We start from the raw sequence: 144179 nt of genomic DNA, 5'->3' as shown, positions 1-144179 counted from the left end.
TGTTTGGGTGCATGGCAGAGCTCGGAAGGGAAGGAGCGCCATTTGACTTTTTCAATGCAAAATTGACTAGAATTGAGATGGGACGCCATGTTGCGTTTGGAGAGCCCCTAATGTGCCTAAACATTGAAACCCCAACAAGTGACACCATTTTGGAAAGTAGACCCCCTAGGGAAATTATCTAGATGTGTGGTGAGCACTTTGACCCACCAAGTGCCTCACAGAAGTTTATAATGCAGAGCCGTAAAAATAAAAAATCATATTTTTTCACAAAAATGATCTTTTCGCCCCCAATTTTTTATTTTCCCAAGGGTAAGAGAAGAAATTGAACCCCAAAAGTTGTTGTGCAATTTGTCCTGAGTACGCTGATACCCAATATATGGGGGTAAACCACTGTTTGGGTGCATGGCAGAGCTTGGAAGGGAAGGAGCGCCGTTTGACTTTTCAATGAAAAATTGACTGGAATTGAGATGGGACGCCATGTTGCATTTGGAGAGCCCCTGATGTGCCTAAACAGTGGAAACCCTTAATTCTAACTGAAACCCTAAGATAAACACACCCCTAACCCTAATCCCAACCACACCCCTAACCCCAACCACACCCTTAACCCCAACACGCCCCTAACACTAATCCCAACCCTAACCACACCCCTAACTCTAATCCCAACCATAACACTAACCACACCCCTAACCCTGACACACCCCTAACCCTAATCCCAACCGTAAATGTAATCCAAACCCTAACCCCAACCCTAACCCTAACTATAGCCCTAACCCTAACCCTAGCCCTAAACCTAACTCTAGCCCTAACCCTAAAGGGAAAATGGAAATAAATACATTTTTTAAATTTTTTAATATTTCCCCAACTAAGGGGGTGATGAAGGGGGGTTTGATTAACTATTTATAGTGGGTTTTCTAAAGGATTTTTATGATTGGCAGCCGTCACACACTAAAAGACGCTTTTTATTGCAAAAAATATTTTTTGCGTTACCACATTTTGAGAGCTATAATTTTTCCATATTTTGGTCCAGAGAGTCATGTGAGGTCTTGTTTTTTGTGGGACAAGTTGACGTTTTTATTGGTAATGTTTTCGGTACCATGATTATTTATATCCATCTTTTTGATCGCATGCTATTCCACTGTTTGTTCGGTGGTATGATAATAAGGCGTTGTTTTTTGCCTCTTGCTTTTTTTTACGGTGTTCACTGAAGGGGTTAACTAGTGGGACAGTTTTATAGGTCGGGTCATTACGGACGCAGTGATACTAAATATGTGTACTTTTATATTTTTTTATTATTTAGATAAAGAAATGTATTTATGGGAACAATATATATATATTTTTTTTAGGATTTTTTTTTTTTTTTACACTATAACATTGCCCCAGGGGTGGTCATCATGTTATAGTGTAAGATCGCTGATCTGACACTTTGCAGAGCACTGTGTCAGATCAGCGATCTGACGTGCACTGCAGAGAGGCTTCCTGGCGCCTGCTCTGAGCAGGCGCTGGTAAGCCACCTCCCTGCAGGACCCGGATGCAGCCCCGTGGCCATTTTGGATCCGGGGCCTGCAGGGAGGAGACACTCGGTACAACGCGAGCACATCACGTTGTACCGAGGGTCTCAGGGAACCCCGCAGGGAGCCCCCTCCCTGCGCCATGCTTCCCTATGCCCCCGGAAAACTGCGATCAGGTTTGATCGCAGTGTTTCGGGGGTTAATGTGCTGGGGGTGGTCCGTGACTGCTCCTAGCACATAGTGCCGGATGTCAGCTGCGATAGTCAGCTGACACCCGGCCGCACTCCCCCCGTGAGCGCGACCGATCGCTATGACGTACTATCCCGTCGGTGGGCATACGGGCCCACCAAACCTCGACACGATAGTACCTCACATGTCAGAAAGGGGTTAAACACCAGATCACATTCATAACCAGCCACTTCTGTCACTTTTTCCCTTTCTTCTACACTACACATCTGAATACAGACGTGCACCCACCATTAATGTATAGTTGGATATTATGCAACCCACCATTCCAAATATAAATTATAATCCACCACTGTGCCCCTACTATCTATTCATAGCCACTTTCCCCATCTAATGTATAAATTAATTAGCACCTGTACTCTTTCCTCAATTCATTACCAGTCACTGCATCCTCAACGCACCCCTCTATGTACATATCGCTCTAACCCTAATCCCAATTCATTATATTTACTTTGCCCTTCCGCCCCAATTCATTGTCGTGTCTACCTCTCCCATCCTCTATTCATTATCAACTGCTCTCCCCCTCATACAATACATCATTTACTCCCCCACCTTCAAAAATCATCATTATTTGCTCTTCCCCAGATCATTTGCTCTCCCCACACCCCACCTTCAATTCATCATTTGCTCTCCCCAACTTCAATTCAATTATGAAAAAGACCTGGGTGTATGGGTGGATGACAAACTTAAATTCAGTGGCCAGTGTCAGGCAGCTGCTACAAAGGCAAATAAAATAATGGGATGCATTAAAAGAGGCATAGATGCTCATGAGGAGAACATAATTTTACCTCTATACAAGTCACTAGTTCGACCACACTTAGAATACTGTGCACAGTTCTGGTCTCCGGTGTATAAGAAAGACATAGCTGAACTAGAGCGGGTGCAGAGAAGAGCGACCAAGGTTATTAGAGGACTGGGGGGTCTGCAATACCAAGATAGGTTATTACACTTGGGGCTATTTTGTTTGGAAAAATGAAGACTAAGGGGTGATCTTATTTTAATGTATAAATATATGAGGGGACAGTACAAAGACCTTTCTGATGATCTTTTTAATCATAGACCTGAAACAGGGACAAGGGGGCATCCTCTACATTTGGAGGAAAAAAGGTTTAAGCATAATCACAGACGCGGATTCTTTACTGTAAGAGCAGTGAGACTATGGAACTCTCTGCCGTATGATGTTGTAATGAGTGATTCATTACTTAAATTTAAGAGGGGACTGGATACCTTTCTGGAAAAGTATAATGTTACAGGGTATATACACTAGATTCCTTGATAGGGCGTTGATCCAGGGAACTAGTCTGATTGCCGTATGTGGAGTCGGGAAGGAATTTTTTTCCCCAATGTGGAGCTTACTCTTTGCCACATGGGTTTTTTTTGCCTTCCTCTGGATCAACATGTTAGGGCATGTTAGGTTAGGCTATGGGTTGAACTAGATGGACATATAGTCTTCCTTTAACCTTAATAACTATGTAACTATTGTCTCCCATTCCTCACACTCATTTCATCATTTCCAGTCCTAATCAGCCCCCACTTCATTATCTGCAACCCCCTCCCCCACTTCATCATGTGCAGTTCCCTCCCCATTTCATCATGTGCAATCCTCCTTACCCCCACTTCATTATTTGCAGTCCCCCTTACCCCCCACTTCATCATGTGCAGTCCCCATCCCTACACTTCATGACGTGCAGTCCCCTTACCCCACTTTATCATGTGCAGTCCCCTTCCCCCACTTCATCATGTGCAGTCCCCTCCCCATTTCATCATGTGCAGTCCTCCTTACCCCCACATCATTATTTGCAGTCCCCCTTACCACCCACTTCATCATGTGCAGTTCCCTTCCCCCCACTTCATCATGTGCAGTCTCCCCACTTCACCATATGCAGTTCCCCTCCCCGCACTTCACCATGTGCAGTCCCCTTCCCCCTACTTCATGATGTGCAGCCCACTTCCCCCTACTTCATGTGCAGTCCCCTTCCCTATACTTCATGACGTGCAGTCCCCTTACCCCCACTTCATCATGTGCAGTCCCCTCCCCATTTCATCATGTGCAGTCCTCCTTACCCCCACATCATTATTTGCAGTCCCCCTTACCACCCACTTCATCATGTGCAGTTCCCTTCCCCCCACTTCATCATGTGCAGTCTCCCCACTTCACCATATGCAGTTCCCCTCCCCGCACTTCACCATGTGCAGTCCCCTTCCCCCTACTTCATGATGTGCAGCCCACTTCCCCCTACTTCATGTGCAGTCCCCTTCCCTATACTTCATGACGTGCAGTCCCCTTACCCCCACTTCATCATGTGCAGTTCCCTTCCCCCCACTTCATCATGTGCAGTCTCCCCACTTCACCATGTGCAGTCCCCTTCCTTCCCCCTACTTCACCATGTGCAGTCCCCATCCCCCTACTTCATCATGTGCAGTCCCTTTCCCCCTACTTCATCATGTGCAGTCCTTCTTACTCACCCATTTCATCATTTGCAGCCTCCCTCCTCCTCTCCCCATTCATTTAATTCAATTCTAAAAGAAAACAAAAACATTTTTCATACTTACCTCACAGGTGATCCCCAGCAGGCGTAGCTCTGCTTCCAGGATCCAGTACATACTGGTGCGTACGCGATGACCGGAAGTACAGAGAAGACGGAGGAAGCTGGAGCTGTTCAGCCATCATGGTTAGATGGCCGTGCACAGCTCCGAGAAAGCTCCCGGGCCCCATACAGCAGTAAGGGCAGCAATGCCGTTTTTGCCCTTGCCTCTCTGCTGCCATCATAGCTCTAATGGTAATCAGTTATTCTACAGAAGCTTCCACAGTAAAGGCGAGATTCCTGTATCGGTGACGAAGAGTGAAAACCAGAGAACCCTTGCTAAGTAGAGTGCTTTGCGTTGACTTATTGACATTCCATTCCTATTATTCCCTAGAAAACTGAACATAACTACATGAATCTCTAATTACTGATCTCTAGCATCTTGCTGCCTGGTCCCAAGAGAATTATTCCAAAGGACATTTGTCCCGTCTAATGCTTACTAAACGGCCATGTTATCTGTTGGAATGTGACTTTACTTGTAGGCTTCAATTTAACATTGGACCTATGATAATTTATTACTGTGTTCTGTTTTTTAGTTTTCTGCTAATTAATCCAGACCACATTGGGAGGATGTGCTGAGGTCAGGTCTTGGGTAACCAAGAAGACATTAATATTGTGTATGTACATGCCTGTTTCCAGGCCCAGGAGGCTCCTTTCTGCAGTACAAAGGTCTGACGGGGGTCATGTGACGGGGGTCATGATATACCCGAACCAGATTATTCCAGAAAAATGGCCGGGCCCTACTCTACTGTAACCTATTAAATATTTGGTAGAATCTGCAATACAATTTAGGTATATTTTGACCAATAATATCACATACAAGGAACAAATACCACCGCAACATGACCAGACCACAAATTACAACCACAGTGATCAAATAATATCACATACAAGGAACAAATACCACCGCACCATGTCAAGACCACATATTACCACCACTTGGTGACCAAATATCACATACAAGGGACAAATACCACAACACCATTTCCAGACCACATATTACCACCACATAGTGACTGAATACTACAATACTGATCAGTAAAAAACAACAACACAATACTATCACCATAAGTGCCAGTATTCACAGGAGATCTGTACTTAGTATGCAGTGTCTGTGTAGAGGTAATACAGAGATCACTGGTGACATTATACACAGGACCTCTATATAGTATACAGTGTATAGTGTCAGTGTATAGGTAACACTGACTCACCAGTGACGTCTCTAGGTGAAGTCCGGGCAGCACGGTGGCGCAGTGGATAGCACTGCAGCCTTGCAGCGCTGGGGTCCTGGGTTCTAATGCCACCCAGGACAACATCTGCAAAGAGTTTGTATGTTCTCTCCGTGTTTGCGTGGGTTTCCTCCGGGCACTCCGGTTTCCTCCCACATTGCAAAGACATACTGATAGGGATTCTAGATTGTGAGCCCCATCGGGGACAGTGATGATAATGTGTGCAAACTGTAAAGCGCTGCGGAATATGTTAGCGCTATATAAAAATAAAGATTATTATTATTAATAATTTTCATCCAGCACAGACCGCCATCATTTCTTCCAGCCAGGACTCGTTTCTGCAGGAAATAACACAGTTATCCCGAGCACCGCTTGTAGAACACATTACTTAATTTTTCACAACTTCTACATTACACCACATGAAGAAAAAAAGGCGATATAGTGTCACTCTGCACAGTAACAGGACCGCCCCCCCATTTAAAACAGTATACTCAAAAAATAAAATAAATACATCACTGCAGTAATAATATCCCTTAATTAGCCCCTATGGTAATAATATTCCACATCCTGGCCCCGTGTGTCTCATTCCTGGCTCCAGCCATATGTTCTCGCATCCTGCCCTCATGAGTATCCATTCTACCCCATATGATCTCCACATCCTGCCCCATATGTCTCCATCGTATCCATCCTGCCCCATGATCCAATCCTGCCCCATGTCTTTCATTCTGCCCCGTGTCTCCAATCATGCCCCGTGTCTACATTCTGCCCATGCCTCCAGTCCTGCCCCCAGTGTGTCCAGCAATCTTCCCCAGTATGTCCAGCATATTGCCCCAGTGTCCAGCAATCTGCCCCAGTGTCTCCAGCATATTGCCCCCAGTGTGTCCAGCATTGCCCCCAGACAGTGTGTCCAGCAATCTGCCCCAGTGTGTCCAGCATATTACCCCCAGTGTGTCCAGCAATCTGCCCCAGTATGTCCAGGATAGTGCCCCAGTGTGTCCAGCATATTGCCTCCAGACAGTGTGTCCAGCATTGCCCCCAGACAGTGTGTCCAGAATATTACCAACCGTGTGTCCAGCAATCTGCCCCAGTATGTCCAGCATTTCCCCCAGTGTCTCCAGCATTGCCCCAGTGTCTCCAGCAATCTGCCCCAGTGTCTCCAGCAATCTGCCCCAGTGTCCTCCAGCATTGCCCCAGTGTCCTCCAGCATTGCTCCAGTGTCCTCCAGCAATCTGCCCCAGTGTCCTCCAGCAATCTGCCCCAGAGTCCTCCAGCAATCTGCCCCAGTGTCCTCCAGCAATGTGCCCCAGTGTCCTCCAGCAATCTGCACCAGTGTCCTCCAGCAATCTGCCCCAGTGTCCTCCAGCAATCTGCCCCAGTGTCCTCCAGCATTGCCCCAGTGTCCTCCAGCATTGCTCCAGTGTCCTCCAGCAATCTGCCCCAGTGTCCTCCAGCATTGCCCCAGTGTCCTCCAGCAATCTGCCCCAGTGTCCTCCAGCAATCTGCCCCAGTGTCCTCCAGCAATCTGCCCCAGTGTCCTCCAGCATTGCCCCAGTGTCCTCCAGCCATCTGCCCCAGTGTCCTCCAGCAATCTGCCCCAGTGTCCTCCAGCCATCTGCCCCAGTGTCCTCCAGCCATCTGCCCCAGTGTCCTCCAGCCATCTGCCCCAGTGTCCTCCAGCCATCTGCCCCAGTGTCCTCCAGCCATCTGCCCCAGTGTCCTCCAACCATCTGCCCCAGTGTCCTCCAGCATTGCCCCAGTGTCCTCCAGCCATCTGCCCCAGTGTCCTCCAGCATTGCCCCAGTGTCCTCCAGCCATCTGCCCCAGTGTCCTCCAGCAATCTGCCCAGTGTCCTCCAGCAATCTGCCCCAGTGTCCTCCAGCATTGCCCCAGTGTCCTCCAGCATTGCCCCAGTGTGTCCACCGTTATAAAAAAAAAACAAAACAAAAAAACAAAAACAAACAGTCTCCTCACTTGTCCGCGCTCCAGGCGGCGAGCTCCCTGCAGCAGAGCACACTCGCCGGCGACTGACAATGACGTCAGACGTCGGCGACGTGTGCGCCTGCGGCCGACATCAGTCGCCAGCGTCCAATTGGCTGGCGGCTGTTGTTAACTATTGACGTGCGGGAGCGCGCCCGCACGTCAATAGGAAACCGCCGCAGCGCCGGAAGGGGCCCGGTGAGCAGATGAGAAGGGGCCCGATGCGGGCCCCCTCTCTCTGCCCACCGGGTACGGCGGGGGAGCACATGAATGCCGGCGGCGGCCGCCGGCATTCACAGATGATTATCAGAGGGTCAATCTGTGCGGTAGCCCAGGGCCCCCCCAGACCACTGGGCCCTGGGCTACCGCCCATATTGACCCTCTGATAATCCGCCCCTGGCAATAGGCCTCGATTCATCAAAGTTTTTATGGCAGAAAAACTACAAAAAAAACTTGAAAAAGTTGCCAAAATTTTTTGCAACACAAAAAAAATAATGACTTTTGGAGTTTACATGATATTTTTGCCCAGCTCTGACAAAGTGGGGGCTGGTCGGGGCGTGATGGGGCATGAATTTTACAAGGAGTGGCTGTTCCTTAGGACACAAATCTTTCTCCAGTCCCTAACAGGATTAAGTTTGTGGCCAAACACACACAGAGGTGAACACCACTTCTTGCCTTACTTGATTCATGCCTGACACTGAACCCTAACCCCACATTAACCTCTTCATGACCTTACAATTTTCTGTTTTTGCGTTTTTCGTTTCTCCCTCCCCTTCTTCCAAGAGTCGTAACTTTTCAATTTTTCCAGCCCTATAGCCGTATGATGGCTTGTTGTTTGCGGGACAAGTTGTACTTTTAAATTACATGATTGATTTTACCATATAGTGTATTGAAAAATGGCAAAAAAAATTCCAAGTGCGGTGAAATTGCAAAAAAAGTGCAGTTCCACAATTTTTTAAAACATTTTTTATTTACCATGTTCACTATATGGTAAAACTGATCTGGCAATAAAATTCCCCAGGTCAGTAAGAGTACACAGATACAGCACATGTATAAGTTTTTTTTTTTTTAAGTGATGAAAAAATACTGAAATTTGGAAAAACTTTTTTTTTTCTTATGTTATCATTTTCTGAGATATGTAGCATTTTAACTTTTCAGGATCTGAGGCTGGGTGAGACCTTATTTTTTGCACCCTGATCTGACATTTTTGTTGAAACCATATTAGTAATTGCAACATTTTGATGTTTGTTCTTGTTATGACATTTACCGATCAGATTAATTCTATTGAGATTTTGATAGATTGGACATTTCTGAACACAGCAATACCAAATATGTGTATTTTTTTCCTTATTGTTTTATTTTTAATGGGGCAAAAGGGAGGCGATTTTAATTTTTGTGATTTTTCTTATGATATGCTTTTCACAATTTTTATTGACTTCAATAGTCTCCTAAGGGTAAGGTTCCACGTTCCGGATTGCCGGTGCTTTGGACGGAGAAGAAAACTCGCTCCGCTCAAAGCGCCGCCCCCTGCTATACGCTCGGTGATTCCGGATGTGTTCATTGCACACATCCGGAATCTCCGCACCTCATACATAGGACCCTGTAATTTACCTTGCGGTGACGCAGCATCGCCGCAAGATAAACGGACATGCTGCGTTCTAAAAAGATGCGCCGCATGTCCGGAAATGCAGGGCCGTCGGGTGCGTGTTCGCACGCATAGTGAAGACGGGATTTCATGAAATCCCCTCCACTGTGCTGTAACATCTGGACTCTGCAGATTGAACGCAGCGGTTGTACGCAGTGATCAATTCACAGCTAATCCGGATGTAATCCCTCACCGTTGGGAGACTTGAAGCTGTAATCGTCTGATGACCTGTGCTAAACTTAGCAGGGCTTCTGAAGACCCCCAGCTGTCATGACAACCCATCGGCGCCCCACAATCAGGTGACAGGGACGCCGATGGGTGGGATTTGTGACACGCTTCTGGCTGGCGCATGCTAAATGCCGCTGTCCGTGATTGGCAGCAGGATTTAATAGATTTACAGCCGCGGCCGGAGCACCTTTCCACCCGCGGTTGTTAAAGGCACTTGACAATTGGGTATTCGTGATACCTGTGAGTTTCACCCATTATCTAACCTTTTGTAACCATGTTCAATCTACCAATCCAAAATACCCAACCCCCAAAATAACGATTCCCCATACTTTCATTTGGATAAATTGGCCACAGCAGCCTTTATTAACATTTAACATAACAGTTTATTTGTTTTACCATTATTCACGGGGAGGGTGGTCCCCGAAGCCCCAAACTGTAACCAACTCAGGTCAATGTCCAGAAACTTGGCCCCCAGGTCGAGTCTTGCCTCTAGCCGCTACGCACCAGCTCAGAGACACTAAGAGATTCGCCCGGTCAATATCCACCAAAATACCCACGGATCCCAGTTATCTCATCCATGTGACCATTACGTTCCATTCCATTTAAACCACACCAGGGGGAGTCCAGGACCTTTAAGATCCCCCCCTCCAAGCCGCCATTTACTAGCACCACCAACCTCGAGGACCTTCCCCCCACGCCACCAGCATAAATGTTCTGACCCCTCAAACATTTATGTCACGCCACACCAACAAACCTTTCTCAATGCCCTCCTGTATTGCCAAGCAACACAGATCCAAACCGACTGAATTCAAATGAATACCATCCTTCCTCCAAAATTCCCCTTTTCCTGATTCCATATCATTATGCCAAACCACAATTGCCCCATTTCTTTTTTTTTTTTTCAAACATTTTTTTTTGGTATTTTAACTGTTTAACCGGGTAGGATAGACAAGGAAGGGGAGGAGGGGAAGGGAAGGGATATGAGAATAGGAAGAAGAGAGACCCCTATAAGAATAGGGGAGACAAGCAATCATGTAATGTTTTTAGTCCATACAAAGTAGTTGTAGTTAAAATACGGAGCCTAAAAGAGGGTAAGAAATGCATTAACAAAGATAATGAATACGTTGAATATATGCATAGTAGCTGTAACATAAGCACAAAATCTATGAAAAAATGATCATATAAACTTAGAGTTACAAAGAAAAAAAATACACTGATATTAGACACAAGTGTAAAGTGTGATGGCTTGTCAGACCTAGTACACCCTTAGGTGACCTCGTGGGGCAGTGTTCGGTTTTGAATAAATGCTCTAAAGTTGAAATAAAGCAGTCTAGTATATAATCCTCAATCGAGATTCAGATCTGCTGTTGAATCTGTGAAATTCTGGTAACAATTGCTTCCATGTCATCCTCCGTTTACCGATCCACCTCAAGACTGTGTCCTCGGCACACCCAGTTGTCTCCCGTCCAGTCGTACGTCTGCCCTCAATGCTGCCCAAAAGACAAAGGAATGACCCATAATCCACGTGAGCAATTGTCCCACCTCTGATATAGAAAGAAAAAACAAAACACCACAACCATATAACTGTAAACCACGGCCTAAACATCCAAAATTTCCCTAGATCAGAGACGAACGAATTTCCGAACGGAATCTCACTGACTCCCAACGGCCAATCCTCTGTACTAATTCATCTCCCAAACCTCTTCTGGCTGAGTCTGTAGCCGCCCCGATACAGAATGAATGCCCACTAAAGTTCTTTGTCGAAATGACCCTTCTCGCTATACAGCACTTAAATACTTTTACAAACAGAAAATGAGATAAGAACGAACCGTCCTCGTGTATCAACAACGGATCATTCCCTGAACCCGAACCCTTCAAGAACTGTCTAAAACTATGTAAAGGGCATAAGGGGGAACCGCTTATGTTCTGTCTTCATACACCTTGATACGGTGTGTGATCTGACATACGGCATAAACCACTTGTCTCCCAAATAAGCAGACTGTTCTCTGTAGTCTAACTTGTTTATTGGTAAACATGAGCGCGGTAAAACTATAAGAATACAAATTATTTGAGTAAGTATTGGGCAAATAATAACATGACTGCAACTAACAGGGAAAGCATACAGGATGATGCAACTTCTATAATAACTACATACAGCAGGTAACTGAAATCACATTTCCTGTGTACTGGCTGCTATATAGTTAATCACACTCTGTACAACATTACATAGCAAGAACAGGGATAATGGTCTTACCGGATAAACTTAACCGGAATGGGAAGTAAGTGAGGTAGTTCAACACAGCAGATTAACACGTGTGTCCAGGGAAATACACAGAGAGAAAATGGAGTTTCCCCTTCCCATGATAGCTTGGTGAATCCCAGAATGCAACACTCTAATAATTACTGAAAAACACAGGTAATAAATTTAACCACCACTGGGTGGTGCTATAACACAGCAAAACCAAAACTATGGTATTAAACCTTTTTAAAGCTAGACACGAAACCTGACCTTCGCTAGAATGGGCAGAACACTCCCCGCTTGGCATCAACCGATGCCACCCACAGGTTCTTTTGGCGAAAACAGTAAGACAAGTTCCGCAACTGGTCTGAGGAATAGTTTACTCTCCCCAGACTTGCCTACTTTGACCTCGACCTTACGCACCTTCCCATCTTTGCTTGGGAGTATCTTAGTGATGAGGCCTAGTGGCCACTCATTACGGTGAGACTGGCTGTCTTTCATGAGAATGACATCACCAGTTTTGATGTTTGGTTTGTCGGTCTGCCACTTCTTCCTGGGTTGTAAGGTGGAGAGCTACTGCTTCCTTCATCTGTCCCAGAAGGTATTGGAGAGACTTTGGACTTGTCTCCATTGTCGTCTGTAGAGGTCTTTGTTGCTAAATTCTCCAGGTGGAGCGCTGAGAACGCTGGCTTTCAGAGTAAGTAACATGGCAGGAGTGAGAATGGTCGGATCCTCAGAGTCACTAGAAAGTGAAGTCAATGGTCTAGCATTAATGATGGCCGAAACTTCTGCCAGGAATGTGGTCAAACTTTCATGTGTGAGTCTTGCGCTACCTGCTTGCAAGAAGATGGAGTCAAGGATTCTGCGTGCCATTCCTATCATCCTCTCCCAAGCACCTCCCATGTGAGAAGAGTGTGGAAGATTGAAAGTCCAGGTGCATCCCTGCTCGTTCAAGTATATTTCCACACTGGTGGTGTCTAGGTTGGAAGGAATTTGAAGTTCTTTCACTGCTCCTACAAAGTTGGTACCTCTTTCGGAGCGTATGTGCTTCACGGGCCCTCTGATGGCGATGAAACGTCGGAGTGCATTTATAAACCCTGAAGTGTCCATGGACTCAATTACTTCGATGTGGACTGCTCTGATGGACATACAGGTGAACATAACCGCCCAGCGTTTGGCGTTGGCTTGGACTCTTCTAGTGTGCCGTGCAACCACAGACCATGGCCCGAATACGTCCAGTCCGACGTTGGTAAAAGGAGGTTCTGTACTAAGTCTTTCTGGTGGGAGATTGGCCATCTTTGGCTTTTGAGTCCCACCACGGAGTTTGCGACAAATCACGCAGTTGTAAATGAGTTTACTCACGCATCGCTTTGCTCCAACTATCCATAATCCAGCCGTTCGTAGATTTCCTTCGGTAAACAGTCGGCCCTGATGTTTCACCAAGACGTGGTGGTGTTGCACAAGCAGGGTCGTGACATGATGATGTCCAGGAATAATTATAGGGTGTTTCTCCCCAAATTCCACTTCAGCTTCTTGAAGACGACCTCCAATTCTTTACAGCCCATCTTGGTCGATGATTGGATCAAGCTTCTTCAAGACACTGTCTCTAGAGACAGGTTGGTTTTTATTGAGGTTATCTATTTCTTTGGCGTAACATTCACGCTGTATGGTACGAATTATAACGTTCTTGGCATTTTCAATGTTTGGAACGGTAAAGGCAAGCTTGCAGTGATGCCAACCTTTGCAAGGTTTCTGGATGGCGGGTGACGTTGACTTGTAGGATCGAACCACATGAATTAAACAAACGAGGGCACGAACAAGCGAGTTCCAAGTTGAGAACCTATTGAAACGGTGAGATTTGAGGTGATTGTCTTTAGTCACCGTACGTAGGACGGATACCTGAGGGCGGATTTCCTCATCTGCCACCGGATCTACCAGTTCAAAGATGTTTGACTCGTCCATGTATGGCGTCGAATGGTATAAGAATGTAGGGCCAGTAAACCAGGTTGTGTCCTTAAGGTGACTTGCTTCAATGGATCTGGTTGCGTGGTCTGCAGGATTGTGGTTTGTGGACACATAATGCCACTGTTTAGGGTTGGTGGATCTCCTGATCCTTAGCACCCGATTGCTGACATAGAAATGACGAGTTTCATTGCAAATGTACCCCAACACTACCTTGCTGTCGGTGTAGAACTCGATTTCTTTGACCTCCAGGTCCATTTCTGTCGAGATAAGCTCAGCTAACTCTACTGCTAACACAGCTGCACAGAGTTCCAGTCTGGGTACTGTGTGTTCACGGAGTGGGGCCAATTTTGTCCGGCTCATAACAAGCTTCGCGTGGCATTGTTCATTGATGTCAGTAGTTTTCAAATACGCCACTGCTGCAATTGCTTTGGTTGAGGCATCGCAGAAGATACAAAGTCTTTGCAACTTGATTTCTGTTGATGGCACAGAAGCATATGGTTGTGCAACGTATAGACTTGACAGGGCTTCTAAAGAGTTCTTCCATCTTACCCACAAGTCTCTTTTCTCACTGGGAAGCGGATCATCCCAATCGGACGTCTCTTGGGTGAAGTCTCTCAACATCATTTTACCTTGGATAGTTACAGGAGTTACAAATCCCAGAGGATCGTACAAGCTGTTCACAACGGACAGGACGCCTCTACGCGTGAAAGGTTTCTCTTCTTCGCTGATCTGGAAGGTGAATGCATCCTTTTTCAAATCCCAAAGTAAACCCAGGCTCCGCTGCATAGGAAGGGAGTCCGTGCTTAAATCCAAGTCTTTTAAATCGGTTGAGTAATCTTGAGAGGGAAAAGTGTTGTGAGTTCTGTTTTTGGGCTCCCTCTGGTGGTTACTGATGGTACTGGGTGACTTGTGTTCTCTGCGGTCTCTGGTGTCCACCTGTTCCATCAGGTTATGGGAGTTTCCTATTTAACCTGGCTTTTTTGTCATTTCCTCGCCGGCTACCAATGTAATCAGCGTGTCTTTTTACCTCTGCTCCCTGCGTCTGTTATCTTCAGGACAAGCTAAGTTTTGTTTTTCCTGTTCCACGTTTTGTTTAATTTTTGTCTTAGTCCAGCTTGCAGAGATGTGATTCCTTGCTGCTGGTTGCTCTAGTGGGCTGAAATTACTCCTCATGTTCCATGAGTTGGCACATGAGTTCAAGTAATTTCAGGATGGTTTTTTGAAGGATTTTTCGCTGACCGCGCAGTTCACTTTTGTATCCTCTGCTATCTAGCTTTAGCGGGCCTCATTTTTGCTGATTCTATTTTCATAACTACGTATGTGCTTTCCTCTCATTTCACCGTTATTACATGTGGGGGGCTGCTATTTCTATGGGGTGTTTCTCTGGAGGCAAGTGAGGTCTGTGTTTCTTCTTATAGGGGAAGTTAATCCTTCGGCTGGCGCGAGACGTCTAGGAATCATCGTAGGCACGTTCCCCGGCTACTGCTAGTTGTGTGTTTAGGTTCAGGATCGCGGTCAGCTCAGGTTCCATCACCCTAGAGCTTGTTTTGTTTTTGTGCTTGTCCTTTTGTGATCCGCTGCCATTGGGATCATGACAGAAAAGGCTGCCATTAGTTTTTGGCTGTTGGAAGCAATTTTGTGCAACCTCAAATTGGATGAAGCGAGCATTTCTTGTGCCCTTTTCAGGAGACTGACTGCCGACTCATCTGTGGGTGTGGATTTCAGACAGTCATCTACGTAGAAATCCTTTTCCACAAAAGATCTTACATCCGATCCATACTTTGCTTCACCCTCTCTGGCTGAATGTCTAAGCCCATAGATAGCGACAGCAGGGGAAGGGCTGTTCCCGAAGATGTGTACCTTCATACGATATTCCACGATGTCCTTGTAGGGGTCATTATCGCGGTACCAGAAAAACCTCAAGTAGTTTCTGTGTTCTTCTTTAACAAGGAAGCAGTGAAACATCTGTTGTATGTCGGCCGTAAATGCTACTGCATCTTTGCGGAAACGAAGGAGTACTCCCAGAAGTCTGTTGTTGAGGTCTGGACAAGATAGAAAGACGTCGTTTAAAGAAACACCTTCGTATCTGGCACTTGAGTCAAATACCACTCTTATCTGACCAGGTTTCTTCGGATGATACAAGCCGAAAATAGGTAAGTACCAACATTCCTCGGAATCTTGAAGTACAGGTGCAATTTCCGCATGGCCACTCTGGAATATTCTCTCCATGAAGGTAAAGAAGTGTTCTTTTGTCTCTGGTGACTTCTGCAGTTTGCGTGTAAGGGAGACAAATCGACTGTACACAAGTTCTCTGTTGTTGGGTAAGCGTTGCCTCTGTGGTTTGAATGGTAAAGGTGCGACCCAACTCTTTGATTCATCTCCTACTATCTCTCGCTCCATGATGTCCAAGAACAGTCTGTCCTCTATGGACGTTGCTACCTGGTTGTCTTCTCTTGTCCTGTGGAAAACTGTGCACCCTATATGATCTTGCTCACCATCGCATGCATGGTCTTCACAGGAGGGATCAGCTAACGGACAAGATGGAGGGGTGTTGTGTGGCAATTCTTTAATCAGGAAACTGCTCTCGCATGGCTGGAAGAGAGACGGGCGTCCATTCTCGAGGGTATTGGTGAGCATGCTGTTGACTGATGTCGGCCTGTGTGCTCCACCCAAACAGATGTCTCCCACAATGACCCATCCTAGGTCAAGTCTCTGAGCATATGTGGCATTTTGTGGGCCGTTGATCTGTCCTCTAGCCTTGTGGACCCGTAGAATGTCTCTTCCGAGGAGTAAGATGATAGGGGCTCCTTGGTCAAGCTCCGGTATCAGGTGAGCTATACGTCTCAAATGGGTGTGATGAGCTGCTACCTCCGGTGTAGGTATCTCAGACCTGTTGTCCGGAATTTGATTGCACTCTAGTATTGATGGTAAGGATAAGCAGGTTTGACCGTCCATAGACTCTACTTTGAATCCGGTCGCTTTTCTCCCCGCCGTCTCGACAGTACCTGCACATGTCTTCAAGGAGTATGGAGAGCCGGGACCAGCAATGTTGAAGGTGTTGAAGAAAAAGGACTTAGCTAGAGACCTGTTACTCTGATCATCCAAGATTGCATATACCTTGATTGCCTTATCCCGTTGGCTCGCTGGGAATACTCTGACAAGGCAGATCTTCGAGCAGGATCTCCCTGCTACAAATTCCTTGCAGATCTCTGTACACTGAGAAGTGACCACTGGGGTGTCAATGTCAGTGTCCGTCTGTTTTTCGGCAGACTCTTCTACTCGCGACGATACCCCTGAGGGTGGTCCAGGGTGTAAAGCCGTGTTGTGCTCCACACTACTGCATTCTGCGCATTTCAAACTGGTTTCACAGTTCTTGGCAAAGTGTGAGGTAGTCGCGCAGCATCTGAAGCATATCTTGTTTTCCTTTAGGAAGCTCTTACGGTCTTCTAGAGGCTTCTCCCTGAAGGCTCTACATTTTAGTAGAGGGTGAGGTTTCTTGTGTAGGGGCAGTGTTTGCTGAGATCCTGAGGTTTGTCCTCCTCTAGAGAGGACTTACTTGCCCTGTAAGGAAAACCTGTGGAGGTAACATTAGTTTTGTGTACTGCCACTGGTGTTTTACTGGGTTTTACACCGGAGGCAGTGGTACATGACATAGTGAAATCAAAACTGGGGTCATTTCTAACTTTAGCCTGCTGAGCAACAAAGTCTACAAACACCCTGAAAGGAGGAAATGGCACCTTATGAGCCTGTTTGTAACGGGACCCGTGACTGACCCACTTTTCTTGTAAGTTGTAAGGGAGCTTTTGGACGATTGGGTTGACACCTCTGGCAGTGTCCAGGAATGCCAACCCTGGTAGGTCACCTTCTGCCTGAGCAGCATGCTCCTCCATTAACAAGTCGCTCAGTTCTCTGAGCTTTTGATAACCCTTATTTGCTATCTTGGGGAAATCATCAATTCTTTTATACAAAGCGTTTTCTATAGCTTCTATTGACCCATAACATTCTTCGAGCCTCTCCCACACCATGCGAAGTCCTGTGTGTGGGTACTTTATGTTAATGTTCCTGATTCTTTTGGCGTGTTCAGCTGACTCGTTCCCAAGCCACTTAACCAGTAGATCTAACTCTTCACTACTGGAAAGATGCAAGTCTCTGATGGTGTTCTGGAAGGAGGCTCGCCAAGCTCTGTAGCTTTCAGCTCGATCGGTGAACTTTACAAGTCCCTGGTCACCAGCTCCCGGCGGGTAAAGAACCTTGCAAAGTTCATAGTGGCTGAGTCAGTGTCAACATGAGCTGGTGTGCTGTTGTCATTCAGTGTGTGTGGTGCATCCTCATACCTGGTAGGAGCTTCTGGCTTAGGAAAGTCTGTATAAAACCGTTCTGAAGCGAAGGGTGTCCCTGTCAGTCTGGGAGGAGGCCGTACCTTCTGTTCTGTAAGACGGTAGTGGTGGTCGACGTCGTTTCGCAGTATACCTTCCTGCTTCCAGTACGGTGTTTGGAGGAAGGATCTCTGGTAATCTGTATAGGCTGGTTGGTGTAACGGATCAGAGTTGTCTTCTATTCCGGGATGTTGGTGGACATATTCTGAGACGCGTTGAGCAGGGTCCTGACGATCAAGGTCTGGTCCACGTACGTCGCTGTCACGCTCAGATTCGGGAAACTCCACGGCTTCTAAGAACTCAGCTTTGGCTATTGCGGCTGCTGCTTCTTTTTCAGCGGAAAGCCTTTCTAAGGTCGCTCGCAGGCGTGCTGTATCTGCGTCTCTATCGGCTTGCAGGCGGGCTCTTTCTGCTTCTTGCTCTGCTTGTCTTAACTTTAACTGCATCTCTTGTGCAGCGAAGGAGGATCTTACCTTCGCCGCCTCAGCTTCTGCTCGGGCGAGGGTGACAGACCTTTTCGAGGAAGACTTGCTAGAGCGGCTTGTATGGGACCTCGTCCTGAGTGAGGATGCTCGACTTGCAGACATTGTGTGTCCGTTTGCAGGCTGTAGGACGTCTCAGAGTGGGTAGGAATGACTTCAGCGTAGACTGAGACGTGTAGCGCTTGGCGGGCAATATGGCGGCCGCTGCGGTATCTGCAGGCTGTGCGGTATGGTACAAGCGGCTGTCTAAGTGGTCTTGTTATTGCTGGCATCTAGCCTGGTTTTGCTAGCCTCCGCTGGTATTTAGCTTCTGTTTTACTGCTTGCTGGTATCTAGCATGCGTTTTACTGGCCTCCGCTGGTATCTAGAATCCGTTTTACTGTTCTGTCTTCATACACGTTGATACGGTGTGTGATCCGACATACGGCATAAACTACTTGTTTCTCAAATAAGCAGACTGTTCTCTGTAGTCTAACTTGTTTATTGGTAAACATGAGCGCGGTAAAACTATAAGAATACAAATGATTTGAGTAAAGGTACCGTCACACATAGCGACGCTGCAGCGATACCGACAACGATCCGGATCGCTGCAGCGTCGCTGTTTGGTCGCTGGAGAGCTGTCACACAGACAGCTCTCCAGCGACCAACGATCCCGAGGTCCCCGGTAACCAGGGTAAACATCGGGTAACTAAGCGCAGGGCCGCGCTTAGTAACCCGATGTTTACCCTGGTTACCATCCTAAAAAGTAAAAAAACAAACGCTACATAATTACCTACAGCCGTCTGTCCTCGGCGCTCTGCTTCTCTGGTCTGGCTGTGAGCGCCGGGCAGCCAGAAAGCAGAGCGGTGACGTCACCGCTCTGCTTTCCGGCTGACCGACGCTCACAGCCAGAGCAGGAGGAGTGCAGAGCACAGCGCTGGAGGACAGAGAGTGGTAGGTAAGTATGTAGTGTTTGTTTTTTTACTTTTAGGATGGTAACCAGGGTAAACATCGGGTTACTAAGCGCGGCCCTGCGCTTAGTTACCCGATGTTTACCCTGGTTACCAGCAAAGACATCGCTGAATCGGTGTCACACACGCCGATTCAGCGATGTCTACGGGGAGTCCAGCGACGAAATAAAGTTCTGGACTTTCTTCCCCGACCAGCGATCTCCCAGCAGGGGCCTGATCGCTGCTGCCTGTCACACTGGACGATATCGCTAGCGAGGACGCTGCAACGTCACGGATCGCTAGCGATATCGTCTAGTGTGACAGTACCTTAAGTATTGGGCAAATAATAACATGACTGCAACTAACAGGGAAAGCATACAGGATGATGCAACTTCTATAATAACTACATACAGCAGGTAACTGAAATCACATTTCCTGTGTACTGGCTGCTATATAGTTAATCACACTCTGTACAACATTACATAGCAAGAACAGGGATAATGGTCTTACCGGATAAACTTAACCGGAATGGGAAGTAAGTGAGGTAGTTCAACACAGCAGATTAACACATGTGTCCAGGGAAATACACAGAGAGAAAATGGAGTTTCCCCTTCCCATGATACCTTGGTGAATCCCAGAATGCAACACTCTAATAATTACTGAAAAACACAGGTAATAAATTTAACCACCACTGGGTGGTGCTATAACACAGCAAAACCAAAACTATGGTATTAAACCTTTTTAAAGCTAGATACGAAACCTGACCTTCGCTAGAATGGGCAGAACAGCTTACCTCAAAAAGAATCACTCTACAACCCCTTCCTTCAGTATCCATTTTTGAAGACCGTAGAAATATCACTAACCTGTTCCCATACATATCTACATCTTGTCTCAGTAAACCCCCTTTTCTTTATCTGGAAGGGCTAACCAACTCGCCCAAACGAAACGGCCCAAAAAATGCCAACGAAAAGGCCAGTTTGAACAGAGTTACTTCCACTGGAGAGGAACAAACATCCACTAATTGCTCACCTAAATTCAATAGTACTTCATAAGACACGGGACGTCTCCCATCCGCCACCTTCCAACCTTTACGCCACTCCCTAACCACTTGAAGAACCAAAAACGACTGTCAAATCTTGCAACTCCCTGAACTTAAAGCCAAAGGCTAGACCCGATAAAAAATTGTTAACTTTTGGAACCGACCAACCTGATTCCTAATTATGCCCGATTAATAAAAGCAACTTGCTCTCGTCCTCCAAACCCGCCCCCAATTTAGCCTTCCAGTCCTCCCATATGTCCCATGCCCTAACATAATGTGACCATGTTCCCGTCGCCAAGGATCTGGATAACAGATCTCTTACTGCCCCAACGGAAGATGCCATAAGTCCTCTGGCCCTGTGGGTTCCGCTTGAGGTGCCAATTCCCAGACACGATCTCACTGCGAACAAGAAAGAGGTTCAAGAATAGGGTAATTTTCCTGAAGCCTGAATTCTGCCATGACCCATAAGTTAAAATTCAAGCCTACCCACACCTTGTGCTGTAGAACTCTCAGCAAAGCTGGATCAGATGATGACAACTAATTTATGGCCCTCACCGCCCTCACTGACCCACAACCAAAACAAATCTTTTTAATTTAAACGCTCCCTCCCCACAATGATAGTGACACAACAATGGGGAACACCTCGCACAACATCTGATTGGCAGAGAAGACCTTCTCTTCCACAACTCGTGGCCAGTGGCCCACCAACCACCTGTCCTGGAAAAACAAACTAAAACCCTGCTCACCAGCCAAACCCACCAGAATGCCAAGGGACTCAGCTAGTTCCACCGATGCAATCCACAGCGACTTCCCATTGTAGGAATCCAAGAAAAGTGCCCAAACCTTCAAATCATCCTTCAACTCCATCCTAAGCCTTATAAAATGCGGCAGCACCTGAATCCCCACTGTAGCCAAAGACAGCCTGCGACAAAATGCTCTGCCCATTGGCATAATCCGACATGTGAATTTCAATTTTCCCAGCAATAATAATAATAATAATAATCTTTATTTTTTTTTTATAAAGCAATGATTGAACCTCGCGCAACATTACTTTCTTAAGACCAATAACTCGCTTCACTTCCGTTCTCATGTCCACCAATTTGTCCTCTGGCAGTCTGCTCTCCATCGCGACCGTATTTATTTCAATACCCAGAAAACTCAATGGCGTTACAGGACCCATGGTTTTTTCTGCTGCCAATGGGACCCCAAATTTCTTTGCCGCACCCTTCATCGTGTGAAGTAAAACAGAACAATCCGGAGACTGCGCCGAACCAACAAACAAGAAGTCATCTAAATAATGAATACATGAGCTAAGCCCAGACACGTCTTTAACCGTCCATTCCAAAAACGTGCTAAACATTTCAAAATGGGCACATGACAACAAACACCCCATCGGCAAGCAACGATCCACGTAAAATCCCCCATCCCAAAAACATCCTAACAAATACATGCTATCCGGGTGAACTGGTAGCAAGCGAAAAGCTGCCTTGATGTCTGTTTTTGCCAACCAGGCCCCCTGTCCACATTTTCTAACCCAACTCATTGCCATATTAAAGGACGTATACAAAACTGAACACAATTGTGGGTCAATCCCGTCATTTACTGATAAACCCTTTGGAAATGAAAGGTGATGAATCAACCTGAATTTATTAGGCTCCATTTTGGCACTACCCCCAATGGTGAAACCCTCAAATTCTCAATAGGGATTGAGCTAAACGGACCAGCCATTCTACCTAATGCCACTTCTTTATTTAATTTCTCCGTGACCACTTCTGGGAATTCTTTGGCTGACTTTAAATTTTTTGCCGATAACTTCACCTTAACATCCACAAAAGGAATCGTAAACCTGTCCCTAAAACCATCCTGTAGTACGGCTGCCACTTCCTTAACTGGGTACCTACTTAGAAACTGCTCCATCTCTGCCAGACGCACTGGTGTCACTCCTTTTTTCAAACCCCTCTGAACCTTTCTGTCTCCCTCCCCTAAAACATTTTGATGCCCCATGATTGCCTCCGCAGGAGGAACAGTCATGTTTAAATTTACATTTGGCACCGAACCTGCAAGCCCCCTCGTTAAATGAAAAGCACAGTCTTTTTTGTAGTGCCACCGAGTGCCCTGACTGTCCCGAACCCACAGTGCCCCCGGGAAAAGACTGAGATCCCTGTCCTGTTCTACCCGGAGCTGTTACTCTCATCCATAAAGCAATGTCTTTATGATCCCAACGGATGCTCGGTCGGACCGCCTTCCGCTGACGGAATTGTTCATCGTATCTAAGCCAACCCTGTCCCCCATAAACTCTATATGCCTCCCCAATTTCATCCATATAACAAAACAGGGGGAACAATTTTCCAGTGACTTTTCACCAATGACACTGGCCAATATAGCAAATGCTTGTAACCAATTAGAGAAAGTACGGGGAATTAGCCTAAACCTTCTCTTATCCTCGTCCTCCTTCTTAGACTCGACCCTTCTTGCCCTATCTAAATTAAAACGCTCCAGTGGGTGTAAAAAAAATATTTCTACATACTCCCCTTTCCATATTCTCTCTTTCACCTCCTGCTTCAAATGTGCCCCCAAAGGCCCTTCAAAGCAGACGTAAACTTCCCCTTTAGCTGCATCATCCAACCGCACCGACTCGTCCTTATCCTTTTCCCCACCATCTATTGTCCCGTTACCTCGCAGCCAGCTGCTGCCACCTCCCCAACAGCCATTGAAGTCCCTGTTACTGTACTTTGTTCTGTCCAAAATGAACCTACCACCCCATCAGCATCCACCAGTCCCCTTTCCCTCGTATTACCCATCCAGGCTGACAATGGCGACGATTCACCCTGACTATTCCCCAATTCCCATAGTCTAACCAAATCTTTTAGCCCCTGTAATATAACACCCATGCTGACACTAGCCTCCCCACGGACAAATCCCCTGCACCCACATTAACATTAGAAGCTAGTGATGGTAATAAAGGAGCCATGTTTCTCTCACCTAGCTGCCTGGGTGTTGTGTTCCCAGCAGCCGCCAATCCAGGATCCTGAAGTGACCAATCTGTGTACGCTCCTCCATGGTCATGTTGACTCGTGGCTCTGGGGGCCCCATACAGCTGGCCTTGAGAAACAGCTGCGTTTCCAGTGTCCATAATGCTGTCCTGAGCTGCGTTTTGTCCCGCTAACAACCCAGGGCGCGTGGACATCCTAGTGTGTGCGGGCGACTGTCCAGGGTTAAAATCCCTTTCTCCCCAAACTGCTGCATTGGCCACCGCATCTGGAGCTATGGCGCTGCCTCTCACCAGCCGCCCTGCATTCTGGGGCCTGTGCCGCTGCTTCCCGACGGTTACCTGTGCCATGCCGAGAGGAGTCCCAATCAATCGGAGCTCCCGTCGATCCAATACCTGGAACCTTCTCCCCGATGTCTCCGGTGAGTGGGCAGATCCTCCCTGCTGTGTCGGAAATGAAGGCGCCTGTCTTGCAGGCCCTCGCCTGCTCCTGCACGCCTCCCTTCACCGCTGAGCCGGTCCCATTCCTGGCTGGGCACCGGCCACACCTGACCCCGACTCCCCTTCCGACCTCGCCGCTCCAGAGGAGGGGGAGGCCGACACCTCCCCTTGCTGCAGGCCCCGCAAGAATTCCTTCCGGCTCTTGGTCTGCACACCCTAGGCTTGCGGCATGCTACCTCAGCCGGAGGGTCCCCAGAGGGGCACCTCACACAGCGTTGGGCCTGGGGGGTAACCTCAGGGCTAAGACTCTCCGGAGGCCTGGATCTCCGAGGCTGACGCCCTTCATGTTGGGCCTGAGGGTTCCCGGCCCCCCTTTCAAACAGCAGGCCTTGCAGCGATGCCTGCAGCCAGCCTGCGCCTCTGGTTCCGACAGCGTCTCTCAGCTGTTGCAATATCTCCTCAATCTCCAAAATACAGGTACCCTGCAGCTAGCTTGCTTCTCTGATATGGGGGCACCTAAAATGGTTCTCCCCCTAAGATGGCGAATCCCTCTTATACTGTTCCCCTTAGCTCCACCTCTTTTCCCTCCTACCCCCCACAGCCCTATCCTGGCCCTACAATTCAAATCCTTTAACCCTTATTACACCGCCCACTTCTACTTGTTCACTCCCTATAGGCCCTCTCAACCCTGTCATGTCATCCTCCCTTCAAAGGCCTGTGGCCCAGTACGGTCTTACTTGATGGCTGATTAAATCAGCCGTCAAGTGTGGGGAATGATGCACTGAGGCAAAGGCAGGGACATGACCTTTGACATAAAAAAGCATGAAAGGTTGTGAAGGAGTTAAAATCGGCTTGAGAAAAACTGGTATTAGTGAATTGGGCCAAGATCTCCAAATTTGTTCTGCTTCTTTCCTTCATCCAGATGACTAATGATGTCATAAATATACTGTTTTGCTTACGGGTAAATGTAGCCATTCTAAGTTTTTTTCTGGGACTATAATATTGATTTCCTATAGCTAAGGCCAGGTTCACATCACGTTTTGCCATACATCAGTGGCTACATTGGGGTTTCCTTCTGAAGCCCTGAAAACAGAGATTCAGGTGTATCAGCCTTCGGGGCGACTGACTTTAATGAAACAGGTGGAGTCACTTTGTGATCTGTCTGACCTCAGTTTTGTCAGTATCCGCCTTTTTGAGGCTAGCGTAAGAGAGAAGTTGACCAATTTTCTGTACTTACCTCATAAAGCGGACACTGTTGAAAATGAGATCAGACAGAGCGCAAAGGGACTCCATCTGGATCATTAAAAGTCAATGGCTCCATTGGAGATTAAATTCATATTCTGTTTTTCAAGGCTTCAGATGAAACCCCCAATGGAGCAAGTGATGAGTGGCAAAAAAGTGATGTGAACCCAGCCTAAGATCAGATTCCCTGCCCTCTGCTGCTCAGCCGGTGGGAGGACGCTGTCTGTTAAAATGCCATTTTGCTGCAGTACCAGCCAAAGCATTGAAGAGGGGCCATTAGTTAGGCCCCCCCCCCACTAATCTGATATTGATGGATATGCATTTTTGTCACTGGAACAGAGCCTTTGTTAGGCCATCAGGCCATAATAATATATGACAACTTGGTTGCTGTTTAGTTTCTTTCGGTAGAGTCCATTTACCATGGTAAGCTCCTACCTCCTATTCTCAGTAGTTTTGCTTCATGTTACTAAGTTCTATGGCATACCACACCTTGTGCTCAGACTGGCGGTTGCATTATAGCAGTATATGTGTATGAACAAATCTCTGCACCGCTCTTCAGACAGGTACATTAGTGATAAAGTGTCATGGAGTTCTATGAGCGTTGGCTCTAAACGTTGTGTCAGATCCATGACCTCGGCGACGGTTTATTGCAGTCCTTTCAGATTTATTTCTTCCTCAGTCATACTTTCCTCACTCTTAGGATTTTGTTACGGAGATCGAAATTGTTTGTGCAGAACAAGTTTGGTTCATTAGCTTAGAACTATTACCTCATCTTCATGCTTGGATAGTCTTTAATATAACAAGTGACCTTCCAAATGTGCATGGTACAACATTCTCATTATGATGAAAGCGGTCTACTGATGTCTCCACCTCATGTAGCAGAACAAGTCAAGAGGAACAGAGCTAATACATGAATTTGGGAAGACATCGTATCTTTGAAATGAAGAGTATGTGTAAAAATATAAATGTGCAAGCACACTGTATATAGTGCGTGACAAAAAAGTTGACTTCTATTTGGAACGAGGGCAAAGGCCATCAGTAAAATAAAATGATGCCAAGTCACAAGCAGATTTCTGTTGGATCAACAAACACAATATAAGCTCCAAGTCTTCATGTCTATGACCGTTTCAAATAATTTTTTTTATTCTTACATCAGCCTAAGTAATGAGTTCTGTGGTATCACCTTGTTCACTAATCATCCGTTCACAGGATCTGTGGGGTTCCCAAAGGTAAAAACCATACTCATTACGCATATTCTAGGAATATATCATCAACTTATAAGACAGGAAAACCCCAATAGTGTTAATAAACCCAATAGCAGTATTAATATCCCAATAGCAGCTAAGCATAGGGAAATTGTTAGGTTATTGTTACGGAGTAGATCTATAATATTATTTTGTTACACTGGGTTTTGGTGTTTTTTTTAAAAATAATTTGGCATTAAAGTTTATATTTTTAAGGAATTATATGTTACACAACATGATGCGAGGAACCTCATTATGGTTTAAGTTTTTTGAATAGGCCACACAGGGATAGTTAGGTTAATGCGTTGAGGCGGTAGGCCAGTCTGAACAAATGCGTTTTTAGGGCACGCTTAAAGCTGTGGTGATTGGGGATTAATCGTATTAACCTGGGTAGTGCATTCCAAAGAATTGGCGCAGCATGTGAAAAGTCTTGGAGATGGGAGTGGGAGGTTCTGATTAATGAGGATGTTATCTCAGGTCATTAGCCGAACGGAGAGCACGGGTAGGGTAGTAGACTGAGACCAGGGAAGAGATGTAGGGTGGTGCTGAGCCATGGAGTGCTTTGTGAATGAGGGTAATAGTTTTGTACTGGATTCTGGAGTGGACGGGTAACCAGTGTAAAGACTGGCACAAGGTAGAGGCACTGTTGTAACGATTGGTGAGGAATATGATCCTGGCTGCAGCATTCAGGACAGATTGGAGAGGGGACAGTTTGGTAAGATGGAGGCCGATTAGTAGAGAGTTACAATAGTCCAGACGAGAATGAATAAGTGAAATAGTAAGAGTTTTTGCAGAGTCAAAAGTAAGAAAAGGGCAGATTCTAGAAATGTTTTTGAGATGCAGATAACAAGAGAGAGCCAGAGATCGGATGTGTGGAGTGAATGAAAACTCGGAATCAAGTATGACCCCAAGGCAGCGGGCATGTTGCTTGGGAGTAATGGTGGAACCACACATGGAGATGGCAATATCAGGCAAAGGTAGGTTAGTAGAGGGAGAGAACACGAGGAGTTCAGTTTTTGACAGGTTCAGTTTCAGAGGGAGGACATGATGTTAGAGACAGCAGTAAGACAATTTCTGGTGTTTTCTAGAAAGGCAGGCGTGGTATCAGGAGCAGAAGTGTATAATTGGGTGTCATCAGCATAGAGATGGTACTGGAAACCGAATCTACTGATTGTTTGTCCAATAGGGGCAGTATACAAAGAGAAGAGGAGGGGGCCTAGGACTGATCCTTGAGGAACCCCAACAGTAAGAGGAAGGTGAGAGGAGGAACCAGCATAAGATACAGTGAAAGAGCGGTCAGAGTGATAGGAGAAGAACCAGGAGAGAACGGTGTCCTTGAGGCCGATGGAGTGTAGCTTAGTGAGGAGGAGCTAATGATCCACAGTATCAAATGCTGCGGAGAGATCCCAGAGAATTAGCTTGGAGTAGTGACCATTAGATTTAGCTGTTAGTAAATCCTTAGAGACTTTAGTGAGGGCGGTTTCAGTAGAGTGTAAAGAGCGGAAACCAGATTGAAGAGGGTCAAGAAGAGAGTTATCTGAGTCAGGGCCGGCGTCAGCACCCGGCGCACCCGGGCAAGTGCCGGGGTCTTGGCGAGACTGATGGGCTCAAAATGGTAAGACACATATTATGCCGGCATTGCCGACACTGATGCGCAGCGCATCATGCGCTCCTGGGGGCCCCCGAAGCCGGACTACATCATTCCCGAGTCCGACCCTCCCTCCCTGTGCTAGTTTGCTGTGTGTGACTCCAGCAAGGACTTGGAGGTGGAGCGGATATATGATTCCCAACACTGGCAGCAGGAGGCGGGACTCACTGCAGCAGGAATACTCACCAATCACCGTCCATGGGGATAGAAGAGTCACTTCCAGGCCGACGGTCGTCACTTCCGGGTGAGAGTGAGGAGCTCGTCAATCCTAAGAAGAGCAGCGCTGACACACAGATCGCGTCGCGACACAGTCCGGGACCCGGGTCCACCATCCAGTTCCAGCGCAGCGAGCAGCAGAAGACGAGCAGCATTCGTCAGTGCATGTGCGCAGATCCTGTGTCCTGTGTCGGGGGCGATAGCGTGGTGGTGGGTGAGCTGGGCTGCCTGTGTTATATAGTACGTGGGCTGCCTGTGTTATATACTACGTGGGCTGCCTGTGTTATATACTACGTGGACTGCCTGTGTTATATACTACATACGTGCCTGGGCTGCCTGTGTTATATACTATGTGGGATGCCTGTGTTATATACTATGTGGGCTGCCTGTGTTATATACTACATGGGCTGCTTGTGTTATATACTATGTGGGCTGCCTGTGTTATATACTACATACGTGCCTGGGCTGCTTGTGTTATATACTACGTACGTGCCTGGGCTGCCAGTGTTATATACTACATGGGCTGCCTGTGTTATATACTATGTGGCTGTACTATATGCTACGTGGCTGCCTGTGTTATATACTACGTACGTGGGCTGCCTGTGTTATATACTACTTACATGGGCTGCCTGTGTTATATACTACGTACGTGCCTGGGCTGCCTGTATTATATACTACGTGGGCTGGCTGTGTTATATACTAAGTACATGGGCTGCCTGTGCTATATACTACGTGGCTGGGCAATATATTACATGGCTGGGCAATATATTATGTGGCTGTGCAATATACTACGTGGCTGTGCAATATATTACGTGGCTGGGCAAAATACTACGTGTCTGTGCTATATACTATGTGGCTGTGCTATATACTACGTGTCTGTGCTATATACTACGTGTCTGTGCTATATACTACGTGGCTGTGCTATATACTACGTGGCTGGACAATATACTACGTGGCTGGACAATATACTACATGGCTGGGCAATATACTACGTGGCTGGGCAATATACTACATGGCTGGGCAAAATACTACGTGTCTGTGCTATTTACTACATGGCTGTGTTATATACTACGTGGGCTGTGCTATATGCTACGTGGGCTGTGCTATATTTCTCTGCTGTATCTGTGCATCATGAATCGTGGTATGTGTTAAAGAGGGGAGCTTTGTAGCTATCTGTGCCGAGATGTTCTATGTATAGGAGGTGCAATTTCATCCAGGGCACTTTTCAGGGTTTCATTCAGTGCAGAATCAGGAAATGAGATGGAGGAGATAGGGGCCAATGAGGACTGCAAGTTCTTCATAAGTTTCTGGGTGCTAATGGCCTGTATGTTTCTATAAGTGTGGAAAGTGGTGGTGATCTGAGCGAGATGGCAGTTCTTGACAGAGAATGAAAGAAGGTTATGGTCAGAGAGCGGGAGAGGGGAGTTTGTGAAATCGTCCACTGAGCAAAGTCGGGAGAAGACCAAGTCGAGGGAGCTTCTGTCTTCATGTGTTGGAGAGTTAGTATGCTGCGAGAGGCCAAAAGGGGAGGTTAGAGATAAAAGGTGATAAGCGGATGGGGAGAGGGGAAAAGCAATGGGGAAGTTGAAGTCACCCATGATGAGGATGGGAATGTCACAGTAGAGAAAGTGTGGAAGCCAGGTGGCAAAGTGATCCAGGAACTGATGAGAGGGGCCGGGAGGACGATACACCACCGCCACTTGCATGGAGAAGGGGATGTAGAGTCTGACAGCATGAACCTCAAAAGAAGGGAAGACAAGTGAGGGTACTTGGGGGATACCTTGGAAGGTACATTTGGTTGATAGGAGCAGGCTAACGCCTCCACCTGCTCTGTTGTCCGATCTTGGGGTATGAGAAAAGTGTAGTCCACCATATGAAAGAGCAGCAGCAGCGGTGGTGTCTGACTGCTGGATCCAGGATGTACACTCCATTTTGAAGACACTGCAACTAAACCTTGTCACAGCTCTGTTGTCAGATATCCTGTGCCCAGAGGCTCCTTCCCTGTCCATAGCGATAGGGGCACCTTAGCTACCCCTGCTCCCCGGATTACTTCTATGGTGAAGACATCGGGGCCACATACCTTGCTGAGCTCCTGAATCTGCCATTAATTTGTCCCCTCCCCCACCCAAGAAAGTGGGGTTTAGTAGTGTATTAAAATACATAAACCAGACTAACAAGGGAAGACTTACAGGGATAAAGGAAGTTACCAATCACACAAATATACACGCACAAACAACAGAGTGGAATACTGGAGAGTGAAGGTAGGAAAAAAACAAGTCGGAGAGGATGAGGACGTGCACACAACCGAATAACCAAGCAACAGTCTTTAGATTAACACTACAAACACTTCCTAGGGCCAGTCGTCGCTGAGTGGGGGCGCCATTCCGCTGACCAGTAGGGTGCCAACCTCCACAGCTAGGCAGGCTGCACAGCAGTAGGGTACAGAGGTAGTGAGGCCTATTTTTAATTTTTAATACACGAGCACTTTTTTGTTATGCACATTGTTGGTCGTATCTGTGTTTAGGGTGCCAACCTCCACTGATAGGTAGGCAGTACTAAGAGGTTTTGTTTGGCAGGGTTATCCCAGAGTGCACGGTTGTGTGTTTTATGTGTTTATCTGGTTGTATTTGTGGCATGGTTTTAATTGGTATATTAATTAAAAGCTATATTTTATCTGTGTTATCTTTAGTACATAAAGGGTTCCTATTGGTATAATATAGATTGTCGTTGACCTTTAAGTAGCTGCTAAGACAGCTCCAAGTGGTGTTGAAACACTTCCTCAAACAATCAACTACTCCAGCTCCAGAACCAAGCAGCAAGAAACTAACACTGGCATTTCTGATAGCTAGAGGTGAGTATATACAGGAGAGGTGAGTGGCCAACACTGAACAGTCGAGACTATCAACGCTGGAAAGCTCTAGCAGCTTTCAACTGAACATTTTAACCCCTTCACTGATAGAATAAACCGGCACCATTTAATATGTAGGTGAGGTGCTTCTAATCAGTGCAGGAGGAAGGGAAATCAGACACTGCGGTCTTCTAGCTCCTCTCTGTCGTGGTAAACCCATGACAAATCTACTTTATGACAAAAATTCCTCTTGAAGCAATACAAGTTATCTTTTTTCGGTACATTATTTCATCTGGAAATCACTAGAGGCCTGACTAATGCACTCGTTCAGTGCTGAAACATGGAGCTCGATTTTTTTTTTTTAAATGCACCAATAAATGCTTTAAAAAAATCTTTCTATTCTTTAGTAGTGCTGTGTTTCTCCCTTTTTTAAAATTTATATTATGATCCATTTTAATTATATTATATTGCTCTTCCATAGGGTATTGCATCTTGTTGGGTAAATGTCGTCGCTGTATAAGCTTCAAAAAATTGTTAAAAAATGTATCGCTATTATATTGTTCATCCATAGACTGTTCCATGGTCTGGAGTTCATTTCCTTTGTATATAATCCTCAAAAGTGCACATCCTTTATGAGTCTAGGACACCAATAGATAACAATGTGAATACAATGTGTATGAGGCCCTCCAATATGTTAATACAGGGTGTATAGGAGTCCCTAATTTTGGGCAGCTCTTGCTTCCTTCATAAATTACACTGAAATTTCCTATTTTTTTAATTAAAAAAATCATATTTGATGTACTAAAATTCTATAAATTTTTATATCCTTTTAAAATTTGCCTTATATACAAGTCATTATACAGGAAAGAATGTTCCTTAACTTTTTTTTCTGTAAAATGCAGTTTCTCGTGGGTTTGGAATGTTTTATTGTGGAGTAAAAGTGTGACCACATTATTCTCAGCAGTGATCTGGGAGTCAGAGATTCTTCCAGGGGTCTTCCCCATGTTGTTCTCCTTCCAACCAGCACTTTCCCATCCATTTTCACTGCTCTCCAGACATCTTTGAAGGGTCTGCCAGGAAAAAGTTTGGCTTTCCCATTGACTCTCATTACATTCGTTACTCGAAACGAGCATGCGAGTATAAAGAATTGTTCGGTTCAAGTAAAAAATGACCCAAGCATTTTAGTGCTCGCTCATCCTTAGAGCCTTTATGTTTTCTAGGTAATACTATTTTATTCAACATAATCACTTTTCAGCTTTAGACATTTAACCCCTTCATGACCTTGGAATTTTTCATTTTTCCGTGTTCGTTTTTTATTTTTCCGTCAATTTGGCCATGTGAGGGCTTATTTTTTGCGGGACGAGTTGTACTTTTGAACGACATCATTGGTTTTAGCATGTTGTGTACTAGAAAACGGGAAAAAAAATTCCAAGTGCGGTGAAATTGCAAAAAAAGTGCAATCCCACACTTGTTTTTTGTTTGGCTTTTTTGCTAGGTTCACTAAATGCTAAAACTGACCTGCCATTATGATTCTACAGGTCAGTACGAGTTCATAGACACCAAACATGACTAGGTTATTTTTTATCTAAGTGGTGAAAAAAAATTCCAAACTTTGCTAAAAAAAAAATAAATAAAAATTGCGTCATTTTCCGATACTCGTAGCGTCTCCATTTTTCGTGATCTAGGGTCAGTTGAGGGCTTATTTTTTGTGTGCCGAGATGACGTTTTTAATGATAGCATTTTGGTGCAGATACGTTCTTTTGATCGCCCGTTATTGCATTTTAATGCAATGTTGCGGCGAACTAAAAAACTTAATTCTGGCGTTTCGAATTTTTTTCTCGCTACGCCGTTTAGCGATCAGGTTAATGCTTTTTTTTTAATTGATAGATCGGGCGATTCTGAACGCGGTGATGCCAAATATGTGTAGGTTTGATTTTTTTTTTATTGATTTATTTTGATTGGGGCGAAAGGGGGGTGATTTAAACTTTTATATTTTTTTTATTTTTTTCACATTTTTTTTTCCTTTGTTTTGTTTTTACTTTTGCCATGCTTCAATAGCCTCCATGGGAGGCTAGAAGCAGGCACAACGCGATCGGCTCTGCTACATAGCAGCGATCTGCTGATCGCTGCTATGTAGCAGAAATGTAGGTGTGCTGTGAGCGCTGACCACAGGGTGGCGCTCACAGCCACCGGTGATCAGTAACCATAGAGGTCTCTAGGACCTCTATGGTTACCATCCTGACGCATCGCCGATCCCCGATCATGTGACGGGGGTCGGCGATGACGTCATTTCCGGTCGCCCGGCCGGAAGCGGTAGTTAAATGCCGCTGTCTGCGTTTGACAGCGGCATTAACCTAGTTAATAGGTGCGGGCAGATCGCGATTCTGCCTGCGCCTATTACGGGCACATGTCAGCTGTTCAAAACAACTGACATGTCCCGGCTTTGATGCGGGCTCACCGCGGATCCCTGCATCAAAGCAGGGTTCTGACCTCGGACGTACTATCCCGTCCGAGGTCAGAAAGGGGTTAATGTATCCACCAAAAAGTAATTATAATCCTTTAGAAAAAAAATTATTACCCTATTCGGCAAACCACGATTCCACATTATCACGTTTGGTTGTAAAATTGTCGTCTTCTCAATAATTGTTTGACTTTGAGAAAGAGATAATAATCAGATGGGGCCAAATCAGGAGAGTATGGTAGATGATCAACAATTTGAAAGCTGATTTTATTGAGTTTTTGCAGGGCAATACCAGACCTGTCGACATTTTGCTTCAATAACAAGAAGCCTTTGTAAAGTTTTTGCTGAATGTCCACTTTTCACGTAAGATGGCTAATTTTTCTGAATAACAATTTTAAAATGACATAACCTTTTCTTCTAAAACTTCACACATGCACTTGCCAAATTTAATACTTGAATACTTGTTTCAATAGCAAAGGGATTTATTTTTGTCTGATAGAAATATTCAAGGCCAACTATTTGATCAATATCTCTCCATACAACAAGTTTATGCAAAGACTCAATATTTCCAGTGTTGTCCTTGATTCTGCAAGATTTCCGCTCATCGCTCTGGTAGCTGGTTATCAGATTCAGGGTTAATCCTGACTGATGACGGACCATTCTTGCCTAATCAGGGCTTGGAGTTTATCACAATTTCTGAATGAGATCTAAGAAGTTTCCTGGTCAAGGACCCAAAATGTCACTGTTTTGTTTATCGAGTCACCTAGTTATCACTTTTGGCTTGTGACATGATCTCCATCATGCTAAAAAAACATTGTCCATCACCAAATTCTTCCAGTGTCATTGGGAGATTTGCTCTTGGAGGATTATTAGATCCCATTCTTTATTGACTAGTGTACTTAGGCAAAATTGTGAGTGAGCCCACTACATGGATGAAAAGCCCCCACACAAGAATGGTCTCAAGATGCTTTAGTGTTTGGCATGAGACAGAACTCATGGTAGCGATCACCTATTCGTCTCCAGAAAATCATTCTTCCTGGTATCCCAAAGTCTGATGGTGGTTTCATCAGAGAAAATAACTTTACCCCAGTCCTCTGCAGTTCATTTCATGTATTTCTTGTAGAGTGTCAATCTGTCGTTAATTTTTTTTCTTGGAGAGAAGTTGCCTCTTTGTTGTCCTTATCGACAAAAGCCTTCATATCATTGTGCATGCAGATCCACTGACACTTGCCTGCTGCCATTCCTGAGAAAGTTCTGAACTGGTGTTGAACCGATCCTTTAGCTGAATCTTCTTTAGGAGACAATCCTGGTACTTGTTTGACTTTTTTTTAAGACACCCTGAAACCTTCTTAATAATTAAAGCTCTATTTTTGAAGTTCTTGATGATCCAATAAATAGTTGACTTAGGGGCAATCTGACAAACAGCAATGTCCTTGCCTGTAAAGCCCTTTTCATGCAACACAATAATGACTGCACATGTTTACTTGAAGGAAACAAAAAAAGAAGACTATGACTTCAAGTACCCTGTTAACGCAACCAGACCGCAACAGTACTATCAGCTGCCTGGTCATAGTTAACACTTTCTCCTTAGCTAACGAAAAGATCACTGAAATAATGAAGCAGATCATTTTGTTGCAAGGCTGAAATTAAGTTTAAAAGTTTTTTGTGATTAAGTTAATTTTAATGGCAGGAAATGACAACTTTTTTTGTAAATCATCATAATTTAGAGTTAATGGAAATTTCCACTTAAAAAAAAACTGTAGCAGCAAACTTTATCAAAATGAAAAATGACTCTGGCCCAGCGGCCATGCCTGTTGTGAATTCTGTGGCGGAGCTCCCTCCTGTGGTCACAAGTGGTACTTCGGCTGATTCTCTCTGGGAGCTTCCATTTGTGGAGGAAACTGGTACTGCTGCTTCTGAGTTTCCTTCCTCAGGTGATCTGGTGAGGTCGTTAGGTGCTTCTCTACTTAACCCCACCTAATGCTTTGATTCATGCTTCCTGTCAATGTTCCAGTGTTGGACTTGTGTTTCTCTGGATCATTCCTGTGGCCTGCTGCTCTGCATAGCTAAGTGCTTCTTTGCTATTTGTTGCTATTTTTTCTGTCCAGCTTGTCTATTTGTTTTGCTGGAAGCTCTGGGACGCAAAGGGTGTACCTCCGTGCCGTTAGTTCGGTACGGAGGGTCTTTTTGCCCCTTTGCGTGGTTTTCTTCAGGGTTTTGTGTAGACCGCAAAGTTATCTTTCCTATCCTCGTTCTGTCTAGAATATCGGGCCTCACTTTGCTGAATCTATTTCATCCCTACGTTTGTCTTTTCATCTTACTCACAGTCATTATATGTGGGGGGCTGCCTTTTCCTTTGGGGTATTTCTCTGAGGCAAGGTAGGCTTATTTTTTCTATCTTCAGGCTAGTTAGTTCCTCAGGCTGTGCAGAGTTGCATAGGTAGCGTTAGGCGCAATCCACGGCTGCCTCTAGTTGTGTTTGGAGAGGATCAGGGATTGCGGTCTGCAGAGTTCCCACGTCTCAGAGCTCGTTCTATTATTTTGGGTTATTGTCAGATCACTGTATGTGCTCTGACCTCCATGTCCATTGTGATACTGAATTGCCTCGCATAACAGTACAGGAAGCCAAAAGTACTAATGATTCTCAATAGAGGGAAAAAAGAAGTTCTGAGACCATTTTTTTTTCTTGGCTTTGTGTTTTGTCTTTTTTTTCCCCTAGACATTTGGGTGGTTCAGTACACAGGTGTAGCGATGGACATTAGAAGTCTGTCTTCATTTGTGGATCAGCTCTCGGCAAGAGTACAAAAGATTCAAGACACTATTGATCAGAAATCTATGTTAGAACCAAGAATTCCTATTCCTGATTTGTTTTTTGGAGATAGAACTAAGTTTCTGAGTTTCAAAAATAATTGTAAGTTATTTCTGGCCTTGAAACATCGTTCCTCTGGTGATCCAGTTCAACAGGTTTTGATTATTATTTTTTTTTTGCGCGGCGACCCTCAGGACTGGGCATTTTCTCTTGCGCCAGGAGATCCTGCATTGAGTAATATCAATGCGTTTTTCCTGGGGCTCGGATTGCTGTACGATGAGCCTAATTCAGTGGATCAGGCAGAAAAGAATTTGCTGGCTCTTTGTCAGGGTCAGGATGAGATAGAGGTATATTGCCAGAAATTTAGAAAATGGTCAGTGCTCACTCAATGGAATGAATCTGCGCTGGCAGCTATGTTCAGAAAGGGTCTCTCTGAAGCCCTTAAGGATGTCATGGTGGGATTTCCTATGCCTGCTGGTTTGAATGAGTCTATGTCTTTGGCTATTCAGATCGGTCGACGCTTACGTGAGCGTAAATCTGTGCACCATTTGGCGGTATTACCTGAGCTTAAACCTGAGCCTATGCAGTGCGATAGGACTTTGACCAGAGTTGAACGGCAAGAACACAGACGTCTGAATGGGCTGTGTTTCTACTGTGGTGATTCCACTCATGCCATCCTGATTGTCCTAAGCGCACTAAGCGGTTCGCTAGGTCTGCCACCATTGGTACGGTACAGTCAAAATTTCTTCTGTCCGTTACCTTGATCTGCTCTTTGTCATCATATTCTGTCATGGCGTTTGTGGATTCAGGCGCTGCTCTGAATTTGATGGACTTGGAATATGCTAAGCGTTGTGGGTTTTTCTTGGAGCCCTTGCAGTGTCCTATTCCATTGAGAGGTATTGATGCTACGCCTTTGGCCAAGAATAAGCCTCAATACTGGACCCAGCTGACCATGTGCATGGCTCCTGCACATCAGGAGGATATTCGCTTTCTGGTGTTGCATAATCTGCATGATGTGGTCGTGTTGGGGTTGCCATGGCTACAAGCCCATAATCCAGTATTGGATTGGAAATCCATGTCGGTGTCCAGCTGGGGTTGTCAGGGGGTACATGGTTATGTTCCATTTTTGTCAATTTCGTCATCCACCCCTTCTGAGGTTCCAGAGTTCTTGTCTGATTACCGGGATGTATTTGATGAGCCCAAGTCCGATGCCCTACCTCCGCATAGGGATTGTGATTGTGCTATCAATTTGATTCCTGGTGGCAAATTCCCAAAAGGTCGACTGTTTAATTTATCCGTGCCTGAGCACACCGCTATGCGCAGTTATGTGAAGGAATCCCTGGAGAAGGGGCATATTCGCCCGTCATCGTCGCCATTAGGAGCAGGGTTCTTTTTTGTAGCCAAAAAGGATGGTTTGCTGAGACCTTGCATAGATTATCGCCTTCTTAATAAGATCACTGTTAAATTTCAGTACCCCTTGCCTTTGTTATCTGATTTGTTTGCTCGGATTAAGGGGGCTAGTTGGTTCACCAAGATTGATCTTCGTGGTGCGTATAATCTGGTGCGAATCAGGCAAGGCGATGAATGGAAAACTGCATTTAATACGCCCGAGGGTCATTTTGAGTATCTAGTGATGCCGTTCGGACTTGCCAATGCTCCATCAGTGTTTCAGTCCTTTATGCATGACATCTTCCGAGAGTACCTGGATAAATTCCTGATTGTGTACTTGGATGATATTTTGATCTTCTCGGATGATTGGGAGTCTCATGTGAAACAGGTCAGAACGGTTTTTCAGGTCCTGCGTGCTAACTCTTTGTTTGTGAATGGATCAAAGTGTCTCTTTGGTGTGCAGAAGGTTTCATTTTTGGGGTTCATCTTTTCCCCTTCTACTATCGAGATGGATCCTGTTAAGGTCCAAGCCATCCATGATTGGACTCAGCTGACATCTCTGAAAAGTCTGCAAAAGTTCCTGGGCTTTGCCAATTTTTATCGTCGCTTCATCTGCAATTTTTCTAGTATTGCCAAACCATTGACCGATTTGACCAAAAAGGGTGCTGATTTGGTCAATTGGTCTTCTGCTGCTGTGGAAGCTTTTCAAGAGTTGAAGCGTCGTTTTTCTTCTGCCCCTGTGTTGTGTCAACCTGATGTTTCTCTTCCGTTCCAGGTCGAGGTTGATGCTTCTGAGATTGGAGCAGGGGCTGTTTTGTCGCAGAGAGGTTCTGATTGTTCAGTGATGAAACCATGCGCTTTTTTTTCCAGGAAGTTTTCGCCTGCTGAGCGGAATTATGATGTGGGCAACCGAGAGTTGCTGGCCATGAAGTGGGCATTCGAGGAGTGGCGTCATTGGCTTGAAGGAGCTAAGCATCGCGTGGTGGTATTGACTGATCATAAGAACTTGACTTATCTTGAGTCTGCTAAGCGTTTGAATCCTAGACAGGCTCGTTGGTCGCTGTTTTTCGCCCGTTTTGACTTTGTGATTTCGTACCTTCCGGGCTCTAAAAATGTGAAGGCGGATGCTCTGTCTAGGAGTTTTGTGCCCGACTCTCCGGGTTTATCTGAGCCGGCGGGTATCCTCAAGGAAGGAGTAATTGTGTCTGCCATCTCCCCTGATTTGCGGCGGGTGCTGCAAAAATTTCAGGCTAATAAACCTGATCGTTGTCCAGCGGAGAAACTGTTTGTCCCGGATAGGTGGACAAATAAAGTGATCTCTGAGGTTCATTGTTCGGTGTTGGCTGGTCATCCTGGAATCTTTGGTACCAGAGAGTTAGTGGCTAGATCCTTTTGGTGGCCGTCTCTGTCGCGGGATGTGCGTTCTTTTGTGCAATCCTGTGGGATTTGTGCTCGGGCTAAGCCCTGCTGTTCTCGTGCCAGTGGGTTGCTTTTGCCCTTGCCGGTCCCGAAGAGACCTTGGACACATATCTCTATGGATTTTATTTCAGATCTTCCCGTCTCTCAAAAGATGTCAGTCATTTGGGTGGTCTGTGATCGCTTTTCTAAGATGGTTCATCTGGTACCCTTGTCCAAGTTGCCTTCCTCCTCTGATTTGGTGCCATTGTTCTTCCAGCATGTGGTTCGTTTGCATGGCATTCCAGAGAATATCGTTTCTGACAGAGGTTCCCAGTTTGTTTCGAGGTTTTGGCGAGCCTTTTGTGGTAGGATGGGCATTGACTTGTCTTTTTCCTCGGCTTTTCATCCTCAGACTAATGGCCAGACCGAACGAACCAATCAGACCTTGGAAACCTATCTGAGATGCTTTGTTTCTGCCGATCAGGATGACTGGGTGTCCTTTTTGCCTTTGGCTGAGTTCGCCCTTAATAATCGGGCCAGCTCGGCTACCTTGGTTTCGCCATTTTTCTGCAATTCTGGTTTCCATCCTCGTTTCTCTTCAGGACAGGTTGAGTCTTCGGACTGTCCTGGTGTGGATACTGTGGTGGACAGGTTGCAGCAGATTTGGACTCATGTAGTGGACAATTTGACCTTGTCCCAGGAGAAGGCTCAACGTTTCGCTAATCGCAGACGCCGTGTGGGTCCCCGACTTCGTGTTGGGGATCTGGTTTGGTTATCTTCTCGTCATATTCCTATGAAGGTTTCCTCTCCGAAGTTTAAAACTCGTTTCATTGGTCCTTATAGGATTTCTGAGGTTATTAATCCTGTGTCTTTTCGTTTGACCCTCCCAGATTCTTTTTTCATACATAACGTCTTCCATAGGTCATTATTGCGGAGATACGTGGCACCTATGGTTCCATCTGTTGACCCTCCTGCCCCGGTTTTGGTGGAGGGGGAATTGGAGTATATTGTGGAGAAGATTTTGGATTCTCGTGTTTCAAGACGAAAACTCCAGTATCTGGTTAAATGGAAGGGTTATGCTCAGGAGGATAATTCCTGGGTTTTTGCCTCTGATGTCCATGCTCCCGATCTTGTTCGTGCCTTTCATGTGGCTCATCCTGGTCGGCCTGGGGGCTCTGGTGAGGGTTCGGTGACCCCTCCTCAAGGGGGGGGTACTGTTGTGAATTCTGTGGCGGAGCTCCCTCCTGTGGTCACAAGTGGTACTTCGGCTGATTCTCTCTGGGAGCTTCCGTTTGTGGAGGAAACTGGTACTGCTGCTTCTGAGTTTCCTTCCTCAGGTGATCTGGTGAGGTCGTTAGGTGCTTCTCTACTTAACCCCACCTAATGCTTTGATTCATGCTTCCTGTCAATGTTCCAGTGTTGGACTTGTGTTTCTCTGGATCATTCCTGTGGCCTGCTGCTCTGCATAGCTAAGTGCTTCTTTGCTATTTGTTGCTATTTTTTCTGTCCAGCTTGTCTATTTGTTTTGCTGGAAGCTCTGGGACGCAAAGGGTGTACCTCCGTGCCGTTAGTTCGGTACGGAGGGTCTTTTTGCCCCTTTGCGTGGTTTTCTTTAGGGTTTTGTGTAGACCGCAAAGTTATCTTTCCTATCCTCGTTCTGTCTAGAATATCGGGCCTCACTTTGCTGAATCTATTTCATCCCTACGTTTGTCTTTTCATCTTACTCACAGTCATTATATGTGGGGGGCTGCCTTTTCCTTTGGGGTATTTCTCTGAGGCAAGGTAGGCTTATTTTTTCTATCTTCAGGCTAGTTAGTTCCTCAGGCTGTGCCGAGTTGCATAGGTAGCGTTAGGCGCAATCCACGGCTGCCTCTAGTTGTGTTTGGAGAAGATCAGGGATTGCGGTCTGCAGAGTTCCCACGTCTCAGAGCTCGTTCTATTATTTTGGGTTATTGTCAGATCACTGTATGTGCTCTGACCTCCATGTCCATTGTGATACTGAATTGCCTCGCATAACACATGCCAGTATTACATGGCTAACACCTCTTACCTGAAGAAATCCCCAATGCCTCTTCTGATTTGTAAGCCTGGTGTAACATGGTTCTGATGTATATGACAGACTTGGTTCACAAGGTTCCTTGTCGGATGAGGACTATAGTTTAGTGACAGGGCATCTGGACCAAGGTCCTGAGAATCGATACGCTCATCTGCAATCATAGTAAAATATCATGCACCATTTGTTATCGTCAGCGAATGCATTTACACCACCCGCTCTCCTACCCCATACCTTGATACAATAGATACTGCGATACTGTTGATTGATTAATAGAGGAAACATTGCCACCTGGTGGTTTCCTACAAATTCTATTCAATTTTGCATCCTTTCTGCAAATTGTATTGATAAACTGCAAAGCTAAAAAATTCAAAATGTTAAAGCCAGTCTCTAGGATTGTGGTAAAGCCAAATTAGGATTATATTAATCTAAAACTGAATTTGGATACACTTTGACCCCGATTTATCACGGCCTTTGCACCTGTTTCACCTAGTTTTGACCTTCTTTTCGTATTTGTTCCATTTTATTATTCTATTTGTGCCCTTTTAGAAATCTGTTTTATTTGTGCTCACCTGTTTTTTTTCTTCTGCTTTGTAGAGAGAGTTTACGAATGTCCAGATGTTTTCACCCGATTCATCAATTGCAACTGTTTAAAAAGTCTCAAAATTTATTGCAACTCCGCTCCAGTCCCTCCACGCTATGTTTTTGGGTACGGCAGTATTTTGAAGCAATTTAACTGTACTTGACTTTGTGCCACATTCATATATCGTTTGCACCATTTTGAAGAACGTGGCATGAAAAACATTGACTAATAGCACAAGACAAAAAAGAAAAGTGGCTTAACACTAGAACTACTGATGGAGTCATTTTGACTCCTTTCGTTTTTTATTTCTCTTCTGTGACTACATTTTTCAGAATTCTGGCTTGAAACTCGGTGACTTTTCCTCAAATATGATGTGAAAAAAGATTTTGTGAGAATAAATAATTTTGGTAAAAAATTTGCGCGTTTTTTTCAAAATTTACCAAGAACTACTGAAGGGAGTCATTTTGACTCCCTACTATATTTTGAGGTCCTTTTGTCACTAAATGTTGCTATAAAGTTTTGTGCATAATTTTTTCACTCTGTCTTATTTACCCTGATGTTCATATAGATGTAGTTCAAATTACATGTCAACTTTTCACATTTTCCTTGTATTACTGTGTAATGCTGAACAAAATAGCTTGTTTACTCTAGGCTCTTATCTTATGCTAATGAAGGGTGGTGTATTTCTAAGGTCCTAGCAGGAGACAGTATTCTGGATAGTAACTTTACTTTCAGTTCAGCTGAAGAGACAAAGAGAACAGACGCAGACATACGAGCTCTGAAGACTCATACAGGTATGAATTGTTATGAAATAGTTTAGCTGTCTGTCAACTGATTCAGCCCACCTACTTTTGAAGGTGGCAGAACAGTTATTATTTCTTTTAGTTTTCATTTCATTTCTATTTTTCAGCAGGGAACTATATAGAATTATGGAATTTGTGAGGAATATGGAGAGAAGACGTTTGATAAAGCCTCAGGATATTCTGGCTACTTTGCAATCCATACCGGAGGATGAATCGGAATCCGAATTGCAGGAACATGTATTTGATTCTGACAGTGATGAAGATTTCATTCCTCAGAACATATCAAGTGAATCTGAAGACTCAGAAGGAATAAATCCAGAAGGTAAGTAGTTATGTGTATTTATTTGTTCTTCCACACACTGAGTTAGGGCCTGTGCACACTAGCAGAATTCTGGCTGAATAGCCATCTGGATATTCTTGCCGCAATACAGGCCGTACCTGCCCGCTCATGCCTGAAGCTCCGCTCCGAACCCCGGGCTGGAGCCGCTGTCAGGGACAGAGCAGCGCTTGCTTACGCGCGAGCACGGCTCCATCCCAGACAGCGGCTCCAGCCCGGGGTTCGGAGCGGAGCTTCAGGTATGAAACTCCGCTCTGTACCTGAGCGGGCAGGTACGGGCCGGATTGTGGTGAGAATATCCGGTCGGATATTCCGCCGCTAATCCAGCCAGTGTGCACGGACCCTTACAAAACAAAAATTCTAAATATTCATCAACTTTTTTCCAGATATTCCAAGCACATCAACTGGGGATCGGGCTCATGCAGTTATGTTGCCTCGTGACCATCCTCCTGGTCGTGGACAGAAAAAATCAGCAACACGTCCCAGAAATGAAAGAACAACAGATAATGATGGCGGCGAAGGTAATGCAATAACAAACACCAGAGAAGGCGAATCTGAAGGAATACTAGTTTCAGCGGATGGTATTCAATGGAAACCTGTTGAAATTGGACAACACTTGCCTGGTAGGCGTGACAGCCAAAATATTCTTCGAGAAGCACCTGGCCCTACAGGATACGCCAGAAGAAATATCATTATCGATAGTCCTTTGAGCGCATGGCGTTTATTTTTTGATTCATATATGTTGACACATATAAAGAACTGTACGCTTGCAGAAGCATGCAGGAACAATAATTTACAGTTTACTCTATCTGATGAGGAGCTAGATGAATTCATTGCGATATTCTATGCTCGTGGAACATCTGGCACGAACCGTCACTCGATTAGCAGTATTTGGTGTAATGACTGGGGAATACCGTTTTGCAAAGCGACAATGTCTAGGGACCGCTTTGTTGAAATTATGAGGTTTCTCAGATTTGATGAGAAATCTACTCGATCGGAGAGACTGCAAACGGACAAGTTTGCTCTATTTTCTACTGTGTGGGACAGGTTTATTGAAAATTGTATTGCGTGTTACAAACCTGGCCCATACATAACGGTGGATGAGCAACTTTTCCCAAGCAAAACTAGGTGTACATTCACGCAGTACATGCCTTCCAAACCAGATAAATATGGCCACAAATATTGGCTAGCTGTTGATAAGGAGAGCAAATATCTGGCAAATGGCTTCCCTTATCTAGGCAAAGATGACACACGCCGTTCTTAGGACCGTTTACCTGACCATGTGGTAATGAAGTTATTGGACCCGTTTTTGAAAAAAGGTCGCAATGTTACAACCGATAATTATTTTACTTCATTAAAATTAGCTAAACAGCTAAAAAGCAAAGGAACAACCATCGTGGGAACACTGAATAAGATAAGGCGAGAAGTGCCTAAAGAAATAAAATCCATGAAAGAGGAATTGTACAACACTAAAGAGTTTAGAAATTAAGACAATTTTACACTTACAGTATATCAAGGAAAGCCCAACAAAAATGTTGTCATTTTGAGTTCCGTCCATCCAGATGTTGTTGTTGCGTCTGATTCCGCTAAAAAAACTCCAGAAACGGTAAAGTTTTACAATGAAACAAAATATGGAGTAGATGTAGTGGATCAGATGGCACGAAAATATACCACACGAAGATCCACAAGGAGATGGCCTGTTCATGCATTTGAAAATGCCTTAGACTTTGCGGGTATAAATGCATGTATAATATTCAAGGAGATTACCCACCAAAAAATGTCACGCAAGGCATTTTTGCAAACGCTTGTGAGAGAGTTGAGTGGTCCTTATGTCACAGATAGGGAAAAGGGTTCCATGTCCCAAGTTTCTACTTGTTCAGAAGTGATGGTTCAAACAAAATTTTGCCAGATCAAAGAAAAGTGCAAGAAAAATAGATCTGTCGGCAATTGTAAGACTTGTGGTAAGTCTTTGTGTGGGCAATGTACTGCCATAAATCAAAGGCAATGCCTAAAATGCGAAACACCAAATGTTTAGAAGGTGAATTCTGCGCCATATTTTCATTTTTATGCTCCTCCACCTACATTTTCTCTGCTTTTTGTTCTTCAGTTGTTGTTTATATGTGTGCACTTGAATAAAAAAAAATGTTTGAAAAACGTCTATTATAATTATTGTTATTTTCTGTAGAAAAATAAGAAAAGCAGAAAAAAAACAATCAAAAGCATTACTGTTGGATCTCACAATAATAATACATTACAAAAAATATAATTATTAATAAATAACCACAAATGAAACTCTAAAAATAAACGAAAACAAGCAAGGAGTCAAAATGACTCCTTTCAGTAGTTCTAGGTGGGGTCACGAGTCCAGTAGTCCTAGTGTTAAACCCCCCCCCAGAAATGATGAATTTGGGATAATTTGGGATTGTGTGTAGAATACATAGATGTGTCATAAATCAGGGAGTGTGAGACATAATTTCTAGAGTACCTAATATTGATGAAAGCCCTTAAATTTCTCAAATCCATCCATCGTGCCCACCGTTAGCTTCCATATGCAATCTCAAGAGCCATAAGCAATCTGCCTCCTGACTGCACCACCAGCTGCTAGGAACAGTTGCACAAGATGCCATCAGGCAGAGTACTTGACCACGGCAGGGTTAGCAGGATGCTCAGAGACTTCTGCTTCAATGAAGACCCTGTCTGTATACCAGTAAATGTGCAAAGTCAAGCAAAAGCTCTGCATTCTTCAGTAACTATACAAGTTATGTAAGAGGAGCGACATTCCCCGCAGGTCCCAATGTAACGTGCCCATGGATTGATTTTATAGCGGGTTGACAAGTTCTGCGAAGCGTTGAATGTAAGACGTGTATACAGATCTCATAAGCGATGTCAAATATGTTTTGCACTGACTTCAGATGTCACAACTAGAACACCATGCTACACGGGAGAATCACGTAACATGAAAATCTGAAGAACAACATGGTTGACATGGACGACAGACAAACATGACTACATTCTCCGGCACATGCATAAAATTAATCGGTACAATTTCAGTAAAATCTCACCCTCTTATAGGAGGGGATGTGTAAATCATCAGCACTATGTTAATGGAATAATTAGTAGCCATAACTAGTAGCCTGTACTCTGTAGAGAGGTCTGAAGGACAACAGAAAGGATTGTAAATGACCTGAGCGGTCATGCTTTAAGGCCAAATTCACATTGCGGTTTCCGGACATCTCATCCCACAAATGACCACAGTAGTCAATGATATCATCAACATGAACAATTTTGTGTAGAAAAGTTGCAGCACGCACCGTTGGATTACGTCCGCTGCACAGTATTTAATGAGTTGAACAGGGCCAAATGGCAAACACGCAGGCGCACAAAGCACGTCCGCTTTATCTGGACGTGACACACACTAAAGAAATTGTTTAAGGGATTGCAAAAAAAAGCAAATTAACTAATGCAAATGGCAATGTAATGTAAATTAAAGCAGTCAGTCTAAAGGTACCGTCACACTATACGATTTACCTACGATCACGACCAGCGATATGACCTGGCCGTGATCGTAGGTAAATCGTAGTGTGGTCGCTGGGGGGCTGTCACACAGACAGCTCTCCAGCGACCAACGATGCCGAGGTCCCCGGGTAACCAGGGTAAACATCGGGTAACTAAGCGCAGGACCGCGCTTAGTTACCCGATGTTTACCCTGGTTACAAGCGTTAAACTAAAAAAAAACAAACAGCACATACTTACATTCTGGTGTCCGTCAGGTCCCTTGCCGTCTCTGCTTCCCGCACTGTGACTGCCGGCCGTAAAGTGAAAGTGAAAGCACAGCCGCTGTGCTCTGCTTTCACTTTACGGCCGGCAGTCACAGTGCGGGAAGCAGAGACGGCAAGGGACCTGACGGACACCAGAATGTAGGTATGTGCTGTTTGTTTTTTTTTAGTTTAACGCTTGTAACCAGGGTAAACATCGGGTAACTAAGCGCGGTCCTGCGCTTAGTTACCCGATGTTTACCCTGGTTACAAGCGAACGCATCGCTGGATCGCATCGCTAGATCGGTGTCACACACACCGATCTAGCGATGACAGCGGGAGATCCAGCGATGAAAGAAAGTTCCATACGATCTGCTACGACGTACGATTCTCAGCAGGATCCCTGATCGCTGCTGCTTGTCAGACACAGCGATATCGTAACGATATCGCTGGAACGTCACGAATCGTACCGTCGTAGCGATCGAAATGTTATAGTGTGACGGTACCCAAATGTGAATGTCCTCCCAAGCAATGTTTGCTTATCAAAGGACGTAGAAAAGTCCTATCAACCGTAGGAAGAAAACCAAGGTGAGGATAGTCAGTCATTATGACCTCTGCTGCCCACAAGTTGTCAATTTCTCAAGGCATCTCCAAAATATCCCGTTCTGAGTTATTTGTTGTTGAAAGACAGGGCTGAGCAGAAAATTTGGTAGTCAATAACATCTTCTTTTCCTTAACCTTGAGCTGCACATAACTCTCAGCTCTACACGGCAGGAAATTAGAAAAGTTTGAAAACAAAAACAAACAAGGATCACAACAACAGATGCCTAAATCTGGGGCATATCAGATAGGACAGTGTCTGCAAAGAAAGTTATGGGCTAATCCAACGGATTCAAGACATGAGACAGCAATGGGGCACATCAGGACCTGCGTCAGCACCAAGCGCATGTGGGCAAGTGTGGTGCCCTTAGCAGGCAGGGGAGCCCACTTACCATCAGGGACCCAGTTGCCTGTGCCAGCACCCGTGAGTGGGATCCCCCTCCTGCTCAGGGCCTGACACCTGCGATACTTAACTCTCCCCGCTCCACCGTCTTCCGCATCCTCTGTGAGATTCTAGGTCAGAGGGCACGATGAGTCAGGTCTGCGCACCCTCTGCCTGATCAGTCACAGTGCAGAGAGACGGAAGACTGCGATGCTGAGGAGTCCGGAGCAGAGCAGCAGCCAGTGAGGAGAGGTGAGGATTTAATTTTTTTTAATGTTCATCTTTTTTTTAATGTTTGGGCCATCTTATGGGACCAATTACAGTGGGTATGGAAAGTATTCAGACCACTTTAAATTTTTCATTCTTTGTTTCATTGTAGCCATTTGGTAAATTCAAAAAAGTTCATTTTTTTCACATTAATGTTCACTCTGCACCCTATCCTGACAGAAAAAAACTGAAATTTTTGCAAATATAATAAAAAAGAACTGAACTATCACATGGTCATAAGTATTCAGACCTTTTACTCAGACACTCATATTCAAGTCAAATGCTGTCCATTTCCTTGTGATCCTCCTTGAGATGGTTCTACTCCTTCATTGGAGGCCAGTTGTGCTTAATTAAATTGATAGGACTTGATTTGGAAAGGCACAAACCTTTCTATATAAGGCCTCACAGTGCATGTCAGACCAAATGAGAATCATGAGGTCAAAGGAACTGGCCAAGGAGCTCAGGCAGAATTGTGGCAAGGCACAGATCTGGCCAAGGTTACAACAAAATTTCTGCAGGGCTCAAGGTTCCTAAGACCACAGTGGCCTCCATAATCCTTAACACTAGGATTACTGGACTCGTGAACTCTGACTAGAACTACTGCAAGTAAGTAGTCAAAATGACTATACCAGTAGTCCTAGTGTTAAATGGAAGATGTTTGGGACCACCAGAAGTTTTCCTAGACCTGGTCGTCCAGCCAAACTGAGCAATTGTTGAGAAGAACCTTGGTGAGAGAGGTAAAGAAAAACCCCAAGATCACTGTTGCTGAGCTCCAGAGATGCAGTAGGGAGATGGGAGAATGTTCCACAAAGTCAACTATCACTGCAGCCCTCCACCAGTCGGGCCTTTATGGCAGGGTGGCTCGATGGAAGCCTCTCCTCAGTGCAAGACATATGAAGCCTGCATAGAGTTTGCTAAAAACACATGAGGGACTCCCAGACTATGAGAAACAAGATTCTCTGGTCTCATGAGACAAATATAGACATTTTTGGTGATACTTCTAAGTGGTATGTGTGGAGAAAACCAGGCACTGCTCATCACCTGCCCAATACAATCCCAACAGTGAAGCATGGTGGTGGCAGCATCATACTATGGGGGTGTTTTTCAGCTTCAGAGACAGGACGATATTCTGGATGAAAACCTCTTCCAGAGTGCTCTGGGCTTCAGATTTGCCCGAAGGTTCACCTTCCAACAAGACAATGACCCTAAGCACACAGCTAAGGAGTGGCTTCAGAATAACTCTGTGACCATTCTTGACTGGCCCTGCCAGAGCCCTGACCTAAACCCAATTGAGTATCTCTGGAGAGACCTGAAAATGGCTGTCCACCAACGTTCACCATCCAACCTGATGGAACTGGAGAGCATCTGCAAGGAAGAATGGCAGAGGATCTCCAAATCCAGGTGTGAAAAACTTGTTGCATCATTCCCAAGAAGACTCATGGCTGTACTAGCTCAAAAGAGTGCTTCTACTCAATAATGAGCAAAGGGTCTGAATACTTTTTCAGTCAAGATGGGGTGCAGAGTGTACATTAATGAGGAAAAAAATGAACTGTTTTGAATTTACCAAATTTCTGCAATGAAAGAGTGAAAAATATAAAGGGGTCTGAACATTTTCTGTACCCACTGTACATATGGAGCATCTTATGAAACCACTTACATATGGAGCATCTTATGGGGCCCATTACATATGGAGCAGTATATGGGGCCAATTACAAAAGGAGCAGTATATGGGGCGAATTACATATGGTCATGTTATGGGGCCCATTACATATGGAGCATCTTATGGGGCCCATTACATATGGAGCAGTATATGGGGCCAATTACATATGGAACATCTTATGGGACCAATTACATATGGAGCATCTTATGGGACCAATTACATATGGAGCATCTTATGGGGCCAATTACATATGGAGCATCTTATGGGGCCAATTACATATGGAGCAGTATATGGGGCCAATTACATAAGGAGCAGTATTTGGGGCCAATTACATATGGAGCATCTTATGGGTCCATTACATATGGAGCATCTTTATTTAATAAAAGACCTACATATGGAGAATCTTATGGGGCCAATTACATATGGAGCAGTGTATGGGACCAATTACATATGGAGCATCTTATGGGGCCAATTACATATGGAGCAGTATATGGGGTCAATTACATATGGAGCATCTTATGGGGCCAATTTCATATGGAGCATCTTATGGGGCCAATTTCATATGGAGCATCTTATGGGACCAATTGCATATGGAGCATCTTATGGGGCCAATTACATATGGAGCAGTATATGGGGCCAATTACATATGGAGCATCTTATGGGGCGCAGTATATGGGGCCAATTACATATGGAGCATCTTATGCGGCCAATTACATATGGAGCATTGCATGGGGCCAATTACATTTGGAGCATCGTGTGGGCCCAAATATATATGGAGCATTATATGGTGGCAATCATATACTGTATGGAGTATTATATGGGACCTATTCTGTATGGAGCATTACATGGGGCTCATCATATACTCTATGGCACAATATATGGGGCTCATTATACTATATGGAGTCATATATGGAGCTCATTTTTCTGTATGGAGCAATATATGGGGCCCATTCTGTATGGAGCAATATATGGGGTCCATTATTCTGTATGAAGCAATATATGGGGCTCATACTGTATGGAGCAATATAAGGGACTCATTCTGTATGGAGCATTATACGGGGTCCATTGTTCTGTATGGAGCACTATATGGGGTTCATTATACTGTATGGGGCATTATATGGGGTCCATTATTCTTCACAGAACATTATATGGGGTCCATTATTCTTTATGGAGCATTGCATGGGGTCGACTATTCTGTATGGAGCAATATGTGGGGCTCATTATTCTGCATGGATCTCTATGCGATGCCCAGAATACTGTATGGATCAATACAGGTCCTTCTCAAAAAATTAGCATATAGTGTTAAATTTCATTATTTACCATAATGTAATGATTACAATTAAACTTTCATATATTATAGATTCATTATCCACCAACTGAAATTTGTCAGGTCTTTTATTGTTTTAATACTGATGATTTTGGCATACAACTCCTGATAACCCAAAAAACCTGTCTCAATAAATTAGCATATCAAGAAAAGGTTCTCTAAACGACCTATTACCCTAATCTTCTGAATCAACTAATTAACTCTAAACACATGCAAAAGATACCTGAGGCTTTTATAAACTCCCTGCCTGGTTCATTACTCAAAACCCCCATCATGGGTAAGACTAGCGACCTGACAGATGTCAAGGCGGCCATCATTGACACCCTCAAGCAAGAGGGTAAGACCCAGAAAGAAATTTCTCAACAAATAGGCTGTTCCCAGAGTGCTGTATCAAGGCACCTCAATGGTAAGTCTGTTGGAAGGAAACAATGTGGCAGAAAACGCTGTACAACGAGAAGAGGAGACCGGACCCTGAGGAAGATTGTGGAGAAGGACCGATTCCAGACCTTGGGGAACCTGAGGAAGCAGTGGACTGAGTCTGGTGTGGAAACATCCAGAGCCACCGTGCACAGGCGTGTGCAGGAAATGGGCTACAGGTGCCGCATTCCCCAGGTAAAGCCACTTTTGAACCATAAACAGCGGCAGAGGCGCCTGACCTGGGCTACAGAGAAGCAGCACTGGACTGTTGCTAAGTGGTCCCAAGTACTTTTTTCTGATGAAAGCAAATTTTGCATGTCATTCGGAAATCAAGGTGCCAGAGTCTGGAGGAAGACTGGGGAGAAGGAAATGCCAAAATGCCTGAAGTCCAGTGTCAAGTACCCACAGTCAGTGATGGTGTGGGGTGCCATGTCAGCTGCTGGTGTTGGTCCACTGTGTTTCATCAAGGGCAGGGTCAATGCAGCTAGCTATCAGGAGATTTTGGAGCACTTCATGCTTCCATCGGCTGAAATGCTTTATGGAGATGAAGATTTCATTTTTCAGCACGACCTGGCACCTGCTCACAGTGCCAAAACCACTGGTAAATGGTTTACTGACCATGGTATTACTGTGCTCAATTGGCCTGCCAACTCTCCTGACCTGAACCCCATAGAGAATCTGTGGGATATTGTGAAGAGAAAGTTGAGAGACGCAAGACCCAACACTCTGGATGAGCTTAAGGCCGCTATTGAAGCATCCTGGGCCTCCATAACATCTCAGCAGTGTCACAGGCTGATTGCCTCCATGCCACGCCGCATTGAAGCAGTCATTTCTGCCAAAGGATTCCCGACCAAGTATTGAGTGCATAACTGAACATTATTATTTGATGGTTTTTTTGTTTGTTATTAAAAAACACTTTTATTTGATTGGATGGGTGAAATATGCTAATTTATTGAGACAGGTTTTTTGGGTTATCAGGAGTTGTATGCCAAAATCATCAGTATTAAAACAATAAAAGACCTGACAAATTTCAGTTGGTGGATAATGAATCTATAATATATGAAAGTTTAATTGTAATCATTACATTATGGTAAATAATGAAATTTAACACTATATGCTAATTTTTTGAGAAGGACCTGTATATGGGGCTCATTATGCTATATGGAGGACTATGTGGTGCCCATAATACTGTATGGAGGACTATACTGGCAGGTTCTTGAGCTATTGATATCACTCATGTGAGGGAACACGGTGGATTTGTGACAGGTCTTTCCTTCTAACAGGAAAGCTGGAGAGAAAAGAATCAGAGAAAACCTTCCTGCCATAAGATAATTGCAGTATATCATCGAATGTTAGAGTGGGAAGGGACCTCGAGGTCATAGTGTCCAACCTCCTGCTCAATACAGCACAGGATTCACTAAACCATCTCAGACAGATGTCTGTCCAGCCTGTCTGAAGGCTTCCATTGAAGGGGAACTCACCACGTCTCATGTCAGCATGTTCCACTCATTGATCACCCTGTCAAAAAATTATCTCTAATATTATTATGCATTTTTATAGCGCCATTTATTCCATGGCGCTTTACATGTCAAAAGGGGGCAAATATAGACAAATACATTAAACATGAGCAAAAAACAAGGCATACAGGTACATAAGGAGGGAGGACCCTGCCCGCGAGGGCTCACAGTCTGCAGGGGGTGGGTGAGGATACACTAGGAGAGGGTAGAGCTGGTTGTGCGGCTGTTCAATAGGTTGAGGATCACTGCAGGCTGTAGGCTTGTCGGAAGAGGTGAGTCTCCAGGTTCTTTTTGAAGGTTTCTATAATATCTAATCTGTATCTGTATGAATAAGTTATATGCTCATCCTGGAAGCTATACAAGCAGGCAAAGCAAAGATGAGAGTGCAGCCATCTCCTGTCCGGAATGCTAAATGGATCCGTATTGTCAAAGATTAAAACCAAAATGTAACAGTGGAGAGATAAAATGGTCTTTTCCAACGCGCTTTGATCCTGTACCAACGCCATTCTCACTACTGGTTCTCATTTCCTTCTTACGTAGACGACTGTCAATCAAGCCTACTGGTCGGGAAGAGGATCCATCCAATTGTCCCCGCTTCCAAGTTTTCTCTCTAATTCCACTATGTTTGAGTAAAATGTGTTTCACTGTAATGAGGGAGATGGTCAGAATTTTATAACTATGCTGACACTTTCTCATTAAACAATGCTGTTTAGTGATGAGTGAATATACTCGTTGCTGGGGTTTTCCCGAGCACGCTCGAGTGGTCTCCTAGTATTTGTTAGTGTTCGGAGATCTAGCTTTCATTGCGGCAGCTGAATGATTTACATCTGTTAGCCAGCCTAGGTACATGTGGGGGTTGCCTGGTTGCTAGGGAATCCTCACATGTAATCAAGCAGACTAGTAGCTGTAAATCATTCAGCTGCGGCGATGAAAACTAAATCTCCTAACACTAACAAATACTCGGAGATCACCCGAGTGATTACATTATGATTAACCCCTTACCGGCATCGGACGTACTATACCGTCCGATGCCGGCTCCCCTGCTTTGATGCAGGGATCCGCGGTGAGCCCGCACCAAAGCCGGGACATGTCAGCTGTTTTGAACAGCTGACATGTGCCCGTAATAGGCGCGGGCAGAATCGCGATCTGCCCGCACCTATTAACTAGTTAAATGCCGCTGTCAAACGCAGACAGCGGCATTTAACTACCGCTTCCGGCCGGGCGGCCGGAAATGACGTCATCGCCGACCCCCGTCACATGATCGGGGGTCGGCGATGCTTGTATATTGTAACCATAGAGGTCCTAGAGACCTCTATGGTTACTGATTGCCCGTCGCTGTGAGCGCCACCCTGTGGTCGGCGCTCACAGCACACGTGCAATTCTGCTACATAGCAGCGATCAGCAGATCGCTGCTATGTAGCAGAGCCGATCGGGTTGTGCCTGCTTCTAGCCTCTCATGGAGGCTATTGAAGCATGGCAAAAGTTAAAAAAAAAAGTTTAAAAAATGTGAAAAAAATAAAAAAAACATAAAAGTTTAAATCACCCCCCTTTCGCCCCAATCAAAATAAATCAATAAAAAAAAAAATCAAATCTACGCATATTTGGTATCGCCGCGCTCAGAATCGCCCGATCTATCAAATAAAAAAAAGTATTAACCTGATCGCTAAACAGCGTAGCGGGAAAAAAAAACTCGAAACGACTCGAAACGCCAGAATTACGTTTTTTTGGTCGCCGCGACATTGCATTAAAATGCAATAACGGGCGATCAAAAGAACGTATCTGCACCGAAATGCTATCATTAAAAACGTCATCTCGGCACGCAAAAAATAAGCCCTCAACCGACCCCAGAGCACGAAAAATGGAGACGCTACGAGTATCGGAAAATGGCGCAATTTTTTTTTTTTTTTTTAGCAAAGTTTGGAATTTTTTTTCACCACTTAGATAAAAAATAACCTAGTCATGTTTGGTGTCTATGAACTCGTAATGACCTGGAGAATCATAATGGCAGGTCATTTTTAGCATTTAGTGAACCTAGCAAAAAAGCCAAACAAAAAACCAATGTGGGATTGCACTTTTTTTGCAATTTCACCGCACTTGGAATTTTTTTCCCGTTTTCTAGTACACGACATGCTAAAACCAATGATGTCGTTCAAAAGTACAACTCGTCCCGCAAAAAATAAGCCCTCACATGGCCAAATTGACGGAAAAATAAAAAAGTTATGGCTCTGGGAAGGAGGGGAGCGAAAAACGAACACGGAAAAACGAAAAATCCCCCGGTCATGAAGGGGTTAAAGCGATACCCCTTTTATAAAGTTTTTTTTTATGCTTTGCTGCTTTTCTTTTACACAAAAACTATTTTATAGAGAAAATAATTATTTTTGCATCACTGTATTCTGAGAGCTATAACTTTATTTTTCCACTGATGGAGCTGTATGAGGGCTTGTTTTTGCAGGACAAGATGACGTTTTCAGCAGAACCATGTTTATTTATATTCGTCTTTTTGATCACTTTGTTTAGCGGTATTATAAAACATTGCTTTTTGCCTTTTTTGCTTATGGTGTTCACTAAAGGGATGAACTAGTGGGGCAGTTTCATAAGGCTGGTGGTTGAGGACGCGGCAATACCAAATATGTGTACTTTTATTGTTTATATACTTTTTTTTACATAAAAATATTTATTTACGGATACAATATTTTTATTTAATATTTTTACAATTTTGCAAAAACTTTTTTTTTTTTTAAACTTTGTCCCACTATGGGACTATCATTTTTTGCCAGCTAGTCGCTTGTACAGTATAGGGATGCAGGAGCATCCCTATGCTATGGAAACTGTCTGCTCTGCAGTGACAAGAGAAAGTTGCTGATCATGCACTGCGCATGATCAAGTAACTTTCCTAGCTCTGGTGACCTGGATGTCATCATGACGACATTGGGTCACCAGAGCAATGATCGGGACACGCGGGATCTCAGATCCGAGGGTAGAGGGGCTGCCATCCCTCTGCCAGCTCCTGAAATGCGGTGAAAGAGTTTGATTGTGAAATACTGACCAAATATTCAATGTGTGAACGTTGCGTAACCTTAACTTGTGCCATGCCGTCATTAATTATGGTTAGGAAGAAGGAATTCTGTAGTGCAAAATATAAAACTGTTTCAATAGGTGTTTAAGAAAAAACAAAAACCCCTCGAACTGTTAGTTTTGAAATGTTAAAACTTATTACAGAAGACCCGTCCCCATAAACGTGTATTTTTTTACCTGGTCATTATGCTGCTGTAGTGATCTGGTGGAAAGCCTCAAAAGAACATGAAGACAGATTTAGGACAACATTATTTAGACCACGTAAAAATAATTATACATAAAAAATTACATATTCATGGCAAGCGACCGGTCCTAATAAGAGTTTTCATTGGCTTTTAATAATATAGATGTAATAGTCGAACACTGACGGCATCCAGGAGCAAAGCGGATACACGATTCTCTAGCACCAACACACACCACACAGAAACACGTCTTAATTTACAAAGACATTTATTAATCCACCAAAACCACTCAGACCCAAGAAAAAACATAAAATAAATCAGTCAAGAAATGTCTATAAAAAAAAAAAAAAAAAAAACAATTTAAAATGTTCATATTCTAGTCCAAATATACAGATTTTCAGCCCCGACATAATGATATTTGTTCCCCTGCGACCCCTGTACAGTATGATAAAGTGACGGCCATGGAGCAGATGGGAAAGTTATGGCTTCATATTTTTTAGTCTGATTTCCCTCTCCAGCTCAAATTGCCGATAATCTACTCGTTCCAGGAAGGCTTTCCTTTCAATGTATCTAGAACAAAAAAAACAAGAACAAACAAAACATTAGATGATAGAAATGCATCAAAAATCAGATTTGTATACGGTGTATAAACTGCGACTCTCCCTGATCTCAATCACTGGGGTTTCTGGTGGCTGCTCGGGGCAATCAGCTGTAATTTAAGGGAATTGCTAAGAACGAATGTTAAAGTCCCCCAGCAGCAGCATGAAGGACAAGAGACGTATTTAACTGGTGACATATATAATATAACGCTGGGAGCGTCACTCTGTCCAAAGCCTTTATAGACTGCGCAAGCGCCGGCGCAGTCTGGACCCCACAGAGTGACGCTCCCAGGAGATCGCGGTATGCGTAAACAATGAACGCACACCGCGATCTCCACCGGAGAGTCAGGGACGCGCCAGGAGGGTGAGTATATTCACCTGTCCCCCGTTCCAGCGCTGCGTGCGGCTCCGTCTTTCGGGTCCTCTGCTGTGACGTTCACAGTTCAGATGACGCGCTTAATGCGCGCCGCCCTGACTCAACAGTCACAGGCAGAGGACCTGGAAGAAGTGGCACGCAGCGCTGGATCAGGGCGAGGTGAATATAGCAAGTGTCGGGGGCCTGAGCTAGCGGCGATACCAGCACCTGACCCCCACAGCGCACCGGTGTTCCCGCCTGCTCAGGCCCCCCAGCGACGATAGGTGAGTATGGTATTATATATATATATATATATATATATATATATATATATATATATATATATATATATATATATATACATACTAGCTATTGAACCCGTTCTACGCCCGGGTGGCGAGCATTTATATTGGTATATGGTCTCCATCCTGGTATGTGCTGCTCCATCTTGCGCCCCCATCCTGTCATGTGCTGCTCCCATCCTGCGCCCCCATCCTGTCATGTGCTGCTCCCATCCTGCGCCTCCATTCTGTCATTTGCTGCTCCCATCCTGTCATTTGCTGCTCCCATCCTGCGCCCGTTCTGTCATTTGCTGCGGCCATCCTGCGCCCGTTCTGTCATGTGCTGCTCCCATCCTGCGCCCGTTCTGTCATGTGCTGCTGCCATCCTGCGCCCGTTCTGTCATGTGCTGCTGCCATCCTGCGCCCGTTCTGTCATGTGCTGCTGCCATCCTTCGCCCGTTCTGTCATGTGCTGCTGCCATCCTGCGCCCGTTCTGTCATGTGCTGCGGCCATCCTGCGCCCGTTCTGTCATGTGCTGCTCCCATCCTGCGCCTCCATTCTGTCATTTGCTGCTCCCATCCTGTCATTTGCTGCTCCCATCCTGCGCCCGTTCTGTCATTTGCTGCGGCCATCCTGCGCCCGTTCTGTCATGTGCTGCTGCCATCCTGCGCCCGTTCTGTCATGTGCTGCTGCCATCCTTCGCCCGTTCTGTCATGTGCTGCTGCCATCCTGCGCCCGTTCTGTCATGTGCTGCTGCCATCCTGCGCCCGTTCTGTCATGTGCTGCGGCCATCCTGCGCCCGTTCTGTCATGTGCTGCTGCCATCCTGCGCCCGTTCTGTCATGTGTTGCGGCCATCCTGCGCCCGTTCTGTCATGTGCTGCTGCCATCCTGCGCCCGTTCTGTCATGTGCTGCGGCCATCCTGCGCCCGTTCTGTCATGTGCTGCTCCCATCCTGCGCCTCCATTCTGTCATTTGCTGCTCCCATCCTGTCATTTGCTGCTCCCATCCTGCGCCCGTTCTGTCATTTGCTGCGGCCATCCTGCGCCCGTTCTGTCATGTGCTGCTGCCATCCTGCGCCCGTTCTGTCATGTGCTGCTGCCATCCTTCGCCCGTTCTGTCATGTGCTGCTGCCATCCTGCGCCCGTTCTGTCATGTGCTGCTGCCATCCTGCGCCCGTTCTGTCATGTGCTGCGGCCATCCTGCGCCCGTTCTGTCATGTGCTGCTGCCATCCTGCGCCCGTTCTGTCATGTGTTGCGGCCATCCTGCGCCCGTTCTGTCATGTGCTGCTGCCATCCTGCGCCCGTTCTGTCATGTGCTGCGGCCATCCTGCGCCCGTTCTGACATGTGCTGCTGCCATCCTGCGCCCGTTCTGTCATGTGCTGCTGCCATCCTGCGCCCGTTCTGTCATGTGTTGCGGCCATCCTGCGCCCGTTCTGTCATGTGCTGCTGCCATCCTGCGCCTCCATTCTGTCATTTGCTGCTCCCATCCTGTCATTTGCTGCTCCCATCCTGCGCCCGTTCTGTCATTTGCTGCGGCCATCCTGCGCCCGTTCTGTCATGTGCTGCTCCCATCCTGCGCCCGTTCTGTCATGTGCTGCTGCCATCCTGCGCCCGTTCTGTCATGTGCTGCTGCCATCCTGCGCCCGTTCTGTCATGTGCTGCTGCCATCCTTCGCCCGTTCTGTCATGTGCTGCTGCCATCCTGCGCCCGTTCTGTCATGTGCTGCTGCCATCCTGCGCCCGTTCTGTCATGTGCTGCTCCCATCCTGCGCCACCATTGTATTATATGCCCCCCGCTCCAGTGTGTATGCCCCCGAATGCTGCTGCCATATAAAAAAAAAAAAATACCATACTCACCTATCGTCCGGCTCCACTGCAGGTATGTCTTCAAGAAAATGGCGCCGGAAAGCGGGGACTGCGCAGGCGCCGATTCCAGCAGCAGGAATCGGCGCCTGCGCAGTCCGCGCTTTCCGGCGCCATTTTCTTGAAGACACACCTGCAGTGGAGCCGGAGTGTGTCTTCAAGAAAATGGCGCCGGAAAGCGCGGACTGCGCAGGCGCCGATTCCGGCAGCAGGAATCGGCGCCTGCGCAGTCTGCACCCTCCGGAGCCGGGAGCAGAGGAGCCGGGAGACGGAGCCGCAAGCAGCGCTGGAACCGGGAAAGGTGAGTATACTTACCCTCCCTCCTGGCGGTCCCTGACTCTCCGGTGGAGATCGCGGTATGCGTTCAGTGCTTACGCATACCGCGATCTCCCAGGAGCGTCGCTCTGTGAGGCCCAGACTGCGCCGGCGCTTGCGCAGTCTATAGAGGCTTCGGACAGAGTGACGCTCCCAGCGTTATATTATAGATATATATATATATATATATATATATATCGCGGCAGCATATGGGGCATACACTATGGAGCATCTTATGGGGGCCATCAACATTTATGGAGCAATGTACGGGGGCATATACTATGGAGCATCTTATGGGGGCCATCAACCATAATGGAGCAGTGTACGGGGGCATATACTATGGAGCATCTTATGGGGCCATCAACCATAATGGAGCAGTGTACGGGGCATATACTATGGAGCATCTTATGGGGGCCATAAACCTTTGTGGAGCAGTGTACCGGGCATATACTATGGAGCATCTTATGGGGGCCATAAACCTTTATGGAGCAGCGTATGGGGCATATGGATGGGAGCAGCAAATTACAGAACGGTGGCTGTTATGACCTGGTGGTCAGGACAATAATGGACCTAGTGGGTAAGAGCACACGGAATGACCTGATAGTTACTAATAATATAGGACGAGCTCTGAGACGTGGGAACTCTGCTGACCGCAATCCCTAATCCTACCACACACTAGAAATAGCCGTGGATTTCTCCTAACGCTCCCTATGCAACTCGACACAGCCTAAGAAACTAGCTAGCCCTAGAGATAGAAAAATAAAGCCTACCTTGCCTCAGAGAAATTCCCCAAAGGAAAAGGCAGCCCCCCACATATAATGACTGTGAGTAAAGATGAAAATTACAAACACAGAGATGAAATAGATTTAGCAAAGTGAGGCCCGATTAACTGAACAGAGAGGATAGGAAAGGTAACTTTGCGGTCAGCACAAAAAACTACAAAAAGACTACGCAGAGGGCGCAAAAAGACCCTCCGCACCGACTCACGGTGCGGAGGCGCTCCCTCTGCGTCCCAGAGCTTCCAGCAAGCAAGACAAAAATCAAAATAGCAAGCTGGACAGAAAAATAGCAAACCAGAGAAAAACAAGCAGGAACTTAGCTTCTGCTGGGAAGACAGGTCACAAGAACGATCCAGGAGAGAACTAGACCAATACTGGAACATTGACAGGTGGCATGGAGCAATGATCTAAGTGGAGTTAAATAGAGCAGCCAGCTAACGAATTAACCTCATCACCTGTGGAAGGAACCTCAGAAGCCGCAGCTCCACTCACAACCACCAGAGGAAGCCCATGGACAGAACCAGCCGAAGTACCATTCATGACCACAGGAGGGAGCTTGACAACAGAATTCACAACAGGTGGCGCAGGATGGGAGCAGCACATGACAGAATAGGGCAGCACATAACAGAACGAGGGGCGCAGGATGGGAGCAGCATATGACAGATCGGGGGTGCAGGATGGAAGAAGCACATGACAGAACGGGGGCGCAGGATGGACGCAGCACATGACAGAACGGGGGCGCAGGATGGAAGCAGCACATGACAGAACGGGGGCGCAGGATGGAAGCAGCACATGACAGAACGGGGGCGCAGGATGGGAGCAGCACATGACAGGATGGGGGCGCAGGATAGGAGCAGCAAATGACAGAATGGAGACGCAGGATGGGTGCAGCACATGTCAGAATAGAGGCGCAGTATGGGTGAGGTACATCACAGAATGGGGGCGCAGGATGGGTGCAGCACATGACAGGATGGGGCGCAGGATGGAGCAGCTCATGACAGGATGGGGACGCAGGATGGAACAGCTCATGACAGGATGGGGTCGCAGGATGGAGCAGCACATGATAGGATGGGGACGCAGGATGGAGCAGCTCATGACAAGATGGGGACACAGGATTGAGCAGCACATGACAGGATGGGGACGCAGGATGGAGTAGCACATACCATGATGGAGACCATATACCAATATAAATGCTCGCCACCCGGGCGTAGAACGGGTTCAATAGCTAGTTTAATATAAGGCCCCATATAATGTTACTCAATTTATCCGATCTCCACTTTGTCTGGCAGATATGCAAATCTAACATTCACACACCTTACTGAGAGGTCCAATGAAGGCATGGAAACAACTTCTCATAATGTCGACCACCATAGACTTATTTAGATGAAAAGTAAGAATTGTTCACATCCCACATACGCTATTTGTGTGCTGAGATGTAGCTTAAAGTCCTGGGTCTAAATGCAATAGGAGTAAGAGCTAAAATATTGCATTACTACATGTGTCTGTATATGTGGCACTGCGCTTCCCGGGGCACCAGGGCTTGGGTACGACTGATCCCTCGGGACACCTCCATCAGTATAAATATGGGCAGTGCAGTTGGACTTCCATATAACAACTTACTAGGTTGTCCGCCCCATTCGCCTGCAATCTATGCCAGCGACGTTTCATGAGCCGCTACTTAATATGACACGATAGCGATGTCTCTGGAAAGATTGCACATTTTGCTAATAAGCTCTCCGAGGCTTTAAGACTTTGCACAGAAAAAGAAAAATTTACATTTTCTGCTGCTTTCAAGCCCACAGTGCAGGACGGCCGTTCTCACAATGCTACGTGAATAATTAAGAGAAAATATGAAGTCCTTGTAGCGTCCGGGAGGCTTACATAAGAGGAATTAATGCCAAGAATACAGCTGTAACGTTCCCTCCAGCCGAGAAGAAACCAGCTACGACAAGAGCATGCAGAGTCAGGTCAGCACGCGGCACAGTGCTCAATGAAGGCGCCGTGCCAGCTGCTAACGCTGCACATCTAGTGCCAGGGGTGGACCTGCCTCCTCTGTGCCATTAGCACGCAGCTCTCGTTCTGCATGATTATTATTGGGGTCAACACAACATTGTACTTGGTCCTTGCAGAATTTAAAACCTATAAAAATCAGGTAGTCAAATTGTGAAAATCTAGTAAAACCAAACACTGTCAAGGTGCTTTCCTTCTTCCTGGTAGGTCCATGGGGTATACCAGATGGCCATTTCTGCCACCCAAAGGCTCCCAAGTTCTCATCTGCAGAGCTCAAACCATCTTCTTATAGATGCTGGCACTCTAGAGTTGTACTAGAGTTGTAGAGAAGGAACCTCACATCAGCAGTCGGATAATTCGGCGTGGTACATTATAGTCCCATTCCAGATGATCAGTATTTCCATACCATCGGGCACGACATTTAATGGCACAACAGTTGATCCACCTAGTCCACCTTTACACAAGTCTAGAGTCGTTCTGTGCAAAAGTAATGAGCATAGTGATAGGCCAGTTTATATACATTGTTTAGCCAGGACTGATTTAGTAGTAATAAAGTAGATGTTGGTCATGAAGTGGCCTTACACCGAGGGCTTCCTTTGCATTATACACAGTTGAACAAGCAGCTGAAGGGATACAGGTGAGCAGGGAGCTATCAGTCTGCATGGACCAGTCTTCCTCGGCTGCCATACGCAAGAGTTGGTACTAGGCTCATCCACGCAGAGGTCCAGGAGACAAAGAGCCTATCTGACCGCTCTGTACATTTTATAGTTTCTTTGAAAAAGGGGCAGATTTACTAATCCGCTCACATACAGGTAGTGTAAACTTAGCGTGATGTGCAATGAGCGCACGATCATAAAATATACAGCGGGGAAAATAAGTATTTGATACTCTTGTCAATTTTGCTAATTTTCCCTTTTACAAAGAATGGAGAGGTCTGTAATTTTTATAGTAGGTACACTTCAACTGTGAGAGACAGAATCATAAAAATAAACAGAAAATCACATTGTATGAATTTTACATAATTAATCTGCATTTTATTGCATGAAATAAGTATTTAATACAAAAAAACAGAACTTAGTATTTGGTACAAAAATCAGACGTTTCCTGTAGTTCTTAGCCAAGTTTGCACACACTGCAGCAGGGATTTTGATCCCCTTCTCCAGATCTTTCAGGTTTTGGGGCTGTCGCTTGACAACATTGAGTTTCAGCTCCCTCCAAAGATTTTCTATTGGGTTCAGGACTGGTGAGGCCACTCCAGGACCTTGAAATGCTACTTACGAAGCCACTCCATAGTTGCCCTGGCTGTGTTTTTTGGATCATTGCCATGCAGGAAAACCCAGCCACATCCCAGCTTTAATGCTCTTACTGAGGGCAGGAGGTTGTTGGCCAAAATCTTGTGATACACGACACCATCCATCCTCCCTTCAATACAGTGCAGTTGTCCTGTTCCCTTTGCAGAAAAGTAACCCCAACGTATGAAGTTCCCCCTACCATGCTTCACAGTTGGTACAGTGTTTCTGGCACTGTACTCATCCTTCTTCCTCCAAACATGGCGATTGGAGAAGATACCAAAAAGGTGTATTTTGGTCTTATCTGACCACATGACATTCCCCCTTGATTCCTCTGGATCATCCAGATGGTTATTGGCGAACTTTAAAAGGGCCTGGACATGTGCTGGTGTGAGTAGGGGGACGTTATGTGCCCTGCAGGATATTAATCCATGACGGAGTAGTGTGTTAGTAATGGTAATATTCGATACTGTTGTCCCAGCTCTCTTCAGGTCATAGACGAGGTACTCCCGTGAAGTTCTGTGCTGATTCCTGACCTTTCTCAGAATCATCCTTACCCCACAAGGCGAGATCTTGCATGGAGCCCCAGACTGAGGAAGATTGACAGTCATCTTGTGTTTCTTCCATTCTCTAATAATTGTGCCAATTGTTGCCTTCTCACAAACTGCTTGCCTATTGTCCTGTAGCCCATCCCAGTCTTGTGCAGGCCTACAATTTTGTCCCTGGTGTCCTTCGACAGCTCTTTGGTCTTGGCCATGTTGGAGAGGTGGAGTGTAATTGATCGAGTGTGTGGACAGATGTCTTTTGTTCAGGTATCACGTTCAAACAGGTGCAATTCAGACAGGTAATGAGTGCAGAGTAGGAGGGCTTCTTAAAGAAAAACTAACAGGTCTGTGAGGGACAAAATTCTTGCTGGTTGGTGATCAAATACTTATTTCATGCAATAAAATGCAATGTAATTATGTAAAAAAAAAAAATCATACAATGTGATTTCCTGGTTTTAATTTTTAGATTGTCTCTCACAGTTGAAGTGTACCAAGGATAAATATTACAGACCTCTCCGTTCTTTGTAGGAGGGAAAACGTGCAAAATTGGCAGTGTATCAAATACTTATTTTCCCCACTGTAAGTAAATCCTGTAGCACAAGTGTGATTTTATAGGTGTTAAGTCCCCAATATGAATTTCAGAATGGCTGAATTTCAGTATTGGGGGCGACAGACAAGAGTTAACGGATGGTGTTCTGACACTTTTTCCCAACAGAGGACCCATCTACAATACCAATACAATAATTTACTAAACTGATGAAATATCACTTCTGGAGCATCTTTTCTTAGATCTCATGCACTGTGCTGCTCCTCTATTACTATTCCTAAAAATGTATATATAAATCGACAACTGGGTGGTACCAATGGAGGGTGTGTCCAAAAATAGCATGTCATTGTCCAATCATTGCTCCCAGTGTCACTGTCAATTTCTTCATAAATTTTGCAGGGGAATAACAGAGGGACAGCACAAAGGTCTAACAAAATATGCTCCAAAATTGTTATATTGGGGGGGAACCCAAGTATTTACTGAAACAGACACGGCAGGAAGATTAACAGGTCTTCTATAAAGGAATTCTGTACTAATACAAAAATTTAACAGATTGAAGAAACATTAATATCACTAATAGGATACTAATGTCAAACATGAAGAATGACAATTCAACATTACCGACAATACGGAGTCAGTTTTGGTAAATGCTCTTATTGCACTGACAATTTTGGGCAAAGCATAATTTGTAACCATGTGAATAAAAGATTTCAGACCAGTCGTCCAAATTCACGAGCAACATAGATATGAAAATCAGCAATAAATTGCTTAAAGATCTGGATGAATACACTTTAGCAAGGTATAGCAAAATGTACATGGAATTTACTGAAAACATTTGTTCGAAAATACCCTTACCCATCTTTGCCCTTGTTATGATGAGCCAGTTCGTCTTCAATCCCTTCTTGCTCTTTAAACGATTCCCAATCCAGCTTAGATTTCTCCAATGTGCTTATCTTCTGTTTTTTAGAGCCTAGTTTCCCAAGTATGCTGCTCATTCCTACAGGCCTTTTCACACTGTAATGGCACAATGCAAATACATGAATCAGATATCCATCACCGTCATTCATTTATATACAACCCCAATGGTAAAACGTACAGAAAACAAGAATGAAATGGTTGGGAAATCACTCACAGCCGTAAAAACAAAGGACACAGATCAGAAGTTGGACGCTCGTTAACTTTTTCAAATGCGAAGAATGTCTAAATTAGAAATTGATGGCAGCCACACATCTAAAAAAAAAAAAATTGTGCCTGTGCCGTGTCCACCATTGGGTAGCAGCCATCTGTAAACGTCTGGGGAGCGAGGAGACAATTGCTGGAGTTTTGGGAGAGGAATGCTGTCCCGTTCTTGTCCAATCTCGGATTATCGCTGTTCCATTGGTCTTGTCCCTTGTGGAGATGGACCAGAATCTCTGAATATTTTGATATTATGAAATGGGGGTTGTGGGACATTCAAAATCTTCAATTGTATGTTAAGGAATAGTTTTCTGATATTATTCCATGATTTTAGACAAAGTTGTTCACAGATTGTTGATCTCTGACCTTCTTTGTCTCAGAGAGACTCTGCCTCTCTAAACATGCTATTTTTATACAGCTGCTTTTCATTAGTGCTATTGACTTTTCCAACTATTTTTTAAAGTGTAACCTTTGTTTGTCATAATCAATAGTACACGTACAAATGAGCAACTTTGTAATAAATCTTATCAGTGAAATCTGCTTCTTTCTCCAACATAATTGATTAGTCATTACCAAAACTCTCAATCCATAGGTAAAATCTATATTTCAGTGAAGACAGTGTTATATTACGGAGACAGGAGGTGACCCTTGCTACTGATACAATGCTATGTAGATAGGAGGGGGAGGAGCTAGAGGCAGAGCTCCTCCCCCTCTTATCTACATAGAAACAGTACCAGCTACCATCTCCTATCTTAGTAATGGGAAAGTCTGTCTTCACTGAATACAGATTTTACCAACGGATTGAGAATTTTGATAATAACTGATCAATTCTGTCGGAGAAAGAAGCAGATTTCACTAATGAGATGTATTAAAAAGTTGCTTATTTTCACGTGTACTATTGCTTGATGGATTAAAAATTAAAATGGCTACACTAACCTTGTCCCAACTTATTCGAGATGCGTTTCTACCATTTTTTTTTTTTAAATGAAATGGAAAAATGTCTAACTTTTACCTTCTGATCTGTGCTCTATGTTCTGTTGTGAATACAATAAGGATCTAAGAGATTAAAAAAATCATTGAATTCTTATTTTCTTTACATTATCACGTCCCAACTGCTTTTGGAATTGGGGTTGTATAATGCCCCCCCCCCCCCCCCACACACACAAAAACAGAGACCATGGAATTTTCACACTGGCTACTAGGACTTCTACAAGTCTCATACTGCCTGTTCTGTACAGATGATTTTTTAGCAGTCTCATTATTAACACAGAGGGGATTAAGAGACAACACTTCTATACACATTTTTGGAAGCCTTTATTGTCATTTTTACGGACATTTTTTCAAATACTTCATATAAATAATAATACAAAAAAACACAGACAAAAAATGCTGAAATAAATGCCTTGGCGTCTTCTTAGCTTTCCCAGTGACCTCTACAGTAAAGTACTGAAGATGATCAGGTCCAGAAAAATGGTCTGGTTATTTCTATTAACCACTTGGCATCTTTGAAATCCTGAAGTGTTTTAAACACGTTCAATAGCCTGAACATGGGAACAGCAGGTCACTTCCCCATAAATATTATTAGAAGTATTCTTTTAGTCGCTTTTCTTTAGGTACTTCGTAAATTCCATTTTGCTCATATGCTTGGCTGCTTTTCCATTAGTTCATATTATAGATAATTAACTGCAGGAAATCTTGTTAATAAATACATTTGGATAAGGAGGTCACATTCAGAGTAAAGCTGGAGGCGATTTTAAAGCTTTATAATTAAAAACTTGAAGACTCAGGAGTAATTGCACTTAAATGAGATGTATGCGAGTCAAGAAATATATTTTAAAACCTATTTTTTTTTTACTGTGTAGAGCTACAGTAATATACACAGCCTATACACAATATACACCGTCTTTGCACAAAAATAAAATCATCCTATTTTGAATTTCATAATACACTTCAACTTTCCTGCCCTGTGACGTACTATTACATCATACTGTGGGTGCATGCGGCAGGCCCAAGAGTCGAGCCCGCTCCACACAAGGTAGAAGCCAACTGTAATACACTGCCGGCATCTGTCTCTAACAGCAGCAACCGGAACGTGCACTGATCGCTGCCGTTATCCCCTTAAATCGTATTTTCAATCACAGAGAGTAGCAATTGATCCTGCCCAGGTGTTCATTCTGGGTGTCCATGGCCTCCCCACAACATGACCGCAGGGTTCTGATGTCCACCATGGCACCACTCCAGTGAAGAGGAGCCTGGTGCTAGTTGTCATTGATTAGTAGTATATATTGCTATTGCAGCACATGGTAACAGCAATCAAACGATCACAATTTTAAAGAGAAAAAAGGGGGAACGTTTTTTTAATATATAACGTTTAAATAATAACATATATAAATAATATTATACGGTATATATTATTTAAAAGAAACGCCACAACTGTGTCTACAACGACCAGATACTAGGATTATTTTTTTTTCTAGAGACAGTAAAAGATGAAGCAATCAACTAACTGCTTCACATTATTCATGCATGAAATTTGATGTCTCTCCTTCAGTATACCAACCACTATGCCCTACTTCTAGTTTTCATAGAAGACACTGGTTTCCATAGTGCCCCCCATTCATGTCACACATGGTTCCCAGATCCCCTCAAGCTCCTCACACCTGCATTCGACTGCCTGCTCCTCACACTGCCTTGCCAGCGAATCTTCAGACTGATCAGACCAATCAGAATGACCCAAGGCCTACATACACATTAGACTAAATGTAATAACCCTGCCGGCTTCACTGCATGGCTTCCCATCTCCCCTCTTACTCACCACTCTGGGCCATGCTGCGAGTTCTGTCCTGTGCCGGCTCCATGCTCTGGGCCTCATGTCCTTGCTTGCCGCCTACTTCCTGGCTGTATGCTTAGGGCGGCGGCCCCAGCACTTCCTGTTTCTTATAGAGACTGTGTGCACCTTCCTAAGGTGTCCCCTGCCAACTGCTAAGAGGCATCAGGTGCTTAAGGCATTCCCACCCCTAGGGGGATGCCTGAGCAACATACTTTCTCAGTTAGTGTCTTTCTACTGAGGTGCCAGGTCCTGTATTGCCGTGTCTCTCATTTCTGCCACCCAGGGGACTTCGTACCCTGGCCTGTACCTGTATCTGTCGTTTCTGCCTTCCCAGTGGGCAGCATACCCTGCTCTGAATCCTTGTTCTGGTACCTTATCACGTACCTGACCCTGTCTGAACTAACTCCTATACCTGTGACCATTTGTATCCCTGTCTGTTGCCTTTCCTGTCCCGCTGTGTTTCCTTGTGTTCACTCCTCCTGCTCTTTGCTCCACATCCTGCGGCTCTGCTCTTTGCTACAGTAATATACACAGCCTGCGGCTCTGCTCTTTGCCACAGTAATATATACAGCCTATACATAATATACACTGTTTTTGCACAAAAAAACCCACATCAACCAATCCTGAGGCTCTGCTCTTTGTTCCGCGTCCTGCGGCTCTGCAGTTCCTGTCCCGTTAGTCTGTACTGGCTCCTAACAGTTCCTGTCCCTCCAGTCTCAACTGGTTCCTATCTGTTCCCTACTCGTACATGCCTGCCTGCCAATAGTGCCCGCCTGCCTGCCAAGAGTGCCAGCCGTGCCCACCTGCCTGCCAAGAGTGCCCGCCTACCAAGAGTGCCAGCCAAGCCCGGCGCCCGGAAGAAGCCAGCGGTGAAACGCGCGTTGGGGTGGGGAGATGCCACATTTACTCTCAGGTAATACACCCACATACAGATTTTGCAAGTCTGGTCCATTATTTGTCTATCACGCTTCACTAGCAGTTTCACTTACTTTATTTTTGTATTTGGGGTGTAATTAGTACCATATATGCTGCTATAGACTGTTGTGGGATATGATGTATGTTCCAGAGTTGTATTAGTACTTTGCATTTGTGCATTCATTATAATTGGACTGGCGTCTCATGGTGAGACATTCTTTTATTGTAGTATGATCTTTTCATTTATATTAATAAATGTTGTATTTTATACCAACTGGAACTCTTTTTAGCCTGTCGATTATTATCTCCAGATTTGAGGTTATATGTTGATAAAAGTGCCAGCTCCATATGAATTTTTGGTTTTGCTAATATCTTTTTTTTTGCAAATTGTATTATCACAATCAGCCTGAAGATTTTCCATTAGTGGACTCCAGATTACTTGAGGCAATTTTCCATGGATTCTGGACTCGTGAAATACTGGCGCTGGCTGCAAAAACTGCACTGTTCTATTTAATATTAAGACCTTGAAAATGTTTTGGCTAAAGCGGACAAGCAGCAGAAGACAGGCTTCTAAACTTCACGCTCTCTTGTGCGGCTCATCTGCTTTCACCTCTGCTGATGTGGTGTCATTTCAGGCAAGCTTCGCAAAATGCAATGAATGATAATGAGACCGTTCTCCCCGCAATGCAACACTGCACTGCCCTCCATAATATCCATGGATTGTACTTGCCCTTGATCCACGCTTGAAAATAACATTTTTATTGCGGTGGCTGAACGCTACTGGCGCATACTTAATACCATCTCAGATGAAGGAAAACAACTGAAGCAAACAAAAAAAATAAACGCACACAGGACAAATAATATTTCTGAAGCCTGAAATATACGGAAATGGAAATAAATAGAGGATTGTGTTTCATTACGAGATGAACAGCAAGTGGATTCTGCATTGGTTTGTTTCGGAGACTGTTACCACTGCAGACGTGATCAGTACGATGTAACTGCAGGGTCTTAAGACGCATCGCTAACCGCGGTGCCGAAATAACACAGGGAGTGACTAGTGTGTCCCCCAATAGGAGGGGCAGTCTCCACTGTATCCAGCTAATACCGTATGGCCAGAAGGATGGGGACATCTCTCCAGATTTATGGGTTTACGTTACACAAGATCACCCTGCCAAGCAAGGTGCCGCGGGACTCTGGAGCAGTGTGAACGAGTTCTTTGGAGGGATGTAACATCTGCCATTTCATGGGTAAATCTAGGGTGGGAGGATGCACAGATGCCTCCTGCCAGGTATAGTGGCCATTATAAAACATACGGTGGAGAGGGGTAAGTGGCAGAGGACTGTCATTCAGGGATTGGGATCAGCTACTAAATTTCCAAAAAAAGGTGCAATGAGAACGCCGATATTAGGGAACGCTGTGACACTCATCTTTTTTTTATCCTTGCATTACAAGAGAAATAATCATCTTTCTGTCAATGTAGCCATGAGCGTTTATTTTTGTTTTGCAGGACAGGATGTATTTTTGGTAGTTTTGTGTTAAAGCACCACTTCAGCGTTTTTGTTTCTGGAGTGGTGCTTTCAACTTAAGGCCCCTGTCTTAAACTCATGTTCTGGTGTCTTCCCCCGTTTTTTGGAGCCGCTCTGGTCCCGTGTCACCATCTTGTGACAGTATATTCTCACTGGCCAGAAGTTGCGTCACAGTATCTCAATACAAGTCTCTAAGGGTATGTGTCCACGTTCAGGATTGCATCAGGATTTGGTCAGGATTTTATGCAGGTAAAATCCTGACCGAATCTGCACCTGAGGTCACTGGCAGGTCACCTGCGCTGTCCTTGCGTTGTTTCTGCAATGTAAGGACATGCTGCCTTTTTAAAAGACGTGCCGCATGTGCGTTTTTGCAGGTATGCCGCATGCGTCTTTTAATGCATAGTGGAGACGGGATTTCATGAAATCCCCTCCACTATGCTGTAACATCTGGATGCTGCGGCTCAACGCAGCGTAAAAAACGCAGCGTTTCCTGAACGTGGAAACATAGCCTTATGTGGAGGCACAGAGGGGGCACTGTTATGTGGAGGTACAGAGGGGGCACTGTTATGTGGAGGCACAGAGGGAGCACTGTTATGTGGAGGTACAGAGGGGGCACTGTTATGTGGAGGTACAGAGGGAGCACTGTTATGTGGAGGAACAGAGGGGGCACTGTTATGTGTAGGAACAGAGGGGGCACTGTTATGTGGAGGAACAGAGGGGGCACTTATGTGGAGGCACAGAGAGAGCACTGTTATGTGGAGGCACAGAGGGAGCACCGTTATGTGGAGGTACAGAGGGAGCACTGTTATGTGGAGGCACAAAGGGAGCACTGTTATGTGGAGGCACAGAGGGGGCACTGTTATGTGTAGGAACAGAGGGGGCACTGTTATGTGGAGGCACAGAGGGAGCACAGTTATGTGGAGGCACAGAGGGAGCACTGTTATGTGGAGGCACAGAGGGAGCACCGTTATGTGGAGGCACAGAGGGAGCACCGTTATGTGGAGGCACAGAGGGAGCACCGTTATGTGGAGGCACAGAGGGAGCACCGTTATGTGGAGGCACAGAGGGAGCACAGTTATGTGGAGGCACAGAGGGAGCACAGTTATGTGGAGGCACAGAGGGAGCACAGTTATGTGGAGGCACAGAGGGAGCATTGTTATGTGGAGGCACAGAGGGAGCACTGTTATGTAGAGGCACAGAGGGAGCACCGTTATGTGGAGGTACAAAGGGAGCACTGTTATGTGGAGGCACAGAGGGAGCACTGTTATGTGGAGGCACAGAGGGAGCACTGTAATGTGGAGGTACAGAGGGAGCACTGTTATGTGGAGGCACAGAGGGAGCACAGTTATGTGGAGGCACAGAGGGAGCACTGTTATGTGGAGGCACAGAGGGAGCACCGTTATGTGGAGGCACAGAGGGAGCACCGTTATGTGGAGGCACAGAGGGAGCACCGTTATGTGGAGGCACAGAGGGAGCACAGTTATGTGGAGGCACAGAGGGAGCACAGTTATGTGGAGGCACAGAGGGAGCACAGTTATGTGGAGGCACAAAGGGAGCATTGTTATGTAGAGGCACAGAGGGAGCACTGTAAGGGTATGTGTCCACCTTCAGGATTACATCAGGATTTGGTCAGGATTTTATGCAGGTAAAATTCTGACCAAATCTGCACCTGAGGTCACTGGCAGGTCACCTGCGCTGTCCTTGCGTTGTTTCTGCAATGTAAGGACATGCTGCGTTCTTAAAAGACGCGCCGCATGTGCGTTTTCGCGGGTATGCCGCATTCGTCTTTTAATGCATAGTGGAGACGGGATTTCTTGAAATCCCATCCACTATGCTGTAACATCTGGACGCTGCGTTTTTTTACGCTGCGGCTCAACGCAGCGTTTCCTGAACGTGGAAATATACCATCTGAATGAGGCCATAATGAAACTCTCATATATGTAGTGAAGAGTCACCTTTGGGTCGCCAAGCAAACAGTGGATTAGCCACTGATGGATTTGTGTGAGGACTACCAGTCTACAGTGGTACCATTTGGGAGTACATGACTCTTTGATGACTTTTTACTTAAAGGGGCTTATTTTGGTAGGCAGAACAAAGAAAAACAAAAATAGTTGCATCTTTTAATATAATATTCATAATAAATAATGTGCTAATACTTCAATATGGGTTGTTACGGATGCAACAATACTAATTTTGTTGTTTTTTTTACCCACAATTATTAAAATAGCCATTTGTCATTTTTTTTTTTCATTTGGAGGTTTTTCTTTATACTTCATCTTTTTTTCCATTTTTTTTCCTACGACATTTAAAGAGGATGTCCAGGATTAAACAAATGATGTCATATCGGTGGAGGTCCAACAGATCTCTAATTGATCACCTATCTTATGGGTAGGACATGAAAGTAAGACTCCGGCTCATCTGTTGGGGCTCTGGCAGAACAGCAGCCGTGTACGTTGTAGGGAAGCTGCCGATGACTACACTTTATCTTCAATGAAAGAGCATGGCTGCTGTGTTTCGCCCCATACATTATTTCTATCTGGCTACTGCCGAAGTAGATTTCAGCCGATTGGAGAGGGTACCGATTGCTGGACCCAATCTCAGGGTAACTAAACATTTTAAAAAATATTCTTTAGGCTTTTTAATGGCCTCCAGACTTAGGACCTTGACCCCAACAAATCACTAAAAAGACTCTTAATAAGTGCACAGCTTGAGAGACAGGAACTCCCAGCTGCTGCCCGAAACAGGTTGGAGAACAACTATGAAAAAGTAACTTTTTATTGAATCTGATCTATTCTTTGAGAGTTTCTGCCTCCGAAGCTGCAGAGGTCTGGTGATGTTTGGGGTCTCAGGACCCGGACCCCACTGATCTGTATTTTTAAGTCTTGGAAAACAAATGTAAAAGTCCCACAAGGGGCCTTGGGCGTACAATCCTTTGGTTACATGGTACACCGTGCTACGGATGCAGTGCAGTGCATTATTCCTGGCTGGCAGCCTAGTGTGCCCTAATGAGCTCCTCATGGGTGGAAAGACAAGCGCAGACTATCGCGAGCAGGACGGCATTTTGGTTTGGAGACGCTTTAATGCTGATGAAAGGCCTGAAGGAACCATATAAGAAATGGCACAATATTTTTTAATGGTACTTTATTAATGCCATTTGTAGTAATAGGAAAACCTACAATTCTATACATATGCAGAGAAGATTAAATGCTCCATTGAAATGAAAAGTGAACCACTAAACTTTTAAGGCAGGGCTCCCCAACCTGTAGCTCGGGAGCCACATGTGGCTCGCGGCCCCATTAATTGTGGCTCGCGACTGCCTGCCAGCTTGATGCATTAGGTCCAGGTTTATCAAACAGGTATGAAGACCACATCTCAAAATGGTGAATTCTATGAGCAGCCCTGCACAGACTTGCAGATCTGGATGCACATTTACTGGTCTTGGGGGTTAAGGGATGTTTTAGGTATGGTACGCTGGAGGTTTGTACTACCTGTTAGAGGAGGTGCTCAAAGCTGGATGTGACAGTGTGTTGGGAGAATACTGAATGGGGGTATTGTGGGAACCCCTGGATCTCAGTGTACTGCTCTGGAGTGATTTCTGTGGAAAAGCTTTGGTTATCATTGTACCTGTAATGGGGGCTTTGGTTGACACTACTTTGAAGGGGGTGGGAGCTGGATGTGGCTCGTGACCCTCTCTCTAAGCTGAAAGTGGCTCTCAAGGTCAGAAAGGTTGGGGACCACTGGAAATGAATAAGAGCCCAAAGTAAATAATGGTGGAAGTTACCCTTTACCTGTACTGTCGCCATTACAGTAACGAGCTCCGATAAATGCAGCCGGTTTGCTAATACCAGGATTTCTTATTGGTACCTGCTTGCTTGTGAAACACTACATCAGCTCAGAGACGAGTCTATGTAGGTCAGTGTGAGTGGCACTGGGTACATGGGCATGACTCAACCTGGACATTCACCTCCTGTCCTGAATTACGAACATGCAAATACCCTGACGGACGGCGAGTCATGAGAAAGGCTGTCTCCAGACTCTGCATGCCTGCAATCACCAAGGTTTCCTAAAGGTTATAGACGGAGCAGCGTGATGACAGATTGCTGGTGACAGGACGTTGTTTATTGTCAGTGCACAAGTGGAGAGGCCCCGGGCTGATGGAGATGCTGCGAGACTGCTCTGATGAGCTGTGATGGAGCCCTGGATCTTACCTCCTGCCAGCAGGGCATTCAGCTGTATGCCCAGCGCTCGGGTCAGTGCAGGGTCAGGTTACAACATGCAATTTCATTTCATTCACTGCGATTTTATCTCATAGACCCCTTGACTGATCCTTATTTTCCTTCATGTGCATACAGAAAGGCTGACACATCACGAAGATCAATTACTAGATAGTGGAAAGCATTTGCTGATCTGCTTAGGCTTGTTTATGTGGGGATCACATATATGTTGTATGTCTATATATAGTTTACACATGTATGCTTTGTAGATATTCCAAAATCAACAGAAATCTGGGTTTCTCACCAATGCTAGAGTGCTGAGTTTTTGGCTATTTCTATGCCTGACTTTTTAAGACATGGTTGGATGGTTAGTAGTGGGACCGGTCTCTCCCTTTTTATCCAGAATATGTTTTGTGTAAGTTTCAGATAAAGCTGCAGATCGAATTCATTTAGTATAAAAAGTCACTTGGAGTTTAGGTCATAGAGGTGAGTAAGGCAAGTGGACTTGCTGTGGATGTCTTATCCACTGAATAAGAAAGCGGTCGATAGTCTGACCACAGATAGGTGAGTATTTTGCATTGTGATGGACTTGCTTTCCTGTTTAGATTGATGATAAAGCTAGCTGCAAACAGTTTTGACCCTATTTCACTGTCGTGGAGTGACAGTCCTTGGCGTGCCAAATATCTAGCCCACAAGATGGAGGATCCCATGAGCTAACTGAATCCCCAAGATGTCACAGTATGCATACAGAAGATTAACAATACTAAAATAATCCTCTAAAAATTGGGTTCACATATCTGTGTCCTCGTTCATGACTCAGCCTTTGCCTTACACCTAAATCCCAGATCCCATTCAGATGTGTCTTGAACAGAGTGCTTAACGTAAAGGGGTGTTCTCAAGTTTGAATGTTATCAGGTAATGGTAAAACTCTTTAGCCATAATTCCAAAAACTATGATTGGTACACAGCCAACACTACACATCACCAAAACAACACCATACCCACAGTGAAGCATGGTGGAAGCTGCATTATGCTTTGGAGCTGATTTTTGGCAGCTGGAACTGGGGTATTAGTCAAAAAGGAGTGAATTATGAACAATTGCAAATAGTCAACTTTGCAACAAAACCTTCAGGCCTCTGGTAAACAGCTGAAAATGAAGAGGACTTTTACCTTTCAGCATGACAATAACCCTAAGCATACCTCCAAATGGGACCGATGGGAGTCTAAGAGTTTGGACCCCCATCAAATCGGAAATTTTTTTTTAAACAACAGCAAAGTCTTGCACTCAGTTTTTGTTATTTAACCAGTTCAGGATCATTTTCCACCATTCCTGACCAGGCACATTTGCTTTTAACCGCTCTAAATTTTCTTGTTAAAATATTAAAATAAATTATTGCTTTTCTCACGATACATGGGGCTTAATGTTTAGATTTTTAAAATTTTTTTAGTTGGATTCAGGTGGAAATTTTAAAGAAAAATGAGATAGAAGTGTCTAGGTTTCACTTTTTTTTATGCAACCACAAAAGGACTGCTAAAAACCACAAACGAACCAGGAGGTCATCAACACCATGATCCAGTTCTGGGAGGAGATTCTACTGGACACCAGCCTCCATCTCATCGGGAGCATGGACAGATGTTTTTGGGGGGGCATACAGGCACGTGGGAGTCACACACTACTGAGTCACTTTAGGAGTTACCGTTATGAAACGCAAATTGGATCTGACTATAATGTCACTTTATTTCCTTTGAATTTCAGGGTGATCGAATTTCCACCAGTAATAGGAAGCCATTTCTGAGCAATCTATATATGTACTACAAAGGTTGTCCACCACTCTTGACAACCCCGTCTCAATCCGTAGGCGAGTATAAATATTATTTAACAGGGGGCATACATATGGGGTGTGGACATCCCCTTTAAAGAAATACCTAAAAATTATGCCGCACTCATGTAAATCAAGAAGGCTGTGCATTTATATTCACATGTGTATTCCTGGCCTTACGTTCCCCATCTGCAGTATGCACAGACCCGATATCCTTGTAGAGCACTACTTTCCTTAATTGCACCCCGTGTGCAGTTCTGCATTAATTGAGGACGGTTTTACTTTTCTTTTTTACATTTTTACATTCATTATCCTGATAGCATGATCTCATTGTAATCAGCATCATAAAACAACTCCAGCCCATTGGAAAGTATTATGAAGATGAGGCGTCAAGACTGTCAGTGGATTAGTTTACAGGGGGTGGTGGGAGACAAGTACTGGACAAGCCAGGGTGTAAAGCTCATCGGTGAATGTATTATTCATTATATCATTTAATGATGGCTTGTACATCCTTAAAGATTAATGCTGGCTGCAGAGCACTTCATTAAGCCAACCTCAGGCTGTAATGTGCTGTCATTGCAAACTATGTGGTTTTCTTTTGTGCCCGTTAATCAGTTCTGCCATTGAGCGCAAGTAAACAGCTTAACCATTTGTTCATATGACGGCCGAGGAAAATACAAGGTTTTATGATGCAGAGGCAGAGCGTGCAGCAGCTACGGGTCAGCAGAGGCAGAGCGTGCAGCAGCTACGGGTCAGCAGAGGCAGAGCGTGCAGCAGCTACGGGTCAGCAGAGGCAGAGCGTGCAGCAGCTACGGGTCAGCAGAGACAGACCGTGCAGCAGCTACGGGTCAGCAGAGGCAGACCGTGCAGCAGCTACGGGTCAGCAGAGGCAGACCGTGCAGCAGCTACGGATCAGCAGAGGCAGACCGTGCAGCAGCTACGGGTCAGCAGAGGCAGACCGTGCAGAAGCTACGGGTCAGCAGAGGCAGACCGTGCAGCAGCTACGGGTCAGCAGAGGCAGACCGTGCAGCAGCTACGGGTCAGCAGAGGCAGACCGTGCAGCAGCTACGGGTCAGCAGAGGCAGACCGTGCAGCAGCTACTGGACAGCAGAGGCAGACCGTGCAGCAGCTACGGGACAGCAGAGGCAGACCGTGCAGCAGCTACGGGTCAGCAGAGGCAGACCGTGCAGCAGCTACGGGACAGCAGAGGCAGACCGTGCAGCAGCTACGGGACAGCAGAGGCAGGCCGTGCAGCAGCTACGGGACAGCAGAGGCAGACCGTGCAGCAGCTACGGGACAGCAGAGGCAGACCGTGCAGCAGCTACGGGACAGCAGAGGCAGACCGTGCAGCAGCTACGGGACAGCAGAGGCAGGCCGTGCAGCAGCTACGGGACAGCAGAGGCAGACCGTGCAGCAGCTACGGGACAGCAGAGGCAGGCCGTGCAGCAGCTACGGGTCAGCAGAGGCAGACCATGCAGCAGCTACAAGTCCTTAGGGCACAGGGATCCATTTTTCGGACGTGCTCATATTTGAATGGGTGTCCAAAATTTGCAATGTGGTTTTTACAAATGATACAAATACTAAAAGACAATGAAGTGAAACATTTTCTTTAGTTATCTAGATGTCTATTTTCAGTACGCCAGGAGGAATAGACTGTTTAGCTAGATGTTGACTCTTGAATTTGATTGTTTGTTCTTTGGTTGGTCAAGGAGCGCAAAAAGAAGGAAGGCACCACCAAAAAGACAAACCCTAAATGATGAATGGGATCACCTGCAGCATGTTAATTGAGCAATATGAAAAACAAACCTCACAGGTTTGACGGTCTGTTTTCTCTGGATCCACAATTTCTTTGCCATTACCCAATAGGCATCATTGAAACTTTTCATTAGGGTCTCATCATCCTGGGCATTTTAAGTCCTCTTTGCCTTAATGGTAACATTGACATGGTTTGATCCTCTCTCCCCTATTGCACTATTACGTGTTATAGGATCTATATATGTATTTTTGCTCAAGTTTATTCAGCTGTTCTAATATAGGCGCTGTTTATTTTTCTTATATATTTTGTCTCTTTTCTACATGGTGCTGTGAATTTAGACCCATCATATGCTGGGTATATTGGGCTTCTTTAATGCATACTTACGCTTTACTTAAACCAATTTACTAATCTAAGTGTCCAATACTGATCAGTGTGCACATATTCATAATTGGGGCGACGCAGAATTCGTGAACAGTTTTTTGGAGGAGTGTTACTGCCGTATTATGGGCATGACGTGTTCTTACCAGTTTTTGTTTTTAAATGTTTTTAATATTTTTTGTTTGCATTATTGACTACTAAATAAAACCTTTTTCGTTTACCTTTAACCCCCAGAGCTTTTTTCGGTTTTGCATTTTCGTTTTTCGCTCCCCTTCTTTCCAGAGCCATAACTTTTTTATTTTTCCATCAATGTGGCCATGTGAGGGCTTATTTTTTGTGGGACAAGTTGTACTTTTGAATGATATCATTGGTTTTACCATGTCGTGTAACAGAAAATGGGGAAAACAATTTCAAGTGCAATGAAATTGAAAAAAAAAGTGCAATCCCACACTGGGTTTTTGGTTGGCTTTTTTGCTAGGTTCACTAAATGCAAAACTGACCTGACATTATGATTCTCCAGGTCATTACGTGTTCATAGACACCAAACATGTCTAGGGTCTCTTATGTAAGTGGTAAACAAATTCCAAAGTTTGCTAAAAAAAAAACCCCAATTTATTTATTGATAGATCGGGCGATTCTGAACGCAACAATACCAAATATGTGTAGGTGTGATTTTTTTTTATTGCTTTATTTTGATTGGGGTGAAAGGAGGGTGATTTGAACCTTTATACTTTCTTTTTATATTTTTAAACATTTTTTTTTTAATTTTGGCCTGCTTCAATAGTCTCCATGGGAGGCTAGAAGCATCCACTACTCGATCGGCTCTGCTACATAGAGGTGATGCACAGATCACCTCTATGCAGCAGAATTACAGGCTTGCTATGAGCGCTGTCCACAGGGTCACGCTCTCAGCAATCTGCCATCCACAACAAAAGAGGTCTCGAGGAGACCTCTGGGTGTGATGGCAACGCACTGATGACCCCCTATCACGTGACGGGGGTCAGCGGTGTGCATACTTCCAGCCGCGGAGCCGGCAGCACTTGTTAAATGCCGATGTCAAGAGTTTGACAATGGCATTTAACTAGTTAATTGGAGCTGGTGGATCGCGATTCCGCTCGCGCCCATTGCGTGCACACGTTGCGGCTTTGAGGTGGGCTCACCGCCGAAGCCCACCTCAAAAACAGGGGATACTGCCAGCTGACGTACTATCCCGTCAGCTGGCAAAAAGGGGTTAATTTTGGTGATCCCCATTTTTCATCATGTGCCTTTTCTTTTGTTTTTCATACTGGGTGGTCAAGGAAACAGGCTTTTGTTTGATCAATAGAGGTTTGTTAATCTGTTGATTACACATTATCCAGGCCAGCTAGTTTCTTGACTTGCACACTGAAGGATAAACTATAATTAAGCAATGCGGGTTAACCTCATCACCCCTTCCCCTTGACCTGTGGATGATGCTTGAAGGACAACCGTTGTGAACTATAAAAAGGGGATATGCCTCTGTAACAAGACATCCAAAGATACAAAGACTCTTTACAAACCCACAGCCAGGAACAGTCTACAAGTCAACTGACAGAACATCATGGCTCCATCGCGAGGGACACAGATTTGACATTCTACATGATGCCAGCTTACGGGACAACAGCCCTGTCAGAAAGAATCCAGATCTGCTCCACTGACCATAACTGAACCCATGGCTACTTTTGGGAAAGTCAGGTCCAAATCCTGAGTCTTTTGGATACATTTGGGGAAGCCAGCATTGGGACCCACTGGTAACCTGGCCCCATGGAGATGTTCAGAGAAGCCAGATTGTGACTCTTCGGTCACCTGGCCTCAATGGACTGTCAGCTTCCTAAACTCATCATTACCTCCTCTCTGCGCGTGCCACAGGTGTGGGTAGTTGACCCTGGAAGTCACAGATGGTTTTAATCCCGGCGAGTTAGCAGAAGGGTGTAGATTTCCATCATCTTGGGTTTTTTTTTTTTAATTCTTTATTAAAGTTTTCAAGTAACAAGACACCATCTTGGGTTTTTTACTGGGACTGTCATTTGCCTGTTTTGTGGTTACAAGTGTTGCCACACTGTTTTATCCTCACTGTGTTGTATGAATAGTAATATGCGCACAGTAAAAGAGCGGGTGTTCGATGGGATGAGCCTTGGTCCATGCAGTCTCGAGCCAGCGGACTAGAGCACCCACTGATCCGCATGTCTCCACATATGTATTCCTGCCTTTAGGTTAGAAGTGCATGGGACAAGCAGATTAATTTTTGCTTTTAAAAAGGCTTTAAGGGTTATGGTCATCTTTATGAATGGGTATTATCAGATAACTTCAAAGACGAGGACAGTCTCCCATGCCAGAGGAAAAAAAAAAAGTTTAAACACAACTTCTTAGTAAAGGGTTGAAAAGAATGTTCAGAACATGCACATCATTAAATACATGATATTCATTGGTTTATGGATTTGGGTTAAAACCTCCAAAATCATAGCAACTTCACTGCTGTCCTCGGCATACGCCGATAACTGACTAGTCCAGAGCGTAACCCAGGGCGTACCGGCCTCACGTGATGTAATCATCCTCCCGGGCAGGACGGCCATTCTCCTGTCTGTGCTGCGGAGTCCACATGGCCAGTGAGGAGGACCTCAATTACAGCATCTGAGGCCGGACTCCTCTTTGTGAAGAGATGCTTCTCTGGACTAGTCTGAGGCAATTTGTATATGCCCAGGACAGAAATAAAAGTTATTTTAGATAATTAAGCAAATTGTGAAACTTGAGGGGCCTGACCGGTTTCCTTCTAATGTCCAAAAATACAATATAGAGCGTTAGTATCGTATGCCGGTACTATGAAGACATCAGGACTCCTACAAGCAGCTGATTAGCTCTGGAGATCAGTTTGGGTGGCTTGGGACGGAAAAAGATTAGAATAGTGGGCAACAGACCACACTGCTGAGTTGAAGGACATCGTGAGATAGGAACCCCATGTAACATCCAAAATATTTCACTGGATGTTAGGAATACACTGCCTTATATATGGTGTGGTCAGTCAGTGCTACCACAGTAACCGGACTGTTGGAGATTACACAGATCTTCATGTCAAGGCCAAATTTTCAGCAAGCTGTAAGGAGAATTTGCACTGAAGGGCTTGGAGAAACTAAAACCTAATATTTAAATTTGGTATGAACTGATTTGTAGGACCCCGTCCATTAGCTACTTTAGTAATCTGTAGCTGACAGCCTGGGGACTGCCTCCTACCTCCCTGCATATATCGCTCTAGTTTTGATAGCCTGGTGCAACACCATGCTGCAAGGATGACAGCACCACAGGCCGGCTAATGAAAAGAGCCGTGGATGCCGGGAGGTAGGAGGCAATTCTCAGTGATGCCCTCCAGTGGCCATAGATTACTGACATGGCTGATGGGCAAATCTAGTAATTACAGGAATAAAGAAATCTTAACAGTGAATCGTCAGGTTAAGGTCTCCTTCACACATTCGTGTTTGCAGTAACTGTGGTATCCGTTATTTCCATGGATACATCATGTACCCATTAAACCTAAGGTGCAATTCACATGCATGTGTTTTTTAGACGGACCGTGTGTCCATGCAAAACACATGAAGACATGTCTTTTATTCTGGCAGCATGGACAAAAGGGTCAATATAAGTCTATGGGCTGTGAAAAAACACGTTACAAGGATAACATCAGTGTACCGTCCATGTGATGTCCGTGTTTAACCCCTTAATGACCGCCGACACGCCTTTTAACGGCAGCAGTTAAGGGTACTTATTCCTCAGCGTCGCTTTTTAACGGTGCTGAGAAATAAGTCTATAGTGCACCCCAGAGTCAGAAAATCTCCGAAGTCTCAGCTACTGGGGGTAGCTGAGACCTCAGGAGAACATGATCCGGGTCGAGTTTTACCGTCCACAGTCTCGTGATCATTGTTATTCACCAAATAAACAGCGATCACAAAAAAAAAAAACAGTAATTAGACCTACCGGTAATTGTATTTCCAGGAATCCATCCTGACAGCACCATTGGAGGATGTCCTTCTTTCCCTCAGTGGGACAGGAACAACAAGCAGTTAAAGGGAACCTGTCACCCCCAAAATCGATGGTGAGATAAGCTCACCGTCATCAGGGGCTTATCTACAGCATTCTGTAATGCTGTAGATAAGCCCCTGATGTAACCTGAAAGAGGAGAAAAAGAGGTTAGATTATACTCACCCAGGGGCGGTCCCGCTGCGGTCCGGTCAAATGGGTGTCTCAGGTCCGCTCCGGCGCCTCCTATCTTCATTCCATGACGTCCTCTTCTGGTCTTCACGCCGCAGCTCCGGCACAGGCGTACTTTGTCTGCCCTGTTGAGGGCAGAGCAAAGTACTGCAGTGCGCAGGGCCTCTCTGACCTGCAGTACTTTGCTCTGCCCTCAACAGGGCAGACAAAGTACACCTGCGCCAAAGCCGCGGCGTGAAGACCAGAAGAGGACGTCATGGAATGAAGATGGGAGGCGCTGTTCCAGACCTGAGACACCCATCGGAGCAGAAACGCCCCTGGGTGAGTATAATCTAACCTCTTTATCTCCTCTTTCAGGTTACATCGAGGGCTTATCTACAGCATTACAGAATGCTGTAGATAAGCCCCTGATGATGGTGAGCTTACCTCGCCATCGATTTTGGGGGTGACAGGTTCCCTTTAAAAAGGACCCTCCCCACTCCACCCACCAGTGATTTTCCAAAGTATCACATCTGGATGGATGCAAAAAAAAGTTTATTACTAGTGATGAGAGACTATACTCGTTACTCGAGATTTCCCGAGCACGCTCGGGTGACCTCCGAGTATTTTTTAGTGCGCGGAGATTTAGTTTTTATTGCCGCAGCTGAATGATTTACATCTGTTAGCCAGCATAAGTACATGTGGGGATTCCCTAGCAACCAGGCAACCCACTCATGTACTTACGCTGGCTAACAGATGTAAATCATTCAGCTGCGTCAATAAAAACCTAAATTTCCGAGCACTAAAAAATACTCGGAGGACACCCGGGCATGCTAGGGAAATCTCGAGTAACGATTATATTCGCTCATCACTATTTATTAACAACTTCTACACCAATGTTACATCACATTGTATTATATACTAATCTTGCAGTGGGAGGGAACTAGTAGTGCTCTCAGGATGGATTCCTGGAAATACAATTACCGTTAGGTCTAATCACCGTTTTCCAGTTCACCACCTGACAGCACCATTGGAGGAATACTAAAGAATGGTAATTTTAGGGTAGGACTACTGCATGCAATATTTCCTACCAAAAGCTAACTGCTCTGATGAGACATCTAGCTTATAGTGTCTGGCAAAAGTAGAAAGACTGGTCCAAGTCGCAGCCCTACAGATCTGCTCTGCTGAAGCTCCCCCCTTTCCTGCCCATGATGTAGCTATAGCTCGGTTGAATGGGCTTTAAGGATGTCTGGGGGATCCCTCCATTGGGCTCTATAAGCTAGTTCTACAGTAGTGTTAATCCATCTTGCAATGGTTGACTTTGCTGATTTGCAACCTTTATTTGGTCCCCCGTACTGTATGAACAGGTTCGTGTCTCGTCTCCAACCTTCAGTCGCCCTTAGGTATTTTAAAACTGTCTCTCTAACGTCCAGGTTATGATAGACCCCCTCTTTTGCATTTCTAGGATGTTGGCAGAACGAGGGACGGATTACTTCTTGGTTCATGTTTGCAGATGAAACTACCGTACTTTGGGGAGAAAGGCCAGGTTAAGTCTTAAGACTATTCTGTCGTCAAAAACCTAAAGGTATGGGTCCTGTATGGATAAAAACTGCATTTCCCCTAATCTCTTAGTTGAAGGAAGTGATGGCCACCAAAAAGGCTATTTTAAAAGAGAGATTAGCTATATCCATGTCCTCTGATAACAGGTATGGGGATCTACACAGGGCACTGAGGACTAAATTTAGGTCCCAGGGTGGAGATGATTTTCTCACAAGAGGTCTCATTCTCTGTGTGGCTCTAGAGAACCTTGCTATCCAAGGATGGTAGGCAAAAGAGGAGTCAAAGAAGACACTAAGGGCCGCAATCTGTACCTTTAGAGTACTAGGCCAGAGGCCTTTTTTAAAACCTAGTTGTAGAAAGTCAAGTATCCTAGGGATGTCCGGATTTGAAGTATCTACTGGGACTTCTCTTAAAAAGGAACAAAATCGCTTCCAGATCTTATTATAGATCGCTGAGGTCACCGACTTCCTGCTTGCTTGGAATGTTGTGATCACCTCCTCTGACAGGCCTCTAGATCTTAGGGTCAGGCGTTCAGGATCCAAGCAGATAGCTGGAGTGAGTCTGGGTTGCTGTGGAACACCAGACCTTGGTACAGTAGATCATGTCTCTTCGGTATAAGCATAGGTCTTTCTGTCGTCATTCTGGATAGTAGGGAGAGCCTGCTTCTTCTTGGACAAAAGGGAACCACCAAGATTACTGTTTCTTCCTCGTCCCGTATTTTCCTGAGTGTTCTCGGGATCAGTGGAAGAGGTGGAAAAGCGTACAGAAGACCTTCTCCCCAAGGTTGAGATAGAGCGTCGACCCCCCACTGCTCCCTCTAGGGGATTGAGAAAAAAGTTCTGGTCTTTGCATTTGACCTGGTGGCAAAGCGATCCATTCGAGGCGTTCCCCACTGCTGGCATAGGCTGCTGAACACTTCTGGGTTTAACTCCCACTCTGTGGGATCTATTGGCGTTCTGCTTAAAAAAATCTGCCACCTGATTTTTGGCACCTTCCAGGTAAACCGCCAAGATGGATCTGACGGGATTTTTCTGCCCATCTGAAAATCTGGTCTGCTAGGTGCTGTAGAGATGGATTTCTCGGGCCTCCCTGATGCCTTAGAAATGCCACTGCTGTCACAGTGTCGGACAGTATCCTTACGTGTCTGTCTCTGATCTGTGACTGGGCTTGGCAAAGCACTTTCCAAATCGCATAAAGTTCTCCGAAATTCGATGATTTGGTTGTCATCTCTGGACTCCAATTCCCCTGGTAGTAGGTCTTTCCTATATGTCCGCCCCATCCGTACTGACTGGCGTCCGTGGTAATGGTGACACAGGGATAAAGGATCCATGGAACTCCCACCTTCAGGTTCTTCGGGATGGTCCACCAGGTTAGAGATTTCTTTCCTGAAGGAGAAAGAGTCATCTTCTTTTCCAGAGAGCTTTGCCTTCTGTCCCAAGTTTTCAGAATCTCCTTCTGTAACCCCCATGAGTGAAATTGACTCTACTTCACACAGGGAATACAGGCCGTCATTAAGCCTAGAATCCTCATTGCCTCTCTTATAGAGGAAGGGTTCCCTCTGAACCGGTGTACGCTCTCGATTAACGTCACCTGACTTTCTTCTGGCAGAAAAGATGTTCTGGTGTGGGAATCTAATCTGACCCCCCAAAATTTTATTCTGGAATGTGGGACCAGGTTTCATTTCTCCCAATTCACAATCCACCCCAGCTCTTGCAGAATGGAGAGTGTGAAATTGCAATCGATCCTTAGAAGTTTCTCGGATCTCGCCATTATTAAAAAGTCATCCAGGTATGGTACTACGGAAATACCCTGATTTCTTAAGTAGGCTACTACCTCTGACATCAGTTTGGTAAATATCCTGGGGGCCGAAGCTAGGCCGAAGGGGAGGCACCTGAATCGAAAATGATAAACTACTCCTCTGTTCATCAGAGCGAATCTCAGGAATTTCTGGTAGGAAGCGTGGATTGGGACATGGTAGTATGCACTCTTTAGATCTAAGGTGCACATCACCATGTCTTTGTCTATCAGAGGTATTGTGGACTTTATAGACTCCATCCTGAATCTCCTGTATCTTATCCACTTGTTCAGGGGTTTGAGATTTATAATCGTCCGGGAGTCTCCCGATGACTTTATATTGAAAAGAGGTTTGAATAATGGCCCTTGCCTCTCTCTGGGATGGGTATTGGGACAATTGCCTTTAATTTTAATAACTCCTGGATGTCTGGCCACATAGGGGAATTTAAGAGGGCATAGGATCTGGTTACTATGAACCTTTCTGGAGGAAGGCTGGTGAACTCTAGCTTCTAACCCTGAGCAATCACCTGAAGAATAAATGGATTTTGGATATATTCTACCAACCCCCTAGAAATTTTGGTAACCGACCTCCCACTCTGATGTCATTTATTCGGTTTCCCTGAACCAGGACCCAGGAAGATGGAGTCTCTAGCTTTTCCACCTTTGGGATAAGACCATCTCCCAGTTTTCTCCTTCCCCCTGTAGTCTATCTTCTGACTGTGACCTATGAAAGGGCTGGTACTTTTTCGTATTTTCCTCAGGGAACCCTTTCTTTTTGTCTGAGGCTTTTTCTAATATGTCGTCTAGAATTGGCCCAAACACTTTACCCCCTGAGAACGGGATCCCACAAAGTTTGATTGAATATCCCCCGACCAAGTTTTTAGCCAGATAGCTCTTCTGGCTGCATTGGACAAAGACTCGCTTCTGGCGGTGAATCGCACAGACTCCACTGAAGCGTCCGCCATGAATCCTGTTGTGAGCTTTAGTAATGGTAAGGATTTGAGAATGACATCTCTGGAGGTTTTAGCCTTGAGATCGGCCATCCATAGATGCATGGATCGAGCTACAGAGGTTGCTGCTATATTGGCCCATATTAATGCTGCTGAGGATTCCCAAGTTCTCCTAAGCAGTCCATCTGTCTTGCGATCCATTGGTTCCTTCAGCACGGAGGAGTCCTCAAAAGGAATCACCGTCTTCTTCGCCACTTTAGCCAATGGCACATCTATCTTGGGGACTTCATCCCAAACCTTTATATCCTCTGGATAAAAAGGCAAACAGAGTCTAAAGTCACTAGGCACCACTAGCCTCTTCTCTGCATCCTGCTATTCTTCCAAGATCATGAAACGGATGTGATTAATAACCAGATAAACTCTAGTGACTTGAGCATGCAGACAACCAAACATCTCATACTGAATCGAGGTTTCCTCTGGAGTGTCCTATAACTGCATGGTGTTACGTACTGCATGCAGGAGTTCATCCGTATCTGCTGCCGAGAAGAGACATTTCTTTCCTCTTCCTATTGTGTCTTCTCTTTCTTCCTTATCCGACTCTCCGGAATTTTCTTCATGAGAAGATGGGCTGGACTCCCTCGGTCTTTTACGCGATGTTTGCGGTTCTGTCTGGCTGATCTGGGGAAGATTCAGACTCGAGATGGAAGCCTGAACCTCCTGACGTATCATTGCTCTCATGTTGGTTGATAATGAAGTGTGCTCTTCGCCGACGATTTTAGACGTGCACGACTTGCCAAGCTGCTTCCGTCAGTTCTCTGGTAATCTAGCTGCACAAATGGGACATTTATTCCTCCCAGGTTTTTTCTTTTCAGTTGCAGGGGTGGGAGGCTCTCCCTGTAACACACAGAGATCCTAGTATTACCTCCGAGTAAATAGTGGATTACGAAGTGGCATTGTTGTATGGCTTTGAGTAGCCTACTCACGTGCCCCTGTGTTTGTTCTAGTCCCTCAGGTGTGCCTGTGTTTTCCATAAGGAAAGTACATTAGCCGGGTGCTCCCTACCAGGATGGCCGGCGGCATATACAGCCCCATTCCCCCCTTTTATATGCCTTTACCTGGCTGATCCTGCCCTCCTCACCGCGTTCCACGAGGCGTGACCGTGCTGAACAGCCTCTCCTGAGGCCGGCGCTGCCGCTAAGATCTGCCCGCAGACATCCGATCAGTGTGCCCGTTGTGGCCAGAAGTGCCGCGGCTGGAAGCGGCCGCTGCACACAGCCCGGCAGACTGGCGCCCGGACCGAGAGCCCCCGGTGCGGAGGAAGCGGACCTGACCCCAGGAGTAGCGCTACACTGGGGAGGCTGAGGGACCCACCATCGCAGGTATCAGCAGCAGATGTCTTGCGGTGGGGAAGGGAAAGGCTGGGCCCCCCGATCACCACCATCTGCACAGCACTGTCGGAGGACACGCTTGCCGTTCCTATCCACAGTGGGACAGGAAAAACACTGGTGGGTGGTAAGGGGAGGGTCCTTTTAACCGCTTGTTGTTCCTGTCTCACTGAGGGTAAGAAGGACGTCCTCCAATGGTGCTGTCAGGTGGTGAACTGGAAAATTACAATTTCCCATTAATTTCTCTCTCCTCTGATATGATCTAGCATACCAGAGGAGAGAGAAATTGGGTCCCCCGAGCCCCCTGTACCTCCTCTGTCATCCCCAGACGCTCTGGCTCCGTTCCCCGGCCCTCTGAATCATCTTCCTGGAATAAAATGGCTGGCACATGGCAGTGCGCCCGCCGAGATCTGCCAGCCGATAATCGCCAACAATAGGAGATTTTTCCTATTGGTTAATTTTGATCACTATGGTAGGGTCTATCACAGTGATCAAAATTTAAAAAAATAGTAACACAAACCCCCCTATAGTTAGGTAAAAATAATTAAAAAAACATTTATTTTTTTCCATTCTGTGGTGTTGGGGTGACGGTTGTGGAGTTGGGGTGACTTGTGGAGTTGGGACTAGGGATAGGGGTGTTTTGGGGTTAGGGCTGTGTTAGCGTTGGAGTTAGAATTGCGGGGGTTCCACTGTAGGTACATTAGGGGGTTCTCCAAAGGTGACATGGATTCCAGCCAATTTTGCGTTGCTCCCTCCCTTCTGAGCCCTGCCATGCGCCCAAACAGTGGCTTTCCCCCACATACGGGGTATTGGCGTACTCAGGAGAAATTGCACAACAAATTTTGTTGTCCATCTTCTTCTTTTACCCTTGTGAGAATATAAAACTTTGGGTCTACTGTAAATTTTTTGTGAAAAAAGTAAAAATGTTAATTTTTTCCTTCCACATTGCTTTAGTTCTCGTGAAGAACCTGAAGGGTTAATAAACTTCTTCAATGTGGTTTTGCACACATTGAAGGGTGCAGTTCTTAGAATGGTGTCACTTTTGGGCATTTTCTGTCATATAGATCCCCAAACTCAATTTAAATGTGAGGTAGTCGGTAAAAAAAATTGGATTTGTATATTTTGTTGGGAAAATGAGAAATCGCTGGTCAACTTTTAACCCTTAACCCTGCTGTTCTGTTCGGTCTGGGGAGACCTATTTTGAACTTTGGTATTTTTTGGGGTGTTCAAGATGCGGTTCTGAAACTTGTGGTTGATTGACTTAAATGAGGATGGGTCGGTCGGCCACGGGTTTCAGAGCCGCATCTTGAATATTTTAAAGAATATTGAAGTTCAAAGTCGGTCATTTTTGACCAACAGAACAGCAGGGTTAATAACGTCCTAACAAAAAAAAATATATGTTTCCAAAATTGTGCTGATGTAAAGTAGACATGTGGGAAATGTTATTTATTAACTATTTTTTTGTGACAAGTCTCTGATTTAAGAGCACAAAAGTTAAAAGTTTGAAAATTTTCCAAATTTTTGCCAAATTTCCATTTTGTTTTTTCATAAATAAGCGCGAGTCATATTGAAGAAATGTTACCACTTTCCAGAAGTACAATATGTCACGAAAAAATGATCTCAGTATCAGTGCGATCCGTTGAAGCGTTCCAGAGTTATAACCTCATAAAGTGACAGTGGTCAGAATTGTAAAAATTGGCCCGGTCATTAAGTACAAAAGTGGCTGTCGCTAAGGTGTTAACATTGCAAACAATAGGAGAACCTTTGTCATTTCTTTCTCCATATCGGAAAATTACTGATGACGCCGATGGTAAAGCAGTAAACAAAAATTGGCGTGCACACAGCAGTTGAGGCGAGGTGGAAGTGGTGGACATCAAGTGAAGACATTTCACCACACACAAGTTCAAAGCAAGTTTTTAAATTCTTTCTTAAATCAAGTGCAGGTAGCAAAAAAAAAAAGAGTCTAAAGTGCAAGTGATAAGAGCAAAGTAACGTGCCGAACCGATCCAGAGTCTTGGCCACATTGTCGCTCTAGATATAGAGTTAGCCCATGAGCTGCTGGAAATCCCCAAAAGGAGGAGAGTAGGAGTATTTAGTAATTGGCAATGTCTGTACAAGCGTTCCTGCGCCTCTGGTGTTCGTGTAAAGGCCTAGAATCGGATCGAAACGTTAGGTCGCTTTTATCACTTGCACTTTATACGTATTTTTCTGCAGCCTGCACTAGATTTAAGAAAAAATGAGATAACTTGCATTGAACTTTTTGAGTATGAGGTGAAATTTCTACACTTTTGACACACTGATGAGTCATGAGGTTCCCACACACAATACATGGTCGGCCAGTCCTACCGAATTGGGCAAGTTTGGTAGAAAACCATCTAATGTGTAGATAGGAGGGGACAGATTCACATTGTGACTGCTCTACCCGGCCTCCGGCGATACACTGCTGGAACAATTACCTTCCTTTCAGTGTATCACTGCGCTGCCTTGAGAGTTTACCGGAGTTCTTTAGCTCTGGTGCTCTCACTTCTACCACTGTGTGAGAACTTTCCCACGCAGCGGTGCCATAAGTGAGGGCCCCAGAGCTGATCAGATGATGAACTCTCACTGTAGCTCCATGATAAACTGCGGGAGCAATTACCTCCTATAAGTGTATCACTGCGCTGCCTTGAGAGTTCACCGGAGTTCATTAGCTCTGGTGCGCTCACTTCTACCACTGTGTGAGAACTATCCCACACAGCGGTGCCGTAAATGAGAGCACCGGAGCTGATCAGCTGATGAACTCTCACAGTAGCTTCATGATACACTGATAGGAGGTAATCGCTCTCACAGTGTATCGCTGGAGGCTGGGTGAGATCGCCGTGGGACTATCGGTATTAAATGGACTACGGCGGAAAGGTGAGTATATGTTGGTTTATTATTTTTGATTATTTGCAGGAGACACAGGCACTGGAGATTAGGCGTTTGGTGAGTATGTATTTTGTATGTAAATATGTATGTAAATATGTATGTAATTATGTATGTAATTATGTAAATGTTTTGTAATTTTTTTTTTTTTTTTTACAATTGAACACAAACGCCAGTTGAGACTATTCTCCCATCATCGGCTCATGCGGTCTCTGTGAAAGACGTAGCCAGATGGGAGTAGTAGTCGCATGGGTGCACACACACACACACACACACACATTCTCCGCTCACATACTCTTCCTCCCTCTGACATCATTTCCTTTAACAACTTGCAGAATTTTTGGCAGAAAATCTGCAGCAAATCCGCAAACCTTTTTACACCTGCATTTTTGCTGCAGATTTGACTGACTCAATTGAAGTCAATGAGTCAAAAATGCTGCAGAAACGCAAAAAGAACTGACATGCTGCAGAAGAAAATGCACTGCAAATGCGGATGGAAATTTACTGATCATTTGCACAACACTTCAGGACTGTCATTGAATTACCTTGCTTTTGTATTCCATTGCGCTTTTGGACCATTTACGAATGTAAAAAAACGCTGCAAAAATGCATCGTGTGCAAATAGCATAATTATTTAGCTCTATGAATTTACAAAAATGTATGAAAAAATGCATGCATAAAAAAGGAAGTATTTTCCACTGCATTTTTCTGCCAAGAGATGCGGAAACCTTGCAGAAATCTCTGCAAGCAAATACGCAACGTGCGCACATAGGAGCAGCGCTGAGAACAAAAGAGGACAGCGGTGAGTAAGTGTTAAGGTACCGTCACACTAGACGATATCGCTAGCGATCCGTGACGTTGCAGCGTCCTCGCTAGCGATATCGTCCAGTGTGACAGGCAGCAGCGATCAGGCCCCTGCTGTGCTGTCGCTGGTCGGGGAAGAAAGTCCAGAACTTTATTTGGTCGCTGGACTCCCCGCAGACATCGCTGAATCGGCGTGTGTGACACCGATTCGGCGATGTCTTCACTGGTAACCAGGGTAAACATCGGGTAACTAAGCGCAGGGCCGCGCTTAGTAACCCGATGTTTACCCTGGTTACCATCCTAAAAGTAAAAAAAAACAAACACTACATACTTACCTACAGCCGTCTGTCCTCCAGCGCTGTGCTCTGCACTCCTCCTGTACTGTCTGTGAGCGTCGGTCAGCCGGAAAGCAGAGCGGTGACGTCACCGCTCTGCTTTCCGGCCGCTGTGCTCACAGCCAGTACAGGAGGAGTGCAGAGCACAGCGCTGGAGGACAGACAGCGGTAGGTAAGTATGTAGTGTTTGTTTTTTTTTTACTTTTAGGATGGTAACCAGGGTAAACATCGGGTTACTAAGCGCGGCCCTGCGCTTAGTTACCCGATGTTTACCCTGGTTACCGGGGACCTCGGGATCGTTGGTCGCTGGAGAGCTGTCTGTGTGACAGCTCTCCAGCGACCAAACAGCGACGCTGCAGCGATCCGGATCGTTGTCGGTATCGCTGCAGCGTCGCTAAGTGTGACGGTACCTTAAGACTAGCAACAGGGAACTTCGTGTAGTAGCACAACTCCAGCACGGTGATAAAAAACACTGAAGTGGTGCATTAAGGCATAGTCAGAGGGACAAGTATAGATAGTCTTACATGGGTCTGTTTGGCCAGCCTGTCAGCTGGCTACTTGCATCTGACATTTTAGCCACTATGAGATCTTATTGTGCAAAGATTGCTGAATTTGACCTTTTTTAATATTTTGTATAAATAAGGAACCTCAACTTTTTCCTTTGCCTTGCTCCATTCTTTGATGCAGAACTCACCCTGAGCCGGCGGCTGTGACTGTCCTTGGAGGCGCAGGACGTGGGTCTGATTGTCCTTTTTCTTGCTCTTTGATAAAGGCCCTGGCTTCCCTTGATGAGCAATCTACTTCTTTAGTTACCCTGATGAAATAACAGAAAGAGGGAAGTAAACTTTGAAGCTCATAAAAAACAAAAACATATTCTAATCTTGTGTACAAACAGTGTAACTACTAAATGCAATGTCTGCAGCCGATGGACTGCAGTGCGGCACTCATCACAAGTGTTCGAGTCACTGTACAGCAAAAAGCGAGCAGTAAACAAAAAGAAAAAAAAATAATATTCCATGCTCCCCACGCCCATAATCCCTTCTCTATGCACTGAACCCGGCACTGAGAGGTGGGAGGGACTATGGGCGTGGGGAGCAGTCAATATCCATCTATATACACACATATACAGTTATATGAAAAAGTTTGGGCACCCCTACTATGTGACTGGGCAATATGCTACGCGGCTGGGCAATATGCTACGCGGCTGGGCAATATGCTACGCGGCTGGGCAATATGCTACGCGGCTGGGCAATATGCTACGCGGCTGGGCAATATGCTACGCGGCTGGGCAATATACTACGCGGCTGGGCAATATGCTACACGGCTGGGCAATATACTACGCGGCTGGGCAATATGCTACACGGCTGGGCAATATACTACGCGGCTGGGCAATATACTACGTAGCTGGGCAATATACTACGTGGACATGCATATTCTAGAATACCCGATGCGTTAGAATCGGGCCACCATCTAGTTTAAAAATGAACAGTTATATTCACCTAGTGTCTAAGGCCGGGTTCACATTAGCATTTCTGTGCGCAGCGTTTGATAGGCATACATCCGCATGCGTATATATCTTTAACATGGTGTACGCAGGGACATGCGACGGTGTCCGGCGAACACAACATGTTGCATTTTTTGAGGCGTCAAATATGGCGCAATCGTCCGCATGAGGACGACTGCATCAAAAAAACGCATTACTGTCTATGGGAACGCACTGGTACGCATGTGTTCGATACGCATGCGTACTTTAGACTGCGCAAGTCCAGAAAATGATGTCACCGCCTCCACCATGCACATAAGAAAACGCAAACGCATGCACACACAGCATTTTTGTTTGCGTTATGCGTAAGATCATGCGCAGGCGTAAGCATGCTTTTGCATGAGTTTTGGCATGCGTTTGCGCAAGCAGATGATACGCTGTGCCAAGAAACGCTAATGTGAACCTAGCCTAATTCCACCGAATCCCTCGTCTCCAGAAATAAAACAAAAATAAAAACCAACATCCCTCACCTGTCCGTTGTTCTGCCGCATGCTGTAATCCGTGTCTGAGGGATAAACAGTTTTCAACCTGGAGTTCAAATTCACCACAGTGAAGTTCTCCCAGTGAATTGCAGTGAACTCGCCTGCACACAGTGAGACTTTCTCATGGTGCTATTGGTCATCCCACTGAGGTCATCCAGCCTGGCTGAGAACGCAGCTTCAGTGACTGTCCGTAACCTCGATGACCTCACCGCTAGTCACTGCTCGCAGCAACTCATTCATCAGTCTGGACAGTTCTCAGTCTGGACAGCCGCATCTTGGAACAGTCCAGGTTGAAAACCCAGACATGGATTACGGCATGGGACATTATAACAGGATACAAGGGATTCAGTGGAATTATGGGTTAGGTGAGTAAAACTGAAACTGACAGCTGAGGATTGCGGCCCCGTGAGATTTGAGTGGCTGATTATCAAAAATGCAGGGGAACCCACAATGTTTGTTTTTTTTTATTATGTATTTACAGCGCAGGCTGATGAATACTCCCCATCAGCCGCTCCTGCTCTCACTGTTATTAGTGGCAGCAGCCGTCGGCTGATGGGAACAGTAGTCCCATCAGCTGACACTAGTGAGTAGACATAAATGTTATACCTCCGATCGCAGCTGCAGGCTCACGTTGTCATTTGACAGCATGGGAACTGCGGCTGTCAGACCGGTGGGGATGATTTTTACCACAGATCAGAAGCGGTGTTTGCTGCACTGTAATGCTGAAGCAGAGACTCACCGGCGCCTGCGCAGAAGATCAATGCAGATACTGCCCATAGAAGGGCGAATAGGGCTCGCGTAACCGTGCACGCGCCTAGTGCATACGTGGGATTACAGCGCCGAACAGATCAGTGTGACGATGATGGGAGAGGGGTACCATTATACCGAAGTCAGGAGGCAGATTTATTTCAGGCACTGAACGCCAGGGAGCCTCGAATAAATCATTAACATAAAACATTATAAATGAATGAAGATCTACACCGCAGCTATGAGGCATACAGGCAAGACTGGTTTAACCATTCTAATACATGTATGCCCATAGTAATACATCACAATCGTCCAGGGGGTGACAAATTTCCTTTAAATGATCAACGTTATTCAATTGGTGTATATTTGGCAGCCCACACAAGCAAAACCTAAACATGTGGTCTGGGAAGGGGGTGGGGTGAGTACTTGGTACACGAGATTCTTTATACAAAGGCTGAAAAAAAAATTATTGATTTCCTAATGTATCACGTCACTGAGAAGTCTGAAGAGCATCTCAGTGGAACATATGTCTAGGCGAGAGCCGCACTCAGAATGATTTCATCAGCTGGCAATAGGGCTGAGCCCCCTCTCGTTCTTACAGATGGGCCTCACTGAAGACAACTCCCAAATGCAGGGGGTGAAAATTAACATTACAGCAGACAGAATACAGAGCGTGATTGTTCCAAGAGGCCCCAAACATCTGCCAGGACAGAATGAGCTGATTTTACCAAGCAGTTCCTATAACGGGCCTCCAAAACTGTGTGCTGGCCCGAGCCGAGGAGACTGCAGGCGGCTGCCACTGCCATCTGGGTGCTACTGCACCACCTAGTGGTCACTTACAAGAACACAACGGTTCAAAAAGAACCTGAAGACCCACCTCTTCCGACAAGCCTACAACCTGCAGTAACCACCGATTGACCTAATTGCTGCATGACCAGCTCTATCCTCACCTACTGTATTCTCACTCATCCCTTGTAGATTGTGAGCCTTCGCGGGCAGGGTCCTCTCTCCTCCTGTACCAGTTGTGACTTGTATTGTTCAAGACTATTGTACTTGCTTTATTATGTATACCCTTCCTCACATGTAAAGCGCCATGGAATAAATGGCGCTATAACAATAAATAATAATAATATGCAGAGAAATCTTCTTTCTCATTGGACATTAAAGAGAACTGATCACTAAAATTATTATTTATTTTAAAGGGAACCTGTCAGCAGGATTGTGCACAGTAACCCACACACAGTGTCAGGTGAGCGCCGTTATACTGATTACAATGATACCTTGGTTGATGAAATCTGTCTTATGGTTGTTCTCTTATTTGTTTTCAGTTTGTTGTTAATGAGATTCTCGTGCCCTAAGGTGGTGGTCCTTTAACCCCTTAGTGACAGAGCCAATTTGGTACTTAATGACCGGGCCAATTTTTGCAATTCTGACCACTGTCACTTTATGAGGTTATAACTCTGGAACGCTTCAACGGATCCCGCTGATTCTGAGACTGTTTTTTCGTGACATATTGTACTTCATGTTAGTGGTAACATTTCTTCGATATTACTTGCGATTATTTATGAAAAAAACGGAAATGTGGCGAAAATTTTTAAAATTTTGCAATTTTCAAACTTTGCATTTTTATGCCCTTAAATCAGAGAGATATGTCATGAAAAATAGTTAATAAATAACATTTCCCACATGTCTACTTTACATCAGCACAATTTTGGAAACAACATTTTTTTTTGTTAGGGAGTTATAAGGGTTAAAAGTTGACCAGCAATTTCTCATTTTTACAACACCATTTTTTTTAGGGACCACATCTCATTTGAAGTCATTTTGAGGGGTCTATATGATAGAAAATAATGAAGTCTGACACAATTCTAAAAACTACACCCCTCAAGGTTCTCAAAACCACATTCAAGAAGTTTATTAACCCTTTACGTGCTTTTTATTATTATTATTATTATTATACATTTTTATAGCGCCATTTATTCCATGGCGCTTTACATGTGAATACGGGGCAAATATAGACAAATACATTAAACATGAACGTGCTTCACAGGAACTGAAACAATGTGGAAGGAAAAAATGAACATTTAACGTTTTTTTGCAAACATCTTAATTCAGAACCATTTTTTTTCATTTTCACAAGTGTAAAAACAGAAATGTAACCATAAATTTTGTTATGCAATTTCTCCTGAATACGCCAATACCCCATTTGTGGAGGTAAACCACTGTATGGGTGCACCACCGAACTTAGAAGTGAAGGAGCGCCGTTTGACTTTTTCAATGCAGAATTAGCTGGAATTGAGATCGGACGCCATGTCGTGTTTGCAGAGCCCCTGATGTGCCTAAGCAGTGGAAACTCCCCACAAGTGACACCATTTTGGAAACTAGACCCCTTAAGGAACTTATCTAGATGTGTGGTGAGCACTTTGAACCCCCAAGTGCTTCACAGAAGTTTATAACGTAGAGCCGTGAAAATAAAAAAATCGCCCCTGATGTACCTAAACTGTAGTAACCCCCCACAAGTGACCCCATTTTGGAAACTAGACCCCCCAAGGAACTTATCTAGATGTGTGGTGAGAACTGTGAATGCCCAAGTGCTTCACAGAAGTTTAGAATGCAGAGTCGTGAAAATAAAAAATATTTTTTTTTCCACAAAAAAGATATTGTAGCCCCCAAGTTTTTATTTTCACAAGGGTAACAAGAGAAATTGGACCCCAGAAATTGTTGTCCAATTTATCCCGAGTACGCTGATGCCCCATATGTGGGGGTAACCCACTGTTTGGGCGCAAGGCAGAGCTCAGAAGGGAGGGAGCACCATTTGACTTTTTGAGCGCAAAATTGGCTGTCGTGTTTGGAGACCCCCTGATGTACCTAAACAGTGGAAACCCCCCAACTCTAGCTCCAACCCTAACCCCAACACACCCCTAACCCTAATCCCAACCTGATCCATAATCCTAATCACTAACCCTAACCATAATCACAACCCTTACCGCAAAACAACCCTAATGTCAACCCTAACCATAACCCTAATCAAAACCCTAATACCCCCTGATGTACCTAAACAGTGAAAACCCCCCAACTCTAGCTCCAACCCTAACCCCAACACACCCCTAACCCTAATCCCAACCTGATCCATAATCCTAATCACTAACCCTAACCATAATCACAACCCTTACCCCAAAACAACCATAAGGACCGTCGGCACAAAAAAACGTTCAATGAAACGTTTTTTTGTACGTCGCATCCGCCATTTCTGACCGCGCATGCGTGGCCGTAACTCCGCCCCCTCCTCCCCAGGACATAGATTGGGCAGCGGATGCGTTGAAAAACTACAGCTGCTGCCCACGTTGTGCACAATTTTCACAACGTGCGTCGGTATGTCGGGCCGACGCATTGCGACGGCCCCGTACCGACGTAAGTGTGAAAGAAGCCTAACCCTAAATTTAGCCCCAACCCTAACCCTAAATTTAGCCCCAACCCTAACCCTAAATTTAGCCCCAACCCTAACCCTACCCCTAACCCTAATTTTAGCCCCAACTGCTGTTCTCCTGCCGGCCGGCAGATGGAGACAGATGGCGGGCGCACTGCGCATGCGCCCGCCATTTTCTTCTGCCGGCGGCCAGGAGGAGCAGCAAGATGATCCAGGGACACAGGTGAGTATTGTAGGGTCCCCGAATCCCCCTATTTCTCTGTCCTCTGTTGTGCGATCACATCAGAGGACAGAGAATTACACTTTACTTTTTTTTTTTTTGCGGTCGCCGGTAAACAGTTAATTACCGGCGATCGCAAAACAGGGGTCGGTAAAACAAAATCATGCTCTTTGGGGTCTCGGCTACCCCCGGCAGCCGAGACCCCAAAGATTCTTGCGGGGCCGGCCGGCGGGCGCACTGCGCATGCCCCCGCCATTTTGAAGATGGCGGCGCCCACCGGGAGACACGAGGAGCATCGGGGGAGCTAGGTGAGTATCGGGGGGCCACCTGGGACCCCTTTTCTCTGTCCTCCGATGTGCGATCACATCGGAGGACAGAGAAATTAAAAAGAGATCGCGTTTTTTTTTTTTTGGCGATCACTGGTAAACGGTTAATTACTGGCGATCGCAAATGCGGGGTGGGTTAAAAAACCCCCGAATCATGTTCTCTGGGGTCTCGGCTACCCCCGGCAGCCGAGACCCCGGAGAAAATCGGCCTCTGGGGGGCGCTATTCACTTTTTCCACAGCGCCGTTAATTAACGGCGCTGTGGTTTAAGTACCCTTAGCGGCCGCCGTTAAAAGGCGTATCGGCGGTCGCTAAGGGGTTAAAGGATATACCAAACCTAGAAAAACTCCTTTTCATGGCAGCAGCCTCTCAGTCAGAGGAGCAGACCTCAGCTGAAGTCCCTCAGGGGCATTCCCAAGCTCCTCTGCTGATGTCATTCTCCCATGATGCACTGCATCATGAGTTATGTGCTTTGAGAGCTGCTATCTGTCCCCAGCGTGCGTCTCTCTATGTAAAATCTCACTAAATGCAGAGTTAGCCATATTACCGTAATCAATCTAGAACATGGCTATTAATCCATTTTTGTCCCCCCCCCTCCTTCTTCCAGGAGCTGTAACTTATTTTTCCGTCCACATAGCCCTATGCAGGCTTGTTTTTTGCAGGACGAGTTGTACTTTTAAATGACACCATTCATTATATCATGTGATGCACAGGAAAGCAGGGGAAAAAAAATCCCAGTGTGTTGAAATTGCAAAACGTGTGCAATTCCACAACTGTTTTTTTTTAATTTACCATGTTCACTTTACGTAGAAATGACCTGGCATTATGCTTCTCCGGGTCCGTAGGATTATGCAGAAACCATGCATGTATAAACTATTTTTTATTTAACCCCTTCCCGACCCATGACGCCACGTAGGCGTCATGAAAGTCGGTGCCAATCCGACCCATGACGCCTATGTGGCGTCATGGAAAGATCGCGTCCCTGCAGATCGGGTGAAAGGGTTAACTCCCATTTCACCCGATCTGCAGGGACAGGGGGAGTGGTAGTTTAGCCCAGGGGGGTGGCTTTACCCCCTCGTGGCTACGATCGCTCTGATTGGCTGTTGAAAGTGAAACTGCCAATCAGAGCGATTTGTAATATTTCACCTATTATAACGGGTGAAATATTACAATCCAGCCATGGCTGATGCTGAAATATCATCGGCCATGGCTGGAAATACTAATGTGCCCCCACCCCACCGATCGCCCCCCCAGCCCTCCGATCTGCCCGGTACACTGCCCCGCTCCCCTCCGTCCTGTGCTCCGCTCCCCCCCGTGCTCTTGTCCGCTCACCCCCGTGCTCCAATCAACCCCCCGTGCTCCAATCACCCCCCCTGCGCTCCGATCCACCCCCCCCGTGCTCCGTTCCACCCCCCGTGCTCCGTTCCACCCCCCCGTGCTCCGTTCCAACCTCCCCGTGCTCCGTTCCACCCCTCCCGCGCTCCGATTCACCCCCCCATGCTCCGATCCCCGCCCCCCCCGTGCTCCCCCCACCCCATCATACTTACCGATCCTGCCGGGGTCCGTCCGTCTTCTCCCCGGGCGCCGCCATCTTCCAAAATGGCGGGCGCATGCGCAGTGCGCCCGCCGAATCTGCCAGCCGGCAGATTCGTTCCAAAGTGCATTTTGATCACTGAGATATAATCTATCTCAGTGATCAAAATAAAAAAATAATAAATGACCCCCCCCCCCCTTTGTCACCCCCATAGGTAGGGACAATAAAAAAATAAATAATTTTTTTTTCCACTAATGTTAGGGTAGGGTTAGGGGTAGGGGTAGGGTTAGGGCTAGGGTTAGGGGTAGGGTTAGGGGTAGGGTTAGGGGTAGGGTTAGGTGTAGGGTTAGGGTTTCGGTATGTGCACACGTATTCTGGTCCTCTGCGGATTTTTCCGCTGCGGATTTGATAAATCCGCAGTGCTAAACCGCTGTGGATTTATGGCGGATTTACCGCGTTTTTTCTGCGCATTTCACTGCAGTTTTACAACTGCGATTTTCTATTGGAGCAGTTGTAAAACCGCTGCGGAATCCGCAGAAAGAATTGACATGCTGCGGAATGTAAACCGCTGCGTTTCCGTGCAGTTTTTCCGCAGCATGTGTACAGCGATTTTTGTTTCCCATGGGTTTGCATTGAACTGTAAACTCATGGGAAACTGCTGCGGATCCGCAGCGTGTACACATACCTTTAGAATTAGGCTATGTGCCCACACTGCGGATTGGCCTCTGCGGATTCGCAGCAGTGTTCCATCAGGTTTACAGTACCATGTAAACCTATGGAAAACCAAATCCACTGTGCCCATGGTGCGGAAAATACCGCGCTGAAACGCTGCGTTGTATTTTCCGCAGCATGTCAATTCTTTGTGCGGATGCCGCAGCGTTTTACACCTGTTCCTCAATAGGAATCCGCAGGTGAAATCCGCACAAAAAACACTGGAAATCCGCGGAAAATCCGCAGGTAAAACGCAGTGCCTTTTACCCGCGGATTTTTCAAAAATGGTGCGGAAATATCTCACACGAATCCGCAACGTGGGCACATAGCCTTAGGGTTAGGGTTGGAATTAGGGGTGTGATTAGGGTTATGGCTACAGTTGGGATTAGGGTTAGGGGTGTGTTGGGGTTAGTGTTGGAGGTAGAATTGAGGGGTTTCCACTGTTTAGGCACATCAGGGGTCTCCAAAGGCAACATGGCGCCACCATTGATTCCAGCCAATCTCGTATTCAAAAAGTCAAATGGTGCTCCCTCAATTCCGAGCCCCGACGTGTGCCCAAACAGTGGTTTACCCCCACATATGGGGTACCAGCATACTCAGGATAAACTGCGCAACAATTACTGGGGTCCAATTTATCCTGTTACCCTTGTGAAAATAAAAAAATTGCTTGCTAAAACATCATTTTTGAGGAAAGAAAAATGATTTTTTTTTTTCACGGCTCTGCGTTGTAAACGTCTGTGAAGCACTTGGGGGTTCAAAGTGCTCACCACATATCTCGATAAGTTCCTTGGGGGGTCTAGTTTCTAAAATGGGGTCACATGTGGGGGGTTTCTACTGTTTAGGAACACCAGGGGCTCTGCAAACGCAACGTGATACCCGCAGACCATTCCATCAAATTCTGCATTTCAAAAGTCACTACTTCCCTTCTGAGCCCCGACGTGTGCCCAAACAGTGGTTTACCTCCACACATGGGGTATCAGCGTACTCAGGAGAAACTGGACAACAACTTTTGGGGTCCAATTTCTCCTGTAACCCTTGGGAAAATAAAAAATTCTGGGCTAAATAATTATTTTTGAGGAAAGAAAACGTATTTATTATTTTCACGGCTCTGCATTATAAACTTCTGTGAAGCACTTGGGGGTTCAAAGTGCTCACCACACATCTAGATAAGTTCCTTTCGGGGTCTAGTTTCCAAAATGGGGTCACTTGTGGGGGGTTTCTACTGTTTAGCCACATCAGGGGCTCTGCAAACGCAACGTGACGCCCGCAGAGCATTCCATCAAAGTCTGCATTTCAAAACGTCACTACTTCAATTCCGAGCCCCGGCATGTGCCCAAACAGTAGTTTACCCCCACACATGGGGTATCACCGTACTCAGGAGAAACTAGACAACAAATATTGGGGTTAAATTTCTCCTGTTACCATTGGGAAAATAAAAAATTGCAGGCTAAAAGATCATTTTTGAGAAAATAATTTTTATTTTTTTATTTTCATGGCTCTGCGTTATAAACTTCTGTGAAGCACTTGGGGGTTCAAAGTCCTCACCACACATCTAGATTAGTTCCTTTGGGGGTCTAGTTTCCAAAATGGGGTCATTTCTGGGGGGGATCTCCAATGTTTAGGCACACAGGGGCTCTCCAAACGTGACATGGTGTCCGCTAATGATTGGAGCTAATTTTCCATTTAAAAAGCCAAATGGCGTGCCTTCCCTTCCGAGCCCTGCCGTGCGCCCAAACAGTGGTTTACCCCCACATATGGGGTATCAGCGTACTCAGGACAAACTGGGCAACAACATTTGGGGTCCAATTTCTCCTATTACCCTTGGCAAAATAGGAAATTCCAGGCTAAAAAATCATTTTTGAGGAAAGAAAAATTATTTTTTATTTTCATGGCTCTGCGTTATAAACTTCTGTGAAGCACCTGGGGGTTTAAAGTGCTCAATATGCATCTAGATAAGTTCCTTGGGGGGTCTAGTTTCCAAAATGGGGTCACTTGTGGGGGATCTCCAATGTTTAGGCACACAGGGGCTCTCCAAACGCGACATGGTGTCCGCTAACAATTGGAGCTAATTTTCCATTCAAAAAGTCAAATGGCACACCTTCCCTTCCGAGCCCTGCCGTGTGCCCAAACAGTGGTTTACCCCCACATATGAGGTATCGGCGTACTCGGGAGAAATTGCCCAACAAATTTTATGATCCATTTTATCCTATTGCCCATGTGAAAATGAAAAAATTGAGGCGAAAAGAATTTTGTGTGTGAAAAAAAAAGTACTTTTTCATTTTTACAGATCAATTTGTGAAGCACCTGAGGGTTTAAAGTGCTCACTAGGCATCTAGATAAGTTCCTTGGGGGGTCTAGTTTCCAAAATGGGGTCACTTGTGGGGGAGCTCCAATTTTTAGGCACACGGGGGCTCTCCAAACGTGACATGGTGTCCGCTAAAGTGTGGAGCAAATTTTTTATTCAAAAAGTCAAATGGCGCTCCTTCCCTTCCAAGCCCTGCCGTGCGCCCAAACAGTGGTTTACCCCCACATATGAGGTATCAGCGTACTCAGAACAAATTGGACAACAACTTTCGTGGTTCAGTTTCTCCTTTTACCATTGGGAAAATAAAAAAAATTGTTGCTAAAAAATAATTTAATTTTTGTGACTAAAAAGTTAAATGTTCATTTTTTCCTTCCATGTTGCTTCTGCTGCTGTGAAGCACCTGAAGGGTTAATAAACTTCTCGAATGTGGTTTTGAGTACCTTGAGGGGTGCAGTTTTTAGAATGGTGTCACTTTTGGGTATTTTCAGCCATATAGACCCCTCAAACTGACTTCAAATGTGAGGTCCCTAAAAAAATGGTTTTGTAAATTTCGTTGTAAAAATGAGAAATCGCTGGTCAAATTTTAACCCTTATAACTTCCTAGCAAAAAAAAAATTTGTTTCCAAAATTGTGCTGATGTAAAGTATACATGTGGGAAATGTTATTTATTAACTATTTTGTGTCACATAACTCTCTAGTTTAACAGAATAAAAATTCAAAATGTGAAAATTGCAAAATTTTCAAAAGTTTCGCCAAATTTCCGTTTTTATCACAAATAAACGCAGAATTTATTGACCTAAATTTACCACTAACATGAAGCCCAATATGTCACGAAAAAACAATCTCAGAACCGCTAGGATCCGTTGAAGCGTTCCTGAGTTATTACCTCATAAAAGGACACTGGTCAGAATTGCAAAAAATGGCAAGGTCTTTAAGGTCAAAATAGGCTGGGTCATGAAGGGGTTAAGTGGGGATGAAATAATTCGGAAATTTTGTAAGAAAAATAAATTTTGCTTTTGTTGCCATTTTCCGAGACCCATGTTTTCATTTTTCAGGATATGGGGCTTGGGCGATAGCTTAGTTTTTGCACCCAGAAGTGACATTTTACTGATACCATTTTGGGGTACATACAATGTTTTGATCACTTCATATTTTCAGCCATAATCTGCAGGGAAATATGCAGGTTCAGCTTCCAAGCCTACATCAACGTCAAGGACCCGACATATGATGTAAAGTTACGTCATGTCGGGAAAAAAAAATAGAAGAAAAAAAATATATAAAACGATAATGAAATAAAACTAACAATAATCCCCTACCTGCCTTTAAAAGTTGAGATGTATATCCTACAAATGCACCTATGTGCTGTGACCCCACACATTTTTTTTCATATTGGTAGGGAGGAGGGGGAAATTAAAACTTTGGCTTTAGTGTCTTGTGATTTTTTTCTGCGCCCCTGGCACTGTCCATGTTGAAAACCAATTATCGGAGACATGGATTATCTCATGGGACAGTACATCGGACAGGTGAGGGATATTGTTTTTTACAGGATACAAGGGCTTCAATGGAATGGGTGTTATGTGAGTATAACCTTGTTATTTTAAAATAAATTTGTAAAACGGAGTGTACTTTAATTTCAAATAAAGGACTTTATTCTGGGTGTTTTTTATTGACAATATGACTATGGGCTTACTAATGGATAAGTGTCTACTATATGCCTCTCCATTACTAATCTGTGGGCTTGATGTCAACGGACAATACAAAGGTGACATCAACCCCACAAGTATTACCCCACTTGCCACCGCCACAGCACAAGTGGGAAGAGCAGGGCAAAGCGCCAGAATATGAGCCTTTTCTGGTGCTGAAGCAGGCTGCTATATTTATGCTAAGGTGGGATATCCATGACCCATTACCAGCCTGAGAATACCAGTCCCCAAGCTGTTTTAGCTTGGCTGGTATTCAAAAACAGGGGGGGCCCCACGGCAATTTTTTTTTAAATTATTTATTTTTTAAATTATGTTGAGACCCCATGACTTTCTTTTTTAGTTTATTTATAGCGCAGATGCCGCTGTTACTATCAGCAGCAGGCATAGGCTGATGGAAGTAGTAATCACATCAGCCGACGCCTCTGTGACCAGTGGTAAACTTTTTCCCGCTGGTCACAGCTGCTGGCTGTCAGATGAACCACAGCTCTCTTGACAGGTGGTAATGTTCTTTCCGCCGATCAGAGCCACCAGAGTTTCTCACATGATATCGTGGGAAACACCCGATCAGCGGCGTGCTGACTCCAAACAGTAACGTGGACTTCCTGGGGAAGTCAGTGTTCGGAGTCCGTGCCCGAACAGTAGGTGTTCAGTAAGACCCCCGAACTTTAGGCTGTGTGCACACGTAGCAGATTGTTCGCGGTTTTTCGCTATAAAAACGCTATAAAACCACGAAAATAACGCTCACATTAAGTATCCTATTTAATAGAATGCAATCCGCATATTTTGTGCACATGCTGAGTTGTTTCCCTGAGCAGAATCGCATTCCAGAAAAAAACGCAGCATGTTCATTAATTTGCGGAATCGCGGGGATTCCGCACACATAGGAATGCATTGATCTGCTTACTTCCCGCATGGGGCTATGCTCACCATGCGGGAAGTAAGCAGATCATGTGCGGTTGGTACCCAGGGTGGAGGAGAGGAGACTCTCCTCCACGGACTGGGCACAATATAATTGCAAAAAAAAAAAAAAAGAATTAAAATAAAAAATAGTAATATACTCACCTTCTGATGGCCCCCGGAGTCTTCCCGCCTCTCAGCGGTGCACGCGGCCGCTTCTGTTCCCATGGATGCTTTGTGTGAAGGACCTGCGATGACGTTGTTGTCACGTGACGTCATCGCAGGTCCTGCACACAAAGCATCTATAGGAACGGAAGCCGCCGCATGCATCGCTGAGGAGATCGGCTGCCTTCAGAAGGTGAGAATAACCATTTTTTAAATTTTTTTTTAATTATTTTTAACATTACCGCATATCTTTTTACTATTGATGCTGCATAGGCAGCATCAATAGTAAAAAGTTGGTCTCACTTGTCAAACACTATGTTTGACAAGTGTAACCAGCCTGTCGATCAGTTTTCCAAGCGATGCTACAGATCGCTTGGAAAACGCTAGCATTCTGCAAGCCAATTATGCTTTCAAAACGCTAGTTTTAAGCAGGAATATGCATGCCAATTCTGCATGCGATATACCCGCGGCAGGAGTTGCAGAATTGCCGCGGAAATTTCGGCGGCAATTCTGCGACGTGTGCACTTAGCCTTACTGTTCGGGTTCGCCCATCACTAGTGATAGTCCTCTTTAATTACATATTCCAACTTGCAAAAAGTTTTTTTTTCTTCTCCATTTTATTTTAGTGCAGAAATGCTGGGATTCCACGCTTACAAAAGTACCGTATTTTTCAGACAGTAAGACGCACTTTTTCCCAAAAAAATTTGGGAGGAAAATGGGGGGTGCGTCTTATAGTGCGAACGCAGGCTTACCAGGGGGTTGCAGCAGAGGGGTGCCGATGCTGCAACGGTGGGCAGTGCGGAGTGCACCTGAGCAGGGTCCCTTCTTCAGGATGCCTGTGTTAGAAATGTGGCGGCGGCGGCACTGCCCGGTGTCCACAGTGAGCAGACTGCATCACCGGTTTCCTTGCGGCCATCTTCCTGAAGCAGTGGCCCGCCGGAGGCTTCATGAGAATGGCCGCCAGAGGCCACGCGTGTGCAGATTGAAATTTCTGCGGCCCACGGCTTCAGAAAGAGGGCCGCCAGGAAACCGGTGATGCCGTCTACTCACCGTGAACACCGTGCAGTGGCGCTACTACAATTCGCATCCTGAATAAGGGACCCTACTCAGGTGCACTCCGCACAGCCTACCACCGCAGCATCCCAAGGATGGGACCCTGATCAAGCTCTGCCTCACCGCCGACACCGGACCCACAGCATCGCACCCTGGGACTGCAGCATTGCCCCACTTCTGCCGCCACCGGCATCCTGAGGAAGGGACCCTGTCTTCTGTGACCCTGCTGTACCACCGCCAGCTCTCAGGTAAGATACCTTAAATTCGGACAATAAGATGGACCCCCATCTTATAAAAATCTTTTTTTTTCTGCTATTTTCCACCCCAAAATTTGGGGTGCGTCTTATGGTCCGGTGTGTCTTATAGTCCGAAAAATACGGTAACTGTTTTTTTCAGGCTGCCCATTGAAAAAAAAAAATCATTGTTAGCAAAATCTGTAAAATCACAGTGGGCATGAGTTTGAGTTTACATGAAATCACATCCACTTTTCGTGATCTGTTAAATGCAGCATTTACCCCGCATGGAGTATGGCCTAAAGACCGGTCTGCTGCCCCGACATATCTGTTTTAAGAAATACTTGTATTCCCCACAAAACAACAATTCTGGATCTCTTTCCAACTCTCCTAGTGACACTCCTCCAGGAAATATAATAGTCAATGTGTGGTACCAGTCCCTTGTGGTACCAGTCCCTTGGTTTATAGAAAATGGTGAAAGCTTGTGGGCTGTATAACTACCCTTGCGATGACGCCCTTTCTGAGATATATCCGGCAGAAGTAAATCCCCATCTCCGTAGATGACACAGCGGCCATTACAAGGGGTTACCTTCTCCTGTTATACTTGCTGCTGAGCTTAACATGTAACCCATAGACGATCTTACCTGACTTCTTCCCCAGCAAAGTCAAACACTTTAGTTATGGTTAGCTTTTTAGAGTCCTCATTTGCCTTCAAATTTTCCTTTGATGATTTCTCAGACTCTTTGTTACAATTCTTCTTTCTTTCATCCTCCTTTTAAATTGTAACATAAAATGAAAAAAAAAAGTAAAAAAAAATATTTAGTGATATAGAACAATATGAAAGTCTACAAGTCACTGAGTCTATATAGAAAGGCTTAAAAAGGTTCACAAGGATTACAATTTATCTTTGCCTTCTTCCAAAACCACCTGTGAGCAGGAAATGCATAATAAATAATAAGTCCACCACAACACCGGACCATTTGGGGGGTTACGGACTCCCTTTACCTCCTTATTGCTGTGCGACTTATTTATCTTTCATGATTAGAGGTCACTGTGATTAGTGATGGATCTATACGTTGTGCAGTCACTGTACCGATGTGATCAGATGCAGGTATCCGACTGATAGATACACTCAGGCTCCTGCTGTAACTCTTCAGGGTGATCTTAGCAGTTCAACATGTCTATAGTGATAGTGGCACATGAGGAGTTTGACAACAAAAAAAAAAAGCTCCCTCTGTCTGCCCATCAGCCCCCCGCAGTGCGATTGTGGGAAGCTAGTGGGTTACTGTGTCAAAATGAGGCCTGACAGAATACATAATCCATAATACATCGGCAATAAGTAGCGTTGGCACGGCTCCTGAGCATGTCACCCCATAGGTGCTGCTGTCAATAGTGACATCAACAAGGTCAACAAAGGAAGGAGGTTCCCCCTGTAAAGCCATCGCCCTTGCGATAGTGAGGCTCCGATGCCACAGGGTCTGGTGGCCGGTTAGGGTCTTAGCATTATTTTAGTGGGAAAACCATAATTCTTTCATTCTCAGTTATGGTGTTCACTAAGCCGAGGTGAAGATGCAATGTAACTCGGTCGGTCCGAGCGACCACCTTTGTCACAGCGTGTGGAGAGATGAACCTTTATAACTTATTTTTCTGTTCATGTAGCCATGGGTCAGCTTCATTTTAGTGGAAGAGATGTTTTATTTTGGATTTACAAATAATTTATTAACTCGTGATGCGAGAGGGTGACAAAAGAAACCGGGAAAAACAGCCGTTTCGCCATTTTACACCCTCTCACCGTGCTGCACAAATATTGTGGTAATTTTAATGTACGAGTCAGTGTGACTTCTTAGAAACACTTTTTTTTTTTTTTTAATAAAAAAAAAAAATGATTATTTTGTTTGATAGTCTAAGCCACAACTCTCCTTTGTAAATGGAGCTGTAAGAGCAGTTGTTCTTATGAAACAAAGCTGTCATTCACAGAATTCGATTTTTGGAAGGGACCTTTCTGGAATCCATAGAAAACATTATAAAATTAGGACAAAATACAAATTCTGTACCCCTTTTTCTTGCTTTAGTACCCCAGCATTACCTGGTTATTCGGGGCCGCGGGGACCGCACACTGCTGACCTTTTGGCTGCTTGCCAACATCAGAAAGAAAACTTGACCATAAATCATCTTCTCTTTTCTTTTTTGCTGCTTCCAGTTTCTCTTTTTTCAACTCATCCAAGGTCCCCGCGCCGTCCTCTTCTGGAGCATTCTGTTCCTCTTTTTCACCAGGGCCTACTTCGGAGTTTAAGGACAGCACGCCTTTCTTCCGCTTTCTATGGGTTGTGTAAAAGGCACAGTATATGTAATATTAGTCAATGGGCGCCATTACCCCAAAACTGGCTGTGTCACTAAGGGGTTAAGGATTGATTCTCTGACCTCAGTTCGCTTATTGAAATGTCCATTTATTATGCCATGCCTCTTTTTTTGTGCATACTTTTGTGTTTCCTCAGAAACTTTGTTATGCCATGACTGAGGGAACGTGCTCAGGTAACGTCTTATCCCAGCCCGCTCATCACTAGAAGAGACCCAAGAAGTCTCAAAACTTGCTTTGTAGCATCGTTTTATATTGGTTAGCCATTACAAGGCAGAATAACTACAAGATTATGTCGTTCCTTTTTCAACTGGCTAACACTGCACCAAACCCTTTTTTCTTCTTTTAGTGGAATAACTGAGGCGACAGTACATTAAAATAAAAAAGGACATAAAGAGCTTGTCCATCACTTTAGCACTGATGATCCGTCCTTAGGATAGGTCATCCATGTCTGATCTGTGGGATGGGACACCCGTCGGTGGCAGGAAGTGCTCACTTGCGAAGCTGCTCGATCTTCTGATAGACACATCCACCTCAGTTGATTTTAAAAAAATATAATCACTAATAACCCACATTTATAATCCCCGTCACTGCTGTTTACAGGATTTACTTCCGGCTGCAGCGCTGATAGCCTGACACAAGGACATGTGACTACACCAGCCAATCACTGGCTGAGGCCAATCGCCACTGTGACCAGTGATTGGCTGAGCAGTCATTTCCAGTGTTTCGAAACGGATCAAGCAATAAAAAGTAGTGGATAACCCAGAAAGCAGTAGTAGAAATTGTTTTTTCTTATCTCTTTTTGAAAACATTTTAAGAAAATGCCCCCTTTAAGCTGCACATTCAAGGAGTTACTGCCTGCTGCTACACCGGTCTCAGAAATACCGTCCATCCTAAAAACAAGAATGCTACGAGCTTCCAGTAGGGTAACCTGGGGTACACACCTGGGCTGCCGGCTCTGCACCATCATCTACTTACCTTGCCAAAATGGAATTCTTACTCTTCTTTTTATCCTTATTTTTGTGTGACGCTTTTTCCTTTCCACCTTCTTGACCTTCATCATCATCATCATCATCTTCATCTTCCTTCACCAATTCATTCACGTCATCTTCACTGTATTCTCCTCCTACAACAAAAAACCCAAAACCTTGTGTATCGCATTATTCACCTGTACAAGTAAAGCTTTACTCGCATGGTCACAGTGGCCGCTCCCTAACATATAGGCCAGCGAAAGCAGAAGACCCAACAGTGGATGCATGGACGGCCATGACAATACTATGTTACAGTGCAACCAGGGCTCTGGAGTCGGAGTCGTGGAAATTGAGGAGTCAGAGGTTCGGCTTACCGACTCCACAGCCCTGAACGCAACTGTGCAAAAGTAATGTTTCCCCTTGATGGAAAACAGTCGTGGAACAATAGGAGAAATTCTAGCATTGTTGGCAAAGTCTGGGATTTTGGACCGAAGACTATTCCTAGAACAAGAGTGCTATCAAATAATTCATTCCTTGTAGCACTGCGCAGAGATCTGTCCTAGACACTGTTCACATTGGGTCATTCCATATCAAGTGATCCAAATATGATTTTTTTTTTTACCTGACGTCTTTACATTTGTTTTTATGAAGTACAACTTTAGTTAATTACAAATTAAAAGTTTTGAATTTTTTTCTTCATCAGTTAATTTATTACAGACTTCAAAAGTTTTGAAAAAGTGCGGATTTTGGCCTGGTATGGCTTTACATTTTTTTATCATATCTTGGGCTAGAATTAAGATAAAGGGGTGGGAGAGGCGTCGTTTTTCTCAGAACAGTATCGGCTTTGAATCAAATTCAAAATCTTGATGCCCAATCGTGAAAACATGCATGTGTGTTACTTGTGTCTATATTTGTACAGGGATTCAACTTGGGCCCTACTTTTTTTTTTTAAGCCTTGAATCATCTGATTTTATGTTTGTGTGAGTTTCTTCCTTTTTTCTTTTCAAATTACAACTTATTGCATTCAACATTTATTTTCAACAATAAAGAAACACAAAAAACAAATACTGAAGTGCCAGAATAAATACATCTTAATCATCATTACACAACTTGCTCAGCATTTTCAAACTGAATGCATTGAACAAACCAAAAGAAAAAAGGTGATCACATCCTCAAGTGCGTTTCTAAATACAGTCTCATTCTAATTATGTTAAAAACAAGATTAAAAGAACCAATATTTTTACCACCTATTTATACATGTGACATTTTTTTTCCTATTATATCACTAATCATGTCATTTATGAAGTGTTTAAGAAGAATAGCACAGTTAAATCTCCGTTCTATAAAATATGAACTAATCAAACAATAGTACGTTTTTAAACTGCCTTTTATCATCAATTTGTCCATTCTACTTCTCCATTTTCACAATCTTTGGAGAGTCCAGTAGCCGCCAACAGCGCCGATCATATTCACAGGTCACATCACCAGTTCTGTCATCCATTGCCAATCTTGTGCCGCCTTCTACCACTTCATGGACATCACTGTCTTTGCTGAATGAAAAAATCCTTGTTTTTATTTGTTTCCCTACATGGGATGACAGTCCGGTATTGCAGAGTCCCTGTGGTGGGTTCTGCTTCCTGTAGCCGATGTTTTAACAAACTCTCCTCCTCTTCGTAGTCCTGGTTCGTACAATACATGAACTGGATTTTAAAGGGAATCTGTCACCCCAAAAATGGTATATGAGCTAAGGCCATCGGCATCAGGGGCTTATATACCGCATTCTGGCTCCGGCGCAGGCGTACTGATTTGCCCTGTTGAGGGCAGAGTAAAGTACTGCAGTGCGCAGGTGCTGAGCCTCTCTGACCTTTCCGGCGCCTGCGCACTGCAGTACTTTGCTCTGCAAAGTTCCTCAACAGGGTAGACAAAGTACGCCTGTGCTGGAGCTGCGGCAAGAAGAGGACGTCATCGTAAGAAGATGGGCGGCGCCGGACCCGGACTGCGACACCCATTGGACCCGGACCGCAGTGGGACCTCCTCTGGGTGAGTTTAATATAACCTGTTTTTCTTACCTTTCAGGTTACATCGGGGGCTTATCTACAGCATTACAGAATTCTGTAGATAAGCCCCTGATGCCGGTGGCCTTAGCTCATATATGATTTTTTTGGTGACAGATTCCCTTTAAGAATATTTTTCTCCCTCCATTTGAACAGTTGCCTGGGTGGTAAGATTTGGTGTGAACGTGGCCTCTGGAGGCTGGAGCTGCCGGCCGGTCATCTGCTCTGCATCCACTGTCTACCCCTGGTCATTCTCAGCCCTAACAGAGCTTTCTCCTCTGTCCTCCCCTGCTTCTAAGCTGTAGCATAACAATATGGTAATATCTAAAAATCATGGATTATTTGGTAAATATAGACCCCCACACTTTTAGGCTATGTGCACACGTTGCAGAATTGCCGCGGAAATTTCCGCAGCAATCCTGCAACTCCCCGCCGCGGGTATAACGCATGCAGAATTGGCATGCGTATTGCCGCTAAACACAAGTGTTTTATAAGAGTAATTAGCTTGCAGAATGCTGGCGTTTTCCAAGCGATCTGTAGTATTGCTTGGAAAACTCACTGACAGGTTGGTCACACTTGTCATACATAAGCAGCATCAATAGTAAAAAAATATAATCTTAAAAATAATTTTAAAAAATTATAAATCGTGATATTCTCTCCCCCGTTCCCAGTAATGCCTGCGACAATGACCCCAGATGATGTAGCATCATGCAGGACCGCTTCGTCATCACAGGTCATTACCGCAAGGCATTATTGGGAACGGGAGCACCGCGAGGAGCGAGAACGCTGCGGGGGCCGTCGGAAGGTGAGAATATCACCATTTTTTATTGTAATTCTTTTTTTTAACAATTACATGGTTCTCAGGGTATGGAGGAGAGTCTCCTCTCCTCCACCCGGGTACCAACCGCACACGATCCGCTTACTTCCCGTACGGTGGGCACAGCCACATGCGGGAAGCAAGCGGATCAATGCATTCCTAGGTGTGCGGAACTGCCGCGATTTCGCACAAAGAATGAACATGCTGCGTTTTTTTCCCAGAATGCGTTTCCGATGTGGAAAAAAACGCACAAAAAAAAAGCAGAATGCATTAAAAATCACGGGATGCTTATGTAAGCGTTTACTATGCACTGTAGTGCTGGAGATCTGCAGCATTTAGTACAATCGATCAATCACCGCTCCAAGTCCTACGTGGACTATAATAAGAGATGAAAAGTGATCGCTCTTTAAAAATATAAAAAAGGATATTTGGCATTGCAATGTCCGATCAACCAAAACATAAAATAAATCTGCAGAGTCAAAGACTAAAACAAGAAATAACACCCCTGGATTGCGGATTTTTAGTCACTGCTCCTCTCTCCAAAAGTGCAAAGTATTGTGAAAAAATAAAAAAATAAAAAAAATGTTAGATCTAGGCCCATAGTAAAAATTAAATAGTCCTGGAAAATCTCATTAGATGTTTTGTACACGTCCCTGAACTGTGACACTTTTCTATTATGCGCAAGGATATTAACGTATTGCTTTTGGAGCGCAGTATGTGACATCTCTGCTTTCAGTCCAACCGGGTGTTTCTCTGGAGGGGTCGTGCACTTTCACCCCTCTCAATCACGGTGTGTGAGGGAAAAGCGCAGGCCCCTCCAGAGAAGATCCAGCCAGTTGGTCTACAAGCAGAGATTTCACATACTGCGCAACAAACGTGAATAGCTCCGTAACGGAGCGATCAGGGGAATCAGAGAAGTTTACAAGGTATTTGCCTTCATTTATTTAGAACAAGTGACAGGTCCTCCTTAAAGGCATACACTGGGAACCAGGCCCCTTTAAACGGGCACATAATGCTTACAAATCACTGTTCTCGGCAGTACTTCGCTCCCTGGAAATAGGGGATGTGCTGCAGAGGACAGGATAGTCAATGTGCACAGCATTGGGGAATATGGCGGGGGCTGGGGATATGCAAACACAGGACTGAAGGGCTGGCGGGAGGATGGTCCTCAGCAGGCTCAGCCAGCCCACTGTACTGCGCCTACCTGAGGGGACGTAGTCCTCATCCTCAGAGGAGTCGTAGTCCTCGGAGTCGCAGTCAGACATCGCCGTTTCACGGCCTCAGCACCACACACCGGGACACCGCTCTGAACTGCGGTAACCACACGACAATACCGGACTGCGCATGCCCGGTAACCCAGCCGGCTCTGCTGAGCATGCGCCGTGAGACGGTCACAGCCCACGCTCCAGTTGATCGGCGACTCCCTCCCAGCGCATGCGTGATTGAGCAGATTCTGTCCTTATGCTGTAACCCAGGAGCTGCATCACTGTGAGCCTGTAGCGCACTCTAGCGGGCGAAAGTGGTTTTCACATAGAAACGAATTGGAAGCAGTTTTGGGGGATGTGCACAAGGCGTCTATTAGGCCGGCTTCACACTCAGCGTATGAAAATACGGTCCGTATATTACGGCCGTAATACGCTGAAATTTCCCGAAAATAGTGGTCCGTAGCTCCTCCGTAGGCAGGGTGTGTCAGCGTTTTTTGCGCATGGCATCCTCCGTATGTAATCCGTATGGCATCCGTACTGCGTGGTTTTCTCGCAGGCTAGCAAAACCAACATACCGCTATAGAAATGATCCATGTGTCCCAAAAAGAAAAAAATATATATATATACTGTATATATATATATATATATATATATATATATTTATATATATATATATATATATTTATATATATATATATATATATATATATATGTCAGTAGACACATATATGTACATATATTCAGGGCCGCCATCAGGGCATGACAGCCGTGACTGGCGTATGGGGCCCGGTGAGCAGAGGGGGCCCGCATCGGGCCCCGTCTCATCTGGTCACCGGGCCCCCCCTGCAGGCGCTGCGGCAGCGGCACACTATTGACGTGCGGGCCCGCGCCCGCACGTCAATAGTTAACAGCCGCCAGCCAGTCTGAGGCTGGCGGCTGAATAGGGCCGCAGTGCGCACTCGCCGGCGTCTGACGTCATTGTCAGCCGCCGGGCCCGGCGGCGAGTGCGTCTGTGTGGAGCCTGGAGAGGGAGCTTCACCTGGCGCTGGAGCTTGGCCAGGTAAGAAGTTGTGTTTTTTTTTTCTTTGAGAGCTGCTGCGATCCAGGGCAGCCCGGGGGGCAGGATGATGGACACACAGGGGCAGAAATGCTGGACACACAGGGGCAGAATGGTGGACACAGTGGGGCAGAAATGCTGGACACAGTGGGGCAGAATGGTGGACACAGTGGGGCAGAATGGTGGATACACAGGGGCAGAAATGCTGGACACAGTGGGGCAGAAATGCTGGACACAGTGGGGCAGAATGGTGGACACACAGGGGCAGAATGGTGGACACAGTGGGGCAGAATGCTGGACACACAGGGGCAGAAATGCCGGACACAGTGGGGCAGAATGCTGGACACAGTGGGGCAGAATGCTGGACACAGTGGGGCAGAAATGCTGGACACAGTGGGACAGAATGGTGGACACACAGGGGCAGAATGGTGGACACACAGGGGCAGAATGGTGGACACAGTGGGGCAGAATGCTGGACATAGTGGGGCAGAAATGCTGGACACAGTGGGACAGAATGGTGGACACACAGGGGCAGAATGGTGGACACACAGGGGCAGAATGGTGGACACAGTGGGGCAGAATGCTGGACACAGTGACACAGGGGCAGAAATGCCGGACACAGTGGGGCAGAATGGTGGACACAGTGGGGCAGAATGCTGGACACAGTGGGGCAGAAATGTGGACACAGTGGGGCAGAAATGCTGGACACAGTGGGGCAGAAATGCTGGACACAGTGGGGCAGAAATGCTGGACACAGTGGGGCAGAAATGCTGGACACAGTGGGGCAGAAATGCTGGACACAGTGGGGCAGAAATGCTGGACACAGTGGGGCAGAAATGCTGGACACAGTGGGGCAGAAATGCTGGACACAGTGGGGCAGAAATGCTGGACACTGGGGCAGAAATGCTGGACACAGTGGGGCAGAATGGTGGACACAGGGGCAGAAATGCTGGACACAGTGGGGCAGAAATGCTGGACACAGTGGGGCAGAAATGCTGGACACAGTGGGGCAGAAATGCTGGACACAGTGGGGCAGAAATGCTGGACACAGTGGGGCAGAAATGCTGGACACAGTGGGGCAGAAATGCTGGACACAGTGGGGCAGAAATGCTGGACACAGTGGGGCAGAAATGCTGGACACAGTGGGGCAGAAATGCTGGACACAGTGGGGCAGAAATGCTGGACACAGTGGGGCAGAATGGTGGACACAGGGGCAGAAATGCTGGACACAGGGGCAGAAATGCTGGACACAGTGGGGCAGAAATGCTGGACACTGGGGCAGAATGCTGGACACAGTGGGGCAGAAATGCTGGACACAGTGGGGCAGAAATGCTGGACACAGTGGGGCAGAAATGCTGGACACAGTGGGGCAGAAATTCTGGACACAGTGGGGCAGAAATTCTGGACACAGTGGGGCAGAAACTCTGGACACAGTGGGGCAGAAACGCTGGACACAGTGGGGCAGAAACGCTGGACACAGTGGGGCAGAAACGCTGGACACAGTGGGGCAGAAACGCTGGACACAGTGGGGCAGAAACGCTGGACACACAGTGGGGCAGAAACGCTGGACACACAGTGGGGCAGAATGCTGGACACACAGTGGGGCAGAATGCTGGACACACAGTGGGGCAGAATGCTGGACACACAGTGGGGCAGAATGCTGGACACACAGTGGGGCAGAATGCTGGACACACAGTGGGGCAGAATACTGGACACACAGTGGGGCAGAATGCTGGACACAGGGGCAGAAATGCTGGACACAGTGACAGGGGCAGAATGCTGGACATTGGGGCAGAATGCTGGACACAGTGGGGCAGAATGCGAGACACAGTGGGGCAGAATGCTGGACACAGTGGGGCAGAATGCTGGACACAGTGGGGCAGAATGCTGGACACAGTGGGGCAGAATGCTGGACACAGTGGGGCAGAATGCTGGACACACAGTGGGGCAGAATGTTGGACACAGTGGGGCAGAATGCTGGACACAGTGGGGCAGAATGCTGGACACAGTGGGGCAGAAATGCTGGACACAGTGACAGGGGCAGAATGCTGGACACAGTGACAGGTGCAGAATGCTGGACACAGGGGCAGACTGTGAGACCCAGGGGCAGAATGCGAGACACGGGGCAGAATGGAGATACGGGGCATGATTGGAGACACGGGGCAGGATGAAAGACATGGGGGCATGACTGGAGACAGATGGGGCAGGATTGGAGACAGATGGGGCAGAATGGAGACACAGGGGGCATGATTGGAGACAAGTGTCAGGATTGCAGACATGGGGGCATGGTTGGAGACATAGGGGGCAGAATGGAGACATGGGGCATGATTGGAGACACTGGGGGCAGAATTGGAGACAGATCGTGCAGGATCATGGGGCAGGATGGATATGATGGAGACAGATGGGGCAGGATGGAGAGATCACATGGGGCGATCATATGGGGCAGGATAAGGAGATCATATGGGGCAGAATGGATACTCATGAGGGCAGGATGGGAGAACATCTGGCTGACGCCAGGAATGAGACACACGGGGCCAGGCTGGGTGATATTATTAATACCATAGGGGCTAATTTAGGGATATTATTACTGCAGTTTTGAGTATACTGTTTTAAATGGGGGGCGGTCCTGTTACTGTATAGAGTGATACTATGTCGCCTTCTTCATGTGGTGTAATGTAGAAGTTGTGAAAAATTAAGTAATGTGTTCTGCAAGCGGAGCTCGAGATAACTGTGTTATTTCCTGCAGAGAGAAGTCCTGGCTGGATGAAATGATGGCAGTCTGTGCTGGATGAAAGATGAAGGACTTCACCTAGAGACGTCACTGGTGAGTCAGTGTGTTACCTATACACTGACACTATACACTGTATACAGAGCTCCTGTGTATAATTTCACTAGTGATCACTATATTATCTGTACACAGACACTGCATACTAAGTACAGATCTCCTGTGTATAATGGCACTTATGGTGATAGTATGGTGTTTTTTTTAAAAATTACTGATCAGAATTGTAGTATTCAGTCACTATGTGGTGGTAATATGTGGTCTGGACATGGTGTTGTGGTATTTGTTCCTTGTATGTGATATTATTCGATCACTGTGGTGGTAATATGTGGTCTGGTCATGGTGTTGTGGTATTTGTTCCTTGTATGTGATATTATTCGATCACTGTGGTGGTAATATGTCATCTGGTCATGGTGTTGTGGTATTTGTTCCTTCTATGTGATATTATTGGGCATTTTAAAAATTGAAAAATAAATAAAAATATACCTAAATTGTATTGCATATTTTAACAAATATTTAATAGGTTACAGCAGAGTAGGGCCCGGCCAAAAGTGTCTACCGTGTTATGGTGGCGGCTTAAAAAATCTTTTGGCCAAAACAAAAGCTGCCAGCTATATGTGTGATCTGGTGATGGGAACTGTTAATGTGTGATTGGTGAGAAGTGGAGTTTTTCCAAGAGAGAGCGGTGGGACTGTGGACAGTTCGAGGGGTGGAGCCTGGAGGCGGGGCTGGGGTGGAGCCTGGGCGGAGTCTCAAGGGGGCCCCGAAAATTTAGCCAGTATGGGGCCCCGAAATTTCTAGTGGCAGCCCTGCATATATTACTATTTTTTCCAGCGCTAGACAGCTTGAAAGCCGGTAATTCAATTACCGGCTTTTTCTATCTCCTTCCTAAAACCCGACATGATTTGAGACATGGTTTACATACAGTAAACCATGTCTTCTCTCCATTTTTTTTGCAGATTCCACACTACTAATGTCAGTAGAGTGTATCTGCAAAATTTGGCCGTTCTAGCTCTTAACCCCTCTGTGACCTTAGACGTACTATCCCGTCGAGGTGCCCTGGGTTTATCTGACCCTGGACGGGATAGTACGTCATAGCCGATCGGCCGCGCTCACGGGGGGAGCGCGGCCGATCGCGGCCGGGTGTCAGCTGCTTATCGCAGCTGACATCCGGCACTATGTGCCAGGAGCGGTCACGGACCGCCCCCGGCACATTAACCCCTGGCACACCGCGATCAAAGATGATCGCGATGTGCCGGCGGTGCAGGGAAGCACCGCGCAGGGAGGGGGCTCCCTGCGGGCTTCCCTGAGACCCCCGGAGCAACGCGATGTGATCGCGTTGCTGCGAGGGTCTCACCTCCCTCCCTGCTCCCTCCAGCCCCGGATCCAAGATGGCCGGGGATCCGGGTCCTGCAGGGAGGGAGGTGGCTTCACATAGCCTGCTCAGAGCAGGCACTGTGAAGGCTGCAGCGCTGCATGTCAGATCAGTGATCTGACAGAGTGCTGTGCAAACTGTCAGATCACTGATCTGTGATGTCCCCCCCTGGGACAAAGTAAAAAAGTAAAAAAAAAAATTTCCAAATGTGTAAAAAAAATAAAAAAAAAATATTCCAAAATAATGAAAAAAAATATATATATTATTCCCATAAATACATTTCTTCATCTAAATAAAAAAAAAAAACCAATAAAAGTGCACATATTTAGTATCGCCGCGTCCGTAACGACCCGACCTATAAAACTGTCCCACTAGTTAACCCCTTCAGTAAACACCGTAAGAAAAAAAAAAAAACCGAGGCAAAAAACAACGCTTTATTATCATACCGCCGAACAAAAAGTGGAATAACACGCGATCAAAAGGACAGATATAAATAACCATGGTACCGCTGAAAGCGTCATATTGTCCCGCAAAAAACGAGCCGCCATACAGCATCATCAGCAAAAAAATAAAAAAGTTATAGTCCTGAGAATAAAGTGATGCAAAAATAATTATTTTTTCTGTAAAATAGTTTTTATCGTATAAAAGCGCCAAACCATAAAAAAATGATATAAATGAGGTATCGCTGTAATCGTACTGACCCGAAGAATAAAACTGATTTATCAATTTTACCAAACGCGGAACGGTATAAACGCCTCCCCCAATAGAAATTCATGAATAGCTGGTTTTTGGTCATTCTTCCTCACAAAAATTGGAATAAAAAGCGATCAAAAAATGTCACGTGCCCGAAAATGTTTTCAATAAAAACGTCAACTCGTCCCGCAAAAAACAAGACCTCACATGACTCTGTGGACCAAAATATGGAAAAATTATAGCTCTCAAAATGTGGTATTGCAAAAAATATTTTTTGCAATAAAAAGGGTCTTTCAGTGTGTGACGGCTGCCAATCATAAAAATCCGCTAAAAAACTCGCTATAAAAGTAAATCAAACCCCCCTTCATCACCCCCTTAGTTAGGGAAAAATAAAAAAAAATGTATTTATTTCTATTTTCCCATTAGGGCTAGGGTTAGGGCTAGGGTTAGGGCTAGGGTTAGGGCTAGGGTTAGGGTTAGGGCTAGGGTTAGGGCTAGGGCTAGGGCTAGGGTTAGGGCTAGGGTTAGGGCTAGGGTTAGGGCTAGGGTTAGGGTTAGGGCTAGGGTTAGGGCTAGGGTTAGGGCTAGGGTTAGGGCTAGGGCTAGGGTTAGGGTTGGGGCTACAGTTAGGGTTGGGGCTAAAGTTAGGGTTAGGGTTTAGATTACATTTACAGTTGGGAATAGGGTTGGGATTAGGGTTAGGGGTGTGTCAGGGTTAGAGGTGTGGTTAGGGTTACCGTTGGAATTAGGGTTAGGGGTGTGTTTAGATTAGGGTTTCAGTTATAATTGGGGGGTTTCCACTGTTTCGGCACATCAGGGGCTCTCCAAACACGACATGGCGTCCGATCTCAATTCCAGCCAATTCTGCGTTTACCTTCACATATGGGGTATCAGCGTACTCAGGACAAATTGGACAACAACTTTTGTGGACCAATTTCTCCTGTTACCCTTGGGAAAATACAAAACTGGGGGCTAAAAAATAATTTTTGTGGGAAAACAAAAAGATTTTTTATTTTCACGGCTCTGCGTTATAAACTGTAGTGAAACACTTGGGGGTTCAAAGTTCTCACAACACATCTAGATAAGTTCATTGAGGGGACTAGTTTCCAATATGGGGTCACTTGTGGGGGGTTTCTACAGTTTAGGTACATTAGGGGCTCTGCAAACGCAATGTGACGCCTGCAGACCAATCCATCTAAGTCTGCATTCCAAATGATGCTCCTTCCCTTCCGAGCCCTCCCATGCGCCCAAACGGTGGTTCCCCCCCACATATCGGGTATCAGCGTACTCAGGACAAATTGGACAACAACATTTAGGGTCCAATTTCTCCTGCTAACCTTGGAAAAATACAAAACTGGGGGCTAAAATATAATTTTTGTGGAAAAAAAAATATTTTTTATTTGCACGGCTCTGCGTTATAAACTGTAGTGAAATACTTGGGGGTTCAAAGCTCTCACAACACATCAAGATGAGTTCCTTAGGGGGTCTACTTTCCAAAATGGTGTCACTTGTGGGGGGTTTCTACTGTTTAGGTACATTAGGGGCTCTGCAAACGCAATGTGATGCCTGCAGACCATTCCATCTAAGTCTGCATTCCAAATGGCGCTCCTTCCCTTCCGAGCCCTCCCATGCGCCCAAACGGTGGTTCCCCCCCACATATGGGGTATCAGCGTACTCAGGACAAATTGGACAACAACTTTTGGGGTCCAATTTCTCCTGTTACCCTAGGGAAAATACAAAACTGGGGGCTAAAAAATAATTTTTGTGGGAAAAAAATTTTGTTTTATTTTTATGGCTCTGCATTATAAACTTCTGTGAAGCCCTTGGTGGGTCAAAGTGCTCACCACACATCCAGATAAGTTCCTTAGGGGGTCTACTTTCCAAAATGGTGTCACTTGTGGGGGGTTTCAATGTTTAGGCACATCAGTGGCTCTCCAAACGCAACATGGCGTCCCATCTCAATTCCTGTCAATTTTGCATTGAAAAGTCAAACGGCGCTCCTTCCCTTCCGAGCTCTCCCATGCGCCCAAACAGTGGTTTACTGCCACATATGGGGTATCAGCGTACTCAGGACAAATTGGACAACAACATTTGAGGTCCAATTTCTTCTCTTACCCTTGGAAAAATAAAAAATTGGGGGCAAAAATATAATTTTTGTGAAAAAATATGATTTTTTATTTTTACGGTTCTTCATTATAAACTTCTGTGAAGCACTTGGTGGGTCAAAGTGCTCACCACACCTCTAGATAAGTTCCTTAGGGGGTCTACTTTCCAAAATGGTGTCACTTGTGGGGGGTTTCAATGTTTAGGCACATCAGTGGCTCTCCAAACGCAACATGGCGTCCCATCTCAATTCCTGTCAATTTTGCATTGAAAAGTCAAACGGCGCTCCTTCCCTTCCGAGCTCTCCCATGCGCCCAAACAGTGGTTTACTGCCACATATGGGGTATCAGCGTACTCAGAACAAATTGGACAACAACTTTTGGGGTCCATTTTCTCCTGTTACCCTTGGTAAAATAAAACTAATTGGAGCTGAAGTAAATTTTTTGTGTAAAAAGTTAAATGTTCATTTTTATTTAAACATTCCAAAAATTCCTATTAAACACCTGAAGGGTTAATAAACTTCTTGAATGTGGTTTTGAGCACCTTGAGGGGTGCAGTTTTTAGAATGGTGTCACACTTGGGCATTTTCTATCATATAGACCCCTCAAAATGACTTCAAATGAGACGTGGTCCCTAAAAAAAAATGGTGTTGTAAAAATGAGAAATTGCTGGTCAACTTTTAACCCTTATAACTCCCTAACAAAAAAAAAAATTGGTTCCAAAATTATGCTGATGTAAAGGAGACATGTGGGAAATGTTACTTATTAAGTATTTTGTGTGACATATCTCTGTGATTTAATTGCATAAAAATTCAAAGTTTGAAAATTGCAAAATTTTCAAAATTTTCGCCAAATTTCCGTTTTTTTCACAAATAAACGCAGGTACTATCAAAGAAATTTTACCACTATCATGAAGTAAAATATGTCACGAGAAAACAATGTCAGAATCACCAGGATCCGTTGAAGCGTTTCGGAGTTATAACCTCATAAAGGGACAGTGGTCAGAATTGTAAAAATTGGCCTGGTCATTGACGTGCAAACCACCCTTGGGGGTAAAGGGGTTAAAATAAAGGGTTAAATGGCGGAAAAAATTGGCGTGGGCTCCCGCGCAATTTTCTCCGCCAGAGTAGTAAAGCCAGTGACTGAGGGCAGATATTAATAGCCTGGAGAGGGTCCACGGTTATTGGCCCCCACCTGGCTAAAAATATCTGCCCCCAGCCACCCCAGAAAAGGCACATCTGGAAGATGCGCCTATTCTGGCACTTGGCCTCTCTCTTCCCATTCCCGTGTAGCGGTGGGATATGGGGTAATGAAGGGTTAATGCCACCTTGCTATTGTAAGGTGACATTAAGCCTAATTAATAATGGAGAGGCGTCAATTCTGACACCTATCCATTATTAATCCAATTGTAGTAAAGGGTTAAAAAAACACACACACACATTATTTAAAATTATTTTAATGAAATAAAAACAATGGTTGTTGGAGTATTTTATTCTACGCCCAATCCAGTCACTGAAGACCCTCGTTCTGTGAAAGAAAAAACATAATAAACCAACAATATACTTACCCTCCGCAGATCTGTAACGTCCAACGATGTAAATCCTTCTGAAGGGGTTAAAACATTTTGCAGCAAGGAGCTTTGCTAATGCAGGCTGCTCCTCGCTGCAAAACCCCGGGGAATGAGTCTAAATATAGATCAATGAGCTATATTTAGCTTCATTTGCGGTGAGGCGCCCTCTGCTGGATGTTCATAGATCGCAAGCTTTCTAGGTAAGTTCCCACGGCTTTACTACTCTGGCGGAGAAAATTGCGCGGGAGCCCACGCCAATTTTTTCCGCCATTTAACCCTTTATTTTAAGAGCTAGAACGGCCAAATTTTGCAGATACACACTACTGACATTAGTAGTGTGGAATCTGCAAAAAAAATGGAGAGAAGACATGGTTTACTGTATGTAAACCATGTCTCAAATCATGTCGGGTTTTAGGAAGGAGAAAGAAAAAGCCGGTAATTGAATTACCGGCTTTCAAGCTGTATAACGCTGGAATAAATATTAATATATATACATATATGTGTCTCACTGACATATATATATATATATATATATATATACCTATTCTATGTGTACACATTTATTCTACCTATTCTACTGTAAGCTGTCAGTGTGATTTTACTGTACACCGCACTGAATTGCCGGCTTTTCTCTCTAACAGCGCTGCGTATTTCTCGCAAGTCACACTGCTTGTCCGTGTGTAATCCGTATTTTTCACGCTTCCATAGACTTTCATTGGCGTATTTCTTGCGCAGTACGGTGACAAACGCAGCATGCTGCGATTTTGTACGGCCGTAGAAAGCCGTATAATACTGATCAGTAAAATACGGCAGATAGGAGCAGGGGCATAGAGAATAATTGTGCCGTATTTTTTGCGAGTTTTACGGACGTAGTTTCTGCGCTCTTACGTCCGTAAAACTCGCAAGTGTGAAGCCGGCCTTAGACAGTTTTCCTAGGAAAAAGCCGCTTCACACGAACGCCAGCGGTCGTTTTTCTGTCGTAGCTTTGTCGGCTGCTTCACTCACGCTCTTGCCCCCTCCCAGAAGAAGCCGCCAGAAAAATATGCAGACACTGAAGCCGTTAAAAGAAGTGAAGCAAGACGGACTGTGTGCACAGCAATGTGGTTTTGCCATTGCTGTGCGCTATATTTTATCGGACTCGTCTGCGACACTTTTTCGGGATTCCGGAGGGAATCAGCCTAAGGCCGGGGTCACAGTTGTGAGTGTGATGCGAGAAACTCGCTCATCAATACCCGGGACTCCCGCGGGCACTCGGGACCGAGGCAAGTGTGACCCCGGCCTAAAACAGACATTGTGTTTGTCCCTTCCTGATTTCCTATTCTATTGCATGTTTGTCACACTTAAATGTTTCACATCACCAAACAAATGTAACTATTAGACAAAGATCACACAAGTAACCACAAAATGCAGTTTATAAATGAAGATCTTTATTATTAAGGGAAAAAGAAGTCCAAACCTACAGGGCTCCGTGTGAAAAAGTGATTGCCCATAAACCTAATAACTGGTTGGACCACCCTTAGCAGCCACAACTGCGATCAAGCGTTTGCGATAACTGGCAATGAGTTTTTTTTACAATGTTCTGGAGCAATTGTGGCCCACTCATGTTTGCAGAATTGTTGTAATTCAGCTACATTGGAGGGTTTCCGAGCATGAACTACCTTTTTAACCCCTCCATGACCTTGGGATTTTTCATTTTTCCGTGTTCGTTTTTCACTCCCCTCCTTCCCAGAGCCATAACTTTTTTTTATTTTTCCATCAATTTGGCCATGTGAGGGCTTATTTTTTGCCGGACGAGTTGTACTTTTGAACGACACCATTGGTTTTAGCATGTCGTGTACTAGAAAACGGGAAAAATATTCCAAGTGCGGTCAAATTGCAAAAAAAGTGCAATCCCACACTTGTTTTTTGTTTGGCTTTTTTGCTAGGTTCACTAAATGCTAAAACTGACCTGCCATTATGATTCTCCAGGTCAGTACGAGTTCATAGACACCTAACATGACTAGGTTATTTTTTACCTAAGTGGTGAAAAAAAATTCCAAACTTTGCTAAAAAAAAATAAATAAAAAATTGCGCCATTTTCTGATACTCGTAGCGTCTCCATTTTTCGTGATCTGGGGTCGTTTGAGGGCTTATTTTTTGCGTGCCGAGATGACATTTTTAATGATAGCATTTTGGTGCAGATACGTTCTTTTGATCGCCTGTTATTGCATTTTAATGCAATGTCGCGGCGACCAAAAAAACGTAATTCTGGCGTTTCGCATTTTTTTCTCGCTACGTCGTTTAGTGATCAGGTTAATGCTTTTTTTTAATTGATCGGGCTATTCTGAGCGCGGCGATACCAAATATGTGTAGATTTGATTTTTTTTTTAATTCATTTATTTTGATTGGGGCGGAAGGGGGGTGATTTAAACTTTTATATTTTTTTTTCACATTTTTTTTTTTAACTTTTGCCAAGCTTCAATAGCCTCCATGGGAGGCTAGAAGCAGGCACAGCACGATCAGCTCTGCTACATAGCAGCGATCTGCTGATCGCTGCTATGTAGCAGAAATGGAGGTGTGCTGTGAGCGCCGACCACAGGGTGGCGCTCACAGCCACCGGTCATCAGTAACCATAGAGGTCTCAAGGACCTCTATGGTTACTATTCTGAAGCATCGCCGACCTCCGATCATGTGACGGGGGTCGGCGATGACGTCATTTCCGTCCGCCCGGCCGGAAGTGGTAGTTAAATGCCGCTGTCTGCGTTTGACAGCGGCATTTAACTAGTTAATAGGCGCGGGCAGATCGCGATTCTGCCCGCGCCTATTACGGGCACATGTCAGCTGTTCAAAACAGCTGACATGTCCCGGCTTTGGTGCGGGCTCACCGCGGAGCCCTGCATCAAAGCAGGGGATCTGACCTCGGACGTACTATCCCGTCCGAGGTCAGAAAGGGGTTAAGGTTATGCCATAGCATCCCAATCAGATTAAGGTCAGGACTTTGACTAGGCCACTCCAAAGTCTTAATTTTGTTTTTCTTAAGCCATTCACAGGTGGACTTGCTGGTGCGTTTTTTGGATCATTGTCCTGCTGCATAACCCACGTGCGCTTCAGCTTGAGGACACGATCCGATGGCCAGACATTCTCCTTCAGGATTTTTTGGTAAACAGCAGAACACATGCTTCCATTTACTACAGCAGGTTTCCAGATCCTCAAGCAGCAAAACAGCCCCAGATCATCACACTACCACCACCATATTTTACTGTTGGCATGATATTCCTTTTCTGAAATGCTGTGTTACTTCTACACCAGATGTAATGGAACATACACCTTCCAAAAAGTTCAACTTTTGTTTTGTCAGTCCACAGAGTATTTTCTCACAAGTCTTGAGGAACATCAAGATGTTTTCTGGCAAAACTGAGATGAGCCTTTATGTTCTTATTTCTCAGCAGTGGTTTTCTTCTTGGAACTCTGCCATGGAGGCCATTTTTGCCCAGTCTCTTTCTTATTGTGCAGTCATGAACACTGACCTAAACTGAGGCAAGTGACGCCTGCAGTTCTTTGGATGTTGTTGTGGGGTCTTTTGTGACCTCTTGGATGAGTCGCCGCAGCGCTCTTGGGGGCCACTCCTGGGGAGGTTCACCATTGTTCACCATTTGTGGGTAGATGCTCTCACTGTGATTCTCTGGAGTCCAAAAAAAAAAGCTATGAGGTGAGGTCTAAATTGAGCAAAATCCAAAAACAGAAAAAGACCCCTTAAAACATAACTTTTATTAAAAGGTTTTCTAAAAGTTTTGCCTGATAGGTACAGTACATAAATCAAACAACCAGATTGATACAATGCATCCAATGACAAGAAAAGAAAAAAAATGAAAAAAGTGGGGCAGTAGGGAATCAAAAGCCGCCACGGAAGCTCAGGAGAAAAAAAACAAACACATAATATGTGGGCTACTAGGCTTTAGAAATCCCTATTGATGGAATGTAGAGAACAATCAAGCCAGGACTCAGTGAGCAATAATGTTGACTTACATAATAACCAGGTCTTAAACCTTTCAAAATATAAACTTACGGAGTTGGAGAGGTTTCTAATATGTAGGGGTTTCACAATTGTCCCCACAACAAGATTCGACCCATTGCTATGGATCAAGGATCTGGACCTTTTTACCTGGAAACTAATGGACAAGGTTCTTCCGAAAGAATGACCTGGCTAAATGCCAACAACTGGGGATCTCCCGAGATGAGTTACCTGACCTTAGATTGCTCACTGAATTGTCAGAAGAGGGAAACAGAGCCATTAGTATAGGTCCTTTCACGGATTTAAAAATTAAAAGCACACGTATACCCCCAAACAGTGATTTTGGAAGTATCGAGATTTTCCAGAAATTGGTCACTGAGGAGATCAATAACATTATCCGCAAATATGATACCACTCGTCCCAACTTGTCTTTTTCCAAAAGGAAAGCCCTTGATGTTTGAGTAACAACAATTCCATCGTTATTAAGCCATCTGATAATGGATAGTGGAAAATATGTGGAAATGTGTCTAACATTATTATCAGACAAATCCACATATGAGATGTTGAGACGGGATCCAACTAAGGACTACACCTCAGAATTGACACATATCCTAACATGGACATTACAGGGTGAATTGATCTCCAAAAATGAATTTAATTATTTACTTCCTAAATTTCCGATGGTGGCAACTTTCTCTGCGCTGCCCAAAATTCATATGGGAGTTAATCCCTATGATGGGACAACCGATTGTTTCCTGAATTGACTCCCTTTCCCAGAATTCCTGCATCTATATGTACAGGCTCCTGAAACCTTTTGTTACGGCCCTCCCCTCATACTTAAGGGATACTACGGATTTGCTTAACAAATTGGAGGGCATATCAGACAGTATCATTGCTTCCATAGATGTGGAGGCTTTGTATAGCAGCTTTCAGCATGTAGACGGTTTGAATGGTGTTAAATATTTTCTTGAAAGCTGGGGTATCCATCTGGGGCCACACAATGGGTTTCCACTGGAGCTATTGGGATTCATACTTCAGCACAATTTATTATTCTTTGATGGGAGGTTCTACCACCAGCTTAGGGGCACTGCGATGCGGAGCCCATGTGCCTCCATCTATGCCAACTTGCTCCTGGGCTGGTGGGAGGATACATGTTTTCAGGGACGAAGATGTCATCTGCTGCCCAAATATATTGTTCTGGGACGCTATATTGACGACATCCTTGTCCTGTGGAACAGTAACCGGGAGTCATTCGTAGGGTTTATGAACCATCTCAACATTAATGACCTAGGCCTCTCGTACACCTACGAGATAGGCGGTGACCATATCGCCTTCCTGGATGTATCCATTTCCAGGACCACTGATGGTTCTCTTAGCACCTCAATATTCCAAAAACGCACAGCAACCAATAGTCTTCTCAGGTGTGGAGAGTCATCACTCTTTCCCTCTGAGAAGAGGAATTCCGAAAGGGCAGTTTCTCAGACTGCGGAGAAATTGCTCATCGCTTTCGGATTATAAGACCCAATCTATGCACCTAAAAAACTGATTCAGAGATAAAGGATATCTGGCGGATATAGTAGACTCGGCTCACAATTTTGCTTTGGACACCAACAGATCTTCACTCCTCGTCCCCAAATCAAAGAATGATGTAAATCCTGTGCCACGTCTAATTGGTACATATGATGACTAGGCTTGAGCGAAACGGATCGGACAAATTCAAAAGTCGCCGACTTTTGGCAACGTCGGGTTTCATGAAACCCGACCCGATCCTAGTGTGGGATCGGCCATGCGGTCGGCGATCTTCACGCCAAAGTCGCGTTTCGTATGACGCGTTTGGCGCCATTTTTTTCAGCCAATGAAGGAGCGTGGGCAGAGTGATGACATAGGTCTTAGGGGCGTGGACGCCTATCGCCATCTTGTCGCTTGTGCGCTTTAGCGATTTGCAATGTGTAACACCAGCTTTTCTGTTCAGGGACGGTAGAGAGAGAGAGAGAGGGAGAGGGAAAGGGAGAAGGAGAGGGAGAGGAAGTGAGGGAGAGGGAGGAAGAGGGCGAGGGAGAGGGAGAGGGAGAGAGAGAGAGAGAGAGAGAGAGAGAGAGAGAGAGAGAGAGAGAGAAAAGATAGATTTCCCATTGACTTGCATTGGGTTTCGTGTTTCGGTCGATCCCCGACTTTTCGCCATAATCGGCCGATTTCACTCGACTCGACTTTTGAGATAGTTGGGTTTCGCGAAACCCGACTCGACCCTAAAAAAGTAAAAGTCGCTCAACCCTAATGATGACCAATCCAAAACATGATGGAAATTCTCAAGAGACACTGACAAATTTTGAGATCTGATCCAGATCTCTGCGAATTTATTCCCCCCAATTCATCTGTAACTTATATTAGGGGTAAATCACTAAAAGACTATGTTGTGCACAGCCACTTTGTTCCCCTAAAAAAAGTGAGCATGTGGCTTACCAACAGGTCACTGGGCACCTTCAGATGTGGCCACTGCACATTTTGCCGATGCATCTGTCATTTGTCAGCTGAGCAACCAACAGATGCTACAAAATGAGGGGATTTACCAACTGCAGAACGGCAGGTGTGCTGTACCTCTGCACGTGCACATGTTCCAAGGACTATGTTGGGAAAATGAAACGCGAATTGTGAATGCATATTGGTGAATATCTGGGGGGACAATAGGCACGGCAGGGATACACCACTGGCACGGCATGTTACCTCCGCCCATGGGAGTGACGCTGGATGTAAACCTTTCGTGTGATAGGGTTGATTTCACCAACTATCAGGCAGGGGGATTGGGATAGGAGGATTGTCCAACAGAAGACGAGATGGATCTATCTGCTCAAATTCATAAGCCCACATGGGTTAAACGAACAACTTAGCTTCAGTAGCTTCCATTTTGGTTGTTAATGGTTTGGAAACCCTAGTCTTGTGTATTTATACTTGGTTTATTTTTCCTGCCATTAATCATGTGAATGGCTGTTACTGTTTTCCCTCTTTCGCATTAAGTATGTAGTATAGCCTTGTGACTATTGTTAGTTGTAGGTCCTTAGCCTTTACACCATGTGTTTTTTGTGCTCACCCACTTTTTGTTGTAGGGTATTCATTATCTATGTCCTTCATATACACATCTTAGTTGTGATGTTTTTATTTTACATTATGACTTGACCACTTGACATAATATCTTTTGTTGAGTGAGATCAGTGGCGACACTTTGGAACGCATTTGCGCTGCACTATCCCGCATATGTACCTCTGCCACCAGACTGCACCCCACTGGCCATCATTTAGCGCCTCCTCCATTGTGCATGTCTTCTACGACAGAAATTTAGGCTCTACACGTGGTGCGCTTTGTGTGCCACATGAGTATCAGCGCTCCTGCACGGGAAGTGATGTCACTTCTGGTACGCAAGGTTCCTAATGGAACGCATGATGCTTTCTACTACCGCTCTGACGTCTGACGCTTGGCTTACACCTCGTTCTAATGCGGAAATAGTTCCTCCATCTTCCCTTCCAAAAGCGGACAGTAGGCATTCCCTTCAGCACACACCACTGACTGTGGCCAGCAATCCCCTAGTGAACCCCAGTGCTTCTGGGTGGAAACACATTGGGACACTGCAAGCGTTATCTACTGATGGATTGGGCTCTAGATAAACTGCAATATGCCTACCACATATTATAGATGAGTATTAAAATATCTCTAGTAAGAGGTTTGCATGCTAGCACTGACCATGTTTATAGATGTGCCGATTGCATGTCTTCTAGTAATACTGTGATAGACTAATCTGAGGACCACTGGAAGTCAAAGCCAAAAATTCTTTATTGTTTTCATGGAGACCAGTCATACGTAACACCAATGTTTCGGCCAGAGGCATTTATTAAGGTATTTATCTACAAAATAATGTGACATCATGAAATCCACTCCACTATTCTGTAACATCTGGATGCTGCGTGTTTGTTGCGGAGGCTGTATGCAGCATCAAACACACAGCGTTTCCTGACTGTGGAAACTTACCCTAAGTGTGTGACATCAGCCAAACATAAAAAGCCGATATAAATATGGTATCGCTGTAATTGCACCGGCCCAAAGAATAAAGTCCCCTAATTACTTATACCACACTGGAACGGCGTAAAAAAATAAATAAAACCAATTCTTTACATGCTGTTGATTTTTTCATTCTGCCTCCCAAAGATCACAGTAAGGCTCGGCACACATTTATCCTGCGCTCTACACTGAGAGCTTACACCAGAGTTTCTGGGTAAATCTCTGAAATACGTGATTCAGACAAAACCAACGGTGGAAGACTCCCTATAATGAGGCAGATGGAAGCACTGTGGATGCCATAGGACCTGTGATGCGGCGGTATCCATTTTTTAGGATTTCAAAAAAGTGTAATCGGCCACAGTTTTGTGCACTTCTGAAAAGGACACAGCTGAACAGAAGCCAGACAGAGTCCAGAGCAACTGTGCTGCCTCATTACAGTAAATGGATTCATCGGGATTTCATCTGTCACGTCACTCAGAGATTTAGATGGAAATCCCAATATAAGTGCTCAGCGTAGAGTGCTGGATAAATGGGATCATAAATGTTATGTAAAATGTTCCCCAAAAAAGCTTCAACTCAATCCACAAGCCTTCACTCAGGTCCGTCATGTGTTAGCGGAAATATAGGGGGCTTCCATGTTACTGGTAGCACAAAGGCTCTGGAAAAGTGAAATGGCTCCTCACCCCCAAAAGAAATTCAGCAAATTCTCCACTCCCAAATCCAATTGCCCCCCTCCTTTCTGAGCCCCAGTGTGACTAAACCATATTTAGACCCCACATGTTTGGCATTTCTGTATTGATGAGGCCATCTAATTTACAGGTGCGTGTCTCCAGAAGTATGAGCTGAGCATAACGTATTGGTCACTACAATGTACTGGTCACTACAACGTACTGGTCACTACAGTGTACTGGTCACTACAACGTACTGGTCACTACAGTCTACTGGTCACTACAACGTACTGGTCACTACAACGGCAGTTTGCAATTTTCACTCAGCAACATCCACTGCTGCCTGTTTCTGCAAAACACCAATGGAGTCAAAATCATCACTAGATAAATTCCCAAAAGGTTATAATTTCCAAAATGGGGTCACTTGAGGGGAAATTCTGCTTTTCTAGCACTTAGGGGCTCTTATATGGAATCCACAAACTAGTCTATGAACATCTGCGTTCCAGGAGGCAAATAGCGCTCTGTCCTTCCTGAGTCTCTCCGTATGGCTAGGTAGTACTGTACAGCCACAAATGGGGTATTGCCACGTTCAGTAGAAATTGTGGGACACATTTGGTTGCCACTTTTACCCATTTCCCAATATTAAAATGTAAAACTTGGGGCTAACACACAGTCCTGGTGGCAAAAATGTAAATTATTTTTTCTTTACTGCCAAATGGTATAAAAGTATGTGACACACCTGTGGTGTCAATATAATCATTGCACCCCTAAATGAATTCATTGAGTGTTTTAGTTTTTAAAATAGGGTCACTTATGGGGGTTCTGCAGTGTTGGCACCTCAGGAGCTCTACCAATATGATATGGCACCCTCAAACCAGTGCAGCAAAATCTGCACTGTAATATGGCGTTCCTTCCCTTCTGAGCTTTGCACTGTGCCTCAAAAGTAGTTTTCGACCCTATATGGGCTATCAGTGAACTCAGGAGAAATTAGCACAACAAATTTTGTGTTCCATTTTCTCCCATTACCCCTGTGAAAATATAAAATTTGGAGCTAAAATGGATTTATCTGGGAAAATTTTGATTTTTTTTTGTATTTTCACGGCTCTACGTTATAAACTTCTGTGAAGCGCCTGTGGGTTCAAGGTGCTCAATATACATCTAGATAAGTTCCATAAGGGGTCTAGTTTCCAAAATGGTGTCACTTGTGGGGGGTTTCCACTGTTTAGGCACATCAGGGGTTCGCCAAATGCGGCATGGCGTTCGATCATTATTCCAACAAATTTTGTATTCAAAAAATCAAATGGCGCTCCTTTGCTTCTAAGCTCTGCTGTGCACCCAAACAGTAGATTTCCCCACATATGGGGTATCAGCATGTTCAGGAGAAAATGCATTTTTTTTTTCATAAATAAACGCAAGTCATATCAAAAAGGAGCATTTCCTGTGGCTATGTGCACCCCACATCTCTAAGATGCCGAGGTGAAGCCGGCGTGTTTTCCTGAAGCGGCCATGCTGCCGGCCTCGCTCCTCTGCTGCGCCATTCTTCTCTACCCAGCGAGCAGTTTCCTCTCGGATCGTGGAGAATGGACATTACTTGTTTTCACTTCTTCACGGTTTCGGAGACGCTGACTGGGTGCGTACGTGTGACATAAGGCGTGACATGTGCAGATTTATTGTTTCGCAGCGCATTGTTTTCAGGCGCACTCCAGGAGGATGAACCCTGTCGTGGCTTCCGCCTGAAAAACCTCCACGTGAACATGGCTTTAGAAAAGCGTATTCGCCATCCTTCCTGGACTCAGACGAGCCGGTACCACGCCACTGGTCTACACTCAGACACACTGCAGCCAATAGGAGGGACTCCCAATTTATGGCAGGCAGTGGAAGGGTGGCCGTTTATTGTACGGAGACGTTAATGACTAGATCTGGTCAGTCCTGACAGAAATCTTCCTATCCGGTCACTTTCTATACCGTGTCAGTGAGTGGCACAGTGAGGGCAGCCTTGCCCGCCATAAACATGGCGTCGAACGCTTCCTGCCTGTCGGCACGCACCAAGCGCGTCACTAACCCAAATAATACGTCACCAGCACATTACACAGCAATAGCAAGCCTCCCATTGGCTGGCCGGATGATTGACATTATTTCTGGCCATTGAGGGCCAGGTATGTTTTTACACAGAGACTCTCCCCTGTCGCTGATTGGCTAGGAGCTTGTAAGTTGTCTGTGAGGCCAGTCCCGGGATGGAGGGATGAGAGGCCCGGGCAAGTTCAGTTGGGAAATCCCGAGGAGGCGCTGCGGCCTGTGACACTGGATGGCGGCAGTATGGACACCGGAGGAGGGCCGGGTGGCGAGACCGGGCTGCTGCAACAGATCCTGAGCCTCAGCCTTGTCCCGCGGGTCGGAAATTCCACTGTGTGTTCCACGACTCTGTGCTCCTTCCCGGGTGAGCGGTCTCATAGGTCACGTGTCGGGTCTCCGGGGTCCCGTGCCGTCTGTGTACCGGAGGGGGCGCTGCAGCCGGACGTGGCCACGTGATCCTGCCTCCAGCAGTCCTGTGGGGGGCGCTGCTCAGTGATGTGTTCTTATGTTCGGGCCTTTCCTCCCTTATTACACTTATGCCCCTGTGATGGCGGCCTCACATACTGTAGCGGAGGGTCGGGACCACTGATGACGGATCACTAGGGGTTAAATACATGTTTAGCTCAAAATCATTTTTGCATTTCTTTTAAAAATGTTGCACCGTTCGTCTTCTGCAGCCTCTATGCATCAGCGTACATAGCAGGATGAGCTAACGGGGGATCGGTCAGTAAGCTCTGCCACTCTTATCCCTCTAGAGGGACTGCGGAAGTTGTGTGGACAACTCCTTTAATAAAAAAAGAGACCCTGTCACCAGTTTTTTTTTGCAGAACGATGTAGGGGCAGAGACGCTGATTCCAGCGATGTCCCTTACTAGGTTGTTTGCTGCAGTTTAGATAATAACTGCGTTATCAGCAGGAGATTATCACTGGAGGATTAGTGAACCGCTGCCAGGTTGTCCTCCATATTCATGAGTGCCGTGTAACCCTGCACAGCTTTTTGCCTATGCACAGTGCACACAGCTGCCTATCGGCGTCGTACTGAGAGGCCTCACAGATCTGTATGATAAGTGCAGCAGGCAGCCCAGTAAGTGACACCTCAGGTGTCGGATCTTTGCCCCGACATCATACTAGCTGGGGACACCAATCTGTGTCGGACATCAGCTGGACAGTGCTGCAGACGATCGCTGAGCTCAGTGATTAGCTGCAGCGCTGTGATGCCTTTTTATGACACCAGTAAATCTCTTTATCTGTGGCTCTCCGTTATACACAGCAGATTTCCCCCTTGTATCTGTCCTGTGTGAACAGACCCTTAGGCTCCGTGTATCGTTGCCTCTGATTGGCCGGTGTCTCTCACACCGATCTCCTGTGTGTCCTTGCAGAGATGTGGTATGGCGTGTTCCTGTGGGCACTGGTGTCTTCACTCTTCTTTCACATCCCCGCGGGACTGCTGGCTCTCTTCACCCTCCGCCATCACAAATACGGAAGGTTCATGTCGGTGGGCATCCTGCTGATGGGCATCGTGGGGCCGATCTCTACAGGGATATTAACAAGTAGGTGATGGAATGATCTGACTATTCAGTGGGGAGTGTGAATAACATATATTTATTATATATATATATCGGATCCAGCACACTGACAACAACGGGCGCCAATGCTTTCATAGGAGAAAAAAAAACTTGTGTGTAAAATCGGGCACAGATTGTTTTTAGATGCTGTATATCTAATTATTATTATTTTCCTGCAGTTTTTTAATGCATATTTTCAGCTGCCAGATGTCACAAATCTCATGCCCACAGCTTTTTTTTTTTTTTTTTGTCATCAGAATGTTGTGCTTTGCTTGCTTTTTGCACAATGTCTCTTCTTTCAGCAGTTTTTCACCTATTGAATGAATGGCTGCTGAAAAGGTTTGGCTTAGTTTTTTTTTTTTTCTGCCAAAACCTGATTCTATGGAATAAGACTTTTTTTTTTTTCTTCAACTCTAAACTTTATCAGCATGCCAAAATCAAAAGAAAAATCAAGTAAAACTTGTTTTTTTTTCTGTAGCTTCTTTCCTGCCAAGAGATCAAAAACGCCCAGTGTAAACTTACAGTTAAGGTACCTTCACACTCAGCGACGCTGCAGCGATACCGACAACGATCCGGATCGCTGCAGCGTCGCTGTTTGGTCGCTGGAGAGCTGTCACACAGACAGCTCTCCAGCGACCAACGATGCCGGTAACCAGGGTAAGCAGGGTCACGCTTAGTAACCCGATGTTTACCCTGGTTACCATCGTAAATGTAAAAAAAAACAAACACTACATACTTACATTCCGCTGTCTGTCCCCCGGCGCTGTGCTTTCCTGCACTGACTGTGAGCACAGCGGCCGGAAAGCAGAGCAGTGACGTCACCGCTGTGCTTTCCGGCTGGCCGGCGCTCACAGCCAGTGCAGAGAAGCACCGCGCCGGGGACAGACAGCGGAAGGTAAGTATGTAGTGTTTTTTTTTTTACATTTACGATGGTAACCAGAGTAAACATCAGGTTACTAAGCGCGGCCATGCGCTTAGTAACCCAATGTTTACCCTGGTTACCAGTGAAGACATAGCTGAATCGGCGTCACACACGTGATTCAGCATGTCTGCGGGAGTTATGATGCGGTGGTCTAGGAGCAACATGGAAAGAGCTCTGAAGGAAGTGGTATCTGTACTGACCGCAGTCCCTAAGCTCAACACAACACTAGAAGTAGCCGTGGAATGCTCCTAACTCTCCCTAGGCATCTCGTCACAGCCTAAGAGCTAACTACCCCTAAAGAAAGAAGCAGGAAAGCTATCTTGCCTCAGAGAAAATCCTCAAAGGATAGATTAGATCCCCACAAATAATGACTGTGAGTGGAGAGGGAAAAGACATACACAGAATGAAACCAGGATGAGCACAGGAGGCCAGTCTAGCTAAATAGATAGGACAGGATGGAATACTGTGCGGTCAGTATAAAACACTACAAAAATCCACGCAGCGTTTACAAAAAATCTCCACACCTGACTAAAGGTGTGGAGGGCAAATCTGCCTCCCAGAGCTTCCAGCAAGACAGAATTAATTCACACTGATAAGCTGGACAAACACAGAAAGCACAGAATGGATAAGTCCACAATCTATGGACAGAAAAGGGCAAGCAAAAACTTAGCTTTGCTGAACTGGTCAGGATAACAAGGAACTCCAAAGAGATGTGAATCCAACCAGGAACCATTTACAAGTGGCACTGGCTGAAGAAAGCGCCAGGCCTAAATAGCCGAGCAGAAGAGACGATAAGTGGAGGCAGCTGATGACAGCTAACTCCAAGGAGCAGCCATACCACTAGAAACCACAAGAGGGAGCCCAAGAGCGGAATTCACAACAGTACCCCCCCCTTGAGGAGGGGTCACCGAACCCTCACCAGAGCCCCCAGGACGAGCCAAGTGAAAAGCACGAACCAAATCGGTGGCATGGACATCGGAGGCAACAACCCAAGAATTATCCTCCTGGCCATAACCCTTCCACTTGACAAGATGCTGAAGCCTCCGCCTCGAAAAACGAGAATCCAAAATCTTCTCAACCTCATATTCCAACTCTCCCTCAACCAACACCGGGGCAGGAGGGTCAACCGAGGGAACAACGGGCACCACATATCTCCGCAACAAAGATCTATGGAAAACATTATGAATGGCAAAAGAGGCTGGAAGAGCCAAACGAAAAGACACCGGATTAATAATTTCAGAAATTTTATAAGGACCAATAAACCGAGGCTTAAACTTAGGAGAAGAAACCTTCATAGGAACATGACGAGAAGACAACCAAACCAAATCCCCCACACGAAGCCGGGGACCAACACACCGACGGCGGTTAGCAAAACGTTGAGCCCTTTCCTGAGACAACGTCAAATTGTCCACCACATGAGTCCAAATCTGCTACAGCCTGTCCACCACAGAATCAACACCAGGACAATCAGAAGGCTCAACCTGCCCAGAAGAAAAGCGAGGATGAAAACCAAAATTACAAAAGAAAGGTGAAACCAAAGTAGCCGAACTAGCCCGATTATTAAGGGCAAACTCGGCCAACGGCAAGAAAGACACCCAATCATCCTGATCAGCAGACACAAAGCATCTCAAATAGGTCTCCAAGGTCTGATTAGTTCGCTCAGTTTGGCCATTAGTCTGAGGATGAAACGCCGAAGAAAAAGACAAATCAATGCCCAGCCTAGCACAAAAGGCCCGCCAAAACCTAGAAACAAACTGGGAACCTCTGTCAGACACAATATTCTCCGGAATGCCATGCAAACGAACCACATGCTGAAAAAATAATGGAACCAGATCTGAGGAGGAAGGCAACTTAGGCAAAGGTACCAGATCGACCATTTTAGAGAACCGGTCACAAACAACCCAGATAACAGACATCTTCTGGGAAACAGGAAGATCCGAAATAAAATCCTTGGAAATATGTGTCCAGGGCCTCTCAGGGACCGGCAAAGGCAAAAGCAACCCACTAGCACGGGAACAGCAAGGCTTGGCCCGGGCGCAAGTCCCACAGGACTGCACAAAAGCACGCACATCGCGCGACAAGGAAGGCCACCAAAAGGACCTAGCAACCAAATCTCTGGTACCAAAAATCCCAGGATGACCAGCCAACACTGAACAATGAACCTCAGAAATTACCTTACTTGTCCATCTATCAGGAACAAACAGCTTCCCCACTGGACAGCGGTCAGGCCTATCAGCCTGAAATTCCCAAAGCACCCGCCAGAAATCAGGGGAGATAGCAGAAAGAATCACCCCTTCCTTAAGAATGCCAACCGGCTCAAGGACTCCAGGAGAATCAGGCGAAAAACTCCTAGAGAGGGCATCAGCCTTAACATTCTTAGATCCCGGAAGATACGAGACCACAAAATCAAAACTGGAGAAAAACAGGGACCATCGAGCCTGTCTAGGATTCAGCCGCTTGGCCGACTCGAGGTAAATCAGGTTCTTATGATCGGTCAGGACCACAACATGGTGTTTAGCTCCCTCAAGCCAATGTCGCCACTCCTCAAACGCCCACTTCATAGCCAACAACTCCCGATTGCCGACATCATAATTGCGTTCCGCAGGCAAAAACTTTCTGGGAAAAAAAAGCTCACGGTTTCATCAAAGAACCATCAGACTCCCTCTGAGACAAAACGGCCCCTGCCCCAATCTCAGAAGCGTCAACCTCAACCTGAAAAGGAAGAGAAACATCCGGCTGACGCAACACAGGGGCAGAAGTAAATCGGCGTTTAAGCTCCTGAAAGGCCTCAACAGCCTCAGAGGACCAATTCGTCACATCAGCGCCTTTCTTCGTCAAATCAGTAAGGGGCTTAACCACACTGGAAAAGTTGGCAATGAAACGGCGATAGAAATTAGCAAAGCCCAAAAATTTTTGAAGACCCTTCACAGATGTGGGTTGGATCCAGTCATGAATAGCTTGGACCTTAACAGGATCCATTTCTATAGACGAGGGAGAAAAAATAAAACCCAAAAAAGAGACCTTCTGAACTCCGAATAGGCACTTAGACCCCTTCACAAATAAAGCATTATCACGAAGGATCTGGAACACCATCCTGACCTGCTTCACATGAGACTCCCAATCATCGGAAAAAATCAAAATATCATCCAAATATACGACCATGAATTTATCAAGATAATTGCGGAAAATATCATGCATGAAAGACTGGAACACAGATGGAGCATTAGAGAGCCCGAATGGCATCACAAGGTATTCAAAATGGCCTTCGGGCGTATTAAATGCAGTTTTCCATTCGTCACCCTGTTTAATACGAACAAGATTATATGCCCCTCGGAGGTCAATCTTAGTAAACCAACTAGCCTCCTTAATCTGAGCAAACAAATCAGTAAGCAAAGGCAAGGGGTATTGGAATTTGACTGTGATCTTATTCAGAAGACGATAATCAATACAGGGTCTCAAGGAGCCATCCTTCTTAGCAACAAAAAAGAAACCCGCTCCCAATGGTGACGAAGAGGGCCGAATATGCCCCTTCTCCAAAGACTCCTTAACATAACTCCGCATGGCGGCATGCTCTGGCACAGACAGATTGAGAAGTCGGCCCTTAGGGAACTTGCAACCAGGAATCAAGTTAATAGCACAATCACAGTCCCTGTGCGGAGGAAGGGAACTGGACTTGGGCTCATCAAATACATCCTGGAAATCCGACAAAAACTCAGGGACCTCAGAAGAGGGGGAAGAGGAAATTGACATCAAAGGAACGTCACTATGTACTCCTCGACAACCCCAACTAGTCACCGACATAGTTTTCCAATCCAGCACCGGATTATGTTCCTGTAACCATGGAAATCCCAGTACAACAACATCATGCAGGTTATGCAACACCAGAAAACGGCAATTTTCCTGATGTGCAGGAGCCATGTACACATAGTCATCTGTGTCCAGTACTGAGGTTTATCCTTGGCCAAGGGTGTAGCATCAATACCCCTCAAAGGAATAGGGCTCTGCAAAGGCTGCAAGGAAAAACCACAGCGCCTGGCGAATTCTAAGTCCATTAAGTTCAGGGCAGCGCCTGAATCCACAAATGCCATGACAGAAAAGGACGACAATGAGCAAATCAGGGTCACAGATAAGAGAAATTTAGGCTGTATAGTACTAATGGTAACAGACCTAGCGACTCTTAGTACGCTTAGGGCAATCAGAGATAACATGAGCCGAATCACCACAGTAAAAACACAGCCTATTCTGACGTCTGAATTCCTGCCGTTCTATTCTAGTCAAAATCCTATCACCTTGCATAGGTTCAGGACTTTGCTCAGAGGATACTGCCATATGGTGCACAGCTTTGCGCTCGTGCAGACTCCGTTCAATCTGAATGGCTAGAGACATAGATTCGCTCAAACCGGCAGGCGTAGGAAAGCCCACCATAACATCTTTAAGGGTTTCAGAAAGACCTTTTCTGAAAATAGCAGCCAGAGCCTCTTCATTCCATTTAGTGAGCACAGACCATTTTCTAAATTTCTGGCAGTGTAACTCTGCCGCTTCCTGACCTTGACACAAGGCCAACAGGGTTTTTTTCTGCATGATCCACAGAATTAGGTTCGTCATACAATAATCCGAGCGCTTGAAAAAATGCATCTACATTCAATAATGCCGGATCCCCTGTTTCAAGAGAAAAAGCCCAGTCTTGAGGGTCACCACGCAGCAAGGATATGATGATTTTTACTTGCTGAATGGGATCACCAGAAGAACGGGGTTTCAAAGCAAAAAACAATCTGCAGTTATTTTTAAAGTTCAAATACTTGGATCTGTCCCCAAAAAACAATTCAGGAGTAGGAATTGTAGGCTCTAAAGCCGGAGTCTGGACAACATAGTCCTGGATACTCTGTACTCTTGCAGCAAGTTGATCCACACGAGAAAACAAACCCTGAACATCCATGCCAAAACATATATCCTGAACCACCCAGATATCAAGAGGAAAAAAAAGACAAACCAGAGCACAGAAAAAAAAATGGTTCAGAACTTTCTTTTACTTCTTTTGAGATGCATTTAATTCATTTTTGGCCACTTGTACTGTTATGATGCGGTGGTCTAGGAGCATCATGGAAAGAGCTCTGAAGGAAGTGGTAACTGTACTGACCGCAGTCCCTAAGCTCAACACAACACTAGAAGTAGCCGTGGGATGCTCCTAACTCTCCCTATGCACCTTGTCACAGCCTAAGAGCTAACTACCCCTAAAGATAGAAGCAGGAAAGCTATCTTGCCTCAGAGAAAATCCCCAAAGGATAGATTAGCCCCCCACAAATAATGACTGTGAGTGGAGAGGGAAAAGACATACACAGAATGAAACCAGGATGAGCACAGGAGGCCAG

General features: G+C 45.3%; 2 protein-coding genes across 2 annotated transcripts in view; one reads left to right on the top strand and one right to left on the bottom strand.

Annotated features, from left to right (window-relative positions):
- Positions 1 to 56342: 56342 nt before the first annotated feature.
- Positions 56343 to 116122, bottom strand: CFDP1 (craniofacial development protein 1). The gene is made up of 7 exons (XM_069740471.1): positions 115966 to 116122; positions 111898 to 112045; positions 110650 to 110881; positions 109208 to 109335; positions 93913 to 94032; positions 65531 to 65689; positions 56343 to 56661 (listed from the first exon to the last, which is right to left on the bottom strand). The coding sequence occupies exons 1-7, from the start codon at positions 116024 to 116026 to the stop codon at positions 56571 to 56573; spliced, it is 939 nt and encodes a 312-aa protein (XP_069596572.1). The 5' UTR covers positions 116027 to 116122; the 3' UTR covers positions 56343 to 56570.
- Positions 116123 to 136463: 20341 nt separating this feature from the next.
- The window catches only part of TMEM170A (transmembrane protein 170A), a 21911-nt gene continuing 14195 nt past the window's right edge, over positions 136464 to 144179 (top strand). Inside the window, exons 1-2 of the mRNA XM_069740467.1 lie at positions 136464 to 136688; positions 137703 to 137873. Of these exons, the coding sequence (XP_069596568.1) occupies positions 136568 to 136688; positions 137703 to 137873 (292 nt within the window). The 5' untranslated portion in view covers positions 136464 to 136567. The remainder of the gene's footprint in view (positions 136689 to 137702; positions 137874 to 144179) is intronic.

This window comes from Ranitomeya imitator, chromosome 9, assembly GCF_032444005.1.
Source record: "Ranitomeya imitator isolate aRanImi1 chromosome 9, aRanImi1.pri, whole genome shotgun sequence".
Taxonomy (NCBI): domain Eukaryota; kingdom Metazoa; phylum Chordata; class Amphibia; order Anura; family Dendrobatidae; genus Ranitomeya; species Ranitomeya imitator.
Note: the sequence above shows the minus strand (reverse complement) of the source record. Positions and strands in the feature narration are given on the sequence as shown.

What these genes read in the sequence shown, in the direction of transcription:
- CFDP1 (XM_069740471.1), bottom strand. Translation starts at nt 116,026, where the DNA reads ATGTCTGACTGCGACTCCGAGGACTACGACTCCTCTGAGGATGAGGAC. An exon ending in TGAGGACTACGTCCCCTCAG is followed by an intron (nt 112,046 to 115,965) that starts GTAGGCGCAGTA and finishes TTTTTGTTGTAG; the next exon opens with GAGGAGAATACAGTGAAGAT. An exon ending in CCGCGGCCCCGAATAACCAG is followed by an intron (nt 109,336 to 110,649) that starts GTAATGCTGGGG and finishes ACAATTTAAAAG; the next exon opens with GAGGATGAAAGAAAGAAGAA.